General features: G+C 47.7%; 4 protein-coding genes across 4 annotated transcripts in view; 3 read left to right on the top strand and 1 right to left on the bottom strand.

Moving 5' to 3' along the window:
• Nucleotides 1–30476: 30476 nt before the first annotated feature.
• Nucleotides 30477–88421, top strand: LOC125939697 (xaa-Arg dipeptidase-like). Its single transcript, XM_049671513.1, has 8 exons — nucleotides 30477–30700; nucleotides 67538–67589; nucleotides 72011–72156; nucleotides 73586–73735; nucleotides 77272–77410; nucleotides 82685–82928; nucleotides 86003–86019; nucleotides 87382–88421. Exons 1-8 carry the CDS (start codon nucleotides 30524–30526, stop codon nucleotides 87702–87704), a joined length of 1248 nt encoding a protein of 415 aa, XP_049527470.1. The 5' UTR covers nucleotides 30477–30523; the 3' UTR covers nucleotides 87705–88421.
• LOC119458138 (peptidase M20 domain-containing protein 2) lies at nucleotides 32870–53695 on the top strand. The gene is made up of 5 exons (XM_049670794.1): nucleotides 32870–33346; nucleotides 37835–37984; nucleotides 44207–44348; nucleotides 45941–46183; nucleotides 50595–53695. The coding sequence occupies exons 2-5, from the start codon at nucleotides 37928–37930 to the stop codon at nucleotides 50915–50917; spliced, it is 765 nt and encodes a 254-aa protein (XP_049526751.1). The 5' UTR covers nucleotides 32870–33346; nucleotides 37835–37927; the 3' UTR covers nucleotides 50918–53695.
• Nucleotides 88422–95668: 7247 nt separating the features above from the next.
• Nucleotides 95669–116706, top strand: LOC119458137 (peptidase M20 domain-containing protein 2). The gene is made up of 6 exons (XM_037719958.2): nucleotides 95669–95948; nucleotides 103323–103468; nucleotides 104794–104943; nucleotides 108226–108367; nucleotides 113382–113624; nucleotides 115984–116706. The coding sequence occupies exons 1-6, from the start codon at nucleotides 95687–95689 to the stop codon at nucleotides 116304–116306; spliced, it is 1266 nt and encodes a 421-aa protein (XP_037575886.1). The 5' UTR covers nucleotides 95669–95686; the 3' UTR covers nucleotides 116307–116706.
• Nucleotides 116707–143230: 26524 nt separating this feature from the next.
• The window catches only part of LOC119458925 (serpin B4), a 1428-nt gene continuing 479 nt past the window's right edge, over nucleotides 143231–144179 (bottom strand). The window contains exon 1 of the mRNA XM_037720780.2: nucleotides 143231–144179. This exon is cut by the window's right edge and continues 479 nt beyond it. Within this exon, the coding sequence (XP_037576708.1) occupies nucleotides 143514–144179 (666 nt within the window). The 3' untranslated portion in view covers nucleotides 143231–143513.

Below are 144179 nucleotides of genomic sequence, written 5' to 3'. Positions count from 1 at the left end.
GACTTGTACTTGCTCCGCGCAGTGCACACATGGGATGGAGTGCGAGCGAGTGACGAAAGCTGTTACGAGACGTGGATATCAACGGGAATGAGTGCCGGTGAGTTTGAGTGGGCGTGAAAAATGAAGATGTGTGGCGGGTCTACCTATTAACGAAAGTCAGTGACTGTCGGCAAGTATGAGCGGTTGCGAGTATGAGCTTGGAGTGTGTGCTGGTGAGTGTTAATGAAAGTGAGTTTGCGTGAGCACGACTAGCAGCGTGAGTGCTGATGAGCGCGATATAATCTGGAAAAATATTGGTGATTGAGTATGGATGTGTATCTGCTTATTCTGTTGACAAGCTAGTCAATCGTCCCCTGCCGCTGCCTGCCTTAAAGGGGGTGGGGACCTCGTCAAGTGCTTTCGCTATTTTTCCCACCTCCTTCATCTTAATGTATTGGTATGATAACACTTTATTACGGTCTCTCGGAACGCATGTCAGCACGTAGTGGGCCGCTCCCATGTCGGTACAGAAAAGCCGAGGTTCTCTGCTGCATCGCAGGCCCGATGGACAGCCCATAGCTGTGCTTCAAGATCGGGGCTGCTTAGGGCAGCCTCCCATTTGGATGACGTGACATCGTCACCGTCGCGTAATGTGGGGCACCACCAGAGTGTTCCAAGTCAGCTAGGTCTGAGCATAGCTCGCAAACATTGGTCAATTGTATCTCTGGATAGATTCTGTGTAACAGTGCGGGGTTAGGGTATGCCCCGACCTGGAGTAATCCGAGTGTTAACGCCTGTGGTCTGCCTAGTTTCCTATGTGGCGGAGAATATCGTCTCCGTGTATTGACGGAAATAAATTGTATTGTGTGTGCTTGAGGCTCCTTTATGGAACCATGCCTATTACAAATGGAGTAGGAAAGGTGGCTTCTTAGGAAATCCACAATAATTGAACAGGAGAGGCCTTTGCTTCCTTTTTAGAAGCATGCACAAGGAACATGGAGAACAGCGCGGATGAGGAAACAGGAGATACAGAGGCCAGTTTTCACAGTGCTTGGGGGTGGGGTTGTGTGGAAGCCAAACTAAGTATGCATTGAAGGAGGCACACAAAATAAGTCGGTCATTGTTGTGCTCAAAATTTGGAAGGTTGTTTATGCAGGGTTCATTCCCTTGTACAAAAACAATCTTTCTGTAGATTTCAGCAACAAAACAACCACCAAGCGAAATGAGCTAACAGATAAATTCGGCCCTTGCTTTGCCCTTATTTCTTGTGCCGCAGCTTGTTATTTACTTTCTAAAGCACTTCTGGCTATATGTAGGTTATTTAGTAATGATAACTTCAGGCTACATTTTAATAATGACTTCCATTGGAACTGCCGTGAATCCTACTAGTATGTGATTACAGCAGTGTACTACAAGTCCAGAACAAAATGTAGCCAGTAATTGGGGCCGCCTAAGGTTTCCAGCCCGAGAGGGGGACGAGGCATAAGCACCTCCCCTCCCCCCTCGCGAATGGACCCATATGAGGAGATATATGGACAGGACAGATGCGCTGACATCCTGTCTCCTCATCTCCTGCCCCGACATGTGCAGTTCATGTTGAACCCAAACCAACCAGTCCAGCATAAAACTCTCATACACAAGGTTACCCAGCTAAAAAGGCAATTTGAGTAATTTCAATATCAGCCTGCATTGCAGAAGAACTCAAGCTTATTGGATAGAGAAAGGTGCAGCGTTTTGTGATGCACATACTGCACACTAGCTTGCTTGCAAGTGGAGAGCGTGCCGACCGCACTTTAGGTGGAAGCATGCAACCTACTGCTGGAAGTACTGTCAACTCTAGTAAATCAGTTTCTGGTGCCTTCACTTCTTTGCGACAGTACAAAGACAACCAGGCGATAATGACTCGTATAAAGAACGACTAAAGAAGCGCTAAGTGGACATGAACAAATACTAGAGGAACATACACACTGGCACTATGTGTGTGTATATATTCCGCTATTGGTCTGTGTCCAGTTCGTGCATTTTTAGTCATTCTTATGAATTGCCTACACGCCCAAAGCTACCACTGTGGCTCATCTAAAGCTATAAACTCTGCCCCTCGCACTGCCCTTCCCCTAGCCCCTCCCCCCCCCTTTTTTATATTAAATGTAAGGAGACACTCCGTTGGTATTATACTTAGAAGACGCATACTCATCTACTCCGACATGTGATAACAAGAGACATTCTGCCAAATTAAAGCCATTACAAAAGTACTCAAGGAAGAGTTCCTGCAAAAAGTTGACTCGTACCAGAACACACGTTCAATGCACCCCATGTGTGTTACAGCAGTTCCTTTCAGCAGTTGCAGATTATGTTTGTGCAAAATTGCAGTCCGTCTTGGAGAACCAGAAGTTCTTTTCTGTTTAAAGATATCCTGGATGTTCCTGCGCGCTATCTAGTATGACTCCTCTCGGGACCAGTCAAACTGCAGCTTTTATCCCTGGAGGACGTTTCCAATGTACACTACAAGCAATTGACGTGAAATACTACTGCAGCACAAACAAAAAATAAGGACAAGAGCATGCGAACACAGAGACAAGATGATAGCTTCAAACAACAATTTTTATTCTGTCTGTGTTCATGTGCTCTTGTGTGTTCGCCTTGTTTGCCCTGCATTAGTATTTCATAAACCATTCCAACAAGCATGCATCGCAACTCTAGTTGGATCCGCCACGTTACAGCAATGGCTATGGCATAGAGCTGCTGCGCTTGAAGTCGCACGTTTGATTCCGGCCATGGCGGTTGCATTTCGATGGAGGCGAAATGAAAAAAATGCCTGTATCATTAGAGAACTCTAGGTGGTGAAAATTTGGAGCCTATGGTGGTGCCTCATACTACAAATCTGGTTTTGTCAAGTAAAACCACAGTGTGTAATTTCAACTCTTAGCCGACTTCTTTCACGCAAACATTCAAGAATTCCAGAGTGCGTGGAGGCAACAAACATACCCAACTACAAGTACATTCCATTCACCTCTGTCGACGTCAAGCATTCATCTTCAACCTACAAGGTTATTCTGATTGAGAAGAGGCAAAATCTAGATTCCGATAACCTGAAGATGGTCCATGTGTGTTACTGTTGTTACAACTTTACAAAGATTTTGTAAACATAGACGCTATTTATAAAGCACTTCTTATTGGAACAGTTGTTTGCGTTAATCCATTCGGCACGAACTTTAGCTTCTCTCATATTAACCTATCCGGTTGAGTGAAACAATAGATCTAACCTAGGTGCACCTCGCCAGAAGCACCCACAGCGGCTGCCTTTTTATTTTTTTAATCAATGTTGTTCGCTCTCTCACTCATATTAAGCACTTAGCAGCTTTCCTGGCATATGCGTGATTAAATGATACGTCATTATAAGCAAGAAAAAGTGGCTAATAAAGGTGCAGTACCAGCTCATTGTGTCAGAAAAGATTCGGTATTAAACTACGTTGGCTCCAGCATGCCAATAGACAGAACAGCCGTCTCTAGCATGCCTATCAAAACACCATGCACTGCTGCGACGGCTGGCATAATATGGTTGCTGCCTTTCAGACCAGAAAAGTGAACGGATTTCTTACCATAGAAATAGGCCACACACTTCAAGTACATAAAACAGGCCGCGGTTTGTGAACAAGCTATACTGCCTATTTCAGTCCCTACCGTACCTGCAATAGGGCTTTGAACACATGTTTTAGGTGCCTGGAACCAGTTTTTAGTGCCTAAAAATCCGGTATCTCATCATGACCTTTCCGACCTGTCACTTTCTTGCATTGAATAAATGTCCAAACCCTCTAAACACTGCACAGTTGACTCCTGCCAAGTCGACCTCAATTACTTCGAATGCACTTGAAAGCCCAGGAATAAAACCATACATTGTTATGGAAGAAAAACTCGTTTAGTTTAAACTAGAAAGCATGCCACTTGGTTAATTGGACCTCCACCCGCTTACCCTCCTGCACACATTAAAAGCTTCCTACCCCAGGTAGCCTGTCTGAAGCAGCCAAACATTGATTGCACAGGGTCACTTTAGGCCTTGTCCACACATAGCAGAAATTTCCATGTGCGTAACACAAGAACAAGAAAAATTTTTTAATTAGGTTTAGAGTCACTAATTTGACATGGTCAAAGGTCACTTCATCAGTGCCACTGTCTCTTAGTAGTCGGGAGTGTAGCCATGTATGCTTCACTTGAGATTGCTGCTCGATTTGCAGCCAGAATGATAAAGTTCTATTAAGATGATGTATGCGTCCAGCCATGAAAATTAACCGTCATTTGGATGAAAGGCTCCCATTGCTGTCTTTGCAATTTCATGTGTTGGCAGCAAAGCCTGGCTGCCAATTCTATGAAGTGCATACCACTTTGCACTCTTACTCATGAAGGCACTACCACTCAGCATCACTGAAATTCCTCTCGGTGGCTGGATGGCAGCAGAGGTTTTCTTGCTCGAGTGTCCCCATCACAATTGGCAAAGAAACACGGGTTGCCCACGTCACTTTTTCTTCTTGATGTCATTCATCTCCACATGAAACCGCGATAAGAATCTTACTGGTTTGACGAGTAAGCAAGTTTATATTTCCGGCAGTTTCTCGTGGCATACACCTCAAATCACTTCATGGCCATCCATCAACTCTCTTTCTAGAAAGTTTATCCAAGTGTTCGTGTATCGCACGCAAAACAAACAAAAAACAAAGTCGCCATTCTGCAAAGGGTGTAGAACCACATGCTCAAGTGCACCATTTTTGGTCAGGTACTGTAAGTGCAAAGTCTGTTTTGACAGTCATTCACGATACTTGCAACACAAGAGCCCACCTTCACTGCTTTCAGCCCTCCCAACCATCTCATAAAGAAATATCTAATATCATTTACAACAGCATTCATAATCCTCTCAAAACAAACCATGGCAATGGACTTGGGGGAGCTGTTGAGTGCTTCTGAAAACCATAGTCAACGAAGTCAAAAAACTTGACTACATGTTGGTCAAACATCACGCTCTGCTGCACGGCCAGGTCTTATGTTATGCACCGAGATCCTGAAATCAGTCACGCAGACACTCTTTCATTAGTGAAGTGACGTCAACTTCATATCCATAGTGGCCAACATGTCTTTGTATCATTGAGGGGGCAAAGCAGCTGAAGTATTTATTTCGGCTCTTGCACTGCTCATAGCCCTCGCTTGAGCAGGTCCTCCCAAAATTGCATATTCAGCCTCTCCGTGGAACCTGTAGACTTGGTTCACAATAGACACGGCAGACTCGTCACCGTGAGCAGCAGCGTCGATCAGCCTCATAAAACAGTCCACTGTCTTTGTTGCTTTCATAAAACTGAGCTCGCTCTTCGGCTTCGCCGAGTTTCCACTGCAGCGTCAGCAGTTCTCCTTTAAGACGGGCGATTCTCGCTCTAAGGCGGCGCATTCTTTCCTTCGCGTCTACCGCCGTCTTTACGAACTCGGAGGATGTTCGTAAAGTCTCATTTTCAGAGTACGAACTTTCTTCGCAGTTTTCGACCAATGGTTCGGGAGTCTTACGCGACTGTCAAGAACTGTGTCGTTTTGACTGGCAATCCGCTTGAGTGGTGAGGCAACACCTGTACGCGCCTGCTTAACATTCTCCGTTCCTTCTGGTCGCGACCGCTTCGTTCGAGCCTGAGCGCCTCTCTCGACGGCTCTCTTGATCATGCAGCTTGGATAACCCGGGAACACCGTTGGCACAGCGGTGGGCAACAGCACCCTGTGCTTGTTGGTCGCCTTGTAGTCCTCCTTCGTGAAATGTAGGGCGCACACCAGCGATCTGTCTCCCGGTTGCCACTTCGTACCTTTCCCGCCGGGTCCTTCCCTGGAAATGTTTCGCAACCAAATTTCCCGGCGTTCAGCGTCGCACGGGAATTCGTGGTAGCCGATGTGGGGGTCTTTCTTGGCGTTCGTACCACACAGCGGCACGCAGCAGTTGCGTGGCATTGTGCCGCGCGCACGCAGTGTTTTGAATTCGGTGTTTTGAACAGCAACGACACACAAACGTCGAGAAAAATACACGAAATCTGTGACCCCTGTAACTGTGGCACCCCGACAACTTTGTGCGTTTTCACAGTACTATGTAAGTACCTCGAGACTCCCTAGAGCATCTCGCGAGGCTCGGCAGTAAGCTACAGAAGGTTATAAGCAAATCCCTAATCCACTGTAGAGACCAGTGAGCTAAGAAACCAATCAACCAATGCTGAAACCGTGGCTCAAACAAGCATACTAGCGTAAACCCACAGAACACATAAACCACGATAGACATGCAGGAGACGGAAACACGTCATGGCCCTCATCTTTCTTTAGATTACTTAAATGTATTTTTTTTTTTTTTTTTAAGAACGCATTTCTCTTTTTCTGAGTTTACTGTTCAGCGCTTGTTACGAAGGGTGTGGCGGGTGCGGCGTTGTCATTCATTGTGCTGGCAGGCCGTGCTCAGATTGCCGCCGAGGCGGGTGATTTGAATTGCTCTAGTTCCGTGCAACTGATGTCCCTTCATAAAATTAACATATCGAGGTATTATAATGAACTAGTTAGCCTATCAAACTACTTGGTGTGCTCCTCCAGGTGACCAGCTGCTGTCTGTAGGTGCGGAGCACTTGTCGAATGCAGCTGCACAGGGCATGGTGATCGCCAACTCGATTTATGAAGCGTGTCCAATCATTATGACCGCGCACATTCAGATACAAACTATCTATTCATTTATTTCTCTTGCGCTGAGTACGGTAGGACGCAACAGGGACGAAACGAACGCTGGATATGAAGTGGACATGAAGTCACACAAGGGATCGCAATCGTACTCTACGATCGTACACAGGGGAGCGTAATCGTACAATTGCGCTTCCCTGCGTCACTTCGTGTCCGCTTCAAATCCAGTGTTCGTTTCGTCCCTGTTGTGTCCTACGGTACTTAGCGCAAGCAAAATGAATACACACCAACTGGCCTAATTCATAGCTTTCCCACAAGCTATCGATCTGGCTGAAGACAGTTGTTATCGCTAGATGCTACCCGTGCAGCCCAAAGCACGTAGTTTGATCGAGCGACTGCTGTAGGACGGCTTTAAATCCCCCACAATACCAAGAAATTTTATTTTTGCTCCAGTCATACAACAAGCTTGATAGGCCCTCAATCCCAAGTCTCTGCATTTTGATGGGAATAGCATTCTTTGTGAACTTCAGCATTTTGAATCTATCTATCTATCTATCTATCTATCTATCTATCTATCTATCTATCTATCTATCTATCTATCTATCTATCTATCTATCTATCTATCTATCTATCTATCTATCTATCTATCTATCTATCTATCTATCTATCTATCTCTTTCTATCTATCTCTTTCTATCTATCGACCTTTCTATCCATCTATCTATTCTCTACCTGCTTGCGCCACTGGGTATATATGCTCCTGATCGTGATGCGTCGTGGCCTTTCCATTGTCATCATTACAGGTATGGGCACGTGGTCGTGATGCCTTTGTGGTCATTGCATCGCCATCATTCTAGCTTTGTCATCCAACACTCGTCATGCCGTCGTCGTCACAACGTCATCTTCATACGGTCGTCATGGGATTTAAGCCAATATTCTAGGGATTACTGCAATTTGTTCACCTGAATGAACGTATTCACAAGACTTTCTTGAAGTGTTCACTCTCACAGGAAACTCCATGTGCAGAGCATTGTATTCCTAGTAGAAGATGGCGACACACAGACATGTTGCCAAACAACTACATGTGACGTCAAAATTAGGGTTTCTCTCGTTTGAACATCCTATTCAGGTTTAGGAGCTCAGATTCAATATATTGAGAAATTGCGAGAACCAGCTAGTGGTTAATCGTGTTGCTTCAAGTGAGCAAAACAGGAAAAGTGATCTCAACGGCGATAGTGGTAGGCCTTAGATATGGGGCACGAAGACGCACCGTGTTGCCACCTGCTGTTAGTACCCATGTAACATGCAGACTTGGATCACATGTCAAAGCACCTATACTTTAGTGCTGCCAGGTGCTTTGCTCTTCATCCTATGGGCATGTAATTTCGCCCATAGTTAGCAATTATTTTTAGCAGAGACTGTTTTAACAGCGGAGCTGTTTATGCCGAGCGCAATCTGTTCGTCGTGAACAGAAAATGTGGGCCGGTCCTGGCGGTAGAGCAGAAAGGGTCCAAGCGCAATGGCACATACCCCTGTGAACTAGCGAAGCTGACCCTGGATAAGTCTAGCTAAGCATGGTTGGGACTACTTAAGCTTAGTCAGTCATTGATAGCAAATCAATAGCTAATCGATCAAAAATCAATAAATTCCGGAAAATACTGGGGATGACTTGGTAGTGCTTAGCCTAGCCCAAATACGTGGCCAATAATACCTTGCGATAGCCAATAGATAGCTAATCGATGATCAATCAATAAATTCCAGAAAATGTTGGGGATGACAGTAGGTAGTGTTTAGCCAAGCCAAAATACGAGGCCAATACCTTGTGATAGCCAATCAATAGCTAATCGATGATCGATCAATACATTCCGGGAAATGCTGGGGATGACCTCGTAGTGCTTAGCTACAGCTCAAAAGCCAGGACTAGCTAGGTGCCCTTCAGCTCTGTTGTAACTTTAGCATAGCGCCTCCAGTGCAAGCTATGCATGCAAGTTTTTTTTTGTTTTCAATTTGAGTATGTCTGTGCTTTATGAAAAATAAAAATTTTCTGTTCTTTTATCTGCATGCAACCTGCGTAGAATCTATTTCACAGAAATAGCCAGATGTACTATCTAGCTTCTACGGAAGCTGAATGGGAATTGTGGCCAATCCTACTTGGGCCAGACTGAGCCTTGCCTCAATAATCGTCACCGGGAGCGTGCCAACAACGTAAAACAGAAGTATGGCAGCAACCTGGCCTAGCATAATTTGTCAGTCATTACCATCATCAGCCTGTTTTTATGTCCACTGTAGGTCGAAGGCCTCTCCCTGCGATCTCCAATTACCCCTGTCTTGCCCTAGCTTATTCCAATTTCCACCTGCAAATTTCCTAAATTCATCACCCCACCTAGTTTTCTGCTGTCCTTCACTGCGCTTTCCTTCTCTTCGCACCCATTCTGTAACTTTAATGGTCCACCAGTTATCCACCCTACGCGCTATATAGCCTGCCCAGCTCCATTTCTTTCTCTTATTGTCAATTAGAATATCGGTTATCCCTGTTTGCTCTCTGATCCACACTGCTCTCTTCCTTTCTATTAACGTTAGGCCTAACATGTTTCGTTCCATCGCTCTTGGTGGGGTCCTTAACTTGTTCTCGAGCTTCTTTGTTAACCTCCAAGTTCCTGCTCCATATGATAAAACCGGTAGAATGCAATGATTGCACACTTTTTTTTTCAATGACAGTGGTAAGCTCCCAGTCAGGATTTGGCAATGCCTGTCATGTGCACTCCAACCCATTTTTATTCTTCTGTAAGTTTCGTTCTCATGATCAGGGTCCCCTGTGAGTAATTGACCTAGATAAACATACTCCTGTACAGACTCTAGAGGCTGACTGGCAATCCTGAAATCTTGTTCTCTTGCCATGCTATTTAACATTATTTTTGTCTTCTGCATGATAATCTTCAACCCCACTCCTACACTTTCTCGGTTAAGGTCCTCAATCATTTGCTGTAATTCGTCTCCATTGCTGCTGAATAGGACAATGTCAGCTGCAAACCGAAGGTTGTTGGGATATTCGCCATTGATCCTCACTTCTAAGTCTTCCCAGTCTAAGAGCTTGAATACTTCTAAGCATGCAGTGAATAGCATTGGAGAGATTGTGTCTCCTTGCCTGACCCCTTTATTGATAGGTAATTTTCTACTTTTCCTTCTGGAGAATCACGGTAGCTGTGGAATCCTTGTAAATATTTTACAAAATCTTCACGTATGCCTCCTGTACTCCTTGATTTCGCAGTGCCTCTATGACTGCTGGTATCTCTACTGAATCAAATGCTTTTTTATAATCTATGAAAGCCATATTGAGAGCTAGGTTGATTCTACTCCGCAGATTTCTCTATTACCTGGTCAATGACATGGATTTGATCCATCGTAGCATATCCCTTCCTGAAGCCAGCCTGTTCTTTTGGTTGAAGTCATGTTGCCCTGATTCTATTGGAAATTATGTTGGTGAATATTTTATTCGATACTGTAAGCAAGCTAATCGGCGCATAATTCTTCTATTCTTGAACTTCTCCCATCTTATGGATTAGTATAATGCTGGCATTCTTCCAGTTGTCTGGTACACTTGAAGTCATTAGGCATTGCATATAAAGGGCGCCAAGCTTTTCAAGCATGATGTCTCCTCCATCTTTGATTAAATCGACTATTATTCCATCTCCTCCAGCCACTTTTCCCAGGGTCATGCCTTGCAAGGCCCTTCTAACTTCATTGCTAGTTATAGAAGGAGCCTCTGTATCCGGTTCATCACTACTTTGAATAAAAGTAGCTTGGCTGCTCTGGGAAGTGTACAGGTCAGTATAGAATTCTTCCGCTGCTTTTACTATACCATCGAAATTGCTTATGCTTTTGCCCTGCTTATCTTTCAGTGCATTCATCTTGCCTTGTCCTATGCAAAGTTTTCTTCTCCCGGATTTCATGCTGCGTCCATATTTTACTGCTTCCTCGATCTTTCCCACATTATAATTTCGAATATCCCTTATTTTCTTCAATTGATCAGTTTTGACAGTTCAACACATTCTTTCTGTCTCTTGAGTTGGACATTTTCATGCTTTGTCGCTTCTTTTTTAGGTCCTTTGTTACTTGGGAGAGCTTACCTTCCCCTTCAAATGCTGCTTCTGAGATCAGCCTAGTTACGGTTTCATTGATTACCTCTATGTTGTCATCATCTTTCTGTTCTAAAGCTGCATATTTGTTTGCGAGCACCAGCCTGAATTGGTCTGCTTTTGCCCTTACTGCTTCTAGGTTGGCCTGTTTATTCTTTACTAATTTTACTTTTTCTCTCTTAAAACTGCCAGTCATGTATTACCAGTCATGTGGGTGCAATCCCAAAATCACGGAAGTCACAGACATCGTGAGGCGTGCAGATCAGCTCACATGCACTGTTTGCAGAAGTATTCAAACTGAAATTTCTGGTTAGAATGTGCGTTCAGAGCCCAGTTTTTGTCACTACGACATCTGTTCCTTCACTCAGTTACGATGATAAACTGACAATAGTTGGACAACCGTGCCCCTTTCATGGATGCGCAACGACATTTGTGCTTACACCTAAATATAGCAACTGCTTGTTTCTGCAGCAGCGCTTATCATGCAACATTGTTTGTATTCACTGGAAAATTACGCGTATTGATGTTCATTAATAGGAGAGGCATATCATTTATAGAAATGTGACACCAAGATGCAAGTTGCATATGTTTTATTGCACAGTTATGACAAAAATACTCCCAGTGAAGAGTATCATCAGAATCACAGGGATGGAACTTTCCTTGATGTGCTTTTGGGCTAGCTATACCAAGTCACCTCTACTCACTAATTTACACTTCCTGTCAAGCAGTGGTTCCCATAAGAGTTTAAGGAAATTTCATAAACTTCTACACTGCTGTCATCTTTTGCTCCACATGTCAGTTCCCAGCGCTGCAAAGGTGCGACAGGAGTGCCAAGAAAAAGGCTGCAAACTTTTGCACTTGTTACTTTTGGACACTGTCACTTCAAGTACAAAGATGTATATCAATTTAAAAATTCAAATTTCCTCTATCATTAGGTGGTTCAGGTTATATGCCAATGTCATTCATTGATTTGTACAGTCCGTCATTTTGTTGTGGCGATGCTGCTGATCCTTGCACTGTACCTGCATATATGAATATTGAAGAATAGCACGGTGAGGAATAAGTATGTCGGGATATCCGTACACACATATTCTAAATAGGATACTCATTCTAAATAATAATGGGAAACTGAAACACTTTTCAAACATAGGTGAGAGAGCATTCCCAATCTGTAGACAACACTGCTGTCAAAATGCAAGCCAAATATTCTGCTGGCACAGGCAAGAGAGAACCTACAATCTCGCATAGTAGATCGCTTGCTCTCTCCTGAACATTTCGGTGACCCTACTTTCTCTGTAACCCTATGTGGTGTCAATGATGGCGTTATACATAAAGTGCAACGGCCCATGGACACCAGCCATTGGGCGATCACTTATGACCATGAATTCAGATTCAGGAAACGGAAAAGCGTGTGAATGCGCCCCTCCAATCCAGTCACCATTCCTCTGGCTGCTTACAACTTTACAAAGGTTAGTAAACATACACTTTAAAACACCTCTTTTCTTATTGGAACATTAGTTCGCCTTAGCCCATTAAGCATAAATTTAAGCTTCTTTGATATTAAACTATACATGTTGAGCAAAACTAAGTAACCTAGGCACCTCACCAGAAGCACCACAGGGACTGCCCTCTACCTCTTTAATAAATGTATTCATCTCTTTCTCCTATCAAGCGCTTAGCAGATTCTTTGTCATATTCACGCTTTATCTACGCTATGCATCACTGTAAGCAAGAAAACCTGGATAGTAAAGGCACATTACCAGCTCATTGCATCAGAATAAAATGGTATTAAACAAAATATGTTGGCTCCAGCACACCGACAGACAGAGCTGCCTCTAGTGTGCCTAGCAATACACTATGAAGTGCTGCGATTGCTGGCATAATACGGCACGCTACCTTTGAGACCTCACGAGTGAACAGCTTTCTTACACCAAGAATGCAGCACACATGTTTCGTACATAAAAGAGGCCGTGGTTTGTGAAGAACTTATACTGCCTATTTCAGTTCCTATCACGCATAAAACGAGGTTTTAAGTGCCAGTTTTCGGCGCCTAAAATCCACTTTTCAGTCCTTCAAAATCAGGTTTCCGGTCATAACAGTGTTTACATGTAACTTTCTTGCATTGAAATTATGTACAGACCCTCTAAACACTGATACTAGCAAGCGTCAGAGTGCTCTAAATTTGCTAATTTACTAAAATACTTGTTTCTAGGAATTGGAGTTTCACTATGCAGGAGGTGGACACCCATAAGTGTGACATCACAATACATTAGCTCACTCCGTTTCTGCTATCGTTGTGGTTATCAAAGGCAAGCATAATTCAGCCAGCGCCAGCCAGAAGAAATGTCGCACTTTACTGTTTATATATTTATGAGCAAAATCATGGACTAGCCTTATTGTTACACGTCAGCAACTTTTGCGCTGTGTCATGACATCAAGATAATGTGGATGATTTAGATGCACATCAAATAACTCTGGGCGGTAAAAAATTATTCCACAGTTTCTCACTATGGCAAGCCTCATAATCAGATTGTGGTTTTGGCATGCAAAACCCCAGAATTTACTTTTATTTGTAAAGACAGTTGCAGCATTTCAAGGGCAATTTTGTCATTAGATGCATCTTGCAAAAGTTTACAAACCTTCATGCTTGCCGAGTGCCACGCTTTTAAGGGCAAGAAATGTGCAGTAGAATTTCTAGACCTTCAAAAATACATGGCAGTACTCTTTTAAAGGGACTGACGACCAATTTTCATGGTACCCATTTTTTTAGTGCAATGGAAAGCTTACCAGTCAGAGTGTCTAATCATGAAGTGGTAACGCGGAGAACGCTGTGGAAACTCTTTAATCAATTTTTCTATGTGCAGTGTGGATGTAGTCATTCACTCGAAGCATGCTGAAAAAATTATAGGTGAGCGCGACAGTGATTATACGCCGGCACTGGTGGGAGGCAGACAAGTGCGTCCATAGCTGAGAGAAAGGATTATTTTGTGTATCAAGCCGATGTTTCTGTGTCCATGTTTTCCGAAGTGTTAAATTATTTCTACAATAATAGCTACGTGTTTTTCTGGCTTCCTGTCCAGCTGCCTTGGTCATTAACCAGTGAAGAGTGCTTTTTGGCCAAGCCAAGTTAAGTTCTCGAAGGCGAAACGATGCTTTCACATCACATACGCAGTTCAGTGTGTTGCCTTAGCCACGCATGTGCTTATATTGTAGTGCTGGCACCCATTTACGGCACAAGTAGTCGACGGCATTTTGTATCTCACAGGGAGACCGTCACAACTCTGCGTACTTATTCGCAAACTCGCGCGCGTACAACAGCATGTGCGCCGCCATGCATTGTAGGACACGTGTACCCCTCGCTAGCATGGGCTTTTATTACTTTGTAATACTCATAAAATATATTGCAAGCATCTGATAATATACGAACAGCAATTTTATGCAGTAAGATGCTGTACTTAATAACAGCAAACTTACATACATTATTCTCATATACCTAGATCCAGAATACCAAGATTTCACCGCCAGGCTGAGCCACTTACTGGTTTTTGAGACTTTCTTTGCCAATTTAAAATTATAATTCCTGCTTAAATAGCGAACGTGCTGGATTCTATCACTATAAACCGTGGTCAATTCATTTCCTTCAACGTCTCACAACACATTCTGGCCAGTTGTCAGTTCCTTTAAAGAATCCAGCACCTTCAGAAGCTACTCCGTCATGAAGACTGCTGCTTGAGCATCGACACCATCCTTCTCACCAATTGACTGTCAAAAGCAGGCGAACAGTGACTGCACAAGGCCACTTTAGGCCCTGTGTCCAAATCAGGGGAGAAATCTGCAGTGTGTAACACAAGAACAAGAAATGCAAATTAGGTTTAATGAAAGGCACTAACTTGACGTGCTTGAGAAGGTACTTTATCAATGCCACTGCCAGTTAGTAGTCGGGAGTGTAGCCTTGTATGCTTCATTTGGGATTGTTACTCGATTTGCAGCCAGCATGCTGAAGTTCTCTTAAGAAGATGAGGTGTGCTTCCAGCCATGAAAATCAATCGTCTGTTGTGATGAAAGGCTCCATTGCTGTCTCTGTGATTTCATGTGTTGGCTGGGAAGCTCGACTATGAACACCATGAAGAACATACTGCTTTGCACTCGTATGCATGAAGGCAATATGGCCGAGCATCTTTGAAATTCCTCTCTGCGGCTGGATGGCTGTGGCAGTTTTCTTGAAGATACTCGGGTGTCCCAATCACAATTGATGAAGGAACATCATCACCCTTAATCATCGCCCTTGTCACCTGTTCTTGATTTGGCTCCTCGCGAGACCGGAACAGGTATCTTACCGATTTGACAATTAAGAAGTTTATATTACTGGCAGTTTCTTGTGGCACACACCTCCCCAAATCACTTCACGGCCATCCATCAACTCTCTTTTTAGAAAGTTTATGTAAGTGTTCATGTACAGCATGAAAAAGAGAGAGAGCCGCCAGCTTGCGAGGGGTGTAGCACGGCATGGCATTCCCATTTGAAAAATGCAATGTTGGTTTTAAGAGGTATTAGTTACGATACTTGCAACAAGAAAGCCCACCTCCTCAGCCGCTTTCAGCATGTCTATTGTCATAGAAAACGTTAATTGCTTTTCAAGCATCTAGTAAACAATATTCAACGTACGACGGCGTTTAGAAGCCTCCCAAACAAAACATGGCAAATGACTTGGAGGACTGCGGAGTGCCTCTAAAAACCAAAGTCAACAAGGCCAAAAAGGTTTGTCGACATGTTTGTGGCCACCCCTTCGATAACGAGGGGGACGAAGGTCTTGTTATGCACCGAGATCCTGAAATTGGTCACACTGAAGTTCGTTTATCAGCGTCGTCTTTTATTAGTGAAGTGATGACAACTTCACCCTCATAGTGGCCATCAAGTCTTTGTATCACTGATGGGCCAAGGCAGCTTAAGAATTTATTTCAGCTCTTGCACGCTCACAGCCCTTGCTTGAGCAGGCCCTCCCAAAATTGCAAATTCGGCCTCTCCATGGAAACTGTACACTTGGTTCATTATAGACACGGCAGTCTCGTCACCACGAGCAGCAGCCTCGAGCAGCCTCAGAAAACAGTCCACGTCTTTGTTGCTTTCATAAAACTGAGCTCGCTCTTCGGCTTCATCGAGTTTACACTGCAGCGTTTGTAGCTCTCCTCTAAGACGGGCGATCGTTGCTTGAAGGCGGCGCGTTCGGCACGTCTCGTCTTTAAACGACGCCCTTTCGTCGCAGTTTTCAACCGCTGGTTCAGATTGACGAGGCGTTATGACGTCTTCGTGACGGTCAAGCGCTGCGTTGTTTTGACTGGCTATCGGCTTGTCTGGTGAGGCAACATCTCCGCGTGCTTGCTTAACGTTCACCGTTCCTTTTGGTCGCGGCCGCTTCCTGCGAGCACGAGTGGGTCTCACGACAGCTCTCTTGCTTGGGGAGCTTGGATAAGCGGGGAACACCGTTGGCACCGCGGTCGGCAACAGGAGCCTAAGCTTGTTGCTCGCTCTGTAGTCCTGCTCCGTGAAATGCAAGGAACACACCAACGATTTGTCACTCGGTACCCACTTCGTGCCTTTCCCACCGGGTCCATCCCCGAAAATGTTTCGCAGCCACGCTTGCCGGCGTTCGGCGTCGCACGGAAATTCGTGGTAGCCGAGGTTGCGGTCTTTCCTGAAGCTCGACTCGCACGTCGGGACAACACAGCTGCGCGGCATTGTGCCGCACGCACCGTAGTCTGCGCGCAGCAGCGACGACACACGTCAAGAAATATAGGCGAAATCTGTGACCCCTGAAGCTGCCGCAAACAACTGTAAACACCGCCTCCACGCCCTCACCACTTTGTGCGTTTTTACTGAATAAGTATCACCAGACTCCCCCGAGCATCAACCTGAGGCGTCTCGACAGGCTCGGAGTACAGCATCACGGGCGCTAATCCACTGTAGAGATCCAACCGAGGTTATGATCCAATCACCCATGGCTGGCGTTGCGCTCATCCGGTCGATCATTCGAGAAGATTAACCGTACCTCTCGCTACGCACACACAGGCATAACTGAGTTAAGTCACAGCTAATTTTTTTCTAGTTTAGTTTACCGGGACCCTTCCGGCCCTCACTCTATTCGCGAAATAATAAAAAAAAAAAAAAAAAAAGTGCTGATTTGGCTTGGCTCCCTTTGGATCTTTAAAAGGCGGCGCTTAGATCGTGAGCGCGGCCGTGAGGTCAGCAATTATTTTCAAGGTGTTTGTGTGTCATGGTTAGTTTCTGTTTCGCTGTCATGGTTAGTTGGTTTGGCCAGTTTAGCAGTTTTCGTGTGAAAACGGTCTTCGCCTGTGATTGTAATGTTCGAGAGTTGCGGAATCAGTTGAGGATGACTCGTTTTATGGTGGTGTGGTTCGCATGAATGCCTTCGCTGCATTCGCAAGTATATTACTGTGTCGTCGCAGCTCCTTCGAAAAGGAGAAATAATAAGCACCTCCCCCGGTGGTCGTGTAGGCGCCGTAAATCTCCAGGAGGGTTGGCCAATGCACGCTGTGAGCCTACGTGATATAAGAACGCGTGCATGCACCAGCTCTGACAAATGAGTGGTGAAAGCAGTACCGTGTTGTTTCTGTTCTCTGTTTTGGTCCACCTGTTTTGTTTACAAACTCAAGTGAATATTTCCTATTGTCACATATGTAGATTTATCTTTCTATTTATACAAAGATACACTGCATTCATTTGCTCGTCGCCTGTGGTCATTTTATAATTTTGCTGCAGAGCTTTAGCGGGAAGTAAATTTTACTCCATAGGTTAGTGAGTGACCATAGGTTAGTGAGGTCTGGGATTTCTCTCAATTTGAAGAGAGAAATAATAAAACTAGTCAAGAAGAAACAGGCCAACCTAGACGCCGTAAGGGTAAAAGCAGACCAATTCAGGCTGCTGCTCGCAAACAAATATGCAGCTTTAGAATAGGAGGATAAAGACAACATAGAGGTCATTAATGAAACCGTAACTAGGCTGATCTCACAAGCAGCAATTAAAGTGGGAGGTAACGCACCAAGGCAACTAGTAGATAAGCTTACCCAAGTAAAAGGACATAATAAAGAAACGGCAAAACATGAAAGTGTCAAACTCGAGCGATCAGATAGAATTCGCTGAACTGTCGAAACTGATCAACAAGAAGTAAGTGACATCCGAAATCAGGGGGGGGGGGGGGGCGGGGGGGGGGTTCACCGGCCCGACTGGGGGGGGGGGGGGGGGGGGGGCAAGCTTTTGCTTTCCTCTACGTCACGTGATCGATAATAAATATCGGTAGTTTAAGCAGACTCTATACATGTATATCAAAGACATGGGACCGCCCCCCCCCCCCCCCCCACCCCCTCGCGTGTGCTTGTGAAGAAATTAAGTAAAAATTAAAGTAAGCTCAGTAAATACAGTAAGTACGACAGGTACAGTGGGCGTTTGGAGGAACAGTCTCTCATCGCGCCACTGAATGAACCAGTCTTCTAAAACGCATCATTGAGACGACCCGTGTGATCGGAGAACACATCAATAATTGTTAATTTCCGTTAAGCGTAGATGGCGTCGTCCTCGTTGGGGCGAAGGGCGTTTCACAAGTCAAGGGCGGCTATACGCGTGTAAATGTACGTGACCAGGCTATACCTACTCCCATAGCAATAGCTTGTTCGCTGCGTCTTTGCGCTAGAAAACTTAAATATGCGCTAAAACGCGTAAGGCTTTTTTTTTTTTTTTCGAAGCTTTCGTCGCCCAGCTCCCTCATACGAGAGGGTTGCATTTCCTGCCGCAAGTGCATGGGCCGCTGTGTCTTCCGCTGTGTGCGAGCGTGCAGCCGTCATTTGCCTTTACGTCAACAGATTCAGAATTGAGTGAGTGAGTGAGTGAAATAACTTTATTGAGGTCCAGAGAAGACGCAGGGGACACCCCGCGCCACCCGGCTAGTCCCACGTAGGGACCGGCAAGCCGAGCTTGACGGCCCGATCGCGGGCACTCTGGACGGCCAGGGTTTGGTCGTTGAGTTCGGAGCTGCCCAAAAGCGCAGCCCACCTATCCTCGCTGAAGGCGGAGCCGATGGCTTCACACTCCCACAACACATGGTTAAATGTTGCCGTTAGTCCACAGGCAGGGCAGTCCGCACTGGGATACCTTTCAGGGTATATAGCGTGAAGAACCGCAAGGTTAGGATACGCACGAGCTTGTAAAAGTCGAAGGGTCACCGCCCGCGCCCTGCATAAGGCAGGGTGCGGGAGGGGGAATACCCGTCTTGACAGATAATAATGCTTAGTGATTTCATTATACGTCATCAATGGTTCCCCGCGGGGTAGGGGGACTGCGGAGGCGGCGCGGTCAGTGAGTCCTCGCGCGGCCTCGTGCGCGCTCTCGTTAGGGTTAGAGGGAGAGCCCTCAATCGACCCCAAGTGAGCGGGAAACCAAATGAGAGAATGCGGAGAGATACTTTTCAAGCTTTGGAGAATGCGAAGGGCCTGAGGGGAGACCATCCCGGTTTGTTAGGCCTTAATGGCAGCCTTAGAATCGCTATATATTACCTCTCTGCGACCATCGAGCACAGCCAGCGCGATTGCAACCTGTTCGGCTACAAATGGCTTCGAAGTGCGTACTGTAGCGCAGCAAGTGATGTTGGAATTAGAGTCGACGATGGAGACGGCGAACGCCTCTTGTTGGACATAGGCCGCGGCATCCACGAAGCTTGCCTCAATGTGGTTGTTACGTACATGTTCGAGTAGAGCTCTACCCCTGGCCCGACGTCTCCCGACGTTGTGTGCGGGGTGCATATTGCGGGGAATGGGCGCGATGTGTAGTTGAGATCTGATGTCGCTGGGAATGCGCACGGCGTCGGGGCAATGGTCGACAGGGTAGAGGTCCATCTCATCGAGTATCTTGCGGCCCGCCGGGGTGCCGGATAGCCTGAGCAGCTGTGAACGCTCTTGCGCCTCTATTATTTCTTCGAGCGTGTTGTGCACTCCGAGCTTTAACAGGTATTCGGTGTGAGTGCTCACAGGTAAGCCGAGGGCAAGCTTGAAGACCTTTCTGATGAGGGAATTTAACTTGTTCCTCTCTGCAACATGCCAATTATGCATGGCTGCCGAGTATGAAAGGTGGCACAGCACAAAAGCATGTATAATGCGGATGAGATTGTCCTCCTTGATTCCCCGGTGCCTGTTGGCGATCCTCCGGATGAGGCCGAGAGCACTCTCCGTTTTGGCGATGATCCTTCTGAGTGCGGCACCATTGGCACCGTTAGACTCGATATACATCCCCAATATTCGGAGCGAGTCCACTCTGGGCACCGGGGACCCGTCACCAGTGAAAAGCCGTATTTCGCTTTCGGACGCTGGTTTCCAATCACGATGGCCACCACCTCTGGGTCTTTTCTTGTAGAGAAGTAGCTCAGACTTGGATGGAGAACATCTGAGCCCAGTGGGGCGTAGGAAGCGCTCGGTTGCATCGATGGCGCTCTGCATGGCGTCCTCAACTTGGCCGTCACTCCCGCCAGCGCACCAGATGGTGATGTCATCTGCGTAGATGGTATGGTTGATTCCTTGAATCTTGGCGAGCTCCTTGGAAAGCCCGATCATTGCGATGTTGAATAATGTTGGCGAGATGACTGAGCCCTGAGGCGTGCCGCGTGAACCGAGGGTGATTTCTTGCGAGAGGTATCTTTCGATCTTGAGCTTGGCAGTTCTCTGGCTAAGGAATGATCGGACGAAATCGTAGACCCTCTTTCCAAGCCCGAGGCCGGTAATAGTCTGGAGAATGAATTCGTGTGAATTATTGTCGAAAGCCTTCTCCAGGTCTATTCCAAGGATTTCTCTGGTATCTCTCGTGCTCCGGTCGATGATCTGATGCTTTATCAGCTTCATGGCGTCCTGTGTCGAGAGGCCGGCTCTGAAACCAATCATATTGTGGGTGTATATGTCATTAGTCTCGAGGTGCACCGTGAGCCGGCTGAGCAGGGCATGCTCTGCGACTTTACCTACACAGGACGACAAGGAAATTGGTCTCAGATTGTCGATTCCTGGTGCTTTACCGGGTTTGGGGATGAGGACCGTGCAAGCCGTCTTCCACTGTGTGGGGACATGTCCACTGCGCCAGACTTCATTAATCCTTTCGGTGAGGAAGTCGATCGACTCATCATCGAGATTCTTGAGCATCTTATTAGTGACGCCATCTGGGCCAGGGGCGGATTTGCTGTTCAGGGAGAAGAGGACCTGTCGGATCTCAACTGCCGTGAAATCTTGGTCCAACTCCGGCACATCACACCCCGTGTAGTCTGGGAATTGGGTGGGGGCAGAGCTATCGGCGACTGGTAGATACTTCTTTATGGGCCTGTCGACAATCAACTCGTCCGGGGTAGAGTCTGAAACGAGGTGGATGGCTTGCGCAAGGGATCGTCTCTGGCTGGACCTGGTGCTGCCCTCATCGAGAAGGTGTTTGAGAAGACCCCAGCTCTTGCCAGATCTGAGCTGGCCCTCGACGGATTCGCAGAGCTCCTCCCATTGTTGTTTACACAGGTTCTTGCAGTGCTCTTCGATCTCCCTGTTGACCTCGGAAACCTTCTTGCGGAGCCTCCTGTTATGCTTCTGTCCCTTCCATCTCGTAAGGAGGGCTTGCTTGGCTTCCAGCAGGTGGGCCAACCTGTTATCCATCTTGTCAACGTCGAGGTCAGTGACGACCTCCTTGGTCGCCGCTGCGGCATCATCCCTGATCCCTTTGCACCAACTTTCTAAATCTGTCACGGCCGTCGGTGCACGCTCTGCTCTGATCTTGCGGAAAACATTGTACAGAATATTTCACCGCACAGCATAGATATGGCAAGTGTACGCATTTTAAGTAGTGCGTGCGACTCATTTCTGCTTCACTTACGCTGGTGCAAACAGGAAGCGGCCTCGTGCCTCGCAGAATCTCGACTGATTGGTGTACTAGTGATGCAGGAATGAACTCCGGTCTTGTTCAATGCATAGTGCACATAATCAATTTCTCAGGACGCATGAACTCCGACGAGGACTGTCAACGCCTGCAACAAGAGTTTACTTACGCTGTACTGCGGACAGCGGTAATTCATGCTTGTCGGCTGTCTGTTTCATGCATTCTGTTGCGAATCGATGGAATTTCACTGCTGTCATCAACCCCTTCGTGTGTACATTGCTGGTTTGGGATTCCACAACAAAACAGCAACTACCAGCCTTCTGTAATTGCTGGTTTGGGATTCACAACACAACAGTAATTACCAGCCTTCCGTAGGGGCGCAATCGCAAACAAGAGACGTTTCTCGCGCAGACTAAGCCTTCGTTCACACTTGGGAAACGGCAAGCGGGCGGAAAGGCCAAAGCGGGCGGAAAGGCCAAAGCGGCCGGAAAATTTTTTCCACGCCTGTCCAAGTTGTTCACATTTGTTTTGCTACCGCCGCGGCCGCCGCTGCCGTTTTCGTCGAGATCCATCTAGTCTGCGTATGTTTGTCGGCGTGGTGGCGCTCATTATCACATTATTTCGAGCAGTATGTTCATTCATTGACCCACGTACCATCATCAAAAGTGATCATTTTACGCAACTTCGCGTGTCATCTACTACCTTGGGTAAATTCCTTGTTGGCGTTCCGTAATTCTCCTCACACGGGTGCGGTAGCGCTGAGTCACAGGTTGGTGCCTAGGCGTGATAATATTTCCTTAATAGCTTTTATTTACAAGTTGTAATAACATTTCATCATTTCGTATTGTCGGCGCCTCCAGGACACCAAAGGGGCAACGGGAACACCACAGCTAAAACCCGGGCTGGCCCTTCTGTTGGGGCTCGTCAAAGCCTGCGCGTCCTACGTGAGACCTACGCTCTCAATCTGTAGTCGCGACGAGAAGAGCACCCCGCGACTTCTGCAACATACCATACACGTGCGAGGAGAATTATGGAGCGCCAACGAGGAATCTGCCTAACTATTGTCTGCCATGCCACCTACTTGTTTTCTAGAAATGGACAATGAATAAACGGAAGACGCGGACACCTCGGAAACGGTGGTGGTGGGTTCGCCTGGCTTTGCAAAAGCGCGAGAAGTTGGGTCACGCCAAGGCTTCGTTGCCGCACCTCCGGTCGCGCGACGTTGAATACTATCGCGAGTATTGCTGACAGCACGTTTTAGTGCCACTCTTGTCGTAGAGCAAGGGCTGGTTCTTGATCGCGTCGATCAGCATTAAAGCCTACACTTTTGGTGCCATGTTCAATTTTACGACCGGTTGTTTACATGCTAGTGTAGCTTCCAGTGAAGCAGAACGACTTTCCGCCGCGTTTCCGCTTCGCCATGGCGAAAAAATCGGCCCGACACCGATTTAGCTCGCAGCCTGTTTTTCTGCCTGTTTTGCCGCCTAGGCGGGCGGATTTTTGCAAGATTTTGCCGCTTCCGATAGCTTCGAGACCAAGTGTGAACGTAGCCTAAGATCCTGCGCGAGCGCGACCTAACCGGCACCTGAAGGGAAGCGGCGGAAATGTATACCGGATATTTCGACCACCTGGGGTCTTTAACGTGCACGTAAATCTAAGTAAACGGGCCTCAAGCGTTTTCGCCATCATGTAAAATGCGGCTGCCGCATTTGTTGCTTCATTTGTTGCGCATTTGTTGCTTCAGAATGCGGCCACCACATTCTCGCCCAAAACTTCACAGAGTGTCAAAGCCTTGACAAACACGGTGACAGTTTTTTCCATATGCAGACATGATTCGCTGTGGATTACCAACCCAAACGGAAGCGCCCAGGAATGAAATTGTGATAGTAGCACCGGTTTCATGAATTATGTCAGCGCGAAGCGACGTGAACAAAGAGTGGGTAAGTGGGGGGGGGGGGGGGGGGGCGGAAAAAATTTCGGGGGGGGGGGTGAACCCCCCCCCCCCCTGGCTACGCCCCTGTCCGAAATTATAACGTGGAAATGACTGAGGAAGCAGTAAAATATGAAGGGAGCATGAAATCAATGAGAAGAAAACTTGGCATAGGACAAGGCAAAATGTATGCACTGAAAGATAAGCAGAGTAATGTCATCAGCAATTTCGATGACATAGTAAAAGCAGTGGAAGAATATTCTATACTGAACTGTACAATGCCCAGGGCAGCCAAGCTACTTTCATTTGAAGCAGTGATGAACTGGATACAGAGGCTCCTTCTATATCTAGCGATGGAGTTAGAAGGACCTTGAAAGACATGTCCAGGGAAAAGCTGCCGGAGAAGATGTGATAACAGTCGATTTAATCAAAGATGGAGTAGAAATCATGCTTGAAAAGCTTGCGGCCCTTTATACGCAATGCCTCACGACTTCAAGTGTACCAGAAAGCTGGAAGAACGCCAACATTATACTCATCCATAGGAAGGGAGACGTTAAAGAATTGAAGAATTATAAACCCATTAATTAACTTGCTTTCACTATTGTATAAAATATTCACCAAGATAATTTCGAATAGAATCAGGGCAAAACTTTACTTCAGCCAACCAAGAGAACAGGTTGGCTTCAGGAAGGGATATTCTACGATAGATCATATCCATGTTATCAATCAGGTAATCGAGAAATCTGCGGAGTTCAATCAACCTCTCTATATGGCTTTCATAGTAGATTATGAAAAAGCATTTGATGCAGTAGAGATACCAGCAGTCATAGATGCACTGCAAAATCAAGGAGTACAGGAGGCATACGTGAATATCTTCGCAAATATCTACAAGGATTGTACAGCAAGCTTGGTTCTCCACACGAAAAGTAGAAAAATACCTATCAAGAAAGGGGTCAGGCAAGGATGGAGACACAATCTCTCCAATGCTATTCACTGTATGCTTAGAAGAAGTATTCAAGCTCTTAGACAGGGAAGGCTTAGGAGTGAGGATCGACAGCGAATATCTCAACAACCTTCGGTTTGCAGATGACATTGTCCTATTCAGCAACAATGGGGACGAATTGCAGCTAATGATTGGGGACCTTAACCGAGAAAGTTTAAGAGTGGGGTTGGAGATTAACATGCAGCTGGAAGCCAAAGGTAACGTTAAATAGCCTGGCAAGGGAACAAGAATTCAGGATCGCCAGTCAGCCTCTAGAGTCTGTAAAGGAGTATATTTATCAAGGTCAATTACTCACAGGGGACCCTGATCATGAGCAGGAAATTTACAGAAGAATAAAATTGGGTTCGAGTGCATAGGGAAGGCATCGCCAAATCCTGACTGGGAGCTTATCACTGTCGTTGAAAAGAAAAGTGTACAATCATTGCATTTTACCGGTGCTATCATATGGGGCAGAAACTTGGAGGTTAATAAAAAAGTTCGAGAACAAGTTAAGGACCGCACAAAGAGCGATGGAACGAAAAATGTTAGGCCTAACGTTAAGAGACAGGAAGAGAGCGGTGTGGATCAGAGAACAAACGGGGATAACCGATATTCTAGTTGACATTAAAGGGAAAGAATGGAGCAGGGCACGCCATGTAATGCGTAGGATGGATAACCGGTGGACCATTAGAGTTACAGAATGGATACCAAGAGAAGGAAAGCGCAGTCAATGACGGCAAAAACTAGGTGGGGTGATGAAGTTAGAAAATTTGCAGGCGCAAGCTGGAATCAGCTAGCGCAAGACAGGGTTAATTGGAATCACAGGGAGAGGCCTTCGTCCTGCAGTGGACATAAATTTAGGCTGATGATGATGATGGCGACCTTCAAGTGACCTCGAGCCAAAGGCCAGAGCCGCTATCCGGGAACTCAATCGAGAACATCCGGGCATATCGTTGCGAGAACAAAACGAGATCATCCGGGCAACCAGTCAAAAGTTAGGAAAATGCGGTGTCTGGGGCACAACCCTTTGTACAGGTCCGCATTACATACGCTAGTTACTGCCCAAATAAGTTACAAAAATATTGCTTCCGAGTACTTCCTAATGTTTGTTCACAATATCACTGAAGCTGTACGTAGCTTCTAGTACTCTGAAATTTGATTTCTCATTTCCAACAGCGACGTTCAGAAGGCAGATACAGGGCACCACACACTTGACTGTCATCTTTTGGCGCTAAGACTGGGTGGCATGTGCGCTTTTCAACGCCAGTGGTCAGTGAGTTCCGCGGCATGGCTTTTTCGCCGGCTCGAGAGATGGCGCCACGCTGAGTGACCAAGCCGGCAGCGTCCGGTGCGCTGCGGATGGCTGTTTGGCCGAGACAAGACTTGCAAGGAGGTTCTGTCTGTGACAGAAAACTATTGCGTCCATATGGACCAGTGAACAGTATGGCGTGGTGCGGTGTGGTGTTGGGGGTGTGCAGTTGAGAACGTGCACTACGCCTATTTTAAGATTGTGGCTGGTATCTTCTCCAATCAATTTGCTTTGCCGGTAGTCATTTCATGCTTGCATCTACTCTCGATCACGGGAGAGCCAGCATTTTTTTAGCAACGACCACAATCTAAAAAGAAACTGAAATTTGTGACGTCACGTTGACGTATCGGCGTGGAGTTTTTCGAAAGGAATTGAAAAGAAAATGCATCTGTGGCCTACATTTCCTCTTCTAAAAGCCAACCCATTACCGCGAAGTAAAGAAAAATAACTTTTTGAAATAATAGTTGCAGGCTATGGGCTGAATTAGTGCTTATAACGCCCTTTTCTCCAACCCGCGAGCAGGGTAGCAAACCGGAGACATTGTTCCAGTTGACCTCGCTGCCTTTCAAATGTCTCTCTCTCTCTCTCTATCTCTTTTTTTTTTTACTGTCGCTTTAGAGTCCCAAAGCAAGCTGGAGGAATCGCTAGACGCAGTAATAGAGTGCTACAGATAAATTTTGACCACCTGCATGGGTTTTTAACGTTCATTTAAATATTTAAGTCTAAGTGTGCGGAAGTGTTTTAGCATTACACCACCATCAGAATTGCGGATGCTACGGCAGAGAACCACACCCGCGACCTCGTGCTCAACAGCACTGCGGAATGGCCACAGAACGAGCTCAGCGTGTTCGATTTCATCGACAAACCATTTACAACTCAAGGAAACTAGAGAATAACCTTTAGAGACTCACATTTTACAGCATGCTACGCGCTCGATACCAACAAAGCACCTCGTCGTGTTGAGAGAGGTAAGCTTAGAAACACGAAAAAAGAAGAAATGAAAGTCTGCTTTCATGTTAATCGCCTTCTTCTGCATGGACGTTAATCAGATTCCCGATGGGCGGCTTTACACGAGACTAGTGTCCTCATATTCTAGTTTACTGTGGCCAGACGTTCAAGCTCCTTTCTGACAATCTTCTTCGAGTCAACGCTCACAATTCCGAGTTACAACAGTCAGCCTAAACCGCGTGCCTGGCTCTTTACTCCTGTATGGCGAGGACTGTCTGCCAGTCATTGCCCCCATCGGAATAGAGGACGTACTTCCTACATGCCTACTGACAAAGCTACTGCGCAAGCGAAACAAAGCATACAGTGTATGTAAACAATGTTTATCGGAGCCGTCGTCAGTCTCTGATAATGGCAGCCGCGTGTCTGAGAAGCCTCGGTTGTGACGGTTGTGGAAAAGTGACAGTTTCGCCCGCGAAACGTATTGAAAGCGATAGCAACGTTTTGTGTTCTCAAGCTCCTCGGACGGTGTTAAAACAATAAATGGGGAGGGGGGGGGGGGTGTTGTCGCGACGCAGCATGTGAGGTAACAGCTGCTGCGCATGAGAAACAGTGATGTGCTGGCAGCTACCAGGGCCGGAATAAGGTAAAACTGTTCCAACCTGTTTTTATTCCAAATCGGCCATTGCCACTGTGTGATGGGCCAAAGTGGCTCAGGTCCCGCCCATATGTGCTGGGCCCGAGCCATTTTAACCCTATCATCATCATAATCATCATCACCATCATCACCATCATAATCATCATCATCATCAGCCTATATTTTATGTCCACTGCAGGACGAAGGCCTCTCCCTGCGATCTCCAATTACGCCTGTCTTGCGCTAGCGTATTCCAACTTGCGCCTGCAAATTTCCAAACTTCATCATCCCATCTGGTTTTCTGCCGACCTCGACTGCGCTTCCCTACTCTTGGTATCCATTCTGTAACCCTAATGGCCCACCGGTTATCCATCCTACGCATTACATGGCCTGCCCAGCTCCATTTCTTGCGCTTAATGTCAACTATAGAATATCGGCTATCCCAGTTCTCTGATCCACACTGCTCTCTTCCTGTCTCGTAACGTTAGTCCTAAAATTTTTCGTTCCATCGCTCTTTGTGCGGTCCTTAACTTGTTCTCGAGCTTCTTTGTTAACCTCCAAGTTTCTGCTCCATATGTTAGCACCGGTAGAATGCAATGATTGTAAACTTTTCTTTTCAGCGACAGTGGTAAGCTCCCAGTCAGGATTTGGCAGTGCCTGCCGTATGCACTCCAACCCAATTTTATTCTTCTGTAAATTTCTTTCTCGTGATCAGGGTCCCCTGTGAGTAATTGCCCTAGATAAACGTACTCCTTTACAGACTCTAGAGCCTGACTGGCGATCCTGGATTCTTGTTCCCTTGCCAGGCTATTGAACCTATCACGGAGGGCTAATGGCGGATTCGAAATAAAGAATTACTCCATCTCCCGCTAAAGGGAACCATGTGTGGATGCGAAGCAGCGGGGAGATGGTTTCGCCGCAGCGGCCCGAGCGCTGATCGCGGCGCTGCACAGGAGAGATAATGAGGCGCGCACGCTCCGTCATTTTCATACCGCGGAACTACCGTGGCGCCCCTAGCGGAGTATGCAGCTGTCGCACCACCTGTTGTGCGCGCCGCTCCGGATTCCTAGAGGAGAGAAAGGGGGGGGAGCGTAGAAGAGGAGAGAGAGGGGAGGGGACGCGCATGCGCTGTGGGGGTGTGTAATGCCGCGTAAGGGACGGACAAAGCCCCCGCCATAAGCTGCTTCGCATCTAAAACAGATTGAAATAGTTTAACCTTATCCCGGCTCAGGCGCCTCCCAACGCTGGCGTGATAAAGCGCTTAGAGCGTCGCGCCGCGCTTCGATTGTGCTCAAAATGAGATCGAAGCAAAACCGCCAACATGTGTAACGCTTTCTGTCCACACACACACACACACACACACACACACACACACACACACACACACACACACACACACACACACACACACACACACACACACACACACACACACACACACACACACACACACACACACACACACACACACACACACACACACACACACACACACACACACACACACTCACTCCCTCGTTGCTGTTCTTTCTGCTCAGATCAGTGTATGTGCACGCACAGCTGTATCAGCAGAACGCTATAGTGTGTGCGGCTGTGGGTACAATGCTCATGCCAGCAGCGGAAGGCAGTACGCTGCCATGACTCTGCTCTTACCTCCTAGGCTCTGCTGCACAGCCGAAGGAGCTGAGTGTTATAGTGTGTCGACTTGGCTTCGCTGCGTTTTTTAGCCAAATGCTCTGCGCGTTTCTGGAGATTCTCCGTGTCCGGGCTGCGCTTGCGCCGTTGGTATCGTGACAGCACGACCGCGTCGGTGGGGCGCCGAAGGCGCGAGTGCGCCTCGAGTGTCCATGCGAGTTCTTTGGCAAAAACCTTCGCAGACGTATGCCAATCCGAGCAATTCATATGTCACGCGTCAAAGCTAGGGCAGCTGTAAAGGGAGTTCTCACACCCACCGGAAGTACTGGGAATCTGGACCCGAATTCACAAAAACTTACGCTAGAATTTTTTGTAAGAAAGAATTTTAGCCAATCCGGATGCCAGACATATCACTAGCGAAGGCGGCCAGACAATGGCAAATTGAATTTACGAAAGAAAAGCTTTGCGAATGTGGCCCCTGTTTTGCGCGAAATCTACCCGATCCTTTGCAAATGCTCCACTATAAGCGGCGAAATTGCTTCGTTATACCGGAGACTTTTCAGTATGTTTCACTATATCTGAGTTTTTGTCCGTTATACCAGATGCACGCTGCGCCGCCTCTGGCTGCGCATTTCGACGGCCTGGCTACCGGTGCTTTGCTGGCTGTTAGATCTTGGCGATCACTCAGCATTTACAACGTCGTGCAGCTGCACGTTCTCACCGATGTCCTGGTCCTACGGCCGTATCGGGACTCCGACACAGACGCCTGGCTGTCCTTTGACTCTGACACTTGACACCGACCACATTACCGCCCGCCGCGATCGGCCTTCTTCGCTGCCGCACAGAACCGTTGTGCAATCAACTATCCTTTAATAAAAATAAACCTGTCTGTAGTTTACCGTTGACGGACCGGTGCTGGTAGGAAATTGATTCCTGTACTACGCTTCCAAGGCGTGTACTGAACGTACTTTAGCCACAAATAGGCTACTTAGCTTCCTCACACTGCTAGTTTTGCCTTTCATTTAGCATGTGGCTGTCCTGTTACTTATAAGAGCACACAATGCCTGTTTGCCAAGAAAAAGAAAACAACTAAACAAAGGACACAAATTAAGTGCTTTCAGCCTGCACACTTACGACTCACGCAGTTAATCTCTTGTTTTTCTGGGATGCCTAAAAATATGGTGCGATAAGGCCTCTCCTCTCCGAGTTATGAGGACATTGCCTTACCGTTCATGTTGTTGGAGGGGGAAAAAGAGGGAGGGCTGCGATAACAACTATGTGACGTAATAGAGGTCCTTGCCCGGAACAAAAGATTTCGAGGCTATCTAGCAGACAGCTACGTGTGCCGAGGTAGCAGTCAAGGCAGTCTCGCCTTACCTCGAGAAGCGATGGCCAGGGACCTCAAGGAACTCGTGCACAACGTCGTCGAGGCAAACTCGCAGGATCTCTGGGAATTGAGTCGCTTCGTCTGGGAGCATCCGGAACTTGCATTTAACGAGGTGCAATGTCACGACTGGCTCACGGACTTTCTCGAACAACGTGGCTTCAGCGTGACGCGGCGTTACCTCTTGGACACGGCCTTCAAAGCGGAATTCGAAGCCCCCGGCGGCACGGAAGGTTGGAGCGACATGTGCTTATAATGCAGCGATTATATTCCAATGGGTGTTGCTTTTTGCGCTTCGACAGTGGTCAGAGTAACGCCTTGTCCGCGTTATCTCCGTGATCGGCCGGCCGTGAGCGGTGAATGGTATATGAAATGAATAGAATCGAGTATGGTTGAGCGCGTATGATTAACAACTGTCTTTCTTTGGTCGCCCGTAATTTGACGGAAATATGCATTGCGATCTTTAACAGCAGCTTGCCCAAACAATTCTTAAAATTAGAACCCTTTTTCTGTATTCGAGCGAAAGTGTGAGAAGGCAAAAATATAACGGCAGATCCAGCGAACTTGTTGCAATCTACGTTAAGCTAAACTTCTATGCGTATACGTATATAGAGTGTTCTTTAAGCATGAAATGCTTTTTTTTAGCTCCCGTTGTCGGCGACGTGCAAGTGACCTTGAGCCATAAGCCAGAGCCGTTATCCGGGCACTCAAACGAGAACATCAGGGCATCGTTGCGAGTATAAAACGAGGTCATCCGGGCAACCAGTGAAAAGTTAAGAAAATGTGGTCTCTGGCCCCCAACCCTCTGTTCAGATTACATGCGCTAGTTACTGCCCAAACAAGTTACAAAAATATTGCTTCCGTGTTCTTCCTAATGTTTGTTCACCATATCACTTAAGCTGTGACTTCTAGAACGGTTAAGTTTTATGTAGTTTCCAATAGTGACGTTCAAAAGGCAGATACAGGGCACCATACAGTTGAATATAATATTTGGCGCTGAGACAGGGTTGACTGTGCTCTTTTCAACGCCAGTGGTCCGTGAGTTCCGCGGCGCGGGTTTCGCACGGGCTTGAGAGATGGCGCCACGCTGCATGACCAAGCTGGCAGCGTCCGGCGCGCCGCGAATGGCTCTTTGGCCGAGACGAGACTTAATGCAATGAGGTTTTGTTTGTAACAGGGAACTATTGCGTCCATATGGACCTGTGCACAGTATGGCGTGGTGCGGTGTGGTGTGGGGGGTGTGCAGCTTAGAACGTGCACAATGCCCATTTTAAGATTGTGGCTAGTACCGTCGCCAACCAATCTGCTTTGCCGGTAGCGGTTTTATGCTTACATCTACTCTCTATTACGGGAGAGCCAGCATTTTCTCTTTAGATGTGCGACATTTTAAACATCACCTGTGGTCGACAAAACAATTCTAACCATTTAATAGATTGCTCGATGAGGCGGACATTATTTCCACAAGCAATGAAATACGTACTGGACCAATTATTAGTTTGACTAATAAAGTTTTTACTCATTATTTTACAGCACATATCGCAATTTACGAATATTAGTGAGCTTGCAAGGCGTGTCCCTTCGGAACTCACCGGATGCAATTCGTAGATTGCAGTATCTGCCGTAATGTAATTAATTAAAAATTAATTAGTGCAATTATGTTAATTATTCAGTTACGCATTTTTATTTTTCATAGAAGGAATGCCTGCGTGCATTACAATTGTGCTCTCTGCCACGGGCGATGTTTAAAAATTTAATGCAGCCTGAGAAACACCTGGTATAGATAGAGCATTTATTTGCAGAAGAGACAGAGAGGTCAGCCAGCTAGTGCGCTCGAGCCAGATTCTCTACATGCACTGGGGAACTGTGAAGTGGAAGTATAGTTATGAATGATGATGACTAAAAAAATTGGCCATTATGGACGCCTTTCTTACTGTTTTAGTTTGTATTAGTTATTACAGTTAGCATGAGTTAAGTCGTAGCCTCGGCTTGAGGGGTGAATTAAATTTTATGCGTAAGTGTCAAATGACCCATTGAGCGAAATGCAGCTCCACTAACGTGAAACCTGGGGAGGCGCGAAGCATGGAGTGATGCACCGCTAATGGGCTCATACTGCCTTAAGCAATGGCTCATACCCCCGTAAACGCGGCCTCCCCATTACGATGACAGAGGAGAAGTGAAATTCTATGCTGGAATAATGAGCGGCAACGTAGCCAGCTGTGAAAGACGACAATGACGGCACGAGCGCGTGCCGCGCCAACGGCCGAGTGTAGCACGAGGAATGGCACGAACCGCTTGCTTACCCTGACTACGACGACGACGACGCTTAAGACAGGAGACGCCGACAGCGCATAAGGTGCTTCGCAGCTCAAAATAAAATCATGGCAAGCACTCATTACATGTAAGATCAGGTCACCAGCTCAAGAAAGAGATCATGGTAGTTCAACAGATATTGCGTGTAATGCGCCATTGCGATATTGTTACTTTTTTTATGGCCCCACTTCAAGCTAAGCTCTCGATAAGAGATTGACAGTACTCAAGAAACAAATACAGCTATTATCATGTTATAAACCAGTTTAAGAGGTGCCGGCTAACCGAATGCGTCGTCAGTGTTATCGCGGAATGCGTTGACCGATTGCGATGCGTGTCTTCTATCGTTTTATGTTATCTTATCTTTACGCAGGCCCTTGCGTGGCTTTGCTGTGTGAGTACGACGCACTGCCCGATATCGGCCACGCTTGCGGCCACAACCTGATCGCCGAGGCCTCCGTGGGCGCTGCGCTGGCTGTGAGCGAGGCCATGAAGAACCACAAGGGACATTCGGGGCAAAGTACGAGAACGTTTGTTTCACGAGTCATGACACATAATATAAGGCAATCTATGTAGCCTTGCGTATTGACAGGCTGGCAAAATAGTGCTGGCCAAGGGCAGGAGTGCTTGTCGTGGCATATGCACAATTAAGCTACAAAGCGTGGAAACGCTTGTTGTTGCAACATAGTATATTATTCATTAGCTGGAATGTTGGTGTCTATGGGTGGTGCGGGCTCAACCTCCTTTCAGACATGATAAACGTGCTCAAGATGATTGTAATAACGAAAGCAGCGAGTAGAAAACAAATTGTTCTTGCGCGACGCAGAATTGGAAGCCTTCATTTAACTTTCATTTATTCTTTGTGCCTCACGGCAGATCTTTGCGAATAGAAAAAAAAAGAATATAAAAGAAGAAAAGAAAAGAAAGGACAGCAGTCTTGTGCGACATCACCAAATCACAGCCCAATTTCCAGCGAAGCTGTTTTTTTTTTTCGAGCAATTGTAATACGAATTTCCCAGTTGCCTGCAAATATAAACCGCGCTCTTTAAAACGTTGTCCGCATGTGACTCGGCCGTTCGCAACGTTACCCGCATATAACGCTTTCGAGCACCGGCTGAAGGAATTTTGAGCCAAGGCCGTACGAACACACATTTCACTTTGCATGAACATCAGCCATGCACAATTACGGTGGGACACGGGGTAACAGCGTTTTCATAATCACACAGCTTGACCTTGAAAACACAGTGGCATTATTTTTTAAAGTTTGCGTACACAGAGCGTAAATGTTGACACGAAACAAATGGTCACAAAATACAAGTGTTCTCGAGTAGCTGCAAGTGAGGTCTCTCGGAGTGCCACATTCCAATCACAACGCTTGCGAACGCGCACGTAAGAGCCACGGAAACACGAAAACAAAAGTATCTGTTATTCCAAAAGAACAGAAACAATCTGAGCAAGAAAAATGTCAAGAATGAGAATAAAAAAATAGGCGGATCCCACGCACTGTTGGAATCGATGCAAGAGAAGCTTTCGATGCTGTTTGTTTTAATTGACAATAATTATTGTTCTGCTTGTGGCTTCCGGTCGTAGTGCTCACGACGCTCGTCGTCTTTCATGGCCGCCACGCGTCGTTGCCTTGCCTCACGTCTTCGAGCCAGCATGCATTTGCGGTCTGCACCACATTTCACTGCGTATAGCAAGGACGCTCCTGTATACCGCGCGACGCTTCTTTCGGGCCTGGGTGTCCTCGACGCTGAGTCCACCCTTTGGAGCCATTTGTTGGCGCGTGTTTACGTGCTCCTTCAGCATACGTGGCCGACACGCTGTTGAGACGCCAGCTCCAAGCGCTATCTCCAGGCTATGGACGATTGTAATGTTTGCACAATCACCGCCCAGCACGCGACCTGCATAGCCAAGCACCTGCATTTTTGTCGCATAGGAAGGCAAGCACAGCACGTGCCAATACGCACAATCTGTGAAACGCTGCTGCGGTGGCCCCGGCCGAGGGATGAGTAGACAGCGTTGCATGTAGGCTCCCTAGGGATGACTAGGGTTACTATATATATGGCGCCCGCAGGGAACTCTCTGCGGGAGCTGTATACAGTAACTCTAAGGATGAGCGGAGGCGAGCGCTATCTGGGGGTGTTGAAAGAAACCCAGTGGCACGCGCGGCAAGACCATCACAGCAGCAGCAGCAGCGCCCGGAAAGTCGGGAGAAGAGGCAGAGAAAGCTGCGCTTTAAAATATATTTAAACTGTCGGGAGGTCAAGCCTCTCCGCTCTTTCACGGGCCCTCTGGACGGCCATGGACTGGAGCTTGGGTTCGGTACTAGAGATGGCCTCGTCCCAGTCCTGTTCGCTGGTGAGTGACGTAACGCAGGACACTGCCAGAGCGTATGAGCTAGACTGCTCAACTCCTCCCCACAATCCGGGCACTGTGGGTCAATTTCTGTGTGAATCCTGCTTAGGAAACCTCGCGAGGTCCATATACGTGGACCTTTTTTTTTTTACTCTATATGAATGGCTTGCCTTTGCAGCTTTGTGTGCTACCCCTGCACTCTATGCAGACGATGCTAACCTTATAATAGCTGACCGTGAGGAATGAAACCTAATAAGTTTAACTCACCGTTGGTGCACATTGAATGCCCTTCACCTTAATCCAACGAAGACAGTTTTTATCTTATTTCACTCCGGAAAAAAGAAAGAAAACGCCTATTCATTCTGATGTAATTTAGAATAACCATCCTGTAAAACAATCTAGTGAGAGAAAATGTCCTGGTGTTATTATTAATAACCATTTAACATTACGCCTTCATGCACGCTCCGTGGTTCATAAGGCTTCATATGGCTTGCATGTGCTGTCGAAATGTCGAAACTAATTCCCTCCCGAGATACTTATCAACCTTTACTACGCATTTGTTCACTCCCACATTAACTACTGCATAGCGATCTGGGGTTGCACATACAAAACTCATGGGTCACCGACGTTTACACTTAAAGAAAGAGCTCTTCGCATAATAGCACCCCACAATACGCATATTAGGAGTGAAGGCTTATTTTAAACCCGGAACGTCCTCAACATTTAAGATTTCACAGCAGACAACATCGCCTCCGTCACGCATGAAATATATAGTTCATGAAAAACTAGCCTCGACAACAGTCTCGCTTCGCCCCTCACTTTGCACTGTTGGTAACGCATCGCTGTCGTTTTTATTGCCTAAGGCAAATACTAATTACAGTCGCTCTACACTGCAGTTTACAGGCACCTCAGTTTGGAATAGGCTTGATTGTAACCTAACCACTTTAAGATCATTGCATACATATCTTGAAAAACCAAAGCACTCACTTATTGACAATGCGTAGCGATGCGCATGCTTGGACACATCCTCACGTTTTCTTTTACGGCGCAGATGTCTTCCTTGATGCAGAAAATAAAATAGAAAAATTTATAGGTTGCGTGTGAAATTTTCTCTACTACTGTCTTTTCTTCTTTTACTTATTTCAGTTATTTTTGTTTTAGGTGATTTCGCAGTGTAAAATAGAAGCTGCCGTATAAGTGTTTTTTTTCCTTAATAACAATCGGTAGGGACCTTCTAACAAATTTGTTGGGTCCCAAAAGTGTTTACTTTGTAAGTGTATATGCCTTATTTCGGTTAGATAAACTTTCAAACGTTCCCAGTAGAGCTGACAAACTATACAAGTCCTGGTCCTTGGTTTCCAAGCGTAGTAACGCTTGTTGTGATGGCAAATTACTGGTCTGAAAAGTGTGAAACCAATCGTGGCAGAGAATAGAGGCAAAGTATGAAACCGGTTGTCCTGCCGAAGTATGTTCAGCCTGTTGCGGAAAAGTAGCGGTTTACAAAGCATAGCAGCGCTTGACGTCGTTGCAAAGCATTGGTTTACAAATTATGGAACCACTTCTTGTCTTTGCCAAAGACAACAAGTAGTGATTGAACCTGTAGTGATTTTTGAAAGCACTTCCTGAACAAAACGCGGCGCAAACTTCCGAATCCGTGATGTTATGTAGGAACGCTGCAATTTTGGCGCTATATTTAAGAAACGAAATTGTGTCCCTTATTTTGTGAGTTATTAACCATCATTTTGACTATCAATAAATCCGGCTCGCGTCTTAGAAATGCTTCATCAGGCTAAAGGAAACGTTACTCTCTAATGCCCTTTGAAAAGGACACGGAACAGGAATAGTGAATTTTTTAGACTGGAGAATTATTGTTTAAAATCTCTATTTTTTTTTTTGGGGGGGGGGGGGCACTCATTAGATCGAAAAGTTTTAATCACAAAAAAATTATGTGCAAATGTCCCAATTTCGAAGTGGGCGTCCAAAGCGGAGTGCCTTCAGTGTGACGTCACAGATTTCCATCTTCTCCTATTTCAGACGTGCTAACGCAGAAAAAGTTCCTTAACTTCGTACGTTGAGTCGTTGGACAATTTAGTATGTGGACAAGCAATAAACTAGCGAGCAAGAGGCGCTGTCCAAATCGCACGGGAATCTGGTGGGGTAACCTTGAAGATGCGCGTTTACCGCTTTTGAAAGTTCTATTGCCTACGAGGCATCCGATTACGATAAGAGTGAGCTTTATGTATTCTTAAGACGTAGTTTACTAATGAAATCTATGGTATGGCGAAATACGTTCGTTTGGGACGAGGCATAACGAAAAAAAGGAACACCGACCGGAACTATAAAAACCATCTAGTGAAAAATAAAAGACGTTACGGCTTCCACACGGGAGCCTTTTTCACAATCTTGTGAACAAGCTTCCCGTGTGGGAGCCGGGATGTCTAGTTTTTCCTTAAACGCTTCTTAGTTCGTGGTCGTCGGCGCTCGCTTTTTTTCATTATAGTTTACTAATACAGCCTAAATCGATATATTTGTTTAATGTCTCTTTAGCATAAGAACAACACGGATGACTGCTTTCACTTCTGAGAAAAAAAAACACGATTTTCAGTCGTTGGTTATTATTGTCACTCACTACACGTGTACCGCTCAACAGGTGGTTGTATTGGGCACGCCAGCGGAGGAAAGCCACTGCGGTAAGGAGCTGCTGATACGAAAGGGTGCCCTGCAGGGTGTCGACGCGGCGCTCATGGCGCACCCAGCTCCAGATGACATCTTGACACTCGGGTTCGCTGCGACGCAGCAGGTGGGTGCATTATGCGCATGCGTCCGCATTCCGCGCGTGCGTGCCGACCATTGCGCTGCCACATTCTCAAACCTCCACTGTATTAGCGCTGTAGCCTATCACTATCAATTACAGTATAGACTCGTGTAAGGGCCGCACCCGTGTAAGGGCCGCACCCCCAACTTCGGTGCCCCCATGCCGCGCGCGCGCATCGGCGAATTTCGCGCGCTGCGTACTTCCACGTGCTGCTTCTAGATGGTGAGATCTGGGGTGAGCACAAGTCGCCGGCTGCGCCGGCACCATTTTGACCAAAAGGTTTCGTCCCGTGTAAGGGCCGCACCTCGTTGCAATTCTGAAAAAAAAAAGTAAAGTGCGGCCCTTACACGAGTCTATACGGTAATCAACGTGTCGGGAATATCACGCCGAAATCGTGGAGCCAGCGAAGCCATGTTTACGGATTTCGAATAGCGTAATCGGGGTTCGCTTTTGGGGAGGAAGTGTACAAGAGGCGACAGTTTTTTGCTATTCCTATAATCGAGCCATAGCGCTAAAGTGATGCGGGCATAGATAGACAGTCAAGGATGGCACGCTTTCAACGGAATGCTTGTTTCGAAAAATGACATATTTATACAGAGCTCAGCAAACACAAATAACAAGCAACCCATGAAAAGAAGACAATACAATTATTCGCATTTCCAGCGTTGCGTAGTCTATATAAGTTATTTTTCTTCTACTGAGTGCTATAGACGAAGCGCGGATGCATTTGGCATCGTTTTTGCAATAAAGCCACCTAGCTTCAGCAAGGTTGAGCGTTGGGTTGGCGCTGCATAATCGATGTTTTCCCCAGTGCACTGTTAGACAAGGACGACAGAATGTACACAAACACCACTGTGTGTGTCCATTCTGTGCTTCTTGTCTAGTGAACTGGGAAAAACATTATCGATTAGCTAACTCGTTGAGCTCATGCATGATTATGTCCCTTTTAGAAGTAAATACATTACGTTGAAAGCTAGCGCGTCGCCCCTGTCTATCTACATACACACAACTTAAGCGCTACGGTCCGAGTATCAGTACCAGACCACGTAGCTGAAAAGTCTGTACTTCGGAATTCGCCATATCTAGAGCCTTGATGTGACGTTGCCATGTAGCAAAAAAAACCTACAGGCGGCAAGTCTGTGAGGCCACAGTGCTTCGTCAGTCTCCGCAATTCCGGAGTGATGTCGCCAACGGCCCTGAACATTTACATCGTTATCGCGCTCAAAAAAGCTTCACTTCCTTGTAAAATTGGCCAAATCGTTATTCAAAAGTAACATCTACCAGCTTGTTTAATTAAAGATGAAAGTTGGACTAGTTTATGCGCATTCCAGACTTGAGACATATTAAACTAGTGCAAAAAAGGCGTAGCACTGAATCAGATGCACAAGACACATTGTTATTGCGTCGTGTCCTGTGCATTTTGACTCAGTCCCACGCCTTTATTGCGCTAGTTTAATATCTCTCAAGTCTGTCCTAGCTCTCTTCCTTTTGACTTTAGTGTACTCACCTTCGCGACAAAGGCGTTCAGTAGCCTAATTCCATCAACTGTCCCGCATATTTTTTTTCAATAGCAGTTCAAAGCTAACATGCTCCTACCTTTATTCTCTTCTTATTGCATTTTGTGCAACATGTTACAAAGATAGTTCAATGTGAACCAACTGTAGTTCCAACGGAGTGAGTCTGCTCAAAGCTCGAAGATAAGGTTGCTGTGTCCGTCTGTCCTGTAATGCTGCCATCGTCGTCATCCTGAGGAGGTTACGTCATCGCTCCTTCGCCCTCGTCACATGGTCAAAGAAAAGAAAACTTTGCCCGCTAGAGCCTCTGGAGGCTGAACTCGTGCCTCGCGCGATAAAATACGGTCGGCAGCATCACTGCGCTAACCAGCCACGCACACTTCGGAGCTTGACAGATGGCGTGGGCCTCTGTGATCTGCACATAAAACCCCTATATATAAAAAGTAGCGCCATTCTTAGATCTTGCCGCCATCGCGCTCACCCCGGCGTCTCCTCCTCGCCGCCTCCTGTCGGCCCAGCCTCCTCCGCTCCCCCATTGGCCAATCCGTGTCACGTGGAAGCACGCGTTGCGCTTTTTCGTTTCCAGCGCGCTCCGACCGCCATTCGCGGGCCTGTGCGACGAAAGTGCTGTACGTACAAACGGATCAAACGTGTTAGGGACAAGAGCGTCGTTGTGATGGCATGCTGCTGCGCCTTAAGTTGCCGCAATCGATAAGGCGAGGACAAAATGCTTTTTTTGTTTACCATCCGGCGAGCGCAAACGCTTGCTGCACACTTGTTATATAAAAACGACATTATTAAGGCCAGTTACTGACTGCCGAAGCAAAATGGCGCCTCAAAATCTCCTCCGCAGGGCGCGATCGAGGTTTTCCACGAATTTCCTCTGGTAGCGCGTTAGCTGTCTTCGGCCACGAAAGGCCCGACGTAGGCGGCGCCACTGTCCATATCGCGCCTCGATCGCGCTGGCCGCGCCGAGCGCGACAGTGGAACGGAGGAGGATGTTTCGTTTGTAGAGACAAGGTTCGTTCGCGTATTCGGCCATGGGCCCCGATTATGATGCAGAGACTGCTACAGGAGCATACAACGGCCGATGTGCATAATCCATTGTGTCGACGTCAGGCTATTCTGACAAGCGCGACCCAGTCTCGCGCCGCGGGCGATAACACCGGCAACCGAGGGGCGCCCCACACGTTTCCTGTGTTCTTGCGAGCTGTATGAGCTATGAATGCCAAAGTCTGTGTTCATGGCCGCAGGTAGCTGTGCACACCGCGCGCAGATTGCGCGTCTCCTAATTCCGCGGAATAGCTCAGGCCGGAGTCCGCATCGATTAAGAGAGCTACAGAGATCACGGCTAGTGAATGGAACCCTTTTGCTCCCTCAAGGGCTGCAGAAGATAGCGCCAACCTTTCCCTTTCCCTCAAGAACCACTTATCAACGCACGGCGGAGCTTTCCCTTTCCCTCAAGAACCACTTATCATCAGAACAAACGCGCGTTCTGCTCTGTGCTCCCTTATAAGGGCTGCAGAAGTAGGCGTCTCTTTCCTCCTCTACAATCACCATATATGTAGAGCAAACGTGCCTTCTTCCGACGCACGAAAGGCCGTGGGGGGGAGGGGGAGGGAAGGGAGGCGACGTTTAGCTGCGGCACCAAGTGCCTATTTATATCAGAGGCTCCGGCAACAGTCACCAACGCCGCACGCATTTTGAGCGAACGCGGGCAAAACGCCGACGGCGTCGACAACAGTTCTGCGTGTTGCCGGTGCTGCTGCATGTCCAAGTTTATACAGCTGATAAAGCTGCTATCATTACTCCGTATAGCTCTCTTCAAATTTGTTATCGCAATTGATGCTTCACCTTTCAGGTGAAACTGCGACAACTTTTTTTTTAAACCAAGGAAAGCACTTTCTGTTACGTAATGTCGCAATACACATCGCTGCGAATGCTGAACGATGATGTGAGAGTCGCAAAATTGGTTCACGAAATCATGATACAGTTGTTTACCGTTAATTTGATCCTTGTAGGACCATGGGGTTTGGTCGTATTATCTGAAGTGACGAATAAACAAAGGTCGGCCGAATGAACAGATTCAAATCTGTGTTTTTTTTTTTAACAGCGAAGCTGTTTAACCAGCCGTAATTTGTGGTTCGTATCAAGAAACTATCAGAAAATAAACGTTTTTTTTTTTTTGCCGAGGTGCGATTCGAGCTCGTGTGCCCACGGTCCCAAGGCGAGCGTCGTAACCACTAGGCTATACAGCACGCTTGCAGAACATGCATTTATGCGAACCATGTGATTGCGTTCGAGCGTCGTCGTCTTCGTCCACAGCTGGCGCGTTCGCACGCGCTCGTGCCAATGCTCTGCGAGGTGAAGAGGTTTTGCGCGCTATGCTCGGGAGAGAGATAAAGAAAATGAGAGCGAGAGAGAGAGAGAGAGAGAGAGACATTCACGGAGCGGGTCTGCTGGAACGAGTTGTCGGCATTGCAACGCGAACGCGGTGTCGGCATTGCAACGTGGTGTCCGTGTTGCAAGTTGCGCTATGCAACGCGCAATGACGGCCGCCATAAGTCCGAGACGCGCGAAAAGAAATTGTCATCATCATGAGCAACAAGATGAAAAGTTCGCGCGCACTTCCGGAAAATGCTGGGGATGACTTTGGTAGTGCTTTGCCTAGCCCAAATATTTGCGCCGTACCCATAGCAACCGCCAAAGCTACATGCGCTGCGCTGACCTCGAGGCAATAGCTATGAAATCGTGTACGCGGGGGCGCTCGATAAGTAAGGAGCAGCCATAGCACGCCCAAAGGTAGTTCGTACTCCCGATCGCCCATCTTCGCTGTTTCAAGCGTTGCGCGGCCGAGTACAAAGTTAAGACTTTTTTTTTACTGCTTGAACTGGTCGGTAGTCATCGACATACTACTTCAGTATTACAATAACTATTCAAGTCATAGCCGGTAAGTGGCCCACAAACCTCAATACTGTCATCGGCGCGTACAAAATCGTTAAAAAAAGGCATCTCCCAGGGCTCATCATCACTGCAGAACAGGTTGCTGTCGTCACTATCGTCGTCTAGGTAAAGTCAACAAATAAACGAAACCCATCTAGGGACCTTGCGCCTAGGGAACCAATAGAGCCGGCTGCTGAATTTCTTCTGAAGCTTTTAGTAACCTCTGCGCGCGTGAGGGAGTGCCAGTGTGGGTGGAATAAACCTAAGCAACATGCTTTTGAATTCGAACTAAACGAGTTTTCTTTCCATAACGATGTACGGTTTCTCTCGCCAGGACATTTCATTGCGTTCGAATTTCATTTAATTTATTATACCCTCAAGGCATGTGAAGGCTTTACAGAGGGAGTTGGGTTACAGGTAAATTCAAACAGTAAGTATTACAAGAGAAACAAGTACAACATAAAAATACAATTTGACAAATAATGCAGTAAGAATACAATGAGCATGAAAAAAAAGGTATTACAAAAAAAAGACAAGATATACAAGTACATGAAACCGTATTCTAGCAGTAATGTTGGTTAAGACATCACGAAACAAGAAATTATCGCTGATGGATACAATGTTTGCGGGAGGGTGGTTCCACTCTATAATTACGTCCGAGGTACGAATGACTGGGAAAATGTATCTGTGCTGCAAGAAGGGACGTGAACCTTGTAAGAATGATCAATGCGACGAGATACGTAGTGTGGAGTATGAATGAATACATCATACATCATGCAATGAGAAGTCGAATTAACCGAGGTTGACTTAATGAAGTCTACTGCCTGGTTCGCTAGGCAGTAGACTTCATTACCTTTCGTGTGAATATTTTTTAAATGCTTTTAGATTTTGTAAAATTTATTAGGCATATGCAACTGCCTAAACTGCCTAAAGGTCAGAGAGAGGCCCTAGCTAAAGCAGTCTCTCCAGGTAGAGACTGCTTTAGACTTCGTTTTTAAGGCGAAAGCCTTAGGTGTCTATGTTGGCGGTGCCCTTGGCGGTAACGTGGCGAAATTGCGCGGTGACAGAAAATGGCCGACGCCTCAAAAAGTGCTCGGATTGACGTCACATTTCCCAGGGAGGTTACTGTAAACAAAGTTAATTAAGCGGCTTTGAGTAGAAAATTAGGTACATATCGGTCTGGGTGGGAATCGAACCCGGGGCATCGGGCGGCGAGAGGAGCACGCTTCCCTGAAGCCACAGCTGGTTTTTTCCTTCATTATTGCAGAACTTTCACGTAGCAAACACAAATTACGTAATTTTTTTCAAAATAAAACAATGCACAAATAAACATATAAACACACTTTCAAACTTGCATGCATACATATTGTGCGGTCAGCAATCGGCTCCGCTGTTTTATGGCGGGCTCGAAGACACAGCTGCTCTACGGTTCTGGCTTACTAAAGGTGCGCTATAGTGCGTGCGCGATTGCACGCGTCACCTCGCAGCCATCTCGCTGACTAAAGGTGTGGCCTACTACGTGCACTAACATGCTGCTCTTTAGGTACTGCGTTAAACGTTCACACGTGGCTTTCAGGACGTCGCATTAGTGCCAAAAGGTGTACTTCCCATTGAGGCTATAGTTATGTCTTGCAAGAAGTCTAGCCCCGATTGCATGTAACTTCATGCATTACCAAATGTGCAGCAGGCTTTCGCCTTCTTTTGTTACGAGAGTGTAACACCTGGCGAACTTTTACTTACCCTGCTGCAGCTGTCACTCCGCTTCAAAGGCAAACCAGCCCACGCAGGGGCGTCGCCGTGGGAGGGACTGAGCGCCCTGGATGCTGCCGTCGCTTCGTACGTCAACGTCAGCCTGCTTCGACTGCAGCTGAAGCCGACCGCCAGGATTCATGGTATGCGGATAGATTTAGGGCCACGCTCATGCACTTCGACCGTAAAAATGAACGTCTACTGGGGGGATTCCTAAATCCCACTTGACGTTTGTATTTCCGGATTCCCAGTTAGGTTAAAAGGAGACACGTATAAGTGATTGTTCGAGCTGACTTCCTTGCGGCTCCCGTCAGTGCAGTTTGCATACTTACACGAAAGTGTACATATGTATACACGAGAAGAAAGGAAACCGAGCGGCCCGATTTTTGTTAGTCATATCATAAGAAATCATATATATATATATATATATATATATATATATATATATATATATATATATGAACGCGAGAGAAGCAGGGAAACCGAGTGGCTCGATGTTGATCATAATCATACAAAGCCAACAGACAATGACGCCAAGGAAAGCATCGGGTAAATTGGCTGTGGATGAGATTGAAATGTAGAAAATAATAAAGAAAAGGGAAGCGGCAGCAGCGGCAGCGGGGAAGTCGAAGAAAGAGAAAAGAGAACAAAAAACCGGCAGATCCCACGCCCTGTGAGAATCGATAGTTATGCGAAGCAGTGTGCGGGGAGCCTACAAAGTTAACGAAACGACCATTAGAGCACCAAGACGTAGACGGCTTTTTCATGACCTACATGACACGCATGTCATGACATTCATGTAATGAGTCTTCAGGAGTCACTTTAGCTATGCCTAAGAGAGCTTAAGGCGAAACCTTAAGGCGAAAGCCTTAGTCATGATCGTGACTATGACATCGATCATCAACCTTCATCAGCCTTTTCCTTCACTTGGTACCCCATCCGAACCCATTCCATTGGTTTTTGAGTGGTAATCTTTTTTCACTTAGCCATTGTCATTTTTGCTGAGTTATGGTCTTGAATATGACTTCTACCATCATCCTTTGTGTTTCCTTCACTTATTACCCGCGTCAGAACTCATTTCAGGGGTTTTTGAGTGCTAATCTTTTTTGCTGAGTCTGTCATTTTTGCTGAGTCAGGCTCATGACTGTGACGTCTACCATCATTCTTTAGAGTTTCCTTCACTTCGTACACTCGTCAGAATCCATTACATTGGTTTTTGAGTGTTGATCTTTTTTTCGCTGAGTCACTGTCATTTTTGCTGAGTCATGTTCATGACTATGACTTCTAGAATCATCCTTTAGTGCTTTCTTCACTTAGTACACACGTCAGAACTCATTTGCAGAGGTTTTTTGAGTGCTAATCTTTTTTTGCTGAGTCATTGTCATTTTTTGCTGAGTCATGCTCGTGACTGTGACTTCTACCACCCTCCTTTAGCGTTTCCTTCACTTAGTACCCACGTCCGAACCCGTCTGTGCCGTCTGCGGCGAAAACCAATGGGAGAAGCGGGGACGGTTCTGAAATGACGCCACCAGATGGGCGCTGCGTCATTATACTGCGTCATTAACAATTTTTTACTGTTCATATAAACGATCGAAGTTAATTCATAAGCACTCTATATATACAGTGTCTATAAATACCGCTTTATGCTATGCATAATTGTGGAGGTTTGTCTTCGTGCATGCAGCTGTCCAAAGAAAACCATAGAAGCTGTACAGATACGATATCGGCCACGCAGGCGTCATCACTGAAGGCGGCAAGTCCCCGAACGTGATCCCCGAGGAGACGGAGATGCGCTTCAGCGTCCGGGCTCCGAGTACCGAGGAACTGGCCCAGCTCCTGCGGAAGGTGGAAGCCTGCTTCAGAGCGGCGGCTGACGCCACGGGCTGCTCCCTGGACATGGAGAGGAGGTTGCCGTACATGAACGTCTTGCACAATGCCACTATCGCAGAAACGTACCGGAAGCACGCCCACGCTTTCGGTATGATCTTTCGTGGTGCTGTGTTGCCAATTGTGCTTAGTTGCAAGTGACTGCCCCGCGTTTTGCGCCAAACCGCAAGCACCTATACCACGTTTGGTAGCAAAGTGAAAGTAGCTGAAGTGGTTCTCTTCACCAATCATCATCTTGTGTTCATTCGGGAATTTTTAGCGTTGTGGCGAATAGGTGCGGTATGGTAGGTGCGGTGGTGATACAAGCCGGCAACGCAGTGTACGGAATGTCAGCAGTTCCCATCCGCAATCAATCAATCAATCAATCAATCAATCAATCAATCAATCAATCAATCAATCAATCAATCAATCAATCAATAAATCAATAAATAAATCAATCAATCAACAATCAATCCGCAAGAAGCGAAAGTTGATCTGCAGCTGGTGTACTGAAGGCAACAAATTTTCACACTGATATGCATATGTCTGTCAAGGTTCGCTTGAACGAGAAGAAAGGGAACCGAGGGGCCCGATTTTATTATTCATATCATAAGAAGCCAACAAACAATGACACCAAGGACAATACAGGGGAAATTACTTGTACTTACTAATTGAATTAAAGAAATGATAAATTAATGGACAGGAAAATGGATGAAAAGACAACAAGATGGGGAACGACCGCACGTCTTCGCATTACGCGTGCGATGCTCTTACCATTGAGCCACTGCGGCGCCGTTTTCCCATCCACTTTCTGGGGCTGGTAGCTCAATGTAAGGGTATCTCAATGGTAAGAGCATCGCACGCGTAATGCGAAGACGTGGGGTCGTTCCCCACCTGCGGCCAGTTGTTTTTTCATCCATTTTCATCTCCATTAATTTATAATTTCTTTAATTCAATTAGTAAGTACAAGTAATTTCCCCTGTGTTGTCCTTGGTGTCATTGTTTGTTGGCTTCTTATGATAAGGTTCGCTTGAAAAGCTTTACTGGGTGTCTGTCACGATAGCTATCATCCCGGCTCTGCGGTATGTATTGTTTACTGTGATGACGATTTGCCTTAAGGCATAATGTTTGGTGTGTATTATGTCGACAGCGGAACTGCTCAAACGTTTATGATTAGGCTGGTTGGTGATTTATCGATTAGTAAGACAGGGGTAATTGGAGATCGCAGGGAGAGGCCTTCGTCCTGCAGTGGACACAAATATAGGCTGATGATGATGTGTGCAGGAGCACCTGTGTCGTGTGTGAATTGAAACAGTGTTCTATCGTATTCGTTAGTATGTAGACGGCGACCATAGCTGGTCGTGCCACTACAGCGGAGGCCAGCTTGTAGTGTGAGAAGTTCGAGCACCTTAGTAAGACGAGCGTTGTCCTTGTCCCGTTTATTCCTAAGGTTGTCTGCCTTTACTCTGTTCGCTTACTAAAAGATAAATAACCAACCAGCCTAATCATAAACGTTTGAGCAGTTCCGCTGTCGTCGGCGTTACGATTGTTGACGCGCCGTTGGCAGTATACATTTCGCTGTTGTCGGCCCATCTACCATTGTGCTGTTGAGTGGCTGACTGCGGTTTTCGCGGACTTGCAACTTGAAAACAAATTTCGTGGTGCGCTGTTGCGCATGGCCCGAGCATTACGATCCTATTTAATGCCACTTTGCGCAACCAAATCGGGTGATGATTTTCGATCTTTCTCCCTGTACACTTCGAATTACGGTTTTACTCCTGGTGGAAGTATCTATGTTGTTCCTGACAAACACTTATTTTCTTCGCCACCCGAGTCACGCGCTAACGCCGAGAAGTTGAACTACCTAAAGCTCGGCAGCCCTAATCCCTTCCTAGTAGCGGGGGACCATTTCCGACGGATGATCACACAGCAGGCCCGTAGCAAGTGGTGTCCCTAGGCCCCCACGAAATTGGGTCCCCCCGGGTAACGCCGTTTTATTTTTATTAATGAAATCGATTCAGACGAATTGTCCGTATACAAATATTATAATATTAGGAAGATTAATTTCACGACTAAAAATATAAAACAAAAATAGTATTTAAAATAGTAATTAAAAAGTCACATAATTTTCATACTGCGATTTTTACCGAAAATAATTACTGAAAAATAGGTGCTTTCCTCAAATAGTCAAGGCCTTCAGCAAGCGCCCCCCCCCCCCCCCCCCCCCCCGAAAAAAATTCCTGGCTACGGGCCTGTCACACAATAGCAGGGTAGAAGCGGCAATGGTTACGCATTCGTGCTCTTTCGCATGCTTTCGTAAACGCCCTCTCGTTCCTCTAGAGAGCAAACTACGTATCTGTGGCGCAAATAATCTTGCTGCCAACGCATAGCGCAGCAGTGCGGCTGCTTAAAACCTCGAAACTCTGCACAGGGGCAGGGGGAACGGCGACATGCAGGTGATGATGGTGACTTAGAAGAGGGGTGCACAACGGTGAAGGGAAGTTCGATTAGCATTCTACTGACTGTAAAGAAAGCTAAACAAAAATGTCATTCAGAAATGCCATCCAAGAAGCCACCGGGTTCTACATCTTGGCTGGTGTCACTAATTCAAATAAAACTTAAAAAAAAGAAAAAGAGAGAGCCAGAAGAGAGAAGTTGCTGTGTGGGCAGCAGCGGGCTTCTCCGTCGTGAACAGCACAGGCGTCGAAAAAAAGTCTTTACGGTACGTGAAGAGCTACGATAAGCGGCTTTAGTACGGCGAGCACCTGCACGGCACCTTTAGCGGCCGGATTCTGAGACCATATATATAGATAATCACGCGCATTGATTCTAGCAGATGCTGCAGTATTTTTTCTCAACGCTTTCGTTCTCATTTCATTAAGAGAAGTGTGATACGGCAGTACAGCATTGTTTGAAAAGAATCTAAACGTAGTGGGACTGGTCAAATAAATCGGAACAAGTTCGTATATAGGCTGCCGAAAAGTGAGCCATTTTCATTTAGTGAATGGAAATTATTGAGCAGAACTTACTATATCTGCCCACGTGCGTTCGTTCAGAAACCGGTCCCCCGCGCAAGAACCGCAGCTATATTCTGCATATTCTGCAGCATGAATGATTCCTCACATTCTGTCCTCACATTTATTGTTCTGTCTCCGTCGAGACTTCGATAAGCGTTTTTATTCCTTCTATATTCGAAAGAATCGAATATTCGACAGCTTCGAATAGGTAGTTCTCAAATGGAAAACTATTCGAGCAGCAGGAACTATTCGATTAATATTCAAAATTTCAAGTTTTCGCACACCACTAGCTATAAGGTCTCCTAGCATTGTGAAGCCAACTGCCAAGGCGAGCTAGAAAAAAGGCCACATGCATTTCGAATTATGGCGTGCTACCCGCCGCGCTGGCTTAGCGGCTATAGTGTTGAGCTGTTAAGCACGAGGTCGCGGGATCAAATCCCGGCCGCGAGCGGCCGCATTTCGATGTGGGCGAAATGTAAAACCGCCGGTGTCCCGTGCATTGGGGTCAAGTATAAGATCCCCTGGGAGTCAAAATTAATCCGGGGTCCCCCACTACGGCGTGCCTCATAATGAAATCGTGGTTTTGGCCCATAAAACCCCAGAATTGAACTTATGGCGTGCTTGAAATGAGTTTAATTGATTTTCTTTTACAGCGAAGCTGTCTATATGGCAATAGGGTTCTATGCATTTTTCGTGTCCGTCAACAGATCAGCGTGTGCAAAAACTCAGCTCCCGAATTTGATGCAAATTCGCTTCATTCTGTGCAAAAAGCTTATACGCCTCATCACTTGGATATTATGCCGTTTCCGTAGATTAGTTATCAAAAGACACCCTTTTCAAAATCCGTAGTCTCTCAGCTAGGCATTAAGGGTTTCTCCAAGATTTGCCGGCGTGCGACCCGCGTCGGCCATGTGTACGCTCGCATCGCCGTCTCTTCGTAACTCGTCCCAAGAGCTGGCGTGCCTAGTTTCCTTCGGATCTCGCGACGTGGCGGCCCCGTCGCGCGTGTGTACTTTCCTCCGGCTCCCCGAGGTGGCGGTAGTCTTCCACGCGAATATATATGCCGCTGATCAAGACCACCGATTAAAAAAAAAGTGTGTGTGCGTGTGTCTTTCTTCGGGATGACCGCCGTCGCCGCTAAAGAGAGATAAAATTTGCTGATATCTTGGATCTAAATTCTGTGTCACCTCTATGTCGTGTGCTAAACTGCTTCGCTGGTAATCCACCTTCACAGCAGTAGAATGGCGCGTGATTTTTTATCACATTGGCACGATGGTGACATCTGTCGCCGGCCTGGTACAATGGAGAAGCATCTATCTATCTATCTATCTATCTATCTATCTATCTATCTATCTATCTATCTATCTATCTATCTATCTATCTATCTATCTATCTATCTATCTATCTATCTATCTATCTATCTATCTATCTATCTATCTATCTATCTATTTTAGTGCGAGAATACCATTTCTTATACACCATTCTGCCCTGTTCCTTACAACACAGGCGTGTCCTTCCTGGACGACGTCGCGAAGAACGCGCCGACCACGGGAGGTGCCACGGACTGTGGCAACGTGTCGCACCGGGTGCCCGCCATCCACCCTATGCTCGGCGTCCGCGCCGATAAAGGATCGGGGAACCACACGCGAGGTTTCGCCGCCGTAGCCAACTCCGCGGACTCCCAGCCGCCCACGCTGAGGGTGGCCAAGGTCCTGGCTCTGACGGCGCTCGATCTGCTCACGGACGCCGAGCTTCTGCGCGAAGCGAAGCGGGAGTTTGCAGCTTTGCAACTACCACCGGAAGAGGAGCTGCAATCTGCGCTGTCGTGAAATGAGAGCTTTAGTCGCTATGCGCTTCGTTTTAACGCTTTAAGCTGGATTCACGCCCCGGGTCGATCCACTGGTCGAAACATCGTTGACGAGCGTGACATCGTGGCTGAGCTGCGACGAGCGTCCTTGTGTGTGGCGTGATTTGGTTGCGCTGGGCCACGTCATGTCCGTCCACGGAACGAATATTACCAATTCGGTCAGTCGTGTCACGGTTGGAGTGCAGCGCATGTGCGATGTACTTGGAGCAGGCGCACGATATGGCCTGCTCACGGGGGCTTGTTGCTGCCTATCGTCGGAACTGTCCGGGGCCACTAGAGCCTGCCCTTTCTTGCGTTTAATTGTAGCCCTTTCGCCTTCACTGCTCGATGCCGGCCGTGGCCTCGTTTGCTCGAGAAAGCCTCGGCGCCCTGGTTTACACACCCGGGCCGTTATCTTGTACGCACTCCAAAAGGTGATGTTCGGTTTCGCCTCACGCGATTGGCCTAGATTGGCCTAGGCCACGATATCTGGGAAATCGCGTGAGACGAAACCGGACATCGGCTTTTCGAACACGTACAAGATAGCGGCCCTAGAGTAGGCTGCTAAACACTCTACTTCTAATGCTTAACAAAAGCGGCCGTAGCTTATGAAGGTGTGAAGTTCCAGCTACAAACGCGCAAAGAGATCTATCTTTTCGTTTTCTGTGACTCCAGGTGATTAGTATTGGAAGGGCACGGATCGCTCAGAAATGATGCACGGTCAGCTACAATTCTTGCTGACAGATGTAAATAAATAAAAATATTTAAATGAGGAACGAAGGTTTAGGAACATGTAGCCTAAATGCAAATGGCAATACACACAAAAAACTAAAAAGAAAGAGCAACACCAAAAAGTAAGAACACGCACTGCTTGCAATATACTTTGAAGCACTGTCGTAAAACGCTTATAGCCTGAAATCATGGCCTGAGAGCATGGGAGCAGAATTGCATCACGTGTTCTTTTAGAGATGTTTCAGCGTCGCAATGACGTTTAGCGAAAAGAAAAGCGCTGCATTTAGCACTTCTGCTGCCGCGAGGTTCAATGAGTATACGTGCTTTCTTGTCGGATTTGAGGAAATTTTATACATTTGCCTTGGGTGCTCATAAATAATCAGCACAAATGTGCCACCGATGACGGCCGCGTGGTCCAGGAGCTCACGTTATAGAAATTGACTGCGTCGCTGCCAACATTGTTGTGAACGTGGCAGGGAACGAAGTTTTGAATATGACTCGTTCATTGTTGTGAGGGTATTTTACTCCTGTTCAGAGCGGGCCGTTCTCCGTGAGCTTGAACGTGGTGTTTGCAGAGTAGTATAAACCGGAATATCCATCGAGATTTCTTTAAAAAATATGACAGCCAAAGTTGCCCCTCGTCTTATATAGCGGTCTTTTGATATAGCGTATATTGTGAGTCTTCCGTAGGACAAGCCAAGGTCAGCGGTCGACCTATATACTCCTTGCCGACTTATATTCCGGTTGATACGGTAGTTATCAGCAACAATGCGAATTGCTGCTCCGTCGTACGTATGCCTCGACAGGACAGGTGACGTTCTTCGTCCACACAAACGAGTCTCTCCCGCTGAGAGTTATTGAGAGAGAAATAATTTAACACGGCTTCCTGTAAGCGCTGGTTACCTGATATCCATCTATCCAGAATGAACTCATGGATTGATTTGGTTTAGCGTGCGAAAGCAGCACGAGGGCCATGAGAAGCGCTGTAGTGATCGCCTCCAAATTAATTTTGACAATACGTGCGCACAGCTCCATTGGAATGGGTCCATCACACCCGGAAATGGAATCCATGACCTCGTACTCAACAGCTGAGCAGTGCAGCCACTGACTTCCTACAAACCACAATACGCCGGCACATTATTCTGTTGCGGGACACTTCTTGGCCACGAAGAAGCAGGAAGTTTATGTCGCTGTGAGAACATTTACGTCCGATGACACTCGCACACAGTCACATAATCCGATAAGACATCCTCATTGAGCCCAGCATTACCCGATGTCACCAGGACTCTGTATACTTGTGGAACCTGGTCTATCATGCGTTGTTCCCGCAGAAATTATTTTAACAGCGATTTCGATGCCTGACTCTCAGAACGCAGTGCTCCAGGTTCGATTCCACTTGTCAGACCACTGTTATCAACCTTCGGCCTACGTAGCGATAACACAAGAAACCGTAATGCGTATTTACCTTTCTGCATTCGCCGATATGTACGAAATACTGGCGTTTTTCTCATGGTATTGTGCTAAAACGTTGACGCCAGACATACACGTACCGCATGAAACCCTCTTATATCTTTTCGATATGTAGAAATGACATCATAATACCATACATGATGGTATTTTGCCATAGTAGTTCCTGACCGTCCCGCTTCAATGATATTTGAAAGAATTATAATGCTTTTCGTGAAATGCTCCAGATGCAGGACAAAATAAAACTGACCTTGAAAGTCGGAGTGCCAGCAACTCTCATTACAAAACAGGCAGACATGATGCCTTTGTTTGTTTGTTGTTTATTCTTGCTTGATGGTATGCCTGAACGCAAGAGATGACGGGGCAGTGTGACGTCTGTGCCCAACTTGGGCTCGGATTAGCCCATGTTTCCCGTAAGACGAGAAAACGAACAAAAATATCACCGCCGAAGCACTCCGTAGAGATGGTTGACTAGCGAAGCTGAAACGTGCGGCCCCGGTGTTTATCACTGGGCTAATCCCAACGGTTCATTAAGGTATTTCTCAATCATCGGTTACGTCTTTGTGTTTCTTCATGAGGTTACACACACGTTCGGCTGCTACGGAGAGAACGACGTCACTGACGGTTTGCCCGTAGTCCGCCACTGTAGCTTGCGTTTGATGTCTCGAGTTTGCTCGGCGGCGTGGTTAGCAGCATTCGCCCGCCAATAAATTGCTTCGCAATTAAATTGCTACAAAATTAAATCTGTCCATTACGTAACACAATGAATGGCTCATACCTCCCTAAGGCAATGGTTCATACCCCCGTAAACGCGGCCTTCCCAATTACGACGACAGAAGAGAAGTTGTTATTGGTGTTGTTGTCTACACTGCTCCCGCGTTCGTCGTCGTTGTCTTCTTCCACAGCTGGCTGCGTTGCCACTAGCTGTGTAAGAAGACGACGACGACAAACACGAGCGCGTGCCGAGCACGAGCGCAACCCGAAGGGCGCCAACGAGAAAGCTGCGGAAGAAGACGACGACGATCGAGCCAATGCTGATGATGATAGTTTTCTGTGGACAGGCGACTAACAGAGGCGTTTGTTTCGCCTTTACATTTAAAAGTTCGGTTTAAAACAAGCAGACACAAACGAAAAAGATTTCCAGCGTATGTTTATGCTGCTTCAGGAAGGCAACCATCTTTTTCTTGCGGTGTTGCTGGAGAAATCACTTGAACAGTGATTATGTCTCTCGCGCCGAACGCAGGATTCCAGGTTCAGTTTCACTTGTAGAACAACTGTGAAGCCACATCGAACGAACCCAATGAAACGACACACACACACACACACGCACACGGAACAATACTCCATTTCACAAATAGTTTGTAGCACTATGGAAGCTGCTTGACTCCTTAGCCATTAGGAAGGTCGAATTCCCCTCGATGTGTATTCGTTCGTGGCTGGTAAGTCATCTGCTCAGAGCGGCTGAATTCGCGGTATACGACGTGCATGCGCAAAGGTGCTAACATGTTTATCGCTATAGCATATCATGTACCAAGCAAAAACAAAACTCTCCAATGCTCCCATCAATCAGGCAGTTAAGCCCGGAACTATATTTCTGTTCCACGATATTGCACCTGTGTACGCGTGGTACCTTTGGCAGCGCTGCAAACTACTTGATAGGTGGTGCATAGATCGCGAATTAGCCAATATGCATTCGCCAATATGTACAATATTCATTGACAGGTTCTCAACAGCCGCGCTGGTTCCGTGGCTATGTTGCTATATGTAGCGCGAAACAGACGAAAATACACGACATACAACCCGAAAGCTAACTTCGAATTCATTTTTAACAGCTAAGCTGTTTAAGCCAGCCGTAATTTGTGGTTCGTATCAAGAGCCTATCATCATCAGCAATGACCAAAGAAAATAAACTTTCTTGCCGAGGCGGGATTCGAGCCCGTGTGCCCACTGTCCCAAGGCGAGCGTCGTAACCACTAGGCTATACAGCCACTAGGCTATATAGCCACTAGGCTATACAGCAGACTCGCCCATCTCATCGAGGCCAAAAACGCCCTGCTCCGTCGATGGAAGGGTCAAAGGCTCAATCGCAGACTCCGAAAGAAAATCTCGGAGCTCAACAAGGTCATCGATGACCACTGCAAAGCGCTAAGCCAGCAGCAGTGGGACGAGCTCTGCGAATCCATTGACGGACAGATGCGCAATGGCAAGTCCTGGGGTATGCTGAAGCACCTTCTCGACGAAAGCGGCTCCAAGTCAAGTCAGAAGCATACGTTGGCCCGGGCCCTTCACGAAGCCACCAGGTCTCACACGGTTGATGTACTCGTCTCCAAGCTCATTCAGAAGTACCTGCCCATCCGGCGCGACGGGGATCCGGCGACCCAACTCCCTGACTGCCGAGGCCCTCCTCGCCCCGAGCTGGACGAAGACTTCTCCGTTGCCGAGGTCAGACAGGCCATCTTCGCGCTCAACCGCAAGTCTGCGCCGGGTCCGGACGGAGTCACCAACAGAATGTTGAGAAACCTCGACGACCCGTCGATTGTCTTTCTCACCGAGAAGATCAACGAGTCCTGGAAGAGCGGCGTGGTTCCTGCAGAATGGAAGTCGGCCTGCACGGTGCTGATTCCCAAGCCCGGCAAGGCCCCGAACATCGAGAATCTGAGGCCGATTTCTCTAACCTCCTGCGTCGGCAAGGTCATGGAGCGCGTCGTCCTCAACAGACTCAACGGGTACCTCGAAGACAACGACGTTTACACGTACAACATGATCGGGTTCCGCGCCGGACTCTCGACGCAGGATGCAATGAAACTAATCAAGCATCAGATCGTGGACGGCCGTTCCAGAGACGTCAAGGCTCTGCTCAGTCTGGACCTCGAGAAGGCTTTCGACAACGTGCTCCACACCTTTATCGTCAAGACCATTTCAGACCTAGGTCTCGGTTCCAGATTCCACAGCTACGTAAGCTCTTTTTTAACGGACAGGAAGGCCAATCTTCGCATTGGAGACTTCCGATCCGAAGATGTGCCCCTCGGAGCACGGGGCACTCCTCAGGGCGCCGTAATCTCCCCCACACTATTTAACATCTGTATGATTGGTCTTTCCGAGAGGTTGGCATGCGTTGAGGACGTGAAGCACACCATCTACGCCGACGACATTACCATCTGGTGCGCCGGGGGATGCGAGGGCAGAGTCGAAGAAGCCATGCAGGAGGCGATCGACGTGATCGAGGAGTATCTCCGCCCCACCGGACTTCGGTGCTCCCCTGCCAAGTCGGAGCTTCTGCTTTACAGAAAAGAGAAGGGAAGAAGACCGAACGATTGGAAGCCAGTCTCCGAAAGCAACATCTGTCTTCACACTTGTGATGGAGGGGTGATACCCAGGGTCAACGTCATTCGGGTCCTGGGCATGTTTGTGGAATTCAACGGCGGGAACGGAACGGCTATCCGCAAGATCATCGCAAAGACGGACAACGCCTTCCGCCTCGTTCGCAGAATCGCAAACAGACACAGAGGCATGAAGGAAGCCAATCTCCTCACCCTTATCAACGCCTTCGTATTATGCCACTTCACGTACACGATTTCTATGCACAACTGGCTCAGAGCGGAGCGAGACAAGCTCAATGCTCTCATCCGCAAAGTAGTCAAACGGGCTCTCGGGCTACCAATTAGGACCCATACCGAAGATCTCCTCAAGCTGGGGGTACACAACACCGCCGAGGAGATTGCCGAAGCCCAAGAACGCGCGCAACTCGCTCGCCTGACCACCACAGCGGCAGGTAAACGCATCCTCGAAGAGCTGGGTTACCCTCCTGTGGTATCTTCGAGGGTCAGTACCCCGATCCCTAGGTGCATTCGAGACAAGTTCGAAGTGGCCCCCGTGCCTCGAAACGTCCATCCCCTCCACAACGAGGGCAGATGCAAGGCGAGAGCAGTAGCAATTCTGAAACAGATCTATCAACAAGGCATCAGAGCACGCTTCGTCGACGCCGCGGAGTACAGCGATGGAAAGACCTTTGCCGTCGTCGTGGTCGACTCCAGCGGCAAGCTTTCCAATAGCGCTTCAATTCGCACTTCAGACCCCGAAGTCGCCGAGCAAGCCGCCATCGCCCTCGCCCTGCTAGACGGTCGTGGGTCTGAGATCTACAGCGATTCCAAAACGGCAGTTAGGGCTTTTCAGAAGGGTCGCATCGCCGAGCAGGCTGCTCGTCTTCTTAGCGTCTTCAATACGGATGCTCTCACGCATCATTCGATTCACTGGTTTCCCGCTCACGTAGGGTCGGTCGAGGGTGCTCCCCCGAACCTCAATGAGTCTGCTCACGAGGCTGCGCGCGACCTCACCGACCGCGCTTTCTCTGTAAGGAGAGCCGACACCCCTCCCCCCTACGGCCACAGGGATGCTCCCGCTACTCACAACGAGGTGACAAAATTTTTCTACATGTCCAGAAGGGTCTTTCCACCCCTTCACCCCAAATTGAATAGGGCGCAAGCTGTTTCGCTTAGACTTTTGCAGACCGGCACATATCCGTGTCTGGCCGTTCTGCACGAAGTTTACCCTGACGTATATCGCGACGACGCCTGCCCATCCTGTGGGCAGACCTCCACTCTAGCACACATGCTCTGGGAGTGCGGGTCGAGATACCCCAAGTTCAGCAAGGACGAGTGGGACTCGCTTCTGCGTAGCCCCGCTCTAGACAAGCAAATCCTGGCTGTCCGGTGTGCCCGCGACCGGGCTGGTGGGCTAGACCTGCCGGTCCCGACGTGGGACTAGCCGGGTGCGCGACGAGTTCGCGTCCTCGCCGGACCTGTAATAAAAGTTATTTCACTCACTCACTTACAGCCACGCGTGCATAAGATGCATTTATGCGAACCATGTGATTGCGTTCGAGCGTTGTCGTCTTCGTCCAGAGCTGGCGCGTTCGCACGCGCTCGTGCCAATGCTCTGCGAGGTGAAGAAGAGGTTTTGCGTGCTATGCTCGGGAGAGAGATAATAAAATGAGAGCGAGAGAGACAAAGACGCATTCACGGAGCGGGTCTGCTGGCACGCGGTGTCGGCATTGGAACGCGGTATCGGTGTTGCAAGCTGCGCTATGCAACGCGCAGTGACGGCCGTAAATCCGAGAGAGAGAGACACGCATTCACGGAGTGGGTCGGCTGGAACGCGTTGTCAGCATTGCAACGCAGTGGAACGCGGTGTCGGCATTGGAACGCGGTGTCGGTGTTGCAAGATGCGCTATGATGATGATAAGTGGTTCTTGAGGGAAAGGGAAAGGTTGGCGCTATCTTCTGCAGCCCTTGAGGGAGCACGGCTCAGCGCCAACGGGGAGGGGTAAGTGGGAGCGAAAGAAGGGATAGAGTGGAGTCGCCATGGGCGAAGCAAAACCGGCAGGCATAGGCGGCACGTATCAGGCCGAGATGGAAGGCCTTGGTGTGCTGCAGAGTCTGCAGGGGTGTTGTGCCAGGCCGGTCAGGCCCGGGGTGGGGTGGGAGGCCGTGAGGCCTTCCCGCTTGTAGAAATGTCCTTAGAGGCGTGCGGAGAGCCCTGACGAGTCAAGGAACTCCACGACGCCTCGAAGTGCAGAAAGGTGGTGTCGGCCGGGGAAGAGGAGATCTTCCTCCTTGTCAGAGGGGATGTGCAACGCGCAGTGACGGCCGTAAATCCGAGAGAGAGAGACACGCATTCACGGAGTGGGTCGGCTGGAACGCGTTGTCAGCATTGCAACGATAGCACCAACCTTTCCCTTTCCCTCAAGAACCACTTATCATATCATTGCAACGCAGTGGAACGTGGTGTCGGCATTGGAACGCGGTGTCGGTGTTGCAAGATGCGCTATGCAACGCGCAGTGGCGGCCGTAAATCCGAGAGAGAGAGACACGCATTCACGGAGTGGGTCGGCTGGAACGCGTTGTCGGCATTGCAACGCGGTGGAAGGCGCAGCGAAGCTGGCCGATTGATTGCCTTATAATAAGCTAACAGATGCTTAGCATAGCCAAGCTCAACTAAGGCGCAGCCAAGGCCGAACCTAGCTACCACCAAGTTCAACCTCGCTACACGAGTATAGGCCTAGCTATAACCAAGTTTAAGCCTCGACATAGCCAAGTTCAACCTATGTATAGCTACAACCAAGAGGCGCAATCAATCGGCCAGCTTCGCTGTGTCTTAAGCGTTGCGCGGCCTAGTGCAAGCTTTCACCTTTTTCATAGTAAATGCAATTATATATATATATATATATATATATATATATATATATATATAGTGTACTGAAGGCACTGGGCCACGGTGCTGGTGAAGGAAGAGGACAAGCAACGCTTGCTCGCCCGCTTCGCCATAGCTCCCTTTGACTTGTCTCGGTCTACCGTAGAAACGCTAGGTCGAGTGCTGCTAGGCAAACATCCCCATTGCATCTGGTGGAGGCGCTGGGTTTCCCTTACACATCCTGGAACTCCGCAGTCGGACGCTACCACCAGCTCCTGCGATGACTGATCCCGGACCATCCCAGGCTGCTGCTCCCGTACCCGCGACCATTGTCTGCCCTGGCGTCATCCGGCAGCGCGATCCTGCTATATTTAGCGGAGCAGACGACCTCGACGTCGAGGACTGGCTCGCCGAATACGACCGTGTAAGCGCATATAATAAGTGGGCCGACCGCGAAAAGCTCACTAGTGTGGGCTTTTATTTGACGAGCGTGGTGAACCTCTGGTTCAGAAATCATGAATCCAGTTTTACCATATGTTTCACTTTCACGAGCACTTTGACTGAGGTCTTCGGCCGTCCCGCCGTTCGCCGCCTTCGTGCTGAGCAGCGATTGCGTGGTCGGGTTCAACGCAATGACGAGAGCTTTACCAGCTACATTGAAGACGTGCTCTCGCTCTGCAGGCGCGTCAACTCATCCATGGACGAAGCTGACAAGATCAAGCACGTCATGAAAGGCATCGATGACCACGTCTTCCAGATGCTCGTTGCGAAGAGTCCCCAGACGATTGCCGAGGTAATTCAGCTCTGCCAGCAGTACGACGAGCTGCGCAAGCAGCGTGTCTCAACACGTTGTGCTGCTCAGAAGGATACCGCGGATCTCGCTCCCTTCGATTTCAGCCGCGACGCTGCCGACATTTCTGCTTTAATGCCGCAAATAAAGCAGTTCATCCGCCAGGAAGTCGCGCGGCAACTGTCTCTGGCGACTAGCCCTCCTGAGCCAGTGACATCCTTGGCTCCTTCGCTTCGTCAGGTGCTTCAAACGCACGTTGTTGAGGCGCTGCCACCTGCCCCTCATCCGCAGCCCGTTGTTGGACCACTGACGTACGCTAACGTTGTCGCTCGGCCTTATGCTCCTCTGGCTCCTGACGCCTACCGGACCACCGCAACTTTCCATGTGCCGCCACCACCTTCACGTCTGGTTCCCGTTCCTTACTCGGCTGCTGGAGCCCCTGTCATCAACCCGTGGCGCACACCTGATAACCGGCCAATATGCTATTCCTGTGGTTTCCCGGGCCACGTAGCACGATCCTGCCGCCGTCGCAACTTCCGTTTCTCGGACGGTGGGGGCGCCTCCGGCTACACGCCTGCTCGACTTCCGCGTCATGATGTGTCTACTTCCTCTCGTCTTCTAGTCGCCGCCCCTTCGATTCACGCCGGTCGCCCTCCCCACGTCGCCGATCCATTTCCCCCATGATTCTTCCACTCAGTCCTGCCCGCGAGGAAAACTAACAGTCGCAGTTCCCGAGGCAAGAACTGCGTTTACGTCGAACATTTCAAGGCCTCATTTTGCTCCTGCGAACGAAATTGAACTGTCCGTAGATGGCGTCACTGCACACGCTCTTATTGACACCGGAGCCGCCGTTTCTATTATTAGCAAAAAACTCTGCCGCAATTTGAATAAAGTGACCACTCCACTTACCTATCTATCGCTGCGTACGGCAACCTCGTATCGCATTCAGCCTTCAGCATCATGCACAGCCCAGGTATTCACTCAAGACGTTTTGTATGTTGTCGAATTTGTCGTTCTATCCCGTTCCTCGCACGACGTCATTCTTGGATGGAATTTCCTTTCTATGAAACAAGCTGTTGTCGACTGCGCTCGTGCCGAACTTACGTTATCAGTGCCGTGCTTTGACCCTGACGACCACCATTCTACTAAATTTATTGCTGCCTCTGACATCGACATCGCACCTTTCTCAGCCGCTCTGGTCCCTGTGTCGTGTGACTTCGTCGCGAACTCATCTGTTTTGTTTACGCCGTCAGCCTCTTGTGCGAGCCGTCGGAACCTTCTGCTTCCTTTTTTACTGTCGTCACTTTTTGCGGCGGTTCTGCTGCCCTTTACTTGTGCAATCCCTCCGCGTGCCCTTCATCCATACTCCGCGGCGAGTGCCTGGGGAGCTCTGAATATTTCGACTGCGTCCTCCCGGCTACCATGTTTGACGATGCGGCATCACTTCCGCTTTGCGCCGTCACTCCTCCCGACGCGACCGATACCCCCGTGGATGTCTTCGCTCATGCCGTCGACTCAGCACTCACACCTGTCCAGCACGCGGAAATTATCAAGCTCCTCCAGCGTTTTCGGGCCTCATTCGACATTGGCCAACCGTCCTTGGGTCGACCGTCAGCAGTCCGTTCACCATATCGACACCGGTCAACAAACCCCTTTGCGCCAGCGTCCGTATCGTGTGTCGGCCGCTGAACGCCGGATCATCGACCAGCAGGTTGACGACATGCTGCAGCGTAGCATCATCCAGCCCTCTAACAGTCCCTGGGCATCTCCGGTTGTCCTCGTTAAAAAGAAAGACGGCTCCATAAGGTTCTGCGTCGACTATCGCCGCCTTAACCGCATAACACGCAAAGATGTCTATCCTCTGCCGCGCAGCGACGATGCCTTTTGGACAGCCTACAGGGCGCGGAATTCTTTTCCTCGCTGGATCTGCGCTCCGGGTACTGGCAAGTGCCGATGGCAGAGGCTGATTGCCAAAAGACATCCTTTGTAACACCTGATGGCCTATATGAATTTACCGTCATGCCCTTCGGCCTCTGCAACGCGCCTGCCACTTTTGAACGAATGATGGACGCCATTCTCCGAAACCTGAAGTGGAATACGCGCCATTGTTACTTAGATGACATTGTAGTTTTTGTCCACCGACTTTGCGTCACACCTCAGCCGCCTCGAGCAAGTACTTGCGTGCCTCACCGCTGCAGGGCTGCAGCTAAATTTGAAGAAATGCCACTTCGGCGCTCGCAAGCTTACTATTCTCCGTCATGTGGTCTCAAAAGACGGCATCCTCCCGGACCCTACGAAACTTCGTGCCGTGTCCGCGTTCCCCAAACCAACTACCCTGAACGAGATCACACGTCTAGTTGATATTTTGAGAAACTGTAGAGATTATTAGGTGAAATGGCGCATTGAAATTTTGAAGTGTGTGCGTCAATTAGGGGATAAATTAAAATGACTAAGCCCTCGTATTTGGCCAGTTTAGAGGCGTTGTATGAAACACTTACAAAGTTTCAAACTCTGCTGGGAGGACGAAAAAAGGGCAGACATTTAATATTAACAGGAAATAAGGTCCACTTCATTGGGGACTTTAGCCTGTGTAGGTTAAGTGTAGCAGTTAAAGTTACTTAATCACGTGTTTCCTTGTATCATATTGCACTTGTTAAAAAGTGTTTTCACAGTCCTAAAATACAAGTAAAAAACTCTAATCTCAAATTAGACAAAGGTAGGCGCGATGCGAAGTGTAATGTGTGGTGAAATTTCACGTTCCTCGCTTAATTAGAAGTGTTGGAAATATTTACCGAGCACTCGTTTTTTTCTTATGTTCATACGGCATGTATACGAGATTCCAATTTTTTTTTAGATGCGGAGCATCTTATAGCGGCGGCCTGTCCCGCGGCGTCGTTGGCGTCGGCGTCGGCGTCCGTCCGCACCTCTCCTCATTCTCTCCACGCCAGCTCAACGCCTCCTATAAAGACAATGCCTGGAACGTCGCTCTTTTTCCCATAGAGAGGTCCCTGCCGCGTGTTGTCACCAGGCGCCGTGCGAGAGCGCTCGCCTACCTACTGCCTGGTCACGTGACACCATCAACTTAGCCAATGGCGTAGCCGGTAGCAGTCGGCAGCGCGCTGTCCGCCGGCGGAGAGCGCGAGCTCCCGCTGGCGTCCCTGGAGAAAAAAAAAACGTCGGCGTAAGTTTCAGCGCCGCTGACGCTGCGCGGACATTTGCAGCTCTCCAGCAAATTTTTGTACTAAAACAAACTGACCAGCGACAAAAAGCCCTGTAAGGTGACTCGCATGATCTCAGAACAGCGATAAAGAAACCACTTGAGTGTAATCGTCTGCATATAGCAGCGGTGACCACGCGCGGTCGGCAAGGTGTCGTCTGCTCGCGACAAGCCAGCTGCTTGGCTCCCGGCCGCCGCGCGCCGGCATGTTTACAAGGATCGCCCGTCAGGGGCGCTCGCCTACCTACTAGTGGGGGAGAGAAAAATCCGAGGGTAGGGCAGCGAGTTCGCGGCTCATTTTCCAGGCATTGTCTTTATAGGAGGCGTTGGCCAGCTGTGCGATACCACCTCTCTCCTCCTCTCCCCCTCTCCACGCCATCTGTTCGATAACGCGTTTCTCCCTCCGTGTCCTCCGTGTCTTCATCCGCCACCTGTGTGATAGCGCGCGCATGCGCGCCTCTCTCTCTCTCTCCTCCTCCTATCCGCGCCAGGTGCTTATATAAACCCGGTGCATGCGCCGCTGCCTCAGTTGCTACTTCGGTTTAGTCACGCTGCGCCGTCCGATGCGCTGAATGGACGCCAACGAATCTGTCAACGAACTGTCTGGCACATCTTCAAACAGCAGCAGCCAGTTCACTAACAGAACCGCGAGCACCTCTGAAGACAAGGCTGCGCAGAGAAGAGCTCGCGACGCAGAACGTCCAGATCCGACGCAGCGGATCCAGATTCAGTTCGCCAACGCGAAGCCGCTTCGAAACGTCAGCGTCGAGCAGCGGATTCCACACTTCGAGAACGCGAAGCCGCTTCGAAACGTCAACGTCGAGCAGCGGATACTGAGCTTCGGCAACGTGAAGCAGCGTCGGTTCGAGAACGTCGAGCAGCAGAACCTGTGGTTCGGGATCGTGAAGTTCAACATAAACGTACGAAGCGAGCGGCGGAACCCGATCTTCGAGAATGTGAAGCCGCGTTGGTTCGTGAACGTCGAGCAGCGGATGCTGAGCTTCGGCAACGTGAAGCAGCGTCGGTTCGAGAACGTCGAGCAGCAGAACCTGAGGTTCGGGACCGTGAAGTTCAACGTAAACGTACGAAGCGAGCGGCGGAACCCGATCTTCGAGAATGTGAAGCCGCGTTGGTTCGTGAACGTCGAGCAGCGGATACTGAGCTTCGGCAACGTGAAGCAGCGTCGGTTCGAGAACGTCGAGCAGCAGAACCTGAGGTTCGGGACCGTGAAGTTCAACGTAAACGTACGAAGCGAGCGGCGGAACCCGATCTTCGAGAATGTGAAGCCGCGTTGGTTCGTGAACGTCGAGCAGCGGATACTGAGCTTCGGCAACGTGAAGCAGCGTCGGTTCGAGAACGTTGAGCAGCAGAACCTGTGGTTCGGGACCGTGAAGTTCAACGTAAACGTACGAAGCGAGCGGCGGAACCCGATCTTCGAGAATGTGAAGCCGCGTTGGTTCGTGAACGTCGAGCAGCGGATACTGAGCTTCGGCAACGTGAAGCAGCGTCGGTTCGAGAACGTCGAGCAGCAGAACCTGTGGTTCGGGACCGTGAAGTTCAACGTAAACGTACGAAGCGAGCGGCGGAACCCGATCTTCGAGAATGTGAAGCCGCGTTGGTTCGTGAACGTCGAGCAGCGGATACTGAGCTTCGGCAACGTGAAGCAGCGTCGGTTCGAGAGCGTCGAGCAGCAGAACCTGAGGTTCGGGACCGTGAAGTTCAACGTAAACGTACGAAGCGAGCGGCGGAACCCGATCTTCGAGAATGTGAAGCCGCGTTGGTTCGTGAACGTCGAGCAGCGGATACTGAGCTTCGGCAACGTGAAGCAGCGTCGGTTCAAGAACGTCGAGCAGCAGAACCTGTGGTTCGGGACCGTGAAGTTCAACGTAAACGTACGAAGCGAGCGGCGGAACCCGAAGTTCGAGAACGGGAAGCCGTGTGTAAACGTCAACAACGAGAGGCTGCTCCCGATGCTGCAAGCGACGCGTGAACGCCGTTATAACGACCGCGATGCTCCGCATCAGCCCATGGTTCCCCTCGGGAAGATGGTGTAATTTTTTTTGGCGGTGTTGTCGGGGAGCTCAATAAAATAGTTGGTTTATATTTGGCGAAAATAAGAGGCAAAATGTGGTTAATGTCTAGGTGAAGTTCTACAGGTGTGCGTTAATCGCGGCTTTTGCAATAAATTGCGTATGGAAGTGCTCCGCAGCATTACATCTGTGTTTTACGAGCGGCGAAATATGTAGCACACTCCCCTAGCTTAACTACAAATGCTACCGAAGTGAAATTCAACAAACATGGGAGGAACGCTATGAAAAACTTGTGTCCTACCGCAAATGCACGTGGATCAATTGTAGCGTTTGTAAAACATTGCTCCACGAAGTGCTCCAAATATGGCCTTAATTGGGTCTGGGCTCGGGCTAGTTGGCGCAATGTTTCTAAGTTTACCTACGGAACGCTACGTTAGAGAAAATTTACGTTTGGTGATTATAAGGGGCACCTTACGGGCTAGTTGAAGGCAAAATTTTGAATTTGTAATTTGTTTGGAATAGTTAAGGCTTGTGCAATACATTACGTATTCAAGTGCTTCACTGCGTAAAGCATTAAATTTTACGAGTGGCGCAACATTTGACATGCAGTCCTGGAAAAACTACAAATGCCACCAAGATCAAACTTAGTAGAAAAATGCGGACCACCATGAAAAACATGTGTGCGATGTTTATAGCGTGTGAAATAAATGCAACTTTGGCAAAGCACTTCTGAAGCAAGTATTTGAAAGTGTCACGCAACCGTTACCACTTACGTTTCCCAATATCCTCAGAAAACTCTGCGTTACAAGTAGTTTATATTCGATAGGAATGAATGCTTTTTATTACCAATTTTAACGTTTATTTCTTCATTCGGAACATTACATATTATTCAACCCTCGCTTTTTGTGCTTTATTACGTTATACGAGGTTTGCCCGGCGTCCTCGGTGAAGCAAACGCGACACCTTCGTTTACGTCTGGTCAAAGTGAGAGCCAGAAATGGGTGACGTGTATGCAAAGTTCAATGTAGGTGGCTCACTTGCCTCATTCGCAGTAAATTATATATGCAACCCTTTGCGGACCTTTATGAGTGAGCGTTACGAGCACGCGGAATTTAGCCTGTTTCCCAGGCAGAACTACAAATGCTACCGAGATGAAATTCAGCGAAAATGAGGGGAATTCAGGCTATGGCAAATCTATGTGCGAAGTTAAATGCTTATGAATTGAATACAGCCTTTGCGAAAAATTTCTAAACAAGTCCTTGAAAGCGGGATATGAAAATTTTACATTGTTTCCCAGTGTCCTGAGGGAACTCTACGTAACACAAAGTTTATATTTGCCGAAAATAAGAGGCATGGTATAGGTTACTTGTAGACAAAGCTCAATGTGTTCTGGTTAGTTACGGCTTGTTCAATAAATTGCGTATTCAAGTGCTCCAGAGCGTGCTTACCTGAGCTTCACCAGTGGCGCAAGCTTTCGCACTCAGTTTTAAACGAGCCGGTCCTATACGGGGCACGTTTAGAGGTATGTAAAATAATTACACATAATTAAAGCTTTTATGGCAACTCTGGAACGAAACAGCTTCGCTGGAAATTGGGTTGTGATTTTGCTCTACTGTGATTTTTTACTTTTGCTTTTCTTTTGTAATTGTTGCTCGAGTAAAAAATTTGGGATTTGAGATGGCCGAATCTAACATGCCCTTCACTTATTTCTACATCTAATTAAAAAAAAAAGACTCCGCATCCGACGATGCAACGAAAGAATGCCTGAGCATATTCTCAGATAAGGCCTCTCATCTATATTACGAGGTCACTAGTTTCGTCACAGGTCGTGCAGGACTTTGTTCATGCTGATGTTGGAGGGGGAAAAGTGGCATGACTGTGATAGCAACAATGTAAACATTGGATGTCCTCGCTCGGAACAAAAGAATGCAAGGCAATCTAGCAAACAGCTACGTGCACCGAGGTAGCAGTCAAGGCAGTCTCGCCTTACCTCGAGGAGCGATGGTCAGGGACCTCAAGGAACTCGTGCACAACGTCGTCGAGGCAAACTCGCAGGATCTCTGGGAATTGAGTCGCTTCGTCTGGGAGCATCCGGAACTCGCATTTAACGAGGTGCAATGCCACGACTGGCTCACGGACTTTCTCGAACAACGTGGCTTCAGCGTGACGCGGCGTTACCTCCTGGACACGGCCTTCAAAGCGGAATTCGAAGCTCCCGGCGGCACGGAAGGTAGGAGCGACATGACCTGGAATATTGCAGCGATTCTGTTCCAATACTGTTCATTTTCGCGCTACGCTAGTGGTCAGAGTGGCGCTCAGCCCACGTCATCACTGTGACCGGTGGGCCGTGAACGGTGGACTCTACGAAAGGAATAGAATAGAGGTGAAGGAATCCGCGCGTTATATCAATCAGGGGTTTCCATCTTTACTTGTGCATGTATCATTGACCGTTGTGCATGTTGCTTTGGTCGCCTGTTATGGGCCGAGATATACGTATTTAAATTTTTAATAGGCGGTCGCCTAAACATTTTTTAAAACCTTGGATCTGTTTCTTTTGTGAATAAAAATGTGAGAATACAAAAAACACCAATCCAAAGCTATCTTTGCAATCTATATGATAAGCGAAGCTTACCGTATGGCGAGTTCATTTACTGAAATGGCTAGAGATCGCTGAACTTCGTAACAGTGCCGATCCAGATGGTTACGTGATCACTTTTCGATGGGTGTCTAGTCATTGTGGTTTCACCCGTCACTGCGCACACCTCATCGGCAAATCGAACAGCCACGATTGTGAACACTACCAGACGCCTGGAACGCTGGAACACATATTGTGCGATCGCCAAGCATATATGCTGGAGCGAAGGACGTTGGAAAGTTTCCTAGCCAGCGTTGGCAGGCAACCACTGTCGGAGGACGCTATCCTGGGCTTATGGCCTGACACTGCAACTTCAATGCGGGCAACTAAAGCGCTGTTTAAGTCTCTGCGGGACGCGAAGCTAGACAAGCGGCTCTAGAAGGGCCACCGTCTAATGTGTACATAAGCACTCACCACTCCTCTTATCATCATGATCCATCCCAGTACTTTCACTCCCCTTCCGCATTCCCCAGTGCAGAGTAGCAGACTAGACGAACACTAGCTCAGGTCGACCTCTCTGTCTTTCCTATCAATAATCTATCTTACTGAAATGGCAAAGAGGTCGGTCTGAGCTGATGCGATAAAGCTTGCTGCAGAGAAACAGGGAAAGGAAGCAAATGTATGTATAGAGTGATGAATGAGAAGAAGGAAGAGCGAAGGAGTGTATGGCTGCTCACGTGATACAACAGCCCTATATATAACGCCACTCGTCTAATCTGTGGCATGCAGGAACTGCAATAACGCTTCGTTGTGTACCTAGCAGTTGTAGCGTAAGTCTGTGGGCCGAGAACAGCGCCCTCCGGGCAGCGGCTGCCTAGCGATGTTCGCTAGCAAACTGTTTCCTGAATCGCTTCAAGTAAATGCTATGTAAAACTACGCATTCTGTGTGCGAGTCTATTTTATTTCCAACCGATATAATTGTTTGTTACATATCAGGATATTGCGTGAGCCGCCGTTGCTGATAACACGTTGTCGAGCGGTGCTCTAGGGCTGGGAAAATCCCTGAATGCGCTGAATCTGCTGTGCGAGGCGTTCTCCTGCAGAGCATAGCGTGGAAGTGCTTGGGTGGAGTGGTCTATAGCTTATGCACGAGCTCATTGGAATAAACAAAGAATAGAACAAAAAACATAGCAACATAGCACAGAAAATATAGAATTATGAGTTTGTCCCAAAAAACTCGCCATAAAAAAAGCGAGAAATACACAGATAATGATATTCGCCGTACAACCAGCTCCAAGTATTCGAAGAAAGTCAAAGGAACACTGAAGAGCAACAATAGGTCCGCTCAAAGTGGTAAAGTATGTTTTTGAAAACTATATTTTCGCTCATTGAGTAGCAAAATGAACATTTATATTTTTTACTAACGGAAATGAAGCTCAAGCTTGCCAGTCTTGAATTTCGCGAAGGCCGAATGCTCTCGGCCGGTGCGACAGCTTGACTTGGGACATTTAGGCGCAGGCAAAGTTCTCGTTACTTTTTTGGGGGGTACCTTCCTCTTTACTAATAAGTAGGTAAGTATAGACCCGAGTAGCCCGAGTGGACGCTGTCAAAGCCTGGGACGTCACAGCAAGCTGATCGGGAACTGCAAAGTGGCGTCGACCTCTATTAATTAATGGCTTACTAAGCCTCTTCTTACGCTAAGACTGCGGTCGCTTTTCTGCTGTAAAAGCGTCATTCACTAACGCAGTAGTATTGATATTTAGGAACTCTTGCAACATACTCGGGCATTTGCTTGTTTTCAACATAGAAATAAATCAGCTGCTAGTTTGTGCAAATGAAAGCGCGTCCATTCAGTTTATGCCTTGTTCTCAAGGAAATGTCTTAGTACGCATGCGGTCAGGCACGTCTCTCGCCCTCTGTACTACTCCTTATGCATCTGTGCCGTCATGAGGATATCCCTCTACTGCAGAGTATTTCGCCAATACAATTTCGTGTGCGGACTACCGGCAGTCGTCGTGACTCGGTCTCGGTAGTGTTGAACTGAGTTCCTTACGGTGAGTGTCGATCGTAGCGTGCGACTTCAATCCTTGTGTTCAAGCGAAGCTTGTATTGGCTCACAAGTTTCGGTGGCGTTGTCGTGGTCACGAAAAAAAACCCCGGATGCTCCCAGAGTAGAGAAGCTGTTCCAGCTGCGCCGGCGCCGGATCACGTGACGCGCGCGGCCGATCAGGGTCGTTTGGTGTGTCGTGGGGAGAGAAAGGGAAGGAAAGGGCATTGGCACGTGCTCTGCCTGGCTTCCCTCGCCTCAGATCAGTCTTAGCACCGGTTGGGAAGGCTGCGCGTGGTACGTTCCGCCGAGGAGCAGGCTGCATGCGTTTCAGCAGCGTCGCCGCGAACTCGCTCGGGAAAGGGCTCGTCGTCGTCGTGCGGATTCTAGCGTGAGGGCTTCCGAAGCCCAGGCGAAACATCAACGAAGAGCCGCGGACCCCGAGTTGCGGGAGCGCGATGTTGAGGCCAAACGTCAGCGAAGAGCCGCCAAACCCGAGTTGCGGGAGCGCGATGTTGATGCCGAACGTCAGCGTCGTCTTGCCCTCCAGGAACCCGACCTCGGTGGTGCACGGCTCGGCAAAGCTAGCGTCAACTTCCCCGGGGCGACGGCCACGTTTCAACGCGAGCTTCTCAACCGGAATTTCGGAGCCAGTTGTAGTGCGTAGGACCGGCTGTGGTTCTAGCACAACGTGGTACTCGTCAGTGCAATTTGTTCCTAGGAACACCGAAGAAACGGACAAGCTTCACTTACCCCCATTTTCGGGTAGGGGAAGGGTTCCTCATTTTAACACGACAGCGTTAAAGGCTCATGCCGTAGAAAATCCGGCGTCGGTATCGGCGTCCGCGGCAAAGACAATCATCCCGAACCACTACGACCACGCAGGCCCCCCGCGTGGCGCAGGGGCGCTGGCGAATTAATTGAATTTCTCAAAGTAAAATGCGTCAGAAAAATTGTAAAGTACGACGTAACCGCAACCAACATACGTGATAGCGTACGATTGTAATTTGAATATGCTAGAAAACATAATTATCTTACGCGGAAACTCAAACACAAGCCCCTTTGCCCGCATTTCTACCACTCATACAGCGCCGCGCCGCGGTTTGCTGCTTGCAAAAATGCCATCCAGATGGCGCTCGCCTCCTCGGCAGCCTAGAGTTACTGTATATACCTTTGGTAGCATATACAGTAACTCTACGGCAGCCTAAAGTTCAATAAAGTTTATTTCCTCCTTATTCCTCTCTATACCTTCGGAAAAGTACCGCCATCCTTTGAACAACGCCACTTCTCTCTCTCCTGTATCTCCGATTGGACGATGATAGCGCGCGCGTACACTTTATATATATATATATATATATATATATATATATATATATTTCCCGCCCCAGAGCCATGTCGAAAGTCCCCCTGCGTAGCCGCCGGCGGCGGCGGTGACGCGTGCCCGGCCTGAAAGCTTTAACGAGGGCTTTCGCGGGGCGCCACCATCAACTTGCTTTCGCAAGCAAAAAGTCAAGAAAAAAGCAAGCGTTTTAGGACAAGAGACGGCGGATGAGTGAGTAGATGGCGGTGCTATTACTATATAGGGATTTTACGGCACCCTCACACGGAGCCGAAGTTGTATAAAGTTGAAAAAAAAAATCTGCAGTTGCTGTGAAGCCTGATAAGCAGCCAGGGATCTTTGAATGCTATCGCGTTCCACTTTAAAGGCGAAGCTTAAGCGTCCTCCATTTTGTTTTACCTTATCTGTTCAGCAACGTCGATTTTCTCTTATCTTGAGTTGGTGATCCGACATCACGAGCAATGCGTATTTGCCACATTGTTGCTTGTTATCGACTGAGCTATCGCCTACTAAGCTATCGATAAGAGGCTGGCAGTATACTCACTGAACAAATAGAAGCAAACAAACCAGTTCAATAGGTGCAGACGAACAATATAATCGTGAGTGTTATCGTTGAATACGATGACCCACTGCACTGAGTGCCCTCTCTCGTTTTGTCATAGGTTTTTATGCCATCTTATCTGTACGCAGGGCCTTGCGTGACCTTGCTGTGCGAGTATGACGCACTGCCCGATATCGGCCACGCTTGCGGCCACAACCTGATCGCCGAGGCCTCCGTGGGCGCTGCACTGGCTGTGAGCGAGGCCATGAAGAACCACCGGGACATTCGCGGCAAAGTATGAAAACGCTTGTCGTCGAAGCAAACAATTTGCGCAATGTATGGAACCATTTGTTTTTGGCAAAGCACGAAACTGCGGGTTGTCGCGTTAAGTACGGGTGGTGAAGTAAAGAAGTGCATGTTTTTTCATGGAATATATTGCCTGTGAGCGTGTGGCCGCTCGTTGTCGTGGCAACATATTTGTTTTGTTTAGAAAGTACGGAATTATCTGCTGTGTCAAATAATGTGCGGCAAAGCACGGGAACATTTTGTACTGGCAAAGTACAGGAAACCGCATGTTGCCTGGCAAAAAAAAAAGTGCTCACAAAGTACATATAAGTGCTTGCCGTGGCACTGAGTACTGATTGCAATGAGTGGAAACGCAGTATTGGTTTGCAAACTATGGAACCGCCTTTTGCCGTGGTAGATGATTGTCGGCAACGTACAGAATCGTTTGTCCTGGCAAAGTCTGAAACCGTTATTGTGGTGAAGTAGCGGTTTACACTATACGGCATCGCTTGTGGTCGTTGTAAAGTATTGCGTTGCAAAGTGTCGAGCCACTTGTGTTTACCAAAGATTAAATCTATAGGATTTTTTTTAGAAACAGTAGTCTAAGCAAAAAGCCACCCGAACTTCGAAATCAGTGGTATTATATTAACGTATCGGGTCGGTGGTTCGAGTGCGAACTTCAAAAAGAGCAATGCTCTCCTTCATTTTCTCCGTACTTCTCTTGCACCAATTTTACTGAATAAATCTAGACAGAGTCCCTTAAAAATACTTCATCAGGCTAACTAACATAGCGTTGCTCTCCAGTGTCCCTTTAACGGCACACTAAATAGAAATACTAATGAAGTTGGATTGATGAAATATTACTTACAAGTTCTGTTTAGAATTATTACACTGAACCATCTTGATTACTACAGGATAATATTAAGGCCACTCTCCTCTATTTCGAATTTGGCGGCCAAACTTGAGTGCCAGCACGTCAGCGTGAGGTCAAAGATTTCAATGTATCATCTTGTATTTGGGAAGTTCTCGTCGCAGAAAAAGTTCCGGAAGCTTGCTATATTTATTTCTTTGTCGTTTTAGAATACAATGTCATTGTTTTCATCTAGAAACAACTAATTACAAAGAATTAAGGAGGTGCTGTTAAAGTTGATGTCAGTGGAAACTGATGCAAAAACTTGAAATGGGCATCTATGGTTTCGTCTTTTTTTTTCTTATTTGCTAGTATACGATGCTACCACTCACGGTAATTACCTTTTACGTATTCTGAAGCGCAGTTTACTAATATGTAACCGAAACGCATATTTGCTTTTCGTGCCTCTTTATAAGTCGAATAAGTGCTATCGTTGGCAAGAGACAGGAGCCGTAACTTTCAGTAGTTGGACCTTTCAAGGCAAGTTGACACTGTCTGAGTCTTGCCTCTTTTAACACGCTACCTACAGGTGGTTGTACTGGGCACGCCTGCGGAGGAAAACCATTGCGGTAAGGAGCTGCTGATACGAAAGGGCGCCCTGCAAGGAGTCGACGCGGCGCTCATGGCGCACCCATGTCCAGATGACGTCCTGATGATCGGCTTCGCGGCTACACAGCAAGTAGGTGCGCGCGCCAGCGTCCGCGTGCACTCTAAATTATTGTTAAAGTATGAGCGGTTTTATGGCAGGGGTGAAGGAAGGCTTGACAGGACAGACACTCACTTACAACTGATGTTTATTGGAAAGTTTTGTTCGCGAAAGCAGTGATTCGCGCATGTGCAGTCAAACACATCACAAGGCGTAGTCGTACGGGGCCAACAGCGCTAACGATATAAACCTTTGATATCAGATATGTCTAAAGACCAGAAATTTAACAGTTCAGAAAGCCTATTTGTTTATTATCCGTGAGCGCTATAAAAACTACGCAAACGCACGTGGCTGAGTGTGCGAAAATCTGCCCAGCTTCCGTGATCTGCAATAAACATCAGTTGTAAGTCAGCGTCTGTCCTGTCAAGCCATTCTTCACCCCTGCCGTAAAACCGCTCTTACATTTACGATGTGTTACACCAACTGGTCCAGTAGACTACTATCATTCTAAAATAATTCTGGGGTTTTGCCAGACAAAAAAAAAAATAAAGTTTTTACCTACCTAGTTTATGCGTCAAAACCACGATCTGATTATCAAGTACACCATAGTGCAAGGGAGGGGGGGGGGGGTGTTCTGTAAGAGTCCACCTAGTGGACTGTCCACTTCGTCTGTCGTCCTGTGGTTCCAGCCGCACGCGCGAGAGGGAGACTAGCTGGCTTCTTCTCGCGCGTGCCGCAGGAGCCAATCGTGACAGCCGAAGTGGATAGTCCATTAGATAGACTCTTACAGAATTACCCCCCCCCCCTCTCCCCTAAGGACTCCGGACTAATTTGCGCCATGTACGGATCTTTAAAGTGTACTTGAGCCACTCGCCTGGCTATACGAGTGGCTATGGTGTTATGCTGCTGAGCTCGAGGCCGCAGGTTCGAGCCCGGCCACGGGGGTCGACTTTCGATGGGGGCGAAAGGAAAAAAAAAGGAAAAAAAAAAGCTTCGCCTTTAAGAGTGGAACGTGATAGTGCTATTGGACGCCGTTGACGCCAACACCGTATTTTCTGCGACATGGGGCCCGATCAAAATTTAGAATGGCTCGGTTTTCAACATTCCCCTCAGTGTTGCCTAGAACCAAAGTACAGCGAAACACCACCAGAATTGGAGGACGCTTAAGCTGCGCCTTTAAGAGTGGAACGCTATAGCATTCAAAGATTCCTGGCTGCTTATCAGGCTTTTTTCTCGTATATTCAAATTACAATCCGACGCTATCACATGTGTAGGTTGTGGTTAAGTCGTACTTTACGATTTTTCTGAGGAATTTTACTTGGAGGAATTCAATTTTTGTTCACTAACGCCTGGCGCCACGCGGAGGGCCTGTGCGGTCGGGGTGGTTCGGGATGATGTGGTTGGGCATGATTATTTCCGCGAGACGCCGATGGCTTAACGCCGACGCCGGATTTTCTGCGACGCGGGGCCCTTAACAATATCGTATTAATAGGCTGATGATGAAAAGAACGCGAAGTGTTAAAAATTGTTCCTGAGTCCCTCAATACGGCGTGCCTCATCAATCAAATCGAGCTTTCGGCAAGTAATATCTTAGGATTTGTGAACACCGCAGGACCGCATGCTGATGACTCATCTACTGCCATGGAATTAGCTCACTCAGGTGTTCGCATCTGTCAATACAGCTCCGGTGACCGCGGCTGCGGTCTCACACCCAATGTGTGTTCATAAAAAAGTGAACACACATTTATCAGTATCGGCTCACAAAATCGTGAAACCCGGTTATGTTGAGGATAGTGGTCGGGAGTTGCAAAGTTAGTTTCAATAATTCCAAGAAGTATTGTTCTTAATATGTTGAATAGAGATGTACGTAACTGCCTAAATTATTATTTTGCGACAATTATTCGTAAGAATAAGAGCTTCTTTAAGTGCGACAAATCTCGCTCGAATCAGTGCGGTGATTGCTCAACAAGATCCTTTTAACGCGACAGCTTAAAGGGGTCCGTGTCGCAGAAAATCCGGCGTCGATGTCGGTGTAAGCGCCGGCGTCCATGGCGGAGAAAATCTATCCCGAACCACCCCGGCCACGCTCTCCGCATGGCGCAGAGGCGTTAGTGAAATAATTGAATTTCTCAAAGTAAGATACGTCAGGAAAAGCTTGAAGTACGACTTAACCACAACCTACAGGCATGATTACATCGGATTGTAATTTGAATATACGAGAAAACACAATTCTGTTACGAGGAAACTCAAACGCAAACCCCTTTTCTAGCGTTTCTATCTTTATACAGCGGCGCGCCCGGGTAGGTTACTTGCAGAAACACCATCCAGATGGGGCTCGCCTCCTCGGCAGCGTTAATGGTTCCAGGGCTTACATTTGGAAATGCGGTTGTTTGCTTGAAGTCAGGAGTACAATCAGGACTCGATGGCAACCAAAGGTCAGTGGGGCGCCTCGCGTTGGGCGCCCACGGGAAGACTACTAATGAAGCTGTGCCGGGTGATATGGGCCGGACAGATTTTGAAGCAAGGGAGGCTCAGAGTAAAATTGATTTTGAAGAACGACTGAGGAAAATGGAAGAAAGTAGATGGGGTGCAAGAGTATTCAGGTATCTGTACAGGCAAAACATTGACTCACAGTGGAGGAAAAGAACCAGGAAGCTTACCAGCAAATATGCGACCGGTATGGCCAGCAACACGGCAACAAAGAACGTCAAACGCAAAGTGAGAGAGGCTGAGACAAGGTTATGGGTGGCAGCAATGGGAAAGAAACCTGCTATGACTAACTACCTCAAAGGAAAAAGGGAAATCAGGAAAGAAACAATTTATGACAACTCAAAGGGAAGCTCCTTACTTTTCGAAGCGAGATCAGGATGCCTTAGAACGCGCAGTTATAAAGCGAAGTACACCAAGGACGGAGCCGCATGTGCTTGCTGTGGTAAAGCTAGAGAAACGGTGGAACATGTTTTATTGGAATGTGAAGAAATCTACCCAGCTGCAAGTCTAGGCTCCTCTAACCTCCTTGAAGTCCTTGGGTTCAGGGATAGCACGGGTAAAGTAAACATGTCAGCTGTACAGATTAGTAAGAGGCTGTTGGAGGTTTGGTGGCAGAAAAGTAGGGAGACCACAAACAACGGAGACGTTCAGAAACAGAGTTCCCAGTAATGGTTCAAAAAGGGTGATGCCTAGAATTCTTTGTATTTGTGTGTTTCTCAAAAATAAAGGTAGGACATTTGGCAAAATAATAACAAGAGCCTATTGCATGGCGCAACCCACCACCCCGTTTCAAAGGGGACGCCGTCCGTCCGTCCGTCCGTCCGTCCCGTCCAGCGTAAAACGGCAGATGCGAAGGTGGAGAAAAAAGAAAGCTGTAGTTGCCGGGAAGCCTGACAAGCATTCAGGGATCTCTGAATGTTATCGCGTTCCACTCTTATAGGCGAAGCCTAAGCGTCCTCCGTTTTTTCCCCCGTTTTCTGTGCATCCGAATCGTGAGGTCAGAGATTGGCCCGAGCTGAAGAAGCTTCAGATAGCCAAAATGTCCTGAGCTGTTTAATTTTCTTTATAACCTGCCACAGCTGGTAATCCGCTTCAAAGGTAAAGCAGCCCACGCAGGATCGCCATGGGACGGACTAAGCGCCCTGGACGCTGCCGTCGCTTCGTACGTCAATGTCAGCCTCCTTCGAATGCAGCTGAAGCCAACCGCCAGGATTCACGGTGCGTACAGTGCCTGGCTCATGCACTTCGACCATAGAAACGAGCGTTTACTCAATGTCTTGTAAACCGCACGCGACATTTATTTTCCTGCATTGCCAGTTATGTGAAAAGGCGGCGCGTAAAGGCGAAGGGATTATTCTTGATATCCCTGCATCTTCTGTCGTGCGGAACAGGTCGCCTTGCACAACAAGTGTATGTGAAAATGAAGAAAGAAAGAGAAAAAAAATACGTAGATGCTCCTCAGGGAGGAGGAGGAATAAACATTTATTGCGGAACCAGCACTTTAAGATGGCCGGGCCTAAGCCTCCCATGAGGGGACGTCGAGGGCTTGCCTCGCCGCCGCCTCACGGGCGTGCTGGGTCGCCCAGGTTTGGTCGTCGAGGGCGGAGCTCCGCAGAGCCTCACGCAACCTCGACGAGAGGGTCGTGGTGTTAATGTGTGTGTACTGTGCTGGGCACTCCCACAGCATATGCGGAAGCGTAGCCGGGTGAGTGCCACAGCACCGGCAGTTGGGGGTATTGTAAACTTCAGGGAATATAAGGTGGAGGCGGGCGGGTGAAGGGTACGTATTTGTTTGTAGCAGACGCAGGGTGGTAGCCTGCGCCCGGCTGAACTTGGGGTGAGGTGGGGGGAAGGTTCGGCGACTAAGGTAAAATGCCTTAACGAGATCGTTGTAAGTAGTCAGAGTGTCCCTGGTGTCCAACTCGTCTCCAGTGTCTCCGGCGCGGTTGACTAGTCCTCGCGCAATGGAGTGGGTGACCTCGTTGAGGTTGGGGAGGTGTGGGTGGACAGTGCCCGCGTGGGCCGGGATCCATGTCAGGGAGATCATGCTTTCTTTAGAGTGTGGTGCCTGGCGGAGGATACGAAGAGCTTGAGGAGAAATACGGCCTTTGCTGAAGTTAGTGACGGCTGAGCGAGAGTCACACACGATGGGAGATTCTACGTATTTCTTCGGCCTTCACCATCTTTGGCGTATGCTAAAGTGGCTGTCAATTTTTTGTTTCACACTTTTAATATTTAGTTTCAGAATATTTACCATAAAACGTATACGCTGCCGGTGTTTTGTTTCATGATATTTGTTTGTGGGCTGTCATACTCCAAAGTCCGAGGAATAAGTTTGTAAATAATGCAAGACAAAGTGTGAGCAACTTTCGTGGTAAAACATTGCTGGTAGCTCTATCTTGAAAGGTTGAAAGCGATACGCGTAGGACTGACGGACAGATTTCTTGTTGGGTAACCATAAAAACGCTTACGCAATTCAAATCGAAACCGCGACCTCATTGAGGACCACGTAGCTCTCCTAAAACGTTAAAGCAGACATGAATCGTGGGAACAAGCATTGGTAGCGGCAACTTGAGGCACTGTACTCCCCTAATAAATACGCTGCATTTGAGACGCTCTTGCGTCGCACAGCTCTGTGGGCGGACAAGTTGACGTGTTGAAGATTACGTACGTTGGCGCTTCGGAAACTTTTACACTTTCTGAAATAAGTAAATTGTGCACTACGGCTGCTTTGCAAGATGTCCGCATGAGAACACAAAGGGCTAGTAGGAATTATGCTATCGAGGGCAGAAAGGGAGAATGGCGCACGCTAATGTTTTAAATTAATTTGCGGAAAAGTACTGTTGAGTACACGTAACCAATAGTGGCCAGCAGAATGCACGAAACAGATTTCATTGAGATTCGTACATTTAAAAGGGCCGTGACATGGTCGCCCAACTACTCTCAGTTTATTATTGTAACGGAGAGTAGATGGGCCAGTATGATCTAAAAAAAGACTGGGTTTTCAGCACTTATTTTAACCCAAAATTTCCATTTGAAGTCGTTGTCTCTAAGCGTATCCCATCAAGCAGCGACCTACATTTTGGGACGACTTATGTGATTACAAGGTGTACACCCGTGAGCGAAAGTATACGGACCAGGGACTGCACGAAAAAGACGATTTTTTCAACTGCCTGCGAATGAAACTTGAAATTAAGGACTACAGTCTAAACTTGGCATTGCGAACTTTCCAGTGTACTCGTCATTTTCAGTTTATGTGTGTCAATTACGAAGAAATTCAGTTTTTTTCGGCGACCCTGCGGTCCGTATACTTTTGCTCATGAGTGCACATCCCGAAACCTAGGTGCTATGGCGCGAAAAAGACGAGTACGCGAAAACACATGAAATGCCCATCACAACGCCACATGAACGTGGTGCTTGCTGTGTGCATTTCAAGTGTCTTCGTCTCCTCGCCATAACATCTAGAATGATTCGTCTCCTCGCCATAACATCTAGAATGACTATGTACCAACTAGCCCAAACACCACGTTCAGAAACATCGTGCGCTCTGTGCCGGTCTCTTGCACCGCACGCGATGGCGCCGAACGGCGCAGCTAGGGCTTTGTCATTGCATGGTGCCGGAAAATATTTCACTCTCTAGGAAGAAAACAGCACAAACCAGAGGATGCCTGCACGAACTGTCACTGGCTGACCGCCGATACGCGTATTCGAAAACGAAACCACGCGTATACCGCGCATTTGGAACACTCACTTTCACCAACCAGCCTTAGCAAGCACACTCACCTTAGTCTTGGCCCTTTTATTTTTCTCCCTCACAAAGTAGGCCGAATAGATGTTAATGCTTGGCGGACTCGGTCAAGTGTGCGTGGTTCGAGGTAGGTTTTAATCGATACGCACTTGTTCGTGTGCTTTGACAACTACTCTGTTCGCATGTTCTGCCGATACGTGTGCGGCTCAAACACGAGTGCGGCAGCCGCACGTTGCAGTCGCACCCGTTGTCATTTCGGAAGAGCAGGCGCTGAGCGTGGCTAGCGCGGCGGTGGAAGACGATAAAGCTTACCGCGGCATGATCAGGTGTTGGGACTACTGACTCGGTTTCAATTGCGTTGCGCGATGCTCCTTCCTAGTTTTTGCCTTCCTTAATGCTAGGCAGAACGCGCTTCATATCGTCGCGTTGTATCGTCTTCCCATCGTCTTCGTATAGTCTATAGGCTATGGCATTGCACTGCTAAGCGTGAGGTCGCGGGATGAAATCCAGGCCACGGCGGCCGCATTTCGATGGAGGCAGAATGCAAAAGCGCCCGTGTGCCATGCATTGGGTGCATGTTAAATATTTCCAGGTGGTCATAGTTAATCCGGAATCTCCCACTCCGGCGTGCCTCATAATCATATCTTAGATTTGGTACGTAATGCCCCATAATTTACAGAATTTCATTTTAAGTTGACCGTTTTGTTAAGAGGTTATACACTGATAGCCAGATTCCACTTAAGCCAAACCCGTAGGAAGTCAGCAACGAAGACCCTTGCCTCAAAAAACTTCAAATACAAATAAGCTACCTCGCCAATTGTGCTGAAACTTTGCCAGCTTACTGTGGAACTCGTACGATTTAATAGACAATGGACAACTCATGGTCGAAAATTTGGGGTCATGGCCCCTTAAAAAAACATTCCCGTGGTTGCTTGTTATGACGTCGAAAAATCTATGCACGTTGCACACGGTCAACACAATGGCCAGAGCAGACAACGGAACAAAAGATAAACCAACAGGATATGTCTCGCATATCGTCGTTTGCACTGTTTGCCCTGACTAACGAAAACTCGTTCGGCCAGCCTAGAACTCGCGTTAATTGTTCTGTATTCCTTGCAGCGCAGTAAAAAAAAATTAAATACTTCGTGTGTTGCGGGAACCAACCAGGAACGAGAGATGTGCGCCACGTGTCCCGAGGAAGGAGAGCTCACCTATTGTGCACCGATTGGCCATCCGTGATGGCCAATCGCCGACATTCAGCCGACATCGCACACCAGGGAATTGGCGATGGACGGTCGATTTGAGAATATTCACAATTAAATTCTGGCACCCGCCGTGGTAGCTCAGTGGCTATGGTGTTGGGCTGCTGAGCACGAGGTCGCGGGATCGAATCCCGGCCATGGCGGCCGCATTTCGATGGGGGCGAAATGCGAAAACACCCGTGTACTTAGATTTAGGTGCACAGTTAAAGAACCCCAGGTGGTTTAAAATTCCGGAGTCCCCACTATGGCGTGCCTCATAATCAGAACTGGTTTTGGCACGTAAAACCCCATAATTAAAAAAAAAATTCTGGCACTTAAGTGCCAAGAACTGATTATGAGGCAAGCCATGGTGGAAGAATTCCGTGTAATTTTGAATAACTTTGATTAAATTGGGATTAATTTTTAGTTATCAAGTATGTTGCCGAATGGTTGATCCAGTTAAAATCTACACAGTCGTGTGGTTCGGCCAGTGTCTAAAGGCAAAATTGATTTAAAAGTTAAGAAGAGTCCTTGCAGATGGCGGTCCCAGTTTTGAAGCAGAGTGCCTGATAGCTTGAGCTAGAAGTCTCTGAGAAAACTTATTACACATATGTCCATAGACGTTCTTATAAAGTCCATAGAATACTCTTCTACATGCAGACAGTCTATGGACTTATGACCTTACACTTTTATTGACTATTGTCTATACTAACACGCGCACATTGTTTATACTTTTTCTGGCGACCGTTTTTCACCTGGCGACAACTGTTACCGCTCGGCTCCAGTCTGCATGTATCGGAATATTCCCGAACGTTGTGGCCAATTCTATTGCCAGAAGAAGAAGAAGAAGACGAACATTTATTGAGGTAAAAAAGAAGGGGTTTAGGAGCTAGATGGGTGCAAGAGAATCTCGCCTAATCATATTGCATACACGACGCTGACAGGGGTATATATTCTAGAAGGTATGCGAGCACCAACAGTTACGCGAGAATGTACGATGAGCCATGTAGAAACAGCGGACACGCCTGACTCGCAGATCATACTTCGACCGTCAGCGATCATGCTTGCTGCTTCATTGTTCTTTGAGTGTTACTTGTTTTTCTAGGCACAAGTAGGCCCAATAAAAAGCTAGCATTTTAAGTGAAGCCTTTGGCAGTGTCTTATTCTTCACCGTCACGGCAGCGTGACCATATATCGTCTCTGATAAATAACTATACAGTGTACAGACAGTCAGGACTACTGGCCGTTGACCTTTGTTGATTAGTGCCTGTAGAAAATTTCGTCAAATGTTGTCAAAATTATTCTGTAGGTTTTTTCTCACATATTCTCGAACGTTTGATACGGTTCATATAAACAGTCGCTTCTGGGGGTTTAATTCAGAAGCAGTCTATAGACGTTTTCTATAAATGCCTCTTTATGCATAATTGTGGAGGTTTGTCTTCGTGCATTCAGCTGTCCAAAGAAAACCATAGAAGGTGTACAGATACACTATCGGCCACGCAGGCGTCATCACTGAAGGCGGCAAGTCCCCGAACGTGATCCCCGAGGAGACGGAGATGCGCTTCAGCGTCCGGGCTGCGAGTACCGAGGAACTGGCCCAGCTCCTGCGGAAGGTGGAGGCCTGCTTCCGCGCGGCGGCCGACGCCACAGGCTGCTCCCTGGACATGGAGAAGAGGTTGCCGTACATGAACGTCGTGCACAACGCCAGCCATTGCAGAAACCTACCGGAAGCACGCCCACGCTTTCGGTACGATGTCTCGTCGTGCAGTGTTGGGTATAGCTGATTGCGTTGAGTTGCAAGTTACTGCTCCGCGTTTTGTGCCAAACTGCAAGCGCTTGTCCCGCGTTTGGCAGCGAAGTGAAAGTAGCTTAAGTGTTTCCCTTCACCTATCATCACCATTTATTCCTTTGGTAATTTAACGTTGTGAAAAAGACGGCGACGTACTCTACTAGTTATTAGCATATCCCATCCACAATCAGTAAATCAATCAATCATCAGTCCGTAAGGAGCGGAAATTTAGATGTAGCTGGTGTACTGAAATCAATCAGGTCATCAATCAATCAGTCAATTCGTAAGGAGTTGAAATTTAGAGGGAGCTGGTCTACTGAAAACAAGATGAATTTTCACGCTGATAAAATGTATTTCTCAAAGTTCTGGGGGCTTTGACCAGCTGTACTGGGCCGGTATTTTGTAGCGATGCCTTTTCGGTAATAATGCCTTTTCGCGCTTATCGCGCTTTGCCAGTGGTCAGAGCGACGGTCCGCTCGCGTTATCAACGGGATCAGCCGGCCGTGAGCGGTGGACGATAAGACTAGTATAGAATAAGTCATAAGTCATCGCTACAAAATCGCGGCCCTGATGTCTTTCACAGTTGTCATCGTCATACCGGCTATGCGACGCATTTGAGCACCTTATTAGGGCGAGCGTTGTCTTCTTCCCGCATATGACCCTTGTCTACGTGCGCACTGTTGACTTCATAGGATCCATCACCAACCAGCTTAATGAGAAACGTTTGAGCTGTTGTGCTGTCGACAGCGTTATGGTTGTCGTCGAGTCGTTGTAATAATTCATTTCGCTCTTGCCGGCCGCGCTACCATTGTTTCGTTGAGAGGCTGACTGTAGTTCTCGCGGACGTACAACCCGAAATGAAATTTCGCGGTCAGCAATTGTGCGTGCGACGAGCACCTTGCCCTCTTCCTTTCGGCTTGTCCATCGCAATCAGGAAGCGATTTTCGCTCTTTCCTCCGGCACTCATGGTATTTTTGCTTCCGCTGGAATTATCTAAGTTGTTTCTGGGAAGCATTTTTCTTTTTCACCCCCTGAGTGCAGCATAACGTCAGTTACTACCAACGAGAAGTTCGAACGAAAGGTAGGCCACTCTAATTCCTTTCAAATCACGGGGACCCTCTTTTTTAGAGCTCAGCTTTTAGGCGCCTGTTCCTGTGCTTCGTGCCGGCGTCGTCCCTCGGCGTAACTGAGCGAACGAGCACAGTGAAGGATGAAAGAGCGAACGCGTAGCGCAGCGGGGGATGAAAGACGGCGATAGCGAAGAGAGCGCGAGGACGAAAGCGTAGGGAAAAGGTGCAGCCGAACCATGAGGTGGAAAGCAGAGGAGGAGTGCCACACAAGACGTGCTCTGCGGCGACGACCACCACGAGATGGCGGCTGAGTAGCGCACCGTCGTCTGTTCAGCGATGACATGCAGCAGGCGCGTCCGCCGACGCTATATATGGAAACAAAGGGCTGCATAAGTGGCGGTCTGTCTGCGGCGACTGCTGTGAATCGCACCCACGCGTCACCTACGCACTCCCTCGCGTTCCCCCGATTAGCGAGGCAGTTGCGCCACCCGTCGCTCCGTTTGCAATGTGCCGCACGAGACAGATCGTCCGCGCCAGCCAATATCTCGAAATGAAAGTGTTTTAAGCTGCGCTTAAATTTGGCATTAGGGAGTATCGTAATCGTCGGCAAATTTTTATTTTGGATCCAGAGCTGTGGCCTCCGATGTGCCCTGAGTGCCGGTTCAGCGCTTGATTTACACAAATGGTTTTACATCCCGGAGAAGGTTCCACGCGGTATGCTCTCTCAGCGAAGGTGTGGTGTCGTCGCGTCGAGCAAGGTTTTAGTGTTTTATTTATTTTTATTTATACAATACTGCAGGCCCAAATGGGGGCCCAAGCAGGAGGGGCAAAATACATAAATATGTACATTACACGTATATATATATATATATATATATATATATATATATATATATATACATGCACACGCGAAAAATAAATACAAAAGCAATGCAACATATGTAATGATCAGAAAAAAGTGAAAGCGACGAACAAATAAGGTTATTAGACGGTACACTGAAGGAGTACTACTTGACAAACATTACAACAGTATCACACGAAGTTTAAGGCATCAGGAATAAAGGCAATACGCATATATGAGCACTTGGAACCATTCTCGCGAGAGGGAAAAAATCAACAAGTACCAGAAATTGATGAACCAGCGACCGCTGCAAAATACTGAAAATAATAGAATAAGGAAGATGTGGAATGTATCAAACAAAATTCACGTGTAAAAAAAGAAAAAGAAAACAGTAAGCAGGCTTACCGACATAGCAATACCGTTAACATTAAAGACACATGCGTTCAATAGAATCGGTGCTTATCAATTGTGATAATGACAGGCTGTTCCAATCTGTTACAGTGCGCGGGAAGAAGGAAAACTTAAAGAGTTCGGGTGTTATAAGGTGTTAAAGAATCAACAGTGACGATGCAGTGTTAGACGCGCTGCAAGTGGTTTAACATAAGCCTGTGGGTGGAGGGACAAACAGTTGTTTTTAAGCATTAAAAAAAAAAAGAAATTTCAGTCTTTGTATTTTCCTACGTAGCTGTAGCGTTTGGATATTATGTTGACTCATTAGGCTAGTAGGAGAGTCACTTAGTCTGTATTTAGAAAAAATTAACCTGATAGCTTCACGTTGGATAATCCCTAAAGCGTTACTGTTATTTTCTTATAGGGATCCCATACAATGCATGCATATTGAAGTTTCGGTCGGATGAGTGAAGTGTAATCTAGTACAAGAGGGAGCGTGCTTTAGTTTGTGCCTGAGGAGACAAAGTTTCCTGAAAGACGAGTTACATACGTTAGAAATGTGGCTATTCCAGCTGAGGTCACTGGTTATTGCTGTTCCTAGATATTTCTATTGGCTCACTTTGGTCAGCGGCTCAGAGCCGAGGTTATAGACAAACGACATTTTTTTTTTTGTTATGGACATGTAAACAGTTTTTTCTCTGTTCAATTCCATGCCTCAACGACTGCACCAGGAAAGAATGTTTTGAAGGTCAGAGTTAAGCATTAATTGATTTTCGTGGCAAGTAAGCTCGTTAAACAACACACAATCGTCAGCAAATAGTCTAACTTGAACAGGATGAGAAATTTCGTTAACGATGTCGTTTATGTATATTAGAAATAGTAAAGGTCCTAGCACACTACCTTGAGGTACTACAGAGGTTACTGAAAGTTCGTTAGAAGAGTAATTATCAATTGAAACAAATTGCTTGCGATTAGACAGATAAGCCGCCACTCAGTTAATAATATAGGCTGGAAGGTCTATCGACTGTAGTTTTTCTATAAGTTTGAGGTGAGGAACAAGGTCAAACGCTTACTTAAATTCTAAAAATATTACGTCAATTTGGCTTGACTTGTCAAGAGCACTTGCAAAGTAGTGAATAATTGTGGTTAATTGTGTCACAGTGGAGACATACCCTTCCGGAAACCATGCTGATGAGGAGGCAGTACGTTGTTGTCGCTTAGGAATTTGGTTATTTCATTAGCTATAATATGTTCGATTAACTTGCAACATGATGAAGTTAATGATATCGGACGATAACTGGTTATTAGGGTTTTGTCGCCTTTTCTTGGTATGGGAACGACACGGGCAGTTAGCCAGTCTGTAGGAAGATTAGCCGAAGATAACGAGGAACGAAAGATAACAAGAAAAGGGGCTAACGCTTCAGCATATTTGCGCAGAAAAGCGTTCGGTATGTTGGCTGGTCCTGGAGATGATTTAGCTTTGAGGTTCAGCAACATCGACACTACACCCGGGTGCGAAACAATATCAGAGGTCGAGTTACATTGCATGCGGTTAAGGTTTATACCACCATCGAAATTTGAAAAAAAAGCATTCTGAAAATAATTATTGAGTCCTCGCGTCGTGGTGCAAGCTGCCAAATCGAGCTAGAAAAGGAGCCCCAAAATATGGAATAAAGAGAGGCTGAAGAGATGGGAATACATCTATTCAGTAGGGAAGTAAATATAGCTTGCATGTATTTCGACTTACGGCGACGTTGAGATTAGTTGGGTTGATTTTATTTTCACCACATTGGGTACATCGGGAAGGGGAAATATCTATCTATCTATCTATCTATCTATCTATCTATCTATCTATCTATCTATCTATCTATCTATCTATCTATCTATCTATCTATCTATCTATCTATCTATCTATCTATCTATCTATCTATCTATCTATCTATCTATCTATCTATCTATCTATCTATCTATCTATCTATCTATCTATCTATCTATCTATCTATCTATCTATCTATCTATCTATCTATCTATCTATCTATCTATCTATCTATCTATATCGTGCCAGAATACCCCTTTTAAACACCATTGTGCCCTGTTCCTCACAATATAGGCGTGTCCTTCCTGGACGACGTCGTGGAGAACCTGCCGCCCTTGGGAGGTGCCACGGACTGCGGCAACGTATCGTACCGGGTGCCTGCCATCCACCCGCTGTTCGGTGTTCCCGCCACGAATGGATCGGCGAACCACATGCGAGCTTTCGCCTACGTAGCCCAGGCCGCAGACTCCCAGCCGCCCACGCTGAGGGTGGCCAAGGTTTTGGCTCTGACGGCGCTCGATCTGCTCACGGACGCCGAGCTTCTGCGCGAAGTGAAGCGGGAGTTTGCCGCTCTACAACTACCCTCGGAAGAGGAACTGCAATCTGCGCTGTCCTGAAATGAGAGTTTTAGCCGCTGCGCAAGCGTTTTGGCGTTACCGCTTCAGCTGGACTCGCGCAACGGGCCGATCAGCTGGTTTAATTCGCCGACAATCGTGACACCGTGGCTGAGGAACCAACGAATTGCACCACCGTAGAAGCTCGTCCCCAGAAGGTCTTGTGTGCGGAGTCATTCAGTGGCACTGGGCCACGTGATGCTCGTCCATGAAACGGATTGACAATTCAGTCAGTCTTGTCGCAGTCGGACTGTAGCCCATGCGTGCTACGACTTGCGCACGGACGGTTGTTGCTGCCTATCGCCGCTACTCTCCGGGGCCACGTCGAGCCTGCGGCAGGCACTGATGCGTTTACTCGAGAGAGCCTCAGCGCACTGGCGTAAACGTGGGGCATATGTTGCTAAACGCTGCTCCTAACGCTTAACGAAAATTTGACAGCCGTGTACTGTGAAGTCGCAGCTATAAAAACGCGCAAAGCGATGTATATTTCCGTTTTTCTGCAACTTCAGGTGATTAGTATAGGAAGCGCACTTATCGGTCAGGAATGATGCACTGTCTGTATAATTTTTTTTGCTCACAGGTGTAAATACATGGATAAAACCATTTTAGTAAAGAACGAGGGTTACGAAACGCACTCTAAATGCAAAGGTCATTACACATAAATAAAGCAATACTGCTTGTAATTAACGTTAAGCCAGTGTCGTAAAACTTACAGTGGCATGGATACGAAAGAAGAATGGGAACCGAGGGGCTCGATTTTATTAGTCATAACCACATAAAGCCAACAGACAACGAAGCCAAGGAAAGCATCGGGGAAATTAAGTGTAGTTGAAATTGGAATGTAGAAAATAATGAAGAAAAGGGAAATGAAAGTGGACGAAAAGATAACTTGTCGCCGGCGGGAGCTGAACCCGCAACTTCCGCATTACGCGAGCGTGTCACTACAAATTGTGCTACGGCGACGGCCATCAATTCGTCCACTAACTTGGGTATTTATGTTGGCGCTGGCTAACACTCCTAGGGCTAGATCTAGTAAACATAAATACCCAAGTTAGTGGACGAATTGATGGCCGTCGTCGTAGCACAATTGGTAGTGCAACGCACGCGTAATGCGGAGGTTGCGGGTTCGGCTCCCGCCGGCGACAAGTTATCTTTTCGTCCACTTTCATTACCCTTTTCTTCATTATTTTCTACATTCCAATTTCAACTACACCTAATTTCCCTGATGCTTTCCTCGACTTCGTTGTCTGTTGGATTTATGTGGTTATGACAGTGGCAGGAATGTCGTTTACAGCCCTAAGTACTTTTGCATTGGTTGTGAATAAAACCACATGACTGAATTTAATTTTATTGTGCAGTGGACAAGGATAATTCGAAGCTTTTCAGAGATGACACGTGCGGACAGCTCGGCGCGACCCTTGTCGACACCCACCGGGCAGTCTACGAGAAGTGAATTCCCCAAATATGGCTCTGCAGCTAACTCCAAGGCTTTCCCTGCAAAAATGATTTTTGTTCGTGGGAGATGTTTGACAGCCCTCCAAAACGCGTCCCAATTGTTTCCGGCAGCGCCACGTACGAGCTGCGGCTTCTGATAAGGAAGTTCAGTGCCTTTTGATCACGCTGAAGGTTGTATCCCTGAAATGTTGGGGTAATATATTTAATATACTAATTAATTCTTAGGTAATTGGTTTGTAAAGCTATCCACAACTGATACTTCACTTCAGCATGTCATAAGCGCTACTATGGGTGCTGCGCTACAAGTTGTTGTTTTCATCGTTGTGAGCATGACGCAAGTTTCACACCAGATCATGAATGAGCACAGGAATATAGCCACTTTCACCATAGTCATAATAACCAGCAGCTAACGGTGGAGTCGGAGGATGTTCTCGCAAAAAATGTAATCTCGAGGAGTCGATGAAGCCACTGGTTCGTAGTGTTCCTCTAGACTATGTGTTTTAAAAAACAGCAGTGCCTTTTCTATACAATGGGATCCTAATCTGCTGTTATGGCTCTTGAATTCAGCATGTCTTTTTTCCGCAGATATACCATCAGTTTACTGAACACTCTGTCAATGGGATCAGCGCTAAATTTCCTCATGAGGATATAGTTGACGCCTCTTCTCAGCAGAAACTGGAGTGTCTCCCTTGTGGCCTTTGTATATAGTCACAAGCAAGAAGTGCATGCTTCCTCTCTGAAGTTTCCAAAACCAGCGGCATCTGAACAATCTTGAAGCTTAGTTATGTAGCTGCAGAATTCATTTTGCAACCCCAGTAGTCGGCTACCGTTGTGCTTAGAGATGGACATTTTGCAGTTAAGCTATCACATGCAATGTTATGGCACAGCCTGAGTGGATCACATGGGCAAATAGCACGCATATACTCCAGTAAGGCTGTGATTAAGGATGTCGAACTATCTCTTCACAACAGTGATGAAGTTGATTGGGGGGGGGGGGGGTCCCTGGAAACAAAAGTATGCAGAAACTCCACTTGAGTTGTCTAAATATGTGTAAGCATACCAGCAAATTTCAGTTGGCCCACCCCCAAATTTCAAGTTGATCCACCCGAAAATTTCAGGCTGGCTCCCCCTAAGTTTAGGTTGGGCCACACCTAACTTTCATGTTACCCACCTCCAAATTTAAGTTAGCCCATGTCCAAATTTTAAGTTGGCCCACATCCAAAGTTTAAGTTGGCCCACCCCTAAATTTTACGTTGTCCGACTTGCAAATTTCAAATTGGCCCATCCCCAAATTTCAGTCCAAACTTCAGGTTGGTCCACTTCTAAAATCAAATTGGCCAACCCAAATTAAAAGTTGGCCCATGTCTAACTTTTAAGTTAGCCCACCCCCAAATTTAAGTTGTCCCACCCCAAACCCAATTTGGCCCACCCCAATTTCTAGTTGGCTCACTACCAAACTTGGCCCACCTACAAGCTCAGGTTGACCCACCCCCAAATTTCAGTTGCCTCACACAAAACTTTAAGTTGGCCCACCCACCAAATTTATGTTGTCCCACTCTCAAATTTGAAGTTCACCCAACCACAAATTTTAAGTAGGCCCAGCACAACTACAAGCTTTCCCATGCGTTTTCTGTTTTGCCATATCCATCCCTAGGGTATTCTCACTGATCAATTTTGTAATTGTTTCTTGTTGCTATAAAGCTATCAATCACCTACATTTATGCTATTATAATGGTTAAATGTCTTAACTTCGCTAATTACGTATTTTGTACATATGCAAGGCATTGCACTTTTCGCGTGACATGCTGGGGTGCCTGCCAAAAAATTCTCACGCATTAAAAAAGAGCAGAGTTCGCTCGCGAGTCCTGGAGTTGTTCCAGTGCAACAATGAATTTTGGCAAAAACAATACTGTACAAAGCAGGGTCTCTGGGAAATTCTATAATCGTTTTCTTCTGGTGCTCGTAAATTTGAAGCACAGACATGCAACCTACGACGCCCGTGCGATCTGTAAGTTCAGGTTATAGAAACTGACTGCACTGCTGCGAACATTTTCGTGAATGTCGCAGGGGTGAAAATTCTGATAATGACTCGTTCTTTTTTGCGAAGATGTTTTACTCTTGTTCAGCAGGAGCCATTCTTCGTGACCTTGAATGTTTTAACGCGAATGTTTTAACGCGACAGCGTTAAGGGCCCCGTGTCGCAGAAAATCTGGCGTCCGCAACCGGCGTGCGATGCGGGTGGCGGAGAAAATCATCCCCGACCACCCCGACTGCGCAGGCCCTCCACGTGGTGCAAGGTTTTGGTGAACAAAAATTGAATTTCTCACAGTGAAATTCATCAGGAAAATGGTAAAGTACGACTTTACCATTCGATCTCGGATTCGCCGTCGGACTGTTTACCAATCGGCGTCCGATTTTAATTTGATTGTACGAGAAAACCTACTTCTGCTACGAGGAAACTCAAACACAAACCCATTTTCCAGCATTTCTACCAGACCTACAGCCGCGCGCTGCGATACGAACGGGTCCCGATAACGCTATCGCGTTCTACTCTTAAAGGGATACGGACACAAAAGTTGGTGGATGGTTTTTTGCGTCAGAACAAAAATTGAACTGTTGAAAATGACGAATACAACAAGCTGCTTTGAGAAAAAGAACGAGAAACATCTTTTTTTTTTGCGATTTTCTGTTGCACCTTGCCTCCAAGCGGCCGCCGGCAGAAGCTGAAATGTGACGTCATAACACCCACCCGCGCGTGCGGCCAAGGTCGGCCACAGCCGTCGCAGTGTTTCCGGTGGTGTCGGTACCTTGCAGCGTTTGTTTAAGCCCTCTCGGCGATCTTCGCACGTGGTCCGCCCAAAACATTATCCCCGTCGGCGCTCAACGCATGTGGAGCGTCTTACATGCGCCTTCCCGCGGTCGTCACTTGGTATTGACGCGTTCGTCGCGGGGGAAGGAAATGCCCAGACATTGCTGCTATAACAGCATCGTCGGTCGTGACACGCCGCCGCACACGTTTCCCAGAGACGAGAAGGTGCGTAAACTTTGCATACCAACCTGTCAGCAATCACGCACAGCCTGGAGACCTCTAAAAATGACTTCATTTGCGCGGACCACTTCGTCGAGGATGATTATGTGACCGGCCCGGCTGCGCTGAAAAGCCTCGGCATGCCGCTCAAAAGGCAATGCTTAAAGGCTGACGCTGTGCCATCGGTCTTCTCACGAAAACGCAAGACAGAAATGATCAGTGGCGCGTTGGAAAACAGGAGGCGAAAAGATATCGGTACTGTTTTCGTTCACTTGCAGCCTTCTTGAGCAGTGTGAGGGCGAGGCTGGGACGAGATGCCCGAGGCTGGGCACGAAGGCAGTAATGTCTTTCAAATGTTGGCAAAGCATAGTAAAACAATACAAGGCTAGCGAGCGCGACTCACGAGATCAGACACACACACAGCTCTGCTTCTCCACTGGCTAAAAGCAGAAAAAACTGGGCAGAACGCCAGACAGGTGCTGCCATCTGTCGCTCGGCTGGCGAAGTGGACGTGAGAGTCTCGGAGCTACTGATACCTCACAGCAGTTGCTCACTCCGACGGCATAAACTACTATTCAGTCATCCACGCAGTGCTGAAGAACCCCGCAGCTGCCTCACCTGCGTGCGCTCTTGAAAAATCAAGTTTACAGAGGAAATGACAAATAATGCTTGCACAAGTGTCTGGTGCAGAGCGAAATCTTCGCGTTACGGTTCGCGAAAGCCTGACCGGCACTTCCACGGCCGCCTGCTCTTTTTCGTCGCTTGACGCGGAAGGCTCGTAACCGTAAGCGGTAATACTTCTCGCCAAGTTGGAATGGACCTCGTCTTCAGACGTGCACTCATCGCTGGTAGAGGCACCAGAACTCGAATCCATGCTCGTGATGGCGGTGTCGGCGCGCTTTGCATGACCGCGGCCGGCCGGCTGGCTATCCGACGAGGGTGTCGTGACGTCATGCCTTCCAACTCCCGCGGGTCGGGCGGCGAGGCGCGACAATGAAGTGCTCGAGCAACGTCCTTCCAAACTAAAGTGTGCGTACTGCCCCTGTCTAGAAGGAACCGCAGCAAAATTGACCTTGCTGATGCGACAGCCCAAGCTCTGACCATCTGCAGGAATACGGGCATGAGTCCGGTGTCACTCATGCAGACACGGATGTTGCTCGAAGTTGTGTGGACGAATTGCGGCCCGCTTGCACATTGCTCGGAAAGCGCAGACGCGTTGCCCATACACTTTGATTGGTTTTGACTCGGAGTACATGCGTTGCACAGCGACGTCAAGTGCCGTCTAGCACAGTGGGCACATTTCAAATTTCTGACCCCTCGTCATTCACTGGCGCCGTGGTTGTGTTTGGCGCAGCAGAAGCAACGCCTGCGCGCCTGAAGCTTGCTGCGTTTCTCTTCTGAAGTGAGCGACGTGTGCATTTCTGAACTGTACGGTTCGATGCATTGCACAGAAGGCAGGGACGCATGTACGGCGATCTTACTTTAGTTGATAGAGCCGCTGCAGATAGCGAGTTTAGCTCCTTAGGTCGCGATCTACGTTGATGATACCGCGGACTTGCAGATGAGCTGCTTTGGCTGAGACCGCCTTCCTCCCCCGCTTCGACTTGAATTCGTAGGAAGGTCATAAGACGTTTCACTTGCTGGGACTTGTCTTCTGTAATCACTGCCGTGTCAGAGTAGTTCGACAAAGAAGCCTCCTCCTTCAGCCGCTGACGGTACAGGATACCAAGGTAAGGTGGCAAGGCCTTTATGAGCTTTACTTTAGGAGGTTATGAATTTTTTTTTGTTTTAACTGCAATAACCACAATGTGATTATAAGGCACGCCACAGTGGGGGACTTAGGAATAGTTTTGACACGCTGTGTTTCTTTTAACGTGCGCTTAAATCTAAGTACATGAGCGTTTTTGAAATTCACCCTACCTAAATGTGGACGCCGCAGCCAGGATTGAACCCCCGACTTCGATCCCAGAAGCGCAACGCCGTAGACAGTACAGGTCGCCGCGGCGGGTGCGAACTTATGAAGAGTCTCCTTCATAATCACTCACCCGCCACGAGTAACATCACTTTCTGGGTCCAGATATTAACCATCCTCTTTGGAAGCTCATCATGCCTTGTGACGAATGAACATCCCAGGAATAGAAAATAAATCGACAATGCACCACCTTGAAGGAAAGCCTCCCCCGCTTTAGCAAATTCACGAATTTCAGGAAGGTTGCACATTCGTATGAATGGACAGGTCTACATCAAATCACAGCTCGAGTGCGGCTTTCCATATTCCTGCATATCAAATAGACAGATGCTACAGACTTTCCCACAAGACATCGTTGGTAGCCGAGCCCTCTGGGATATTACAATCGCCAATATTTATGGCCGAGAATGACCGAAGTCGACACTAGCTGGTACATTCCGACCCTTAAGCAGTCGTTAGAGCAGAGTAAAAATATCCTGAGAATAAATATTTTTTTTCTATTCATATAAATGACCCCATGATCTGTGTAATTAGGAAAACATTGACCATCGCTTACCTTGGTGGTCATGAGATCTGTTTTCGGCGGCTACCAAGCCACGTTGGAGTTGTAAGAAACGAGGTGGCAGGCAGATTAGCTACCGCAGAACACACGTTATGCGCACTGATACCAGTGAGATTTTCTGTATCAAGTGTCAATGTTCTTTGCTCACTGCGGCACAGTCATTGCTAGGACACGTGGCTCGACGAACAAGCTAACCTTCCACCCTTGTACAGAGTTGACCCATCCCTGCGCCTTTCACCGAACCAAGAAAATGACCACCTGTTCGAAACGCTCCTCCATGGTCTACGCTTACACTCGAGCTAAACGCCTCATTTCTTGTGCCGCATCAAAGGATGAGCGCCGCCACATTGTAGTTTCTGTGCTAACTGCGACGCTTCAGTTGAGAATATTGTCATAGAATTTCCGTGTTGTCCTTGCATATGCGTACACGAAAGGACTTGTGTGGACTCTTTCGCTCTAGTGTAATGAGGGACCATTCTTTAGGTACGACACTGTGCTTTCGGTGCTCGTGTCCGTAGAGACATACTTTGTGTGCTTGTGTTCGTGTGTGTGAAGTTCTTTATGACTTTTTTTGTGGTTTTGCTTTTTTATTGCTGCTTGAGTAACAAATTTAGGATTTCTAAGTTGACGCCTCTAACATACTCTACATTCATGCTTATACATCTAGAAAAAGAAAAAGGAAATAGCACAGTTTTCAAGAATGCAACGTGAGAAACACAAACTAGGTACTCCGAAGCAGCGCGCTGACGCGTCACACTGTTAGGCTCCCTTATTTGCTCACGGTGCATAAAGATATGGCCAGATACGACCTCTGATCTGCATTCATAGGTTGTCCCAGTTGCTCTAGGAAAAAAAGCGGGTGGGCTGCGATAACTCTGAAAAGCGATGGAGGTTATCGCTCAGAACAAACGATTCCGACGCAGCCTGTCAAGTATATATAGCTCACCGACACCTACGTGCCCAAAGGTAGCATGCACTGCAGTCTCGGCTTACCTCGAGAAGAGATGGCCAGGGACCTCAAGGAGCTCGTGCACGACATCGTCGAGGCAAACTCGCAGGATCTCTGGGAATTGAGCCGGTTCATCTGGGAGCATCCGGAGCTCGCGCTTAACGAGGTGCAATGCCACGACTGGCTCACGGACTTTCTGGAACGGCGTGGCTTCAACGTGAAGCGTCGTTACCTCCTGGACACTGCTTTTAGAGCGGAATTCGACGCTCCTGGAGGGACAGAAGGTAGGAGCGACACGGGTTTTTCGTCTTTACTTGGGCGCATGTGTGATTGACCGCACTTTTTTTTTCTTTGGTTGCATGTTATTAACCAGGAATATGCACTTAAATGTTTAAGGTAAACATGCCTCGAGATTAATTAAATTTGTCACCCCTTCGTGTATCTGAGTAAAACTGTGGGAAGGCAAAAGAAAACGAAAGCACAGTGACCGTCATTTTAGTTACGACACCTTTATTGAGCTTCCGCTTTAATTTGAGCAAACCCACCGTGGTGGATCAACGGTTACGGCACTCTGCTGCTGAGCGCAATGTGGTGGATTCGATTCTCCGTCCCCTACAGTCCGCATTTAGATCGGGGCGAACTGTGAAAACGCACGTTTACTCAGCTTTAAGTACACGTTAAAGAATCCCGGGCACTCCCGAATTCTTCCGGGTCCCTCCACTACGGTGTCACGATAACCAGTTCAGCAGTTTCGGGACGTTAAGCACCTCAATTCAACCTTATCGTTTCAGCCTGCTCCATCCAAAAGCAGCCATGTCGAGGCTTAGACTACGATTCAGGAAGAACATTAAAAAAAAAATAAGTCGCTACAGTCTAAGAAATATTTTCAGAAAAAGTATTGGAAAGAACGAGCCCAGATGGCGAGTTTTCTGGTTGCACAGAATTTTCTGCTTAAGCTTTTGCAATCTCACCCACGCGTTTTGTCTTCACAGGCGCTCGGTAATATGCTTCAACCGAATAAGATTACTGTCACTTTCTGCAGCAATTGGGGGAGGGGGGGGGGTTGAACTCATACTTAGCATACTAGTGGAAAATGTTCAATGTTGTGATTTGCAGAGGAGGAACAACTAAACTAAGCCACGCACGTGCAGACGCGTGGCACGCAACAACCAAACCTTCCATGAAACACGCCACATTTTGCTGGCCCTTTATGTAACCTTCATCACACATGTGCCTGCTTTACTTTAGACCTAATACGGCGTATAAAGGGTCTGGTCTTTGTCGGTCACTTTCAAATAATGCTGATTTTACAGTGAAATCTCTACAATGCTTCGAGATGCAGCCTGTAAGTGTTTTTGTATAACCTACAAAAAAGATGTAAAATATTTTTTCTTCTTGTTTTCTCACAGACATTTCTTAGAGCTCAGTTTATTGTCGTCATTCGCGTTGCCTTCAGAACACGAATCGCGGGTACATTAGGTAGCCATCGTTTGTTTCCATAAGTTAGTGATTAATTGAGTGGTTGAATGAATGAATCGTCGACAATGAACAAATGGCGCTTGCAAAGAGTGTCACGAGGCCCGGCCGCGGCGGCCGCATTTCAACTTTCCCCGGGTAGTCAAAATTAATCCAGAGAACTTCATCAATGTCCATCATAGCCCAAGTACAGGGTCGACCACATCTAAGGTGAACACCTCATTAGTATTCAAGATATCATAGAAGCTGATGTTCAGTACATGATTCAAAAATCATTATTGTGTTTATCGGCACCATGATTGCACATCGTATAACGAACATTTCCCTCGTGAAGTAGAATAAACGCTGTAGTTTTACCGGCTTGAATACTAATGAGGTGTTCACCTTAGATGTGGTCGACCCTGTACATTGTAGCTTTGTAACTTTATTCACTTCATAATATTTAATATTATTATGTACTGCCGTACTAATGAACAACCTCCTCAGTCCCGAAGCCCGCTTAGGGGCATGGTAACTTTTGAAACCGGTTATTATTACCGACTGGTATATTTTGAACTTGAAAACAATATCCCATTTGAATACCCCGGTTAGTTATTGGAGGCAGCATCTCCATGAATATGGAGAAAGTAACCGTCTCCTTAGGATTACTGTCATGAAAAACGTTTTTATTGGCCAAAAGACAAAGATGTAGATCTAACATCGCGAGGAACATTGGCTTATTGATTTCACTTCTGTATTTTTGTGAACTCGCAGTAATCGCGAGGTACTTGATGGTTGCCTTTTAGTGTCTGTGATGACACAACGGCCTAGACCGAATTGGTAGGAATTTTTACAAAAGCTTACAGCAGTAATGTGCTTAAACCACTTTCACACAGTTCCACAGGCTTCAAACTTTAAATCGGAGTTGAATATTTTACTTTATTGCAGCTGAGATAATCCTGAAAAGGAATAAATGCAACGTACCCAATTGGCTACTATGGGACTGAGGAGGATGATACTATAATATTATTATTACTACTACTACTATTATTTTTATTGTTATTAATTTAGTGCGAATGTTAGGTAGCCTGAGAAGTGTACCCAACTAGGCGCTTGAAAATATGCTTTTGGCCTATAAAACGTTCATCTGCAAAAAAAAAAAAAAAAAAAACGCAGTGAGGTTTGTCTGCAGCATATGTGAGACTTGTTCTATATCGCCTAAAGGGCGCTTCTTGAAGACGACCAACTGGAAAGTCTGCAGCTGCGAAGGAAACAGGGTATTTAGTGAGATACATGAAAAGAAATAACCTTATTTTCAGAGGGCTATTTGTGCGAGCCGTCAATGCCGGTATCATTTTATCATGAAGTGCTTTTGGGTTGGGAAATTCCTCGGATGTGCTGAATGTGCTGCACGAAGAATCGCCACTGCATGGAGAGGGCGAATTCGGGGGAGGCGGCTCGGAATTTGTCCACACGAATAAAATTTCGGCAGCATGTTACACTCCTAAAACACGTGAAGGCGAAAGCCTGCTGCACACTTGGCAATGCACCGTCTCGCATCGTCGCGTGTGTGCTTTCGCAGTTCGGCTTCTTCGGCTGTTTTCGATGCTTAGCTGCGGCTTCGCGCCCGCGTATAGCGCGATCAGACTCGTGACGTTTCTCTTCGACGTTAAGTTGCATCCTCCCAGCAGGGGATTTAAACGTATGCTGTTCGGTGTGTTGTATGGGTGATCTTAATGAAAGTATGCACTGTTCGCTTCACTTTGCTGAGCGCTTGTAGCCTCAACCTTATGGGGGTATGAGACATTGTATTTTTAAATGCGAAGCATTTCTTGTCGGCGGCTCTGTCCGTCCCTCCCGCGTACCACCACACCCCCACAGCGCATGCGCGTCCCAATCCCCCTCTATATCCTATCTTACGCTTCCCCCTTTCTATCCTCTAGGAATCCTGTACGGAGCGGCGCCCGCGTCCCACACCCCCACAGCACATGCGCGTCCCTTCCCCCCTCTCTCCTCTCCTACGCTCCCCCCTTTCTCTCCTCTAGGAATCCGGAGCGGCGCGCGCGACAGGTGGTGCGACAGCTGCATACTCCGCTGGGGGCGCCACGGAGCGCACGCGCCTCATTCTCTCTCCTGTGCAGCGCCGCGATGAGCGCTCGGGCCGCTGCCGCGAAACCATCTCCCGCTCAAGCTAACTATCTCCCCGCTGCTTCGCATCCACACATTGTTCCCTTAAGCGGGAGATGGAGTACTTTTTTTTGCTTACTTACTGGGGTATGAGCCATTGAGAAGGCCACGTGTTTTTTTTTAACACGAAAGTGTTTTATGCCGGGGTCCACCAAGACTTCACTGACGTATTTCCGTCACGGAAATACGTCACACGAACATACACGAACATAATACAAAGAAAGAAACCAGAAGAAAAAGTTCCACAAACATGCAAAATTTGGAAATTGAACCCACGACCTCTCGGTCCGCGACGATAGATCGCCGAACGTTTAACCCATTGCGCCACAAACGCATTAGCAGAGAGCTACACAGACGCGCCTTATATATCTAACACTCCTCCGTGTACCCGCGCTCTTGCTCGGGGCGGTGCCGCCGCCTACGAGCAGAAAAGAGAAGTACTTCATTATGACACTAACGCGCACCGACAGTGAACGCTTCGGTGGTCTCAGCACTACGACGCCTCGATGCCAGCATTCGAAGGGACGCGGGCATCAAGAAGCACTAGACAGTTTTAGTTTAGCGTGGTTACCGGAATAGCGGGCGTACCGGAATAGCGGGATCGAAGTGCGCATGCGCAGAACGCTAACCGACCCATACCGTTTACCGTGCGCACGCTATTTCTCAGAGTTAACGTTACCGTGTTAGCGTGGTGTACGTAGTGTACGTAAAACATGGCGGCGGTCCCGGTCGCCCGCTTCGAACTGAATTTGGCGTTGTTTTTGTAGAATTCACTTCGTTCGTAGCAAATGACTGCGTAAACGGCTTTTGCTCAGTCTCATGCCGCTTCGCCGAGAGAGTGTTATGGCTAATCTTGAGGAATTTTCGAGATCGCTTCTCGTTTCGAACGCACCTAAACCTAACGAGAGAAATTTTTTCTGAGATGCGAGCGCCATCTGTCGCTAAAGTCGGAAGATAGGCGCGACGACAGCATATGGCCTCTGAGAGGGGAGGATGTCGGAGGCTATGGTAGACAGCTTGTACTGCTTGTCTGTTTCGTTGCAGATCGACGGACATGTGAAGTAAAAATACAACGCGCTCCTGGCTTCCATTGCGCTGCCTATCGTACTTTCCGGACGCACACACACATAGAATTAGGTGCCCTGTGTATGCGAAATTCAAAGCGTAATGGAATAGCGTCCCGCACGTAAACTACGCTATCACGCTATACTAAAACTCTCTTTCTGCAAAGTTCGTTTGCGGAACGGTAACGCTATTTCCCGTAACCCCGCTATTACGCTAACGCTAAACTAAAACTGTCTACTACCAACGCCACCCAGGTGGCGTTCACCGTACTCAGCACAGCGGAGCGTGGCCTCCGCAATTAGCTCTGAAAATGTTTCTGAAGTTGATCGTGGAGGCTGCAATTACGACGCGCTGTACGCGCTGATTTGACTCGGTGACGATTCAGTTACGTGCTTTGTCTTGCGCGTTATATTAGTGTGTCAGTTACGTGCTTCGTCTTTCGCGTTGTGCTAGCGTGTGCAGCGTAGTGCAGCTTCCATATGCACGACGGTTGCTCATGGTCATCGACGTTGGTAGTCGTGATGGAGGAGACGTGCCACCAGGCGTCAGCGTGGGTGCATCAACGCCTAAGGGCGCTTTAGCCACAAAACACCAATAGACATTATATATCAATGTGCAATAAACATTACACTACTTCTGTGAAGACACGTTTCACTTTTGTGTTCTATACCGATTCCTATATAAGAGGGATCAACCACATTATTTTTACCACTCGACTAGATGCCGCGTTTCTGTACGTTGTATGCGTGATTCCAATGAATGTACGTACTGGTCGCTTCACTTTACTGAGTGCTTGTAGCCTCAGCATTACGAGAGGGATGAGCCATTGCATTTATGCTTGCTTAGGGGGGGTATGAGCAACTGCTGGTGATGACAATTTTTGTACCACTGGACCGGACGACGTGTTTTTTCAAGGCCATTAGGAGTATGAGTCACTTAAGGCTTTCGCCTCCAAATACTACTATTAGTATATTAGTTTATGATAAAAAAAACACACACAGTAAAGAAGAGGCAGAGAGAGCTCCATATATGTAGCCACCTACACAACATACTGTGTCAGAAAATGAATCGAGGACAGCTGCAACGGCGAGTGAGAAAATAAAAAAAGAAGGCGTGAAAACATGATCCTATATATATATAGCATGTGCGGTATTCAGCAATTGAAACGCGATACTCCGAGCAGCGCGTGGCTGCTTGACCATTTTTTTGCCACCGACAGGCGCTAGGGAACACGGATCTGATGCATTTTTGTTAATAATAAACGCGAGAGTGTTTGTGGTGCATTTTAAAATGCATTCGGCATCTCAGCGATCACCCGGCGTGCCCCCGTAACGCAAAAAGCGCTGGCCGCCATGCGGTCCGAGTATCGCGTTTCAGTCGCTGAGCACTGTACAGTTGAGACAAAAATCACGCTAGGATAGATAGGATAGAGCTCGTCAATTAAGATAATCTCTTGAAGGAATGAGATTAGGGAATTAGGGAAGGCACGTGACTTAATATGCTATAGCTGTGGTGGCGCGCAGAAAGCAGATGCCCTTTATACTGAAATAACGAGTCTTTTCATCTGTAAGCCGATTATATCAACAAAGGAGCAAGTTCACAGATCTCGTTATTGGCCGTACTACCCGCTGCAATATTAACAATAAATGTATTTAGAAACGCTGCAGTAAAATAGAGCGCTTTAGAAAGCTCCTGCTCTACCTGCTCTTTTATTGCGATAGCAATTATATGGACACTCAAAAGCAGATTTCTGCCGTCGGCGTCGCCGTCGCCGTGAGGTTCCGTATGACGTCAATGGAGATGAAATCGTCGCCGGTGTAGTAGGTAAGTGGTTCTTGAGGGAAAGGGAAAGGTTGGCGCTATCTTCTGCAGCCCTTGAGGGAGCACGGCTCAGCGCCAATTCGCCGAACGCTGCAGGTGCCAGTGAAAGGGCGCGAGGGGCGCGCGCTTTCACGGGGAGTGAACGCACGGAGGAGAACAAACGCGCGCTCTGCGCCGTGCTCGCTTAAGGGCTGCAGAAGTAAGCGTCTCTTTCCTCCTTTACAATCACCATATATGTAGAGCAAACGCGCCTTCTTCCGACGCGCGAGAGGCCGTGGGGGAGGGGGAGGGGGAGAGGGGTAGGGAAGGGAGGCGACGTTTAGCTGCGGCACCAAGTGCCTATTTATATCAGAGGCTCCGGCAACAGTCACCAACGCCGCACGCATTTTGAGCGAACGCGGGCAAAACGCCGACGGCGTCGACAATAGTGCTGCGTGTTGCCGGTGCTGCTGCATGTCCAAGTTTATACAGCTGATAAAGCTAATATAATTACTCCGTATAGCTCTCTACAAATTTGCTATCGCAATTGATGCTTCGCCTTTCAGGTGAAACTGCGACAACTTGTTTTTTTTTTACATAACGAATAAAATAAGCTACTAATTCGTATAATTAAAAGCGCGTGCCCATTCAATCTTACGTGTTTTATCAAAAAAATGTCTTAGTATCTACTCGGTCAGACACGATTTACGCCTTCCGGGCCCATCTCCACGCAGGTACGCAGTTAAGGGGCTAAGCTATATTGCACATCGCTTTGTCATTACAGTTTCGTATGCATAGTCCGGCGGCCGTCGTCACTTGTGTCGTACGAAGCTCCGGCTACCTTATCCCGAGTGTCGTAGCTTTTGTCTTGAATCTTTGTTTCGCACTTTATCTTATCAACAACCCATTCTCTTTTCTTGATCTGGCTATATTATAGCGTCTCTACCATGTTACTTTTTATGTCTCCACTCCCGGCTAAACTCTCGATTAGAGATTGGCAGTACTCATGACACAAATGAATCTACGAGCATCTTCTGAGCCAGCTCAAGAGGGGCAGGCGAACCGATTGAATCGTCAATGTTATCGCTGAAGGCGCTGACCCATTGCGATGCGTGTCTTCTATCGTTTTATGTTATCTTATCTTTACGCAGGGCCTTGCGTGACCTTGCTGTGTGAGTACGACGCACTGCCCGATATCGGCCACGCTTGCGGCCACAACCTGATCGCCGAGGCCTCCGTGGGCGCGGCGCTGGCTGTGAGCGAGGCCATGAAGAACCACCGGGACATTCGCGGCAAAGTATGACAACGCTTGTTGTCATCGGCAAGGGATTGTTGTCAAAATTAATGAAACTGTCTGTATACCGGCAAAGCATGAAACTGTGGTGAAGTGACAAAGTAGCGGTGGCGAAGTACAGAAGTAATTGTTGTGGCACACATTGGCCACCGGAGTGCTTGTTGAGGAGGCAAGCTTATTGGTTTACAAAGTGTGGAATTGCTTGTGGTTGTGTGAAATAATATTGATAATAAAATAGCGCTCGTTTATAGATTTTCGAGTGCACGGTAAAAATAGCCTTAGGTGGCAAAAATAATTCCGGAGCCGGCCCTTGGCGTTGATTACGTTGAATTCTACGTGAACCACTTACTGAACCTACTGACCTTTTTCACCGACTAGACTGTTGCGCAGCCAGCAGGCGCACACAAAAAAAGTTGTAATTATGATTTTCAATGTAAGCAAATAGCCTAACGCTTCGAGAAAGCTATTCGCTATTTTCTTCTTCGTGTAGAATTATTGCGAAGAGCTATAACAACGGTAAGAAAATATTGCGGCTTGTGAGCGTCGGTAATTCATTCCGAAGCGCCGTCCGTTTTAGCTTTGAAGTGAGCCGGAAAAGGCCTAGCGACGATATCGGCGCAGTCGAGCGATATCGTCGCTAGGCCCGGTCTCATCCTCTCTACGGCAAGGAAATCTCCCCGTTCGCGAGGAAAACCGCCGTCGAACGGCGGCCCGCGAATGACAAACGGCATGCGGCGAGTTACCGTGCCGGCAACGTGGACGTGGACTCAGCGCTTCTCGGCTACCCGCTGTTGCTGCGGTGACGGCCCGTGTTCATGCAAAGCGTGCCGCTATGGACCCTCTGTTGCGCGCTCATCTAGAAAGGCCAACAATGTCGCACTCTGTTCGCGCAGATAATCAGACCGCTAAGCATGACTGTGTTGGAACACGAGCGATTTGGAACTTGCGTTGCGGGCTTTAATTACCGATTCGCAAGGGCGCACAAGCGAGCAACACGACAAGGAAGAACAGGGAGCGCGCGTACCTGCTAGCAGACAAACCGGAAGTCGTAGATTCTTGTTCGACCAATGGGCATCGTCATCGCCACTGACATCACCAGATTCACCCTGCTGACATCGTGACGACCGCTGGGGATGCCGGAAAAGCCAGGAGAGGAGGATGGCATTGTTTTTTGGACTTTGTGGCGCGCCCGTGGCGCGTAGCGCTGCAGCGTTTGGCATCGTTGATCGTGACGGCATTCTGAACTCGATGCGCGTGTTTTACTTGAAATGTTCAAAAATATCTGAGGTGGTTTAGGGGCCCTTTAATACATGCGCACTCTTCGACAGCTCGTCGTACTGGGCACGCCGGCGGAGGAAACCAGCGGTGGTAAGGAGCTGCTGATACGAAAGGGAGCCCTGGCGGGAGTCGACGCGGCGCTCATGGCGCACCCCTGTCCAGAGGACATCTTGATGATCGACTACGCTGCAACGCAGGAGGTAGGTGTTTGCGCAGGCGTGTCGAATCTACAGACACGTGCCGATCAGTGCACCGCAACACTATGAGATGTTTACTGTGTTTTCGGGAACTAAATTTTGCAACATGTTTATGTAAACCCGCTATAAGTTCCGGCTGATACATCGCTTTCTCGGAACTCGCCACAAGTATGCTAGTGCGAAGGAAATACTGCTTATTCAAGGGCAAAAAGAAAACAAGAACTATTCGCAGATTTACACCAATCTAAGAAACTCATACATCAAAGCCAGTGAAATTGTATATAGGAGTTCTCAAGCCCCTCGAAAATACTGGGGACTCGCCACGGTAGCTTAGTGCCTATATGACATTTCTCTATCCAGATAGAGGCCGCGTGTTTGAACCACTCCGCGCCGGCCGTATTTCGAGTGGAGCGGTATGCCAAAACGCTAATGCACTTGTGGCTAAGTGCACGTTAAAGAACTCCAGGTGGTAAGAAAAATGTCGCAGTTTCACCCGAAAGGCGAAGCATCAATTGCGATAGCAACTTAGTAGAGAGTCACACGGAGTAAGGATAGTAGTTTTATCAGCTGTATAAACTTGGACATGAAGCAGCACCAGCAACGCGCAGAACTGTTGTCGACGCCGTCGCCGTTTTGCCCGAGTTCGCACCGAACGCGCGCGACGTTGGTGACTGTTGCCAGAGCCTCTGGGGGCGGGTCGGAGGTTTTCGACGAGATCAGCACGGGAAACTCGTCGAGCAGCGTCGGAAGTCTTTACCACATTCTCGCCTCGCAACGTTTTTATATAAATAGGCATTTGGTGCCGCAGCTAAACGTCGCCTCCCCTAAACGTCGCCACCAACGACCGTGCGCTCCGATAGCGCATGGTCGTTGGTACGGGGCAAGGCGGTCGCGAGTGATTGCCTGTGTGCACTGTAGCGAGGACAACGGCGAAGATGAAATCTGTAGCTTTCTCACTGCCATATTCGTTAAAATCAGCATTGCCATTAATTCCGATGCGGAAAGCAAATCATTTTGTCAAAGCTACGATGACGACCCACAGTCCGCAAAAGGCCGTTGTCTCGGTTCCGGGTCGCCCAGTGGGAGGACTGAACGCCAGAGTTCAACGGACTGAGGCAGGTACACACCGCGAGAGGATGTGCCACGAGCATGAAACGCTGTGGCAGTGCTATTCACGCTGACTGGGACCATCGCAAACCACATGCTAGTTGTACAGCGCTGTGATTATCTTCGTTGTTCATGTGGCCCTCAACGGTCTCAGCTTCAGTGGTTGTCTATGGCTAGGTTCGGAAACCAAATAGCTATGATTGTTTTACCTTTCAATTTTCAATGTATTGCATTGTTTGAGAAAACAGGACGTATGCAAGTAGTTTGCATACAACAGACGTAAGAGATATAGGATAGTTATTCAGTTCTTTTTATCCCGTGTTTTACATATACGGAGACCACACACGCCAATTTCCAGTCCTTTGGAACTTCACCAGTAAAATTCCAGATTTTCCTCATATCACCACGGATGACAGTATGAGGACGTCAGCAGCAGCTGATAAATATGAACGCACATCTACCGGTGTTTGTTGACAAAATACCTGGTTCTGTTGTAGAGATTCCTAGTTGTCAAGTTTATGCTCATTCTTTGTGATTTTGGTCAATTTTTAGCATAAGCGTTAGCACCTATATTAAAATTTTGTGACTGTTACTCGCTCGAGTATGACCACGTATTTCGAATGGAAACAATGTCTTTCGAATAAGTGCGCCGACTGCCTAAGCACGCCTTTTCTGTGTATTTTTTACTCATTGGAATAGAGAAGTCCGTTATAAAGCATGTTCTTCAGGTATAAGCAAGCTGTTGTTTTTGTAGTGGCCTCAAGTCCTGGCCCATACCCTTGAATGCGATCGGCCACACTGGATATAATGAAAAGTGCACACAACGAATGACTAAAGGGAACAAAATAGAAACAATGAAAAATGAGACCTTATCCAATAGAAGCACACAAAAAAGAATTGGAAGGGATTATTCCCAAAAAATGGAAAATATAAAGTGCCCTACCATCGGCACCCCTAGCACGGTAATCTTCAGGACGCTTCAACGAACCTATGCTGAGCAGTTATAATAGACCCGTGGCTTATAGCTAAGTGAAAGGCATCAAAGGACAACAGGTCTGATGTTGATAGAGTTAAGCCCAGATTGCCAGTCTAAAGTACGAGAAACATTCTGCATAGGGAAGAGAAGCGGTGGTACGAAAGAAGAAAATAATCAATTGTATCTGGTTTGGTACAAAAAGGGCAGAGGTTAGCTATGAAGAAACCAGATCTAATGAACGTAAACACTTCGACGCGTAACTCTACAGTGGACGCTTGATTGTCGTGAAAGAGATTTTGTCGTGTTCCACGGGATATAGGTGTCAGAAATCCGTCCGAGGAAATCCGGGATGATTTATTAGATTTTAGAAACAAAAGGCGTTTAATTCAAGGTCCTGTAATAGAAGGAACATTTGGAAGAACATTTAAAACCGAACCATTTAGTGACGACGATGCTAGCGAGTCAGCGGACACATTTAAGAAGATTCCACTGTCTACGGGGACTCTACTGTGTACGGAAACTTACTGTGTACGGAAACTGTGTACGGAAACTGTACGGCACAAGTGTCAGAAATATATTCAGCAGATGCGGCACCCTGCCAGACATTCTGCCACAAATATTGGGTTGTAATCAGGTAGACAGAGAGTGAGAGACCAGCTAAGCGGGGTGGAAAAGAGGGCAATTGTTGTTCTCTCTGCACATTGAGTTGCATCCGTAGAAATACCCGTGTGACAAGAAAATTTAACAGGTATACCTTGAAGGAGATCTTCAAGAACACGCGATGTTAGACATTTTTCATGCTTTGGAAAACTTCATCACAAAAAATCAACTTGACTAGTAATGAATTTGTACTTGGAGAAATTAACCACGCAAAATAATTTGAACTTCTTATATCAGCGACTGGACACAAATAACCCCAGGCCATCGATAACGCCACCAATGTATTATGAAAAAGAATGGGGCGAAGTGATGCAAACGGACTGCGAACGGGACAGAGGTGTGCCGTAGAGCTTTAGAAAAGTCATGACAATGTATGCAACCGCTTAGTATAGAAGCTTATTTAAGCTAAATGTGTAGACGACAAAAGAGCACCTGTAAGAAGTATTACTTTAGATTTCTGAGGACCCAGTACTGGAATGGCCGAGATAATTGACATAAACTGTGCGTGCTGAGCTTCTTCCTTTTTCTTTGACCTACTGCAGCTGGTAGTGCGCTTCAAAGGCAAAGCAGCTCATGCCGGTTCGACGCCGTGGCAAGGGCTGAGCGCTTTGGACGCTGCCGTCTCTGCGTACGTCAATGTCAGCCTCCTCCGACAGCAGCTGAAGCCAACCGCCAGGATTCACGGTGCGTACGGTGTTGCGGCCATGCACTTTGACATCACTATTTACAGCGTGGCTTGGAAATCGATCCTGGCATATATTTGCTGCATCCCATGTTCTGTTAAAAGGGCACACGTCAGTGGAGGGATCGTTCCTGATTTCTTTGCATCCTTTCTCATGCATCAGTACTGTTCACCTTCCATATTAACGCAGAAACGTATATATATTCCTTTTAAAGAAAAAAGTTGTCGCAGTTTCACCTGAAAGGCGAAGCATCAATTGCGATAGCAAATTTGAAGACTGCTATACGGAGTAATGATATTAGCTTTATCAGCTGTATAAACTTGGACATGCAGCAGCACCGGCAACACGCAGAACTATTGTCGACGCCGTCGGCGTTTTGCCCGCGTTCGCTGAAAATGCGTGTGGCGTTGGTGACTGTTGCCGGAGCCTCTGATATAAATAGGCACTTGGTGCCGCAGCTAAACGTCACCTCACTTCCCCCCCTCCCCCCCTCTCCCTCCCCCACGGCCTCTCGCGCGTCGGAAGAAGGCGCGTTTGCTCTACATATATGGTGATTGTAAAGGAGGAAAGAGACGCTTACTTCTGCAGCCCTTAAATTGGCGCTGAGCCGTGCTCCCTCAAGGGCTGCAGAAGATAGCGCCAACCTTTCTCTTTCCCTCAAGAACCACTTATCATCATCATCTTATCATCCCTTAAGCGAGCACGGCGCAGAACGCGCGTTTGTTCTCCGCCGATGATAAGTGGTTCTTGAGGGAAAGGGAAAGGTTGGCGCTATCTTCTGCAGCCCTTGAGGGAGCACGGCTCAGCGCCGTGCGTTCACTCCCCGTGAAAGCGCGCGCCCCTCGCGCCCTTTCACTCGCACATGCAGCGTTCGGCGCGCGGCGACGATTTCATCTCCATTGACGTCATACGGAACCTCACGGCGACGGCGACGGCGACGGCAGAAATCTGCTTTTGAGTGTCCATATAATTGCTATCGCAATAAAAAAAAAAAAAAAAAAAAACTAAGCAAAACTGAAACACAACCTCATCGTGTAGCACGGAGCGCTCCTTATCGCGATGTGCAGGGTCACTTTAGAGCAAGTGTGCGTCGTGAACAAGAGCGTTAGTAACGACAACTTGAAACCACTGTGCTTCTCAAATATATTCCATCCCAAACGTCCTTGCGTCGTACGAGCTCTTTTCCTGGTGGAAAAAAAAATTGCGTAGCTTGCACTGGAGGTGCAATGCAAGGGAGGCGACGTTTAGCTGCGGCACCAAGTGCCTATTTATATCAGAGGCTCCGGCAACAGTCACCAACGCCGCACGCATTTTGTGCGAACGCGGGCAAAAGGCCGACGGCGTCGACAACAGTTCTGCGTGTTGCCGGTGCTGCTGCATGTCGAAGTTTATACAGCTGATAAAGCTACTATCATTACTCCGTATAGCTCTCTACAAATTTGCTCTCGCAATTCATGCTTCGCCTTTCAGGTGAAACTGCGACCACTTTTTTTTTGCAGCGCCCTCCGTAAGAGCGCCCACCGATAGCAGCCACCCGCTATCACTTGCGCAACGCAGCTCTTGAAGTGGGCAGAAAGGGCCACTCGTAAAGTTCACCTACTAATAATAGTTGCAATACGCGCCTCTCACATGTTGTGTTGCTTTGCTTGTCGACGTTTGTCTGAATTTGGTGACGCGTGTAGTTGCATTGTTTCTTAACCTGTTCAGTCAAAAGTAGTGAGTTGCGACCGCCAGATAATTGTTCACTTTAGTTGTTTTCGTGGCACAGCTCTGGCCGCCGGACTTGGCGTCCGACGAAAGGACGAGCACTCTACGCCCAAAGCGTTCGTCGGCCTCCAAACAAAGTATGTTCAGCGCAAGGGTGCGGTTTCGGCACCCGTATGGCTGAACATTTTCTTGCACCGTTTTCCGCGCTGAAAGCTCGAAACGCCCATCACGTCGAATGGCGGGGCATTTGAATATACAGCCCTAATGGTAGGCCCCCGAAAACAAATTTCACGCCTTTGAGAAGAAAATGTCGTCACTTCTGTTTTTTAACGGATATGGCGTCACATTATTTTTTCTTCCGCCGGAAGTGTTCCTTCCTCATACAGATGGCGCTAAGCCCCATGAACCGCTAGGGAGCCTACATACAAGCGCTGTTTTAGGGTGGTGACAGCCTTTGTAAGGGCACTTTCCGCCGCCAGCTAAATTGGCGGGTTAAATCTGGGGCACAAAATGGCGAAATACCAGCTGACAGACCACATTTCCCGCAACCCGTGGTTACGTGAAATTAATTAACTTCTTGTAATAAACTTTGGCCTCAGCAACCAGAGACAAATGGCGCGTCTGAGGGCCGTACACGGCACGTCTACGTTTTAGTTAAACAGACTAGTAAGCACAGTCTTATTATTACAGCGCACTTCGAAAAACACGCTTTATATATTATGTACAACTGGAACGCAACGACAATGCTTAATGCAGTTCACATTCTTGGCGTGAGATAATACTACCACGAGCACGCCATCGTGCCTTATAACTTGTTGCTTTATATATGTCGCACGACATGCAATAGAAAAGTAAGTTTGATGTCTTCAAATAAAAGGAAAAGGCAACTAGTATATTAAAGATGTACGCAGGTTTCTTGTGCGCACTGGCGGAAAACTAAATTAAAGAAATTTAATACATCGCGTGCCAACGTGAGTACATCAGAGCGTGACAAAAAAAGGCAGAAAGACTGGGGACCAAACTGGTTGCCCACCAAATTTGGCGGTAAATAGTGGTCAAAATTTTGGTGTTGTCATTCCCCTAAAACAGCGCTTGCATGTAGGCCCCCTAATGAACCGCCGATGAACCACCATGTTTTGAACGTATGGGCTTCTATGGAAGCTTCGCTACCAGGCGTATTTACCTTGCTATCGCCTTCGACATATCGCGTGACTGAGCACCGGACGCGTCGGCGTATACGGCCGACAGCGTTTCTGGTTCTGAGCAAAGCTCGTTGCTCGTTTCCACACAGTGCCAGGAACGGTGCCAGACACTTCTGTGCATCCGGTACGGAATCACGCGAAATCTCTAGAACGGGACAGTATCTCCGAAAGTGAATACCTCGCGAGAATACCGCCATTGGCCAGCGCGTCTCGCAGAGTGAATCGGGATAGCCCGTCCATCCATGATGCTTCCATTCAACCGGCATCGTACACCAGGGGATTAGCGACAGGCGATGGGCGAGTCCTTTAACGGGTTATCAATTAACGAGAAGCCCCCTCCGATGAACGCGCACTAAAAGTGATAGTCTGGAAAGTCGTCGATCAAGAATGCTGCCCCCGTACACGCATATATGGGATGCGTAAGGTCTGCCGTTTGGCATTTAAAGGAAGGGTGGCGCTCGTGATCCTGTGTAGGCTACTGAGCTAATCAACCGTCCAACGGAGTAACTCTCTGGGCCAAGTTTCGCCAAGTCATGCCTACATCGACGCACGGTCGCGCGTGCCGTCTTGCGCTTTAGGTGCGAATCTGCTTTGTAGCTGCACCGTGTGGATGGGCTCGCTAAGGATAGCTAGGAGCCATATTTTGCATTGACCACTCTCACTTGACGTGCCGTCAGGCGCGTGCCCAACTGCGCGTTAGGTTGGCAAATCAAAGTCCAAGGAAGGTGATGTCACCAGGAAGTGATCAGCCGGAATGCGGCACCACGCTCGCGATTCGGCAATAGCTCGAGTGTTTCATGTCATATAAAGCCGTGTAGATATAGCGACGTTAAATCAGTGTAGCGCTGGGTAGCTTCACTGCGAAGTAAATGTAACGGTCAAGGAGCTGGCTCAAGAGATGTAACTTCTCTGTGATTCTGCTGCACTAAAGTCAATGGCAGCCCAAGAATACACAGATTATTTGCTCTCCAACTTCTTGTTTGTATTTGTATATAGAATTTGTTATTTTACAAGCACCAGCCACTCAGCTTGCTCATTTCTCTCACGTGATGGCGTGGGAGGACATCTTCGGACAGTTCTAATTTGGGCTGGCAGGTACGGAATTTTCGGAAAGGAAACTACAACAGCACGGAAACAGAGAACAGAGTATGTAGACACACGCAGCGCTGACTACAGCCATAGAGATTTATTCCAAGAATCGCCGAATATAAGCTGAAATCCCTGCAATAAATCTTTGCCGAAATGGTCGACAGTCCGCCTCATATGCGTTAGGTACTTGGATAGAATATCGTTGTAAGTCAGTGCTGCGTATGTGTCACCTTACTGTTGAGATTCTTGCAATAAAGAATATGGTTGTTAGCGCTTCGTTCGGCATTCCTGTTGCCGACACGGACCCAAGCCGCCCAGGAAACCCCCCGCAGGAACGCATGCGGCGATTCATACGGATAGAGGTAAACAGCTTCGCCGTCAAAAAAAGAAAAAAAAAGGACAAAATTGGAGGACGCTTAAGATTCGCCTTTAAGAGTAGAACGCCATAGCGTTATGGGGACCCGTTCGTATCGAAACGCGCGGCTGTAGGTTTGGTAGAAATGCTGGAAAAGGAGTTTCTGTTTGAGTTTCCTTGTTGCAGAATTGGGTTTTCTCGTACATTAAAATTACAATCTGACGCCGATTGGTAAACAATCCGAAGGCGAATCCAACGCCGAATGGTAAAGTCGTACTTTACCATTTTCCGGACGGATTTCACTGTGAGAAATTAAATTTTTGGTCACCAACACCTAGCACCACGTGGAGGGCCTGCGTGGTCGGGGTTGGGGATGATTTTCTCCGCCACCCGCATCGCACGCCGACGCTGGTTGCCGACGCCGGATTTTCTGCGACACGGGGCATTTCAATATCGAGGCAAAGAGGCATTTCAATATCGACGTCTCTCTGGAACTGTGTTTTGGAGGGCGGATGTGATGCTGTAGTACGCAGCTTGTACGGATTTTTTTAATTGTATCGTGTACCCGGTATCAAATCAAAGGGAAAGTACTCGATTCGCTTCTAAACTTTCTTTTTAGCCTCATAAGTTAAGCTGAAAGACTTACGATTTCGGCCTCGCAGGCATCATCACTGAAGGCGGCAAGTACCCGAACATGATCCCCGAGAGCACGGATATGTGCTTCAGCATCCGGGCTCCGAGCACAGAGGAGCTGGTCGAACTCCGGCGGAAGGCGGAGGCCTGCTTCCGGGCAGCTGCTGACGCCACGGGTTGCACCCTGGACATCGAGAGGCGGACGGCGTACATGAACGTCGCGCACAACACCACCATTGCGGAGACCTACCGGAAGCACGCCCACGCTTTCGGTATAACCTCTTTTTCGGTGTTGAGTATGTCTGACTGGGCCCAAATTTCGAACGACTGGCCCGCGTTTGGTAGCCAACCACGTATTTGCTGAAACGTTTTACATCACAGTTTATCATCCTTCATTCGCTTAGCAATTTAGTGTTGTAGCGAAGCCTGTGAATTGCTACACTCGTTGCTTACATCCGCAGTCAGTCAGTCGGTTGGTCGGTCGGTCGGTTCATAAAGAAATCAACAAATCAATCAATCAATTAATTCGCGAGCAGGAAAGGTTTGGATACAACTGGTGTCCTGAAAAAATAACAGAATTGGCACACTAATATTAGTAAACATTTGTCAAGTACCGCTTTCTCCAGTTTTGCTGATGTCTGTCACAGATGCAGGCACAAGCCCGGCGCTGCGAGGCGTTTGAGCATCTTAGTATGTGAACTGCGTGGTGGCCGACAAGGACACAAACGGGATGAAGACGAGTGCTGTCTTCGTCCCGTCCGGGTCTTTCTCTGTCTATGCGCTCTTCATTTACTAAGATGAGCCACCAATTAACTCAATCAAGAGCGTTTGAGCATTTGTGCTCTCACAGCGTTGCGGTTGTTGTCGTGCCAGTTGTCGCCATTCATAACACTGCTGTCTTCCACCCTGCTGTCATTGTTTCTTTGAGTGGCTGACTGCGGATACAGCTTGAAATCAAATTTCTTGGTCCGCAGTTGTAAGTGTGACGAACGCAGTGCTCCTCCCCAGTGCTCGTTCCACACCAAAATCGAGAGGTAATTCTCAATATTTTTCTCGGATTGGAATTTCGTAATTACCCAAACGAGAGCCAAACACTCACGTTCTGTGATGAAGTAATGTGACAATGCTAGAAACCAGACAATCATGCACAGCTATTAATGCACCACCACCTTACCTCAAGTTAACATCTCAGCGGTTAAACGTGTAAGTAGATTCACATTCAAGAAGGAAGGAAGGAAGCAAGAGAAAGGCAGAAGGCAGGGAGGTTAACCAGAATGACGTCCGGTTGGCTACCCTACACCGGGGAAATGGGAAAGGGGACGCAAAGATGATAGGGAGAGAGAGGAGGGAAGGAAAGAAGGGAAATGAGCGGTTAGTTCTCTGACGCGTGTGTTAGTGCACTAATAGTCATAGACGTCAACGTCTTCACATTCAAATATTTCATCGTCAGCTATATCGCTAGAGAACCAGGTCTCGGTCAGACTGACGACGTCTGCAATGAACGTGTCAATGACAGCGGACAGGTCATCGCGTTTATTATACACTCCGTACATCGGAAAAGACGACAGAAATGGTTTTAAGCATGAAATGCTTTTAGCTCCCGTTGTTAGTGACCTTCAAGTGACCTTGAGCCAAAAGTCAGAGCTGTTATCCGGGCACTCAAGCGCGAACATCCGGGCATCGTTGCGATAACAAAACGAGATCATCCGGGCGACCAATCAAAAATCAACAAAATGCGGCCTCTGGCACCCAACCCTTTGTACAGGACCTTTGTACAGGATCGCATTACACACGCTAGTTATTGCCAAAACAAGTTACAAAACATATTGCTTCCGAGTTCTTCCTAATGTTTGCTCACAATATCAGTGAAGCTGTAACTTCTGGTACGTTGAAGTTTTACTTGTCATTTCCAAAAGCGACGTTCAAAAGACAGGTCATCATCATCATCGTAATCATCATCAGCCTATATTTATGTCCACCGCAGGTAGAAGGTCTCACCCAGCGATGTCCAATTACCCTTGTCTTGCGCTAGCTGATTCCAACTTGCGCCTAGGCAGATACAGGGCACCATACGCTTGATTGTCATCTTTTGGCGCTGACACAGGGTTGCCTGCACTCTTTTTAACGCCAGCGGTCCGCGAGTTCCGCGGCGCAGGTTTTGCGCCGGCTCGAGAGATGGCGCCACGCTGCGTGACCAAGCGAGCAGCGTTCTGCGCGCCGCGGGTGGCTGTTTGGCCGAGACGAGACTTGCAATGAGGGTATTTCTGTGACAGGAAACTATTGCGTCCATATGGACCAGTGCACTATAATCGTGAGCAGTGTGGTGCGGTGTGGTGTGCCGTTGCGAACATGCACTGCACCCATTTTAAGATTGTGGCTAATATGATCTCCAACCAATCTGGTTTGCCGGTAGCCATTTCATTCCTACACCTTCTCTCGATTACGGGAGAGCCAGCATTGGATTTCTTGCTCTAGGAATTTTCGGTTGCTTATGTATCCGGTACATAAGGGAAGGGTCAGTCGGTCGGTCGGTCGGTCGGTCGGTCGGTCGGTCCGTCCGTCCGTCCGTCCGTGAATTACCTCAGGGGAATACCATTTTGATAAAACATTCTGCCCTGTTTTTTACCATAGGCGTATCCTTCGTGGACGACGTTGTGAAGAATTTGCCGCCATCGGGAGGTGCCACGGACTGTGGCAACGTGTCGCACCGGGTTCCCGCCATCCATCCGCTGTTCGCCGTCCAAGCTGCCGAGGGATCGGCGAACCACACGCAAGGTTTCGCCGCCGTAGCTAACGCCGCAGACTCTCAGGCGCCCACGCTGAGGGTGGCCAAGGTCCTGGCGTTGACGGCGCTCGATCTGCTCACGGACGCCGAGTTACTGCGCGCAGCGAAGCGGGAGTTTTCCGCTCTGCAACTACCGTCGGAAGAGGAGCTGCAGTCCGCGCTTTCATGAAATGAAAGTTTTAGTGACGACGCATATGTTTTAGCGTAACAACGTTTGACGAAAACAACTGCAGTGCACGCAGCACTACTTATGCTGGGAGGTTTATGAATATACGTGCTTTCTTCTGATGTTTCAGTCAATATTATAGAAATCCATTTCTGGAGCTCCTAAAGGTTGAGCACATGTGTGCCATCAGTGTCATCGGTGTCATCCATGAGTCCATGCTTATGAAGTTTAATGCGTTGCTGGGAACATTTTTGAAAACGTGGCAGTGATTGAAGCTTTGAAAAATGACTGTCGGGAAGATGGTTTAGCTCTGTTCAGAAAGAGCCGCCCTCCATGAGCTTGAACATGGTGTTGGCAGAATTTGCGGAGTTTAAGAATCAACAACAACGCGAATGACTACCCAGCTGTATGCCTCAACAAAAGAGGTGACGGCCTTCAACCAAGCAAACAAGTCCCTTCCACCGAGCTCATGGGAGAGATGGCAGAGTTTTTTAAATGAGAAGCATTTCTTGGGGAACATTTGCTACTTTGACACTATCTATCTATCTATCTATCTATCTATCTATCTATCTATCTATCTATCTATCTATCTATCTATCTATCTATCTATCTATCTATCTATCTATCTATCTATCTATCTATCTATCTATCTATCTATCTATCTATCTATCTATCTATCTATCTATCTATCTATCTATCTATCTATCTATCTATCTATCTATCTATCTATCTAGCCGCCTAGGTCTTAGTGCTCTCATGGTCGTTTCGTTAACTTGGTATGTACCAAAACTGGTATAGTGTGACAGGAGTCTATGACGAATGTAAGTGCTAGGTCATGACAAATGTCATGACATGCGTGTCATGTAGGTCATGACAGTGATCCAGTGAGAAATATTAACACTAAAAGCCACTGAAATGGGTTCTGACGTCCGTACTAACTGAAGGAATCACTAAAGGATGATGGTAGTAGTCATAGTCATGAGCATGACTGAGCCAAAATGACAATGACTCAGCGAAAAAAGATTAACACTCAAAAACCGCAGCAATTCATTCGGACATGGACACTAAGTGAAGGAAACACTAAAGGATGATCGTAGAAATCATAGTCGTGAGCATGACTCAGCAAAAATGACAATGACTCAGTGAAAAAAGATTAACACTCAAAATCCACTGAAATGGGTTCTGACGTGGCCACTAAGTAAAGGACCCGCCGCCGCGGCTCAGTCAGCTAAGGCTGCTGAACACGAGATCGCCGGATTGAATCCCGGCGTCAGCAGCCGCATTTCGATGGAGGCGAAATGCAAAAACGCCCGTGTGCCTGCGTTGTAGTGCGCGTTAAAGAACCCCAGGTGATCAAAATTAATCCGGAGCCCTCCACTACGGTGGGCCTCATAATCAAAACTGATTTTGGCACGTAAAACCCCAGAAAGAAGAAGAAATACTAAAGGATGATGGTAGAAGTCATGACCATGACTACCCAAATCTGACAATGACTCAGCGAAAAAATATTAACACTCAAAAGCCACTGAAATGGGTTCGGACGTGGGTACTAAGTACTACATTAAACATTAAACTACTACTACATTAAAGAATGGCGGTAGGTTAATAGTCATGAGCATGACTAAGCGAAAATGATAACGACTCAGCGAAGAAGATGAATGCCCAAAAACCACTGAACTGGGTTCGGACGTGGGCACTAAGTGAACGAAACACTAAATGATTATGGTAGAAGTCAATCATGGGCATGTCTCACGAAGAATGAGAATGACTCAGCGAAATAAGATGAACACTCAAAAACCAATGGAATGGGTTCGGATGTGGTACTAAGTGAAGGAAAAGGTTGGTGGTTGAAATCATAGTCATGAGCATGACTAAGGCTATTGCTTTAAGGTATCTTAGGTATAGCTAAAGGGATTCATGAGGACTCATGACATGTGCGACTGTGCGTCATGTGGGTCATGAAAGAGCCGCCTAGGTCTTGGTTCTCTCATGGTCGTTTCGTTAACTTGGTAGGCTCCGCACACTACTTCGAATAACATCGATTTCCACAGGGCGTGGGATCTGCCGGCTTTTTTATATGTTGGTATAAGCGTGCGCACATATTCAAAATTTTAAACACGAACTGAATAGTCCTCGCGATTCGATTCCTATTCGGTACGAGAATTCACTATTTAAAACATGTTCAGTATTCGTTTCTTCTCAAATACAAGGGATTCTCGACTCTCGAGGGAAAGAGATCGGGGCAATTGAGGACTGTTCCAATTTATGATAATGATGATCACAGAGGTGACAAAATCAAAGGCACTCACTACGGTGAGGGGGTCCGTCATAATAGTCCATCCACTTTTTTTGTCGGGCCCCCTCTCCGTACTGTTGCTAAATTGAGGGGCCATCGGCGGGCGCCACACTTTATTCCATCGTATGTTTTGTGTACAGAAATTTGCTAGGCAGTGGATAAGGGGGTGCTTTCTCTGGGGCGCGCAGCAACAACGTAACAACGCATAATTATTAATTGGTCTGTGGGCGCTGAATAAGAAACACCCCACAACGCAATTCGAACCCTGGACCCTATAAACACAAGCTCGACGCTTTTCTGCGGCGCCATGAAACTTTTTTATTATCCTGTTAGCAACAGTACGTACACACGTACAAAGCAGACCACTCGGTGCTGAACAAACTCCGGGGCTACCAGCGATTTCAAAAGACTGTAGGTTGTCGGGCCTATCATGCTCAGGAGTGTATGCACTCTGTCGCCTTCAGGAATCCAGTTGGCGATCGGGAATGATGTTAGCCGTTTTTCGTATGACGTCCAGTCATTAGCGGTAACGTCGAATGGTTCCATTAGGCCCAGTTGACCGGCGAACTGCGTCGAAACTGTACCAGCTTCGTTCATGTCATCAGACAGCGCAACATCAGCACTTTTCAAATGTCGACTTCGAACAGAGGCTGAGGCTATCGCACATCCTTGACGATGTGCGATACTTTCTAAATCCCATCTTGGGCCGGTATTTTGTAGCGATACCTTTAATGTCATAATGCCTTTTCGCGCTTATCGCGCTTTGTCAGTGGTCAGAGCGACGGTCCGCTCGCGTTATCAACGTTGATGTCGTGAGCGGACCGTCGCTCTGACCACTGACAAAGCGCGATAAGCGAGAAAAGTCATTATTACTTTAAAGGCATCGCTACAAAATAGCGGCCTTGGTCTCCAGTTACGTTTCCATCAGCCGTGACGAAGGAGCAGACAAGTTCCCGGTAGAACGACGTTTATTGACCCAAGCTTATGGGCTCATGACTCGGACGACAAAAGACGCCGCTAGGAAGCTGCGCTCGGTAAAGCCCCTATATTTATAAAAGTAGCGCCATTCTTAGATCTTGCCGCCACCGCGCTCACCCCGGCGCTTCCTCCTCGCCCTCTCTTAGCCGCCTCCTGTCGCCCCAGCCTCCTCCGCTCCCCCATTGGCCAATCCGTGTCACGTGGAAGTTCGCGTCGCGCTTTTGTATATTTTTTTCTTTCCAGCGCGCTCCGACTGCCATTCTCGGGCCTGTGCGATGAAAGTGCTGTACGCACAAACGGATCAAACGTGTTAGGGACAAGAACTTCGTTGTGATGGCATGCTGCTGCGCCTTAAGTTACCGCAACCGACAAGGCAAGGGCAAAAGGCTTTTTTTGTTTACCATCCGGCGTGCGCAAACGCTTGCTGCACACTTGATATTTGCGCCGTCTCGCATCGTCGCGTTGCTACTTCCAAAACGGCATTATTAAGACCAGTTACTGACTGACGAAGCAAAATCGCGCCTCAAAAACGTCTCCGCAGGGCGCGATCGAAGTTTTCCTCGGATTTCCTCTGGTAGCACGTTAGCTGTCGTCTGCCACGGCAGGCCCGACGCAGGCGGCGCCACTGTCGATATCGCGCCTCGATCGCGCTGGTCGCGCCGAGCGCGATAATGGAACGGAGGAGGAGGGAAGTGGATGGCGCTACTTTTATAAATATAGGGGCTTTAGCGCTCGGCTTTTAATAGTCTGCGTCGCTTGTCCGTCTGTCTATCTGTCTGCGGCGCAGACACACTTCGCAGAGTGCCTTTTTATCAGGGGCCGCGCTATCAGACACAACACTTCTTCCCCTTTTACGTCCCCTTACGTCCCCTCCCATCTACGTCATCAACCAAGAGGGACCTCTACTGCTGGGCCGGGAGTGGCTTCAATAAATTCGACTGGAGTGGAACAAGATGTGCAGCGTTCATCGGCTGCCAAAGTAAGATGCTTCCATGTCTTGTCGTTTAGAGGAAAGGCTACACGCTCTGCTCGCAAAGTACGACTGGCTTTTCAAAGATGAGTTGGGCACGATCACAGAAGAAAGGGCCGAACTGCACTTCAAGCCCAATCAGCACCCTAAGTTTCTAAAAGCAAGAAACGTCCCGTTCGCGTTGCAGAAAGCTGTTGAGACTGAGCTGTCCAAGATGGGAAAAATGGGCATAACACCGGTCGTCACAGCAGACTGCGACACCGGTTGTACCTGTAATCAAGAGTGACGGTGGCATACGCATCTGTGGCGATTATAAGGGGACCGTGAATCCTTGCCTTGATGTCACGCGGTATCCGCTACCGAAGGTCGGTGATTTGTTTGCTGCGCTTTCTGGGGGCGTAGATTTTTCAAAAATCGAGCTGAACCGCGCTTAACAGCAGGTAGTTATGTCACAGGCGTCGAAACAATACCTAACATTGAATACACACAAGTAACTGTTTGTCATCAACCAACTACCTTTTGGAATTTCTTCCGCGCTTGGGATTCTCCAAAATATTTATGCACACGATGCTAAAGGGACTCCATGGTGTGTGCTGCGCTACCTGGACGACATTCCGGTCATGAGCAAAACAGCAGACGACCATTTAGCCAATCTGGAAGCATAATTATAGCGTCTTCTACACCGTCGCGTAAGAGTGAAAAAAGAGAAATGCTCATTTTTTTTTTCGAACGAACGTCACTACCTGGGCCAGAAAATCAGCGCTGACAGTGTCTCTCCAGTATCAGATAAAGCCGACGCACTGTTCCAGGCACCGGAGCCGAAGCCAAAGAAACAGCTCCAATCTTTATTGTCAAGCTGTCATGCGACGCGTCACAGTATGGCGTAGGGGGCAGTTCTTTTTCATGTTTGAGAGGATGGGAAGGCACGGCCCATCGCTCACGCTTCAAGAACATTATCTGAGGCGGAGCGGAAATACAGTAAACTTGTGAAAGAAGCGTTAGCTATCATCTTTGGAATAAAGAAATTCCACTACTACGTATACGATTGCTCCTTTACCTTTGTCAGGGACCACAAGCCCCTTCAGACAATCTTGGTCCCGACAACCGGAATTCGAACGATCGCGGCTGCTCGTTTGCAACGTTGGGCCATGACGTTGTTAGCGTACTCGTACAGAGGTCAACAGACATGTCTAGAACACACCCCTGAGCAAAAATGCAGCTACCAAAGCTTGAGCCGACCACACGGTCGAGAGAAATAAAAAGGAACTGTAAATTTAGTCACGCAGCCTCACATACAGCCGGTTTAGCGTCATATATCATCTTCAAACATCGCCTGTGCAGTCCTGCGAACGTGGTTTGCGCGTTCTAGAGATGTGTGTTGACTTCTGTACAATCTTATCTTCAAGAAATCGAGCGAGAACGCGGAAGCTGATTTCCGCTCGCGTCTGCCGCTACCGCATGTTGAAGATCAGACACAGGCTACTTAGGAAACATTTTACTCTTTACGATTAGAGTCGCTGCCGGTTTCTAGCCGTGATATCGCGAGCGGCACAAGTAAAGACCAAATTCTTTGTCAAGTGAAGGAATTCACGAGTGTCGGGTGGCCTGCGTCTGTCACTGTCAAAGATATTGACAGTTGACAAGAACTTTATTGAATGGTCATAAGAAAGAAGATTGGGGGAGCCGAAGGCACCCCAATCAAGTTGGTGGCTCTGCCCAGACGGAACCAGGAGCTGGTGGCTCTCGGCGACGTCGCGGGCCCTCTGGACGGCCTGTCGTTGAAACCTTTTTTTCATCGGCGCAACGAACGTAGTGCACCAAGGATGCGTCATGCTTGGCACAAGGGTGGTTGTCCCTGGAAAGCTGCAAAGTTAATTCTGGGCCGGTATTTTGTAGCGATGCGTTATGCTTTATTCTATACTAGTCTTATCATCTACCGCTCACGGCCGGTTGATCTCGTTGATAACGTGAGCGAACCATCGCTCTGACCACACTGACCAAGGGCGAAAAGCGCGAAAAGGCATTAGTATAGGAAACGAAGCGCTACAAAATACCGGCCCTGGACGAACTTCACGACGGCCATCCCGGCATTGTACGCAGCAATGAACTATAGCGCGTAGTTACGTGTGGTGGCCATCGCTTGAGGCAGACCTGGAACGCCGCGTTAGAAGTTGCGTCAGTTGTCAAGAGCAACGTTACGCTCCGGTGAACGCACCCCTTCACCCGTGGTCATGGCCAACATCGCCTTGGCAACGTGTGCACATCAACTTTGCCGGGCCTTTTAAGCAATCAATGTTTCTAGTGGTGGTAGGCGCGTCTTCGAAGGGGCCAGAGGTTTTGGAAATTCGATAGACAACTCCGGAAATCACGATTCGTTTTCAGACGGAGCTTTTCGCTTGTTTCGGATTTCCGGAAACAATTGTTTCTGATAATATACCGCACTTTATTTCATAGGACTTCAGGCGCTTCATGCAGGCAATGGGCTCGCGGCTCGTCCTCCATAAAGTCCCTAGACTCCCTGCTCTTTTTTAAGTAGCAACATCTAATCCGTCAGCCGCCATTATCTTCCTAAATACTGTGGGACCGCCAACGGCCGCTATCCACGCTGCTCGCAGCAGCGTGCAAGTGACTGCGGGGGAACAGCGTTAGGAAGAACATGGCTGCCGGAATGAGCGCCCCCCAATGAGATTCGTCGGCGGTGCTTTAAAGCTTGTCGCTACTTAAAGAGAGTAAAAAAAAATATATCTGGGGACTTTAATCCTCACGGCTCCCTATTACCCGAGCTCCAATGGTCTCGCAGAACGCTTCATTCAAACCCTCAAGAACGCCTTATGTAAAGGCGGCGCAGGAGAGACACTGCAGGTAAAGCTGCATAAATTTTTGCTCTCATATCGCAGCTCGCCTCATGCTACTACCCATGAGTCAGCAGCGGCATTGCTTCTGGAGAGACGTTTGCGCGGTCGGCTAGATGCCGTGAAACCTGCGGTGGGAGAAAGAGCAGCCCACAAACAGTTCACCCAAGCGCTAACTCGCCCGTATCGCGAGCGGTACTACGCCGTGGGTGACAGAGTATTTTCACGTAATTATTCGTGGAAGCCCAAGTGGGTTCCCGCTTTGATTGTTGCTCAAACGGGACCTGTCTCTTTCCAAGTTCGTGCAACCACTCTCACGGGCACCTTCACCTGGCGTCGCCACCAGGACCAGCCTCGGCGAAGCGATGCAGAGGATGCTCTTCCTGTTCGTGGAACTACTGGCGAAGCCGATGCCAGTGAGTTCCTGGCTTTCCCTACGACTGGCTGCGCACAAGCTCCTCCCAGGTCACCACCGTCTATGGCCACTTTGGGTATGCCTCTAGCAAGTCAAGCACCCGGGCCAAGACGCTAGCCCGCACGAGATCGGCAACCGCCAGACAGATTCCAAGCCGGTCTCTAATTGGGCTGTGTATAATTAAAAGGGGAGGAAGTGTTGCGTTTGATGGCGCGCCCCTGACAAAAATGCACTCTGTGATGTGCGCATGCGCGGCAGATTATTAAAAGCTGAGCGCCGTTTCCTAGCGGCGTCTTTTGTCACCCGAGTCATGAGCCCATAGGCTTGGGTCTGTAAACGTCGTTCTACCAGAAACTTGTCTGCTCCTTCGTCACGGCTGATGGAAACGTAACACATTCCAGCTGTGATGGAAACGACAGACTTGCCGGTTTCCAGTTGGGCCCAGGATCCGTTTAATAATGACACGGCAGACGGGAGCTTGCTACACGAAACACAGACTTTATACAGACACGCTAAACGATACAGACTATTTACATGCACATGTACGTGGGCTATTGTTCGCGAATCGTTTGTCCTAAATAAACATGTGCCTAGCACTCATGCGTCACCACTCGCCCTACTGCCTCGTCGTTGCGGTGCCCATGACGGTGGTTGTGCCGGTGGAGCGTCGTTGTGGCTAGGTCGCTGCTGTCGCGCCGCACCTTGTCGCGACGTGGCAGCAGGAAGAAACAGCAGGCCGGTAGAACACCAGGCCACTGCTGTAGCTGGCCAGTAACGCCTGGCCTGTCACGCCTCGGCCGCTATAACGTCGGGCTCGGTCGGCGGACAGGTAGCTCAGGCGCCCCGGTGGCCAGCAGGAAGCACTGCACCAGGCCGCTATCACAGCAGGCCGCTGGTACACAAGAGAGCAGAGCCACGGGCGGGATCCACGACCAGGTCCGCACGGTAGCAGGACGCCCGGTCGCCAGTCCTCGGGCTCGCTCAGCAGGCAGGTAGCTCAGGCGTCCCGGTCCAAGCAGGAAGCACTGCACCAGGCCGCTATCACAGCAGGCCGCTGGCGCGCAGGAAAGCCCAGCCACGAGCTGGATCTCCGACCAGGTCCGCACGGTAGCTGGACACCCGGTCGCCGGTACCCGAGCCTGGAGCCGCCGTTTTTCGAGCTTTCGTTCGAAGCTGCCGCTCGCTCTCACGCTCTGCGTGCTCTCGTCCACTTCTTTGTTCGTGGCACGTGGTGGTCTTTTTCCATTGTCATCATCAGCAATCCTCTTCTTGGTGCTGCCATACAATCACCATCACTTCAAGCTGACTTGTCACGCACTTTGGCTTGGCACCGCACGCCACTATCCACATCATCACAAGGGCCCCCCACTTAAGATAGTTGCCCGCAACTATTCTAAACAACACAGGAGGAGGGGTGCATGAGTGCAGGCACGTGCGAATAGTTCAAGAAAAGTTCGTGGTTTTCAAACAATTCATGTTTACACACTGATGACAAAACACGTGGAGACTTCGGAACACAAGCCAAAGTTCTCACAAGAAAATTGAAAGTTATAACACAATTCAAAGTTCTAATAAAAAAAAACTGCAGTACTGTGCGCGACAATCACGATGGCACAAAGTAATAGTGTCCAAGAAACAAGAAAAACCATATCATTGTCAGAGTCCGGATTAGAGCATGCCGGTGCAGGTACACTGAATTATGTTACCCGCTCCCAGATCAACCGAACCGCGGATGTCTCAATCCTACTTATCAGTCTTTCATGTGTTGACCGCGCACGCCAAGGAACGCCAGATGTGCTGCGTCGTGTGAGGTCAGCCGCTCCTGTGTGTGTGGTATAACCTTGCACAAAAAGATTGTCTGGTATCCCTAATCTTGTTGGGATCTTAGAATGCAAATGAGCTGTTGAATTCCCTGAGTTAACTTTCTCATGATTCAGTGGAAGGTTCGGAACATTCGTCTGGTCGTCTCTGTTCACATTTGAAGGTGAGTGAGTACGCGCTTCCGTATGTCTTACAGGTGGTTTCTTGTTAGATCTTGGGTTCACCTGGCAAGCTGCAGCTAGTATACGCTGGTGAAATAGGTTGATCACGCTTACGTCATGTACCAGTGGAGTCACTGCCTGGTTACTAGGCATTTGCTTAGAACTCATGGATGAGTCCACTCTCCTAGATTGAGAGACATTGGCTGGGTGAGTTTGCTGGCAATCACTATCGCTGGTTATGCCAGAGTACAAAGCTGCGTCTTGTTTAGTGCCATGGAGGATGGGGCTCACATGAACTTTCGTTTGCGGAGCAGCCTCCTCGACTGAAGTGCATGAATCCAACAAAGAACCAAAATCAGAAGACTGCTTTCGTGCTGAGTCACAATTCCACTCTTGTGATTTATCTTTGTGGGCAGTTTTTGCATTAGCTTTTTCGACGTTGCCAGCTCTGTGACCATGCAAAACATACGTTTGCTCACGCGACAAGCAACCTTCAGCCGCCTCATCGCCTGTTTGCAAACCCAAAGACTTGGCTGCGGGAGGCGGGGAAGACAAGGCAATAACTCCATTCTGAGCTTCACCATCGGATGGAGTCATGCTGCCGAAAGTCTTAGCGCTAGTGAACGCTTCACGAGCTGAGATCTGCAATTTGAGGACGCATAGCTCTTCTTCATGACGCACTCGCTCAGCTTGAAGCTGCACTGCATGGCGAGCTTTTTCCATTTCTCTTTCAGCAGCACGCCTCTCACACTCCAATGACCGCTGATGTTCCACCCAGTCTCTCAACTCCGCTTTCTCTAGTCCCATGCTCTCGCCTATCTCGATTAATTCTTTTATATGCATTGCCTTTCTGTCCTTATTTGCAAGCTTACAACCTGCCTCGTACTCTCCAGTGGCTACGCGTTCGAACCTTTGGAGATTCGCGTGGAGGTCATCACGTCGTTCGTCGAACAGTGGCAGTAACTTCTGGGGGTTGAAGCAGGGTAGCTTTGGTGACGATACGGGCGCGGCTGGGGCGGATATCTCGCTCTGCGCTCCTTCTTGAAGTTTGAGCTTCAGCTGCAAGATTTGTCGCTGCCTTTCGTCGGCTAACCGCTGACTTTCTGCTGCTGCTTTGGCTGCCTCTAGCTCAGCTACTCGTTCGTCCCTCTGCCTAGCCTGTTCTTTTTCAATCCATTCGCAAAGTTCTGCGCAAGACAAGCCTAACTGTGCTGCAGTGGCGGCTAACTTGTCTAAATCCATATCGGATGTCTAGTGCTGCGTGTATACACCCGAATGCCGGTCTCCGCGTTTGGGATGTTACTGGCGGATCCTGGCAAGCTCGCCAGATTGTGATGAGGAAACACAACGACAAACTCGCCGGTGTTTCCAGTTGGGCCCAGGATCCGTTTAATAATGACACGGCAGACGGGAGCTTGCTACACGAAACACAGACTTTATACAGACACGCTAAACGATACAGACTATTTACATGCACATGTACGTGGGCTATTGTTCGCGAATCGTTTGTCCTAAATAAACATGTGCCTAGCACTCATGCGTCACCACTCGCCTTACTGCCTCGTCGTTGCGGTGCCCATGACGGTGGTTGTGCCGGTGGAGCGTCGTTGTGGCTAGGTCGCTGCTGTCGCGCCGCACCTTGTCGCGACGTGGCAGCAGGAAGAAACAGCAGGCCGGTAGAACACCAGGCCACTGCTGTAGCTGGCCAGTAACGCCTGGCCTGTCACGCCTCGGCCGCTATAACGTCGGGCTCGGTCGGCGGACAGGTAGCTCAGGCGCCCCGGTGGCCAGCAGGAAGCACTGCACCAGGCCGCTATCACAGCAGGCCGCTGGTACACAAGAGAGCAGAGCCACGGGCGGGATCCACGACCAGGTCCGCACGGTAGCAGGACGCCCGGTCGCCAGTCCTCGGGCTCGCTCAGCAGGCAGGTAGCTCAGGCGTCCCGGTCCAAGCAGGAAGCACTGCACCAGGCCGCTATCACAGCAGGCCGCTGGCGCGCAGGAAAGCCCAGCCACGAGCTGGATCTCCGACCAGGTCCGCACGGTAGCTGGACACCCGGTCGCCGGTACCCGAGCCTGGAGCCGCCGTTTTTCGAGCTTTGATGATGATGATGATGATGATGATCCTTCACCATGGCTCGCACCCACTGAGGGGGATAGGCCAAGAATCGGGCGGCAGTAGGTAGCTAAAAAAAAAATTCTTTTTGACAATGAGATACGCAAAGTAAAGAAGGCACAATCAAAAACAAAGAAAATTTTGTATACCTAGAGTATTGTGCCAACGAGCAGTCAGACTAACCGAAAGGTGAAAAATATAGTTATTATCAAGGTCAGAAAAAATACAATGTTACTAACGAATTTGGAGAAACAAATTTCAGTGAAATGAATACTGATCTGATAGGTAGAATAAGGTTACTATAATTAACAGGGTAATCGTCTTGTTTCTGTTAAAAATTGAAAGACTGCGCAACAAACGTCTCTGTGACAATAGCCGAGGGAGGAGGCCCCAAATGATAATAATACTGGTGTACTTAATCTTAATCCAATTTTGCAGAGTGGAGCTTCGAGTAATTTCGTTCGCTGGTTTGAATAACGTCGGCATGATAAAAAGTAGTGGTCTATTGTTTCAATTTCCTTACAATTTTGGCACAGAGGGGACATCGTCAGACCAGCTCTGTGTAAATAGAAATTCAATTCCGGGATGCGACAACGTAATTTGGAGAATGTAACTTCTAACTGCCGAGAAGGACACCACTGATTATTCCAGCCAAAACCGAGATGCTGAAAGTCTGTAGATGGGATCAGCGATAATTTGATTAAGTCATTTCGTAGGCTAAACGTTCTGAATCTCGATGCAGTGACGTAAGCTGTATCCGGTAAAATATGAAGCACAGGTCCATTTAAAGATGTTCTGGCTAATAAATCTGCCATTTCGTTTATGTATAAACCGCAGTGTCCAGGAACCCAGAGTAAATTAATTTTTTGTAACGTTGTAGGGATTAAATTTTGAAACACATTTAAGATAGTTGAATTCGTTGCCGAGGAAAGCGACACACATACCGACCGAGAGTCTGTTACTACGACAGCTGATAATTGATTCGGGGGTAGTTTGCGCAGTGCTAAAACAATCGCCAATAATTCTGCTATGAAAATAGTCGTGTAATCCGGAAGGCGAATAGAAAAGGACCAACTAAGAGAAGGAGAAAAGATGCCTACGCCAGCCTTTTCGTTTAACATTGAAGCGTCCGTGGCTATTATATTGTTTGTTTCCTGGTGAGAGAGGTAATCTTGTAATTGGTCATTTAAATATTGGAATGGCATTAGTTTAGCATTCGAGGGGAAGATATCGTCAAATTCAATTTGGAGGATTTTCTTGGATTGACTTATTGGGTGAATACATTGAATTTGTACATTCAGTGGTGATAGCTGTGCCTGTACGAATACGATCTGAGGGGTGTGCAGTCGCGACCAATGAGTATTAAAAAACGTACTTGGTTCATTAATGAAAACATACATTGATCTTCTTTGGGGAGAATCGTAAAACTTTAGGTACGTTTGGACAGTAAGGATTTGGAATCTACTAATTAAACATGGTAGTCGCGCTTCCATATACAGAACGTTGTTTGCAACAAACTTAGGGAGTCCAAGGCACAAACGCAGAGCTTCCTTTTCTAATAGTACCAAAGGTTTAATTTTATAAGCTGGACACCCAGAAAATAAGACACAGCCAAATTCCATGATTGGTCGGACATACATTTTATATATCATAATTAATGTGTTTCTTCGCAGCCCGTATCGTCGGTTACTGATTTTACGCAACCATCCTACAGCCCGAGTTGCCTTAAACGCGACGTTATCAATGTGGCTTTTCCAGTTTAGTGTTCCATCATATGTAATTCCCAGATATTTAAGAGAATCCACCTGAGGAATGAACTCTTGACGATACATCAGTGAAATGTGAACGGGAACATCTAAAGGAAAGAGAAGGAGTGCACTTTTACTAACGTTCAGAGACATATGTATGGTTTCAATCCAAGTTTCAAGCATAGATAAGTAATTTTGTAACATTTGATAAAGTGAATGTAGATCAGCATTCGATGCAAAAAAAGCGATGTCATCAGCATAAACGTACACATGAATGTCCTGGAGCAGCGGGATGGAGCTTAAAAATATATTAAATAAAACAGGAGATAATACTGATCCTTGTGGTACTCCCCTCTGTTGCTTATACCTAGACGATGAACATCCGTTTTGAAAACAGTAGAACTCTCTTTCCCTTAAAAATTCTGACAACCACGCCGTGATGTATTTCGGAAACCTGTAATTCTCTAATTGCTTTATCAGTATGCTATGTTCCACGGAATCATAAGCTTTTGCTAGATCCAGGGTCACTAATGCTGAATATTCTCTTCGGCGACGAGCAAGTTTTATGCGACTCTCTAAATCTACGTGCGCACACCAAATCGAGCACCCTGATCTAAAACCAATTTGACAGGGGCTAAGTATTAAGTTTTCAGAAATGTAGGTCGTAATTCGACAATTTAAAATTCGTTCAATTAGTTTAACTAAGTTTGATGTTAGGGAAATTGGTCTAATATTATCTAAATCATATCGACCTCCCTGTTTTTTAAGTATCGGAATTACCTTAGCAAGTTTCCATTCTGAAGGTACCCACGCATTTTTTAAAGAGTAATTTACCATATTCAAAATTTCTTCTGGGGACAATTCATACAGAATTTTTATCACGGCTGTGGTAACTCCATCTGGTCCTGGCGCTGAAGAAGGCAGATAGCGAACAACATCCGCCAGTTCTTGTGTTGTGACTTCCCTAAATTCCTCTAGTGGTAACGGTTTCACTATGTACGGTGGAATGATTGAAGTGAACCTATCTTTCAGTCCTTTTCCAATATTTTCTAATAATTCGGATAATTCACGTGGCGAAAGCACGGAAGAGTCAATATTTGCTGGAACTGGAATCATTTTTCGAGAGCGTAAAAACCTAAAAAGGGCTTTTTTGTTTTTTGATTTAGACAGATGATTGTATTTATTCATATCATACTCCTCTTTGGCTTTACCTATCGTACGCTTGAATGTTGCAGCAACAAATTGGTAATCACTCCAATTCTTTGGACATTGATTACAAAGAAGTTGCTTCCAGGCAGCTTTTCGTTTTCGGTGGGCCCTCGCGCAATCTGAATTCCACCACGGAATTTCGAGCTTTCCACCACGGAATTTCGAGCTTTCGTTCGAAGCTGCCGCTCGCTCTCACGCTCTGCGTGCTCTCGTCCACTTCTTTGTTCGTGGCACGTGGTGGTCTTTTTCCATTGTCATCATCAGCAATCCTCTTCTTGGTGCTGCCATACAATCACCATCACTTCAAGCTGACTTGTCACGCACTTTGGCTTGGCACCGCACGCCACTATCCACATCATCACACCAGCATAGAATTTCACTGCTGTCGTCGTAATGGGGAGGCCGCGTTTACGGGGGTATGATGCATTGCTCAACGGGTATTAAGCCATTCATTGGCTTGCGTAATGAACAAATCTAATTTTGAAGCAATTTTATGGAAATCCATCCAGAATGAACGCTCTCGGGAAAGGGTTCGTCGTCGACGTGCCGATTCTAGCGTGAGGGCTTCCGAAGCCCAGAGGAAACGTCAGCGAAGAGCCGCGGAACCCGAGTTGAGGAGCGCGATGTTGACGCGTCGTCTAGCCGTCCAGGAACCCGACAACGGTGGTGCGCGCCTCGGAAACACTAGCGCAGACTTCCCCGGTGCGACAACCAGGTTTCAACGCGACTTTCTCAACCGGAACTTCGCAGCCAGCTGCAGTGCGTGTGATCGGTTGTGGTTCGAGCACAAAGTGGTACTCGCCAGTGAAATTCGTTCCGAGGAACACCGAAGAAACACACAAGCTTCGCTTACCCCATTTCCTCGACAAGGGAGGAGCTACTGTTTTTTTTAAAGCTTTCCCTTGAGTTAGTCTCACTGCTCGCTCGCATAAGAGTGTAGTTATTCTGGTATCTCCTTTTGTTGACCTTTTAATTTGCGCTTCTTCTCTTCAAATACGAATTTTTACGTTACCACCTGCCGCACGATTCTGATATTATCCCCCCTTAGTGGGTAGGAGCCTAAAAAGGATCATCATTATTACAGCGTACCGCAGTCACAAAGTTACGAGGGAAGCCTCGGTCAACAAGTCCCCCCCCCCCCCCCCCTCTATTTCTGTTGGTTTTGCTTGCTGCACGCATAACGCTGGACTTACCAGTGACATTATGCGCCCACTCGCTTCACTCTGCACCGTGTTGATACGCAGCTTTGATTCGCGCCATGTTCCGTAACACGCATTACATCGACACAACACCAATTCAGAAGCGCCACCATGCAGGTTTTAATAGGTGTCCACCACTTAATTCAATACCCCTGTCGAGAAAGGCCAGTATCCACCGCAGCAGCCTCGGCAGCCGTCGACACGCTGTCATGTGGGACGCTCCCGCTGCTGGGGGTACGTCCGGTACCGCGTGACCACTGGCTGCGTACCACCCGGCCATTGCGGCGCACCCAGCAACGCTTCGGCGCCTCTGTAGAGGTTCACGTTGCTGTAGCTTGCGGCTGCCTGCTGATAAAACTGTCCGGGCAGGCTCGTCATCACTCCTGAGGGGCTTACGGGGGAGGAGACTTGCGAGAGCACAGCTTGAGAGGGAAACGCAACGGGCGTCGTCATCATGGGAAGCAGCATCCTAGATCTTCGGTGGTGGATACATGGGGCGGGCGGGGACGGCGGGAGAACGAAAATGGGAGGTGGCATCGGCGGCTGGGGACGTCGCCGGTGGCGCTTCGAACGCACCATGACGGGAACAGGAACTGGAACTTCGATGCGTTCGGGTTCGGGAGGCGGAGGTGGCGGAGGTGGTGGCGGCGGTGGGGGAGGTGGTGGAGAGGGTGGCGGCGGTGGGGTGGGCGGCTTCTCTTCCTTTTTCTTTTTCCGCCTCTTGACAATTCGTTTGCGCACAACCTTCTTGACTTTCTTCTTTTTCTTCTCGCCGACGGCCAAGAATATGATGGTGATGACGCACGCCGCGAGCGAGCTCAGGAGGCCGAATACGACGGCGATCGCGAGCGCCATCCAGTGGGCCACCAGATCATCCGTAAATAGCGGGCACGCCGCCTTCATGTCCGTGTCGATAATCTTATACGGGTAGAAGCAGTCGCCGATAGTTTTTGCTGGCGCGGCGGCTGCGGGTGGCGCCGGTTTTCCCGGCTGTTGCGGCTTCGGCTGCAGAAGAACCTGAGACGCCGCAAAAGCGACGTCCTCCAGCAGCGTCTTGCCTTTCTTAGCGCCCGGGCACGCCTTGAGCTCCTTGATGGAAGTCTTGCCTTTGGCTGAGCACTTTGGGTGCACCGCGCTTGGAACGAGCCTGCAAAAGGGCTCCGGCCTGTTGGCCAGCGGCCACAACCTGGTAACGCCATCGTCCAGTATGCCGTAGGCGCCGCCTCGGTACGGGGCGCACAGGTACGTTTCCGCCAGCACGCAGACGTTCAGCCAGCGCGCGACCATGGGCAGAGCGATGAGCAGGTGACTCAGCAGCAGGATGGCGCCAACCATGAGGACCAGCGCCACGAAGACTGGACTCTTGCCGCCGGCTTCGAGGTTCCTCCTGCGCCTGCTCCAGGCGCCGCAAGCCAGCAGTGCCGACGCCACGGCGACGGCCAGGGCGCATCCCAGAATCGCCATCTGGCCCACGGCGAGCGGCCCGGTGAGCATGTGCATTAGGTTCGCGTACCCGGAGAAGCTGTTTTCCCAGGCCGACAGGTTGCCCTGGAGCCACTTGATGCTGCTCGTGGTGAGCGTGAGGGCCTTGTCAATGTCTTTACCCGCTGGGTCCTTGGCCTCCTTTAGCTGCAGCGCCGTGAGCGCGGTGTAGTTGCGCAGCAGCTCGAATGTCCATGCGTAGGCTTGCGGCGACTTCTCGTTCAGGCCGTCGCTCATGCCGTACCAGGTGCTGATCATGGACAGGAGACTTACCAGCTGGATGCCGGCGCAGCTCAGGAGTATGAACTCGCAGATGAGCCACGGCAGCAGGCCTATGGATGACGTGTTGCGTCGCATGGTGAACGCGCACAGCGGCAGCGCTAGCAACAGCACGAGCAGCACCAGGCCCACCAGGATGTAGCAGACGAGGCCGACGCGGCTCACCGAGGGCTGCTCCGTGTCCAGGAAGCCGATGAGCGCAGCCATAGTGCCGTCGAGCGCCAGCTCGCTGAACAGGCCAGCGTTCTCCGGATCGGTGGTCAAGCTGGCCACCATCGAGCGGCCCTTGCTGTTGAACCAGGGGCTCGAACCGCCCTCACTGAAGTCCATGTCCAGCTGGACCAGCACCGGCTTCTTGGCCGCGGCGGCAGGGGCAGGGCCGGCTGCAGGGGCGGCCATGGAGGTTCGGAGGGTGGACCACTCGCTCGAGTATCTAAAGAGCGATCTCGGACGCCGTTTCTCGGTCAGTCTTCGCGGAGAGCGCCTTCTTCTTCTTTTGAAGCGAACGCGCTATACGCGCCCAGTGTTCTTCTTCTTTGGCGCGAGACGCGTGTCTCGAAAATGGTTGCTTGCTTGCTTGCTTGCCTTCAAAAGTGGCTCGTACTCGAGAATGGTTGTTCCTCATGTTTCTTTGTCGTCCAAACGTACTCAAGGTAGACTGCCTGCCCTTCACTCTCAGATTGGGTCGGTTTGTTGCCCATGGGAATGACCCAACCCACTATTGGGGACGGCCGTGAATTGGGTGGCAGTGTGGAAAAAATGAAGAAAACATATATGAAATTTTGAAAATTGAGAATAATATAAAAGAATACTAATCGTTAATATAAATTTTAAGGCTATATTATTTTGAGATTTAAAGTTGATATTCTTGTTTTCATGTTCAGGAAAAAGTCGTTAAAATAATATGGCAGTCTTTGCTTCACTTAAAAAATAAATATGGCATAACATACCTTCCTATTGCAGTATCCTAGGGCCGACGACCCAAGAGAGAGTATTGCAGGAAGCGTTGTGGCCATCTAGGTCTACGTGTGCGCACCAGATTGACATCGCTGGCCTAAATCCAATTTCCCAGGGGCCCAATATTTCTTACTGAGGATCACTTGATTGAAGTGATCCTCATGTCCTCATTTATAAATATATATATATATATATATATATATATACGTATTTTCTTTTTTTAGGTGTTCTATTAGAATGACTGCTTATTGAATCATCTTCGATTTTACTTGCTTTAATTTATTCAACAAAATTATGAACTTCTAAATTTATTCGCTTAGCATATATGTGAACTTTGCACAACTATTGGACAATCCCCGTGAGTGGGTATGTGCCAAATAGTTTAACGTGATCATCATCATCATCAAGCCATCGAATGCCAGTGTACGTTTGTCATTCTTTATCAATTTCTTGAACTCCCTTTCGTTATCCTGAGTTTTCTTTTCGTGTTCAAAATTTTGCTATAGCTTTGAGTGCTAGAGTTTGGCCATAGCGGCAGTGTTATTTGTAATGCGCTTCATAAATTTACATAACCGTATACGCAGCCAGGGGTGCCGGCTGTGTTGCGAGTTCTTTTTTCACGTTTTTTCCCAATTATTACACTTAAAGATCCTGTATATGTCCTCAATAAATATTTTTATTTACTTGCTTTTTCCGACTTTTTTTATTTAAAACTATCGATTTCACTTGTCGTTTCTGGGACAAATCGTAGTCGTGGGTAAGTTTCATGGCGAATTTATTCCACATCAACCAATGTTACCAGCAACGAAGAAGCCGTTAAGAAGGATAGCGATGCACGAAAGGGGTGAGGCATGTGGTGTAGCTTTTCCTAATTCCATCCCATTATTTGCCAATCCCTTGTAGTATATATATATATATATATATATATATATATATATATATATATATATATATATATATATATATCTATGCGCACTATTCAGAAGGAAATCAAATCAAACTACAGCATGGCAGCAGGACGCTGATGCACAAACTGCAGCTTACATTAGTTTCTCCACGACACCAGCAGAATACTTTACATTTTGCCAAACTATTACCCTTTTAGACATTATTTCTCCTTCTAGGTCCTGTCAGAAACCCTGCTGTAGCCTTATTCATTTAACGTTTTGAAAGCCATTGCATGGACTCGGGTAAGTTATTTATGAAGCAATAATTTTTTACTGGCTTATAGTTCAAACATAATTCAATGTCTACCCACGTGGACCACGGAAGCAGTGGCACAGAAAAAAAAAGATGAACGATTTTCCAGTATACACGTTGCCATTCTTCCTAACAGTTTCAAGGACTATTTTGTATTTTTTTTTTCATTTTGGCAGGTTACTATGGCAACTTTGTCCCCCTAGGACAGCGAAAGCGAGCAGCCTCTAGCTACACGTGCCAAAATAACATTCAACTATGCAGGCTAAAATTCAAGACACGCTAAAGAGATCAAAATCAGGGGTACCAATCTAGGCTTCCAGTGTGCACCATTGTGGGCATCTATTTTTAGTAGGTAGCAGAAAAAAAAAAGAAAAAGGACACAGTTGCGTCGTCTGCCAAGAAGAAAAAGTGCTCGCGTTCAGCTCAGTTATTGCAAAAACGCAATGCAGCGTGTTTAGTTGATCTGCGAGTCATGTGAACAATGCAATAGTCGTACCTGCCGTAAAACATGTTCGCACTCTAAGCGGCTGTCTCACGTCAGGCCGTTCAGTTACGCCCTATTTGTTACATACTCAGCCAGATGGGGGCACAGACTTCTAAACAGCAATGGACGAGTGTTCAAGGCGCTTGGCAGCACCGTTTGTTTTCTAATAAGTCTTTTAAGAAATCTTCCCACAGGTGGACTCCAGGTCTCACGAGGTTATTGTCTTCGTGAAACGAGTGCCATCAGTGACACCAGTTCCGTTTCATTACGCTTGACAGAAGTGGCTTGAAGAGCTGGGCGCTTGTTTTATGACGTTCTGTGATTTTCTATTGTTCTAACTCTTGTGTCGACAGGCAGGTCTCAGAAATAACGGCGGCGCAGCAGCCTCCCAGGCTGGCTCCAAACTAATGACGTCTGGCGAAAGCAATGAAAAACTGAAATGGTGTCGTAAAATGACCTCCGGGGCTCACCTTTTCTAATGCTCCATTTCATCAAATATCGATCCCAGCGACAACGGCAGCGCGGCCGCTTCCGAGTTACATCGGAGCCAATGGCGATATGCGAAAATATTGCAAAATGAAATGCAACGTGGCAAAATACCTCATTCAAGGCCACCATCGTGTGAAATTTAACTTTCCAATTAACTTATCATGCGCCGCGCCGAGTGACGTATGTAAGCGATAACGTAAAGAGCGAGTGAGAGAGAGGGATTCAGTCGAGAAGGTGAGCTGAGAGGTCGAGCTGGACCGGTATTTTGTAGCGATGCCTTTCCGGTGCTAATGCCTGTTCGCGCTTATCGCGCTTTGTCAGTGGTCAGAGCGACGGTCCGCTCGCTTTATCAACGGGATCAGTCGGCCGTGATCGGTGGATGATAAGAGTAGTATAGAATAAATCATAAGGCATCGCTACAAAATACGGGCCCTGTTCTACTAAGTTCTCGCGTGCTACTGGGCGTTTGGAAAGGTGGGAAGGAAAACAAAAGTTGAATGATAACGCGATCAGGCTCAGCGACGGGCGAGCCTCGTCCGAGCTCGTAATCAATTGGGAAAAGACAGCCCCTCACAAAAGAATGCTTCTGCGCTAAAAAGCGATGACAGTGCAGGATCGTTAACTAACTTGTGCGTAACCCTCTGGACGCAATAGAAGCTGTGAAAAGGGAAGCAATTGGTTCTGTCAGTGACGGGCACTCAGGTGCCCTTCAATGTTGACAGCGATTATCTCTCATAAATGGTAAGCGAACAAGAGCAGCGCTGCAAAATTTCAAGGCAAGTTACCATTGTTTATTACCCACACAAGTGAATGTCCTGCAATGACGTTAGGACTTGCGTTCGAATTCTACTCGGTGGTAAATTTTGTTTTAAACTCAGCGACTTTTACATAAATTGCCTAAATGGAGGATCTTCAATATAAGTGGTGAGCCGACTGCCGCTATGATAATCGATCCAAGAATCATTGTAATTACCGGCAAACTCATCAGTCAGCTGGTTTAAAAAAAATTAATGTTTAGAGAAGTTCTTAAAAACTGGTTGTCTAGACCATTATAACACATAAACGGAGGGTTTGTAGAAGTGCACATATAAATCAAATTTAATCTGAGATCTCTTTTAGACATTTCATTTTTTTGTAAAGATGTTTAGAGAAGTTCTTAAACGGCTCTTGTGACTCATGAGAACACCGCTCGAGGAATAGTGCTCTCTAGTCGCAAGCGCAATCACAATATATAGATATGAATGACATGACTTAAATGTCATTACATGAATGACATGCGTGTCATGACATGAGTGCCATGAATTGCATCACAAGTCATGCACCTCATGACATGACAATAATGACAAATCATGCAGAAGCACGTCACGCCACGTCATTCTCGTCATGTCATGCACGTATGTCTCGTCACACATACAGGGTGTTTCATTTTAGCTGCACCAAATCTTTTAAAATAGCCTGCAGCAGATAGCACAATTGTAATCCTTGATCTGAACTACGCGATAAGGCGGCCATTACTTCCACGAGAAACCAAAACGCCTAATTGAGTAATTAGCATAATTACGCTAATTAACTTTTTCATTTATGATTTTACGGCACATCTTTCAATCTACGAATTATAGCCGCTGAGTTCGCAAGGCGTATCCACTTGGAACCAATTCTCAGGACCTAACCAGTTTCGAGATAATAATTTTCAAAGTGTCCGACGAAATGCATGGGCGTTCCAGTTAACTTTGGGCTTCAATGCATAAAACAGCGTTTTCCTCAAAAAGTTAACTGGAACGCCCATACATTTCGTCGGACACGTTAAAAATTAATATCTCGAAACTGGTTAGGTCCTGAGAATTCGTTCCAAGCGGATACGCCTTGCGAACTCAGCGGCTATAATTCGGTGATTGAAACATGTGCCGTAAAATCATTAATTAAAAAATTAAATAGCGTAATTATGCTAATTACTCAATTAGGCGTTTTGATTTCTCGTGGAAGTAATGGCCGCCTCATCGAGTAGTTTAGATCAAGGATTATAATTGTGCTATCTGCCACAGGTAATTTCTAAAAATTTGGTGCAGCTAAAATGAAACACCCTGTATACTGATACGTATCCAGTTAAAAGAGCAGAAAATTGGGCAATTTGGTTTACATTAAGCATGGGCTTAAGTAGCGCTAACTTGAAGAAACAGAAGAACGAAGAAGGGAGACACAAACCAAGTGTTACAACTTTCAACCGAAATTTATTGGAAGAAAACAATAAACTTTAGCATACAATCAGTGGAACCAGTCAGAAAGTCAACATTGACACATACATTACCACGAGGTGTGCATGAAATCCATCTCTTCTGTCAAGAATTCTACAGATGTCTGGCTTACACACCTGTCAACACTAGAATGATAGCCGAAGCTTATTGCATTGTTACGAACACGCAGTCTTCACTCCTTGTTAGAGTTGGCCCATTCCGGCGGTTTTCGCGGAATTGACGGCGCGTTCGACATGCTCCTCTAACGTCTAGCGCTTAGACGTTGCCTTCGCGCTTCACTTAATGTGTCGCATCAAAAGAAGAACGTCCCCGCATTGTAGTCTCTGCAATAACAGCGAAACTTTAGTGGAGCATATTGTCACAGAATGTACCCAATACGACCTACCGTAGATTCATCTGCTTGACCGTTTGAACATCCTTGATAGAGTACCTTTCATAGTGATCAAAGTGCTTGGACCGTGGTCATGCTCTGATAAACAGAGTCATGCTGTAAGTGCATCTCGCGAGACGGCCTGTAAGTGACATTACAGTTTCGTCGTCTACATTGTGCTTCTTTTTAATGAGCTAATGTCGTGGTGGCGTTGTCTTTAAACACATATCAATACACTTTTATGTGGGCTCTGTGTAATGAGTGACCATCCTCTAGTGACAGAATGTGCTTTTTGTGCTGGTGCTCGTAGAGGAGACAATCTATGTACGCTTCTGTTCATTTGTGTGTTGTGCTTTTTAGATTATTATTAATTTGTTACCGTTTTTATTGTTGCTTGACTAACAAATCTGGGATTGCAGGATGGCCGGCTCTGACGTAGCCTACCTTCCTATATGTCTACATCAAAACAAAAATGAATCAGTGGTGATGTAGCGGTAAAGGCGTGAGAAACGCGTTAGCATTCTGTCGCGGCTGTTTAAGGTCCTGGGTCCATAATATATATATATATATATATATATATATATATATATGCATTCAAGCTCTTCTAACCTTTCCAATTCCTACTCTACCTCTACCATCGCGACCGCGGCTTCCCACACTTCCAACATAAACACGTTTTTCCATTTTGAGACTCAATGCTAAGGCATGAAAAAAGCTACATAAAAAATCTGGAAATGATATAGGTCCGGCGTCATGCGATCCTGAACCACAAGTGGATCTTGCCACAATATCGCACGAATCCACTGAGGCAGTTTGTTTATTGTGTTTTGGAGTTCAATTACGTAATGTTTTATAGTCTTGCAACGTTTACTTAGAGGAGTCAAGCATTTTATGCTCACATCTATATTTTCTATGTAATTTTTTAGCGCATAATAAAAGAAAGTCGCTATGATTTTGAGCATGCCTATCGATAAATCTGGATGAAAGGTTAGGCAAGTATGCGCACATCATAGGTAATAAATGTGTTTTCTAAGCAGTTTTTTTTGTCCTTACTATTGCAACGCATCGTTTGGTAGGAATTAGTGGCGAGATTAAATAAAGAGGCCAATCTTTCATGTTGCAGTTTATTCACAGTTTATTTGTTTACTTGCGCATTTTTCTCTGAATTTGCCAACGAAAGCTTCCTAGCTCATTGCCGTTTCTGCTTTATTTCCTTTAATTTATTTTCTCTCAAGCCCGAGGCATTACAGAGAGGAGTGGGTAGTATCAACACACACGCACAAAAAGACAAGCACATTTTAGCTTCTCAAGCATTTGGTAGGTATGCTTACCAATTTGTATCTATGAGCCATTGGAACAGTTTAAATATTTTGGGTTTGGTGCTGAGACTCCCAAACGCCACAGCGTGTCTACGAGGGACATTTAATAAAGATTTCCCCTGACCCACTTTGTCTGGGCTGAGAGCACGAATGTTGGCATACTTATTTTTGTTTCTCTACATAGCCGTCACCAAGAGCCACATATTCCTGGACCATTGTTTTACCCAGCTGCAGATACCACTGTTGTCGAAGTCCTCAGGTTGGCCTTCTAGCCATGACTTGACTTTGGCGATGAGCGTGACATCATCGCGAAACTGTCCGCTTAAAAAAAAAACAACTTAATAGATAGAAAAGGTGGAAATTTGAAGGCACAAGGTAGCGGGAGTATGGCGTACGGCGAAGAATTTCATATTCACAGGAGTTTGCTTCCATTTGTGTAACATGCCAGTTCTGAGCAGGAGCACTTTCTTGCAAGAGCAAGACACCTTTTGACCGCATGCCACGCCTGCTGATTTTGATAGCTTCTCCTAGTTTTGTCAGCAAGTTAGCATAACGGTTCCCCAATGTGGTGGAACCTTTCGGCAGGAAACCTGTCATCGCCACTCATTGCTAATCCCCAAAACTGTCAGCGTCACCTTGCTAGCTGAGGTTCGCGCACGTATCTTTTCGTAAGTTGTAGTGCTTTCATTGTTTACACTGGCATTTAGGTTCTAGGTCATAATGTTGAACCCATGTTTCAACCAGTGCAATCAATGTTGCATAAATGTCATTTTGTTTTTTAAGGTACGTGGTCAAACGTTCATGGCTGCCAGTCACCCGGCTTTCCTTGTGAAAACAGAAGGCAAGCCTGGAACCCCGAGCGCTGACACCTATTGCACGGGCAGATGTTTCGTAATAATATCTTATGTAGACCCTACATTGACCTCGACCTTTTGAGATAGTTCTTGAAATGCTATGCGCCGATCTTCCGTTATAGCATCCTCCATTTTTGTGAAAGTGTCCCCATATATGGCTGAGTAAAGTTGACCACGAATTGGTGCCGTTTCAACCGCGTTCCGTTCATACTGGAATTGCCGATGCCAGTACTTAGCAGCGTCATACGACAGGGCATCTGCGCCAGACACTTTCGTAATTTTTTGAAAATTCTTTTACGTTGTATTGCCTATGAGAAGGAAAAACTTAATCACTACCCCGTGCTCCAATCGCTTGAAGCTCACACGCTCCTCAGCTTCAGACCTCTAAGACATAAATATCTACTAGGAAAGAGCTGAATGCTTCTTTCTGGAGTATAGAGATGCACGTCTAGCACTGTTTGAAATTTCTTTTATGCATGCTAAGTGGGTCAGGGGAAATCTTTATTGAACGGCAACGTATATGACGTTTTCTACTGGAAGCAATGTATTTTGTTTACAGCGAAGCGTTTACGGGCTAGTTCCCCCTGGATCGTGTCCGCGTGTAGAAAAAACTATCATCATCAGTATTTAGGCCCCATGTGCATGGGGGTCTGGCTCCATGTGCGTTGCGGTTTCTTGCCAGTTGTGCCTTAGCACAGGTGTCAAAACGGATGACTAACATGGTTGATAGGTCATGACATCAATAACATCACATGCTCGTCAGTTACGTTATGATTAACGATAATAAAATCACGTGTGGCGCATTCCTGCATTGGATATGCGGGTAGAGCCAGGGGCAAGAAAGAAGGAAGAAAGGAAGGAAGGAAAGAAAGAAATCACGTGTGGGCTCATACCCACGTTGGATATGTTGGTCTGAGCCGCCGAGAGCAGATAACTTTTTTTACATCTCTTTTCTGTTATCTTTTAATCCCCTTGCAGCCTTTCCCCAGCACAGGGTAGCCAGCCGGCTAACCTCCCTGTCTTTGCGTATATTCCTCCTTCTTTCAGTGCAGAATAGTAAAAATTTCAACTAAACTTTTGTTTGGTCATTCAGATCGACGTGTCAGCTCCAAAGTTCCAGTTTAATGACATGTTTTCCCCACTTATGCTTCGTCAAAAAGGTGGTTGCGAGTTTCTGACTCTTTCGCCACTGCCACATCGTTTTCCAGCTCTTTACGGCTTTATCACATTTGTTTTTCTTCATGCAAGTTAATTTATTCATTTATCCATTTATATATACAGGTACCTCACGTGTGCCACGTGCGAACATTGTGCGAGGGGGGGAGCACATATTTTTGTTCCTACAAAGAGTGACCAAGACAATATAAAATAGAAGAAAAGAAGGACAAACTCTTGGTTGTAAGAAATACGAAACGTAAACAGAAATAAAACATTTGTACAATGTTAAGGACGACGCATAAGGCTAAGGATCTGGGAATACCAAACTCTTAGTTATAAGAAATACAACATGTACACGGAAATAAAAGATTATACAATGTTAAGGACGACGCATAAGGCTATGAATCTATATAAACAGTTCCGTAGTCTTTCTGCATAAGCTGTTCTGTAAAAGCTGTACAAACAGTTGCGTAGTCTTTCTTGAATTACGTCTCAACACCTTGATTTTCGTCACTGAAGTCCCGTTGATATCTGAGTTCGTAGCGACTTGTAAAATGTCACACACTATAGGTCCTGGCAGATTCGCAATCGTCCCCAGGCCTCACAACTTGCGCACCGAACCCATGAACAAAAGCATGTCTGGCTCGATGCTCCTGATGAGAAACATGAAGGGATGATCAACGACAAAAGGTGTCACTCGACCTGGCGAAGAAATGGCACTCCCGACCGCAACTGTCGCCGTAGCCGCGGCAGGCTCAGTGCCTTCCTCGTCCACTTGAAGCAACACCTTGTGTACCATGTCAGACAAGGCCGTCATTACTTCTTCGAAGATTCCCGACAGGTCTCCTTCGTCTTCCTCGAACAAGTTTTTAGCGCCCATAGCCCTGAGGGTGTCCTTCATGGATTGACCGACCTCGAGCTTGAGCTTGGGAACGGTCAACTGCACGTCATTGTCCAAGGTGAGATTTCCGAGTAGCGAGCCTAGGCTTGACTCCGACAGTTTCTCTTCCAAAAGAGACAGTCCTTCCACGTCGTCTGGGAGGATGATTACCATCGAACATTTGCCTCCTTTGTACAACATTTCTACAGCTCTGGACTTTAATTCCTCAGAACGGCCGACCTTGAAGCTTCCCATCTGGTTCATCATTTTCACTGTCACACTCCTGCTGGAGTCCAGATGGAACGCCTGTGGCCTCGAAAGCGTCTGCTGGAATGGGAATTCCCAGAAACCCTTAAAATAAATGGCGTTCATCACGACGAGCGTGGT

The sequence above is a fragment of the Dermacentor silvarum genome, chromosome 7 (genome assembly GCF_013339745.2).
Source record: "Dermacentor silvarum isolate Dsil-2018 chromosome 7, BIME_Dsil_1.4, whole genome shotgun sequence".
In the NCBI taxonomy this organism is placed as follows: domain Eukaryota; kingdom Metazoa; phylum Arthropoda; class Arachnida; order Ixodida; family Ixodidae; genus Dermacentor; species Dermacentor silvarum.
Note: the sequence above shows the minus strand (reverse complement) of the source record. Positions and strands in the feature narration are given on the sequence as shown.

What these genes read in the sequence shown, in the direction of transcription:
- LOC119458138 (XM_049670794.1), top strand. Translation starts at nt 37,928, where the DNA reads ATGGCGCACCCAGCTCCAGATGACATCTTGACACTCGGGTTCGCTGCG. An exon ending in GCCGACCGCCAGGATTCATG is followed by an intron (nt 44,349 to 45,940) that starts GTATGCGGATAG and finishes TCGGCCACGCAG; the next exon opens with GCGTCATCACTGAAGGCGGC. An exon ending in GAAGCACGCCCACGCTTTCG is followed by an intron (nt 46,184 to 50,594) that starts GTATGATCTTTC and finishes CTTACAACACAG; the next exon opens with GCGTGTCCTTCCTGGACGAC.
- LOC119458137 (XM_037719958.2), top strand. Translation starts at nt 95,687, where the DNA reads ATGCACTGCAGTCTCGGCTTACCTCGAGAAGAGATGGCCAGGGACCTC. An exon ending in ACCGGGACATTCGCGGCAAA is followed by an intron (nt 103,469 to 104,793) that starts GTATGACAACGC and finishes ACTCTTCGACAG; the next exon opens with CTCGTCGTACTGGGCACGCC. An exon ending in GAAGCACGCCCACGCTTTCG is followed by an intron (nt 113,625 to 115,983) that starts GTATAACCTCTT and finishes TTTTTACCATAG; the next exon opens with GCGTATCCTTCGTGGACGAC.
- LOC125939697 (XM_049671513.1), top strand. Translation starts at nt 30,524, where the DNA reads ATGGCCAGGGACCTCAAGGAACTCGTGCACAACGTCGTCGAGGCAAAC. An exon ending in AGCTCCCGGCGGCACGGAAG is followed by an intron (nt 67,590 to 72,010) that starts GTAGGAGCGACA and finishes ATCTGTACGCAG; the next exon opens with GGCCTTGCGTGACCTTGCTG. An exon ending in GCCAACCGCCAGGATTCACG is followed by an intron (nt 77,411 to 82,684) that starts GTGCGTACAGTG and finishes TCGGCCACGCAG; the next exon opens with GCGTCATCACTGAAGGCGGC.